Genomic DNA, 144,179 nt, shown 5'->3' on the forward strand with positions numbered 1-144,179 from the left:
GGCAAAGTGCCCGGCAAAGTGCCCGGCAAAGTGCCCGGCAAAGTGCCCGGCAAAGTGCCCGGCAAAGTGCCCGGCAAAGTGCCCGGCAAAGTGCCCGGCAAAGTGCCCGGCAAAGTGCCCGGCAAAGTGCCCGGCAAAGTGCCCGGCAAAGTGCCCGGCAAAGTGCCCGGCAAAGTGCCCGGCAAAGTGCCCGGCAAAGTGCCCGGCAAAGTGCCCGGCAAAGTGCCCGGCAAAGTGCCCGGCAAAGTGCCCGGCAAAGTGCCCGGCAAAGTGCCCGGCAAAGTGCCCGGCAAAGTGAGAAGTTTAAAGGCTGTGTGGTGCTCCAGGGAAGGGTGCCGCTTATGCCGTTGTAGAGCTCACCAACTCTCTTTAATTGCTTCAGCGATTTCCAGCGACCACCATCGGACTTCTTTATACTTTGGGCACCCTAAAGAGCGAGTGATTGCGTTTTCTGCCTCAGAAACAATTGTGCTAGTCATCTGCTCAACCATCACATCAATGTTACCATGTGGGGGAGATTCAGCAGTGATAGTTGAGGCGAAAGCTCCCCACTTCTTGATCAAAGCCAATTCGGGCAGGCGTCCATGTGCCTGACACTGGGGCAGTGACAGGAAGATGGGGAAGTGGTCACTACCACATAGGTCGTCATACGCTCTCCAGTGGATAGATGGGAGAAGTCCTGGGTTCCAAATTGATAAATCAATGGCCGAGTAACTAACATGAGGCACACTGAAATGTGTGGTGGCCCCAGTATTTAAGAGGCAGAGGTCGAATTGCGACAGTAAAGTTTCGACATTTCTGCCTCAGCCAGTAATCTTGGTACCACCTGACAAGTGGTTATTGGCATTAAAATCTCCCAAAAGTAGGAAAGGTTTAGGGAGTTGATCAATCAGTGCAGCTAATGCATTCAAGGGTACTGCACCCTCTGGAGGAAGATATATATTACAGATAGTTATTTCCTGTGTCGTCCTTATTCTGACAGCCATAGCTTCAAGAGGGGTGTCACCACAGAATGAGTTTAGGACATAGACGCAAACTCCACAAGACAGTATTACAGTCGCTACGATTCTTTTAATATCCTTTATAGCCACTTTGTACAGGCGTCCACATTGCTGGGAACCAGGTTTTCCTGGAGGGCAATGCAGGTAGCAGGTGTAAAGCTTAACGGTCACCATAGCTCAGCCATCCGGTGGAAAAAACTGCCGCAATTCCACTGGAGGATGACATGAGACTGGAAGCAACATTTAATGAGGCAGTTTACGTCTCATAGTCACCTGCTGCCACCGATTTATGGCCTGCACAGCCTATATCCGTAGTGTGAGGGTATGGTGAGATCTAGGTCCTAAGCAGACGCCGAAATTTTCCATCGCATCCTCAGTCACACAGCTTGTAGGTAGCGATGGTGTGGGTGCCACTGCAATTTCCTTGGCATTATGAGTCTTCTTTTTGGAATTCTCTCGCTGCTCCTTGGGTTTCTCTGGCCGGGAGGACTTCACTGGCTCAGTCTCTGGGACTGAAGCCATATGACCAGCAGCTTTTGGGCTTTTCAGCCACTGGTGGGTGTCATCTTTCCCACTAGAAGAAAGCTGGGAAGGGAGTGACCCACAGGACCCCATCCTAGCGAAAGAAACTGAAGAAGACTTACACTTCTCTGGCTTAGAATTGGGGACAGATGTCCCCGATGGTTGGGGGGGGTGGCGTGTTGCTCCTGAAGTAGGTGGTGCAGGATCAAAAGGGAAGAAAATTCTCCCACCATCGCAGGGGCAGGTGGTGTCTTCCGGCTCTGAGAGGTGACCTGGGTTGTCGGAGCTGATCGTGCCAGAACTGTTGTACTGGTGGCTTAAGACAATGCCATATGTACAGGAAGCAGGTGTTCAAATTTTCTCTCAGCCTCAGTGTAGGTCAGTTTGTCCATGGTCTTGTACTCCCTGACTTTCCTTTCTTTCCTACTCATCCTGCCCAGCCTTGGTTCATGGGAACAAAAACAGTCTTTTATTCATGGTCATAGCATCCCAGTTGTCAGCATCTTCACACTGTGAAACGATTAGCAGTCTATCAACAATGGCATCATGAATCATGGGTGTTTTGTAATATGGCATAGCGCAACCATCAGGTTTTGCATCCATTTCAATTTTTCTTTTTTTTTATGTTTCCTGTAACTCTCCATTGAAGGTACCACAAAATGTTCAATAATACTTTTTTTATATCAATGCTGAAATGGCACAAAGTACTTTTTATTCCAAGTTAAATCTCGTTTTCAGAAAAAGAGTAACTGTATTGAAAATTAAATTTATGCAAATTCTTTAACTAGCACAAAAATACCAAAACTATACAATATTACTTTCATTTTGAATTGTGTGTGAGAATTTCACTTCAAACAGGTTCAGAGAAGTCTTAGAATAATGTGTTTTTCTTATTATAGTAACTGTGATTCAAAGAAACAAAGTGTCTACTTATGACAGCTGTGAGTTTGTAGAAGATTAACTCAATGACCATGTTAGGTTACACTAAAATGAACTCACAGAAAAAATAATGTTTCCTGTTTTCCAAATCGAAACGGAACAGCCCATATGTGCCCCAGCCATTGGCAGAGCGGGGAAGTCACATGTGGTACACAGCTTAGTGTGGATGATTTTTTTTTTTTTTTGTTTTTTTTTGTTTGTGGTTTTAGGGCGCAAAACTGCTATGGTCATTAGCGCCCGGTCCGTGACTGAGGAAAGAATAAAAACCGAAAATGGAAAACAGCAAAAATGGGAACGAAACTCAAAGAATTGGAGACACTAAAAGCAGAAACAAGGCTTAGTGTGGATGAGTGTGATGGGACAGAGTGTGGTGGGGGGGGGGGGGGGGGGCAGAAAATGGAAGGACGAAATTGGAGAGAAAGTTTAAGTGAAGAGAATGAAATACAAGAAACAGGGGAGGGGTGGATATGTCTGTGTGCATGGCACAGGAGCAAGTGATGATTGAGGCTTGTGGGACAAAGGTATGATATAAGGCAACTCCCATGAACTTCAATCAGATAATCTGATATTGGAGACAATGGCAGTGGTGAAGTCAGAATGCTGGGAACCCATATGCTGTGGGTCATGAAGCCAGGTAGTAGCTGAGCATCTCTTTCTTGGCAGCACATTCTGCCTGTGGGTAGTCAATTGTGCTCTTCACTGCGATTTGAGATGGTCATCATGGATTACCAGTTCAGGTAAAATATCATACAGAAGTTACAGTAGAGCTGGAATACATTTTGATTTTATCGATGGCCCTGCCTCTGATAGGGTGAGATATGACTCTGAAGCATGGTAAATTCCTCTAAAGGAGCTGTAATATTATCAGTTGTGTTGCTGCGTATGGCTAGCCTTGCATTTGGTTCTTCCACAGGCAGATCATTGATGTGGAAAGGGACTGGAAGGAAGTATGGCATAACAATGGACCAGGTTACTTAATATGTCAGGTGGCAAATTTCCACTTTGGGAAAGAGAGAAGATGCCAGAGCCAAGACTAGGAATGCAGTTAAGTTGTCCTGTCTGTGGTAATACGGGGAACATTCCTTAACAAGTGACTGAAGGATTAGAGTCACGAGTGGTACACGAGATATGTTTGGGAGTAGAGTGCTCATCTGTCATGTCCTTACTAAGGTCTTCAGGACATAAAGAGGAATTGTGAGTCATTTCATGCTGAGTAAGAGGGGATGGCAGCTATCTAACTGAACATACTGTCAGTACAAGTAATCTGTAGTTCAGCAACATGCAACACAATTCTGGAATTAAAAATTACCCTTGAGCAGTCTAATATGCCACACTACAAATCTTAATGGTGTACAAACTTTTGGTGGTATGAACTTGCAAAACATGCTCTGTAAGAATTCAGCACAGAACATTATATGATTATAGAGGAAAGAACTGCCAGTTATCACAGAAAAGCAGAGGCAATAATTACAATACAGAGAGGAGGGCCTAGTGCACAACAGGGAGATTTGGGTGGTCAGGGCACATCAGTTCATGCAGTAGAGAGAGTTTTCGCAACTGTAATTTTGACACACATTCAAACAGCCCACTCTGAGCACTAGGAACTCTCAGGCATTCATCCTTCATGAAAGTTTAGTTTTTTTTTTTTTTTTTTTGTTTTAGGGCGCAAAACTGCTATGGTCATTAGCGCCCAGCCCGTGACTTAGCAAACAGTAAAAAACCGAAATTGAAAACCAGCAGCAATGGGAACAGAGTCATAAAATTGGAGAAACTAAAAGCAGAAGGAAGGCTTAAAAATCCACTACAGAAAGGGGTTGGTTGTCCCCAAAAAAAGCTTCAAATGACTGACGTCATTTTACTGGCACTAATAAACTGGAGAACGCGGTCAGCTGAGTGCGTGTCATCTGCTAAAATCGATGATAGATCAGGCGAAAGCTGTAGACGGGAGCGTAACTGATTAAAATAGGGGCATTCAATTAAAAGGTGTCTTACCGTCCACAGCTGAGAGCAGTGGGGACAGAGTGGGGGAGGATCGCCACTTAAAAGATGTCGATGGCTAAAAAGACAGTGCCCTATCCGGAGTCTAGTTAAAATTACCTCCTTCCGATGACGCGTTCGGGAGGAAGAGGTCCAAGCGCAAGGAAGAGCTTTCACTTCCCGCAATTTATTATGGGGAAGTGTTGACCAATGCGCATACCATAAATGAACAACTCTGCGACATAAAACGCTCCGTAGATAGGTGAAGGGAATTGGCTGAATAGCTGGCCGAGGAAGAGAGACTGCAGCCTTGGCTGCAATATCGGCCGCCTCATTCCCATAGATACCAGCGTGTCCCGGGAGCCAGAGGAACGCCACCGAGATGCCCCCCACGTGGAGCAAGCGCAGACAGTCCTGAATCCGGTGGGCCAGAGGGTGCACAGGGTAAAGAGCTTGGATACTGAGGAGAGAGCTGAGAGAATCTGAGCAGATAACGTACTGTATCCGCTGATGGCGGGGGATGTAGTGGACAGCCTGGAGAACAGCGTAAAGCTCTGTAGCATAAACCGAACACTGGTCGGGAAGCCGAAAGTGATTTGGGGTGTCACCAACAATGTAGGCACTCCCTACACCTAACGATGTTTTCGAGCCATCGGTGTAAATAAATGTGGCATCCATCATTTGTGCACATAGAGCAGCAAATACCCGACGATAAACAAGTGAAGGGGTACCATCCTTGGGAAATCGACAAAGGTCTCGGAGCAGGCAGATCCAGGGACGGAGCCAAGGCGGTGCTGTACCCCAAGTTGTCAAGAAGGTTTTAGGAAAGCGGAAGGAAAGAGAATGGAGCAGTTGACGGAAGCGGACTCCCGGTGGTAGTAGGGAGGAGGGGCGGCCTGCATACCCTACATCAAAGGAGGCGTCAAAAAAAAGGTCATGGGCTGGATTAGCAGGCATGGAAGACAGATGGCTAGCATAACGACTCAGAAGGACTGCTCGCCGATTGGACAGCGGAGGTTCAGCGGTCTCAGCATAAAGGCTTTCCACAGGGCTGGTGTAAAAAGCTCCAGACACTAAACGTAATCCACGGTGGTGGATAGAGTCAAGACGCCGAAGAATAGACGGCCGAGCAGAGGAGTAGACTATGCTTCCATAATCCAATTTCGAGCGCACTAAGGCGCGATAGAGGCGGAGAAGGTCCACTCTGTCCGCTCCCAAGGAGGTACCATTCAGGACACGGAGGGTGTTAAGGGACCGCAGACAGCGAGCCGAAAGATAAGAAACGTGGGAGGACCAGCACAGTTTTCTGTCGAACATAAGACCCAAGAATTTAGCGACGTCTGAAAACAGAAGGTTGACAGGACCTAGATGTAAGGAGGGCGGAAGAAACTCCTTACGTCGCCAAAAATTAACACAAACGGTCTTACTGGGTGAGAAACGGAAGCCGGTTTCGATGCTCCACGAGTGGAGGCGATCGAGACATCCTTGAAGACGTCGTTCAAGAAGACTTGTCCGTTGAGAGCTGTAGTAGATCGCAAAATCGTCCACAAAGAGGGAGCTCGAGACATCAGGAAGGAGACAATCCATAATTGGATTGATGGCAATGGCAAACAGTACAACACTCAGCACGGAGCCCTGGGGTACCCCATTTTCTTGGGAGAAAGTACGGGAGAGAGTAGTGTTCACCCGCACCCTAAATGTGCGCTCCGCCATAAATATGCGCAGAAAAAGGGGCAGCCGGCCTCGAAAGCCCCAAGAGAACAGTGTGCGGAGGATGCCTGTCCTCGAACAGGTATCGTATGCTCTCTCCAGATCAAAAAATATTGCTACCGTTTGGCGTTTCCGGAGAAAATTGTTCATGATGGAGTGGAGAGAGCAACAAGGTGGTCAACTGCATAACGATGATTTCGGAATCCGCATTGGGCAGGTGTTAAAAGACTGCGGGATTCCAACCACCAAGCTAAACGGTAATTCACCATACGCTCCAAAACCTTACAGACACTACTCGTGAGAGAAATGGGGCGATAGCTAGAGGGGAGATGTTTGTCCTTTCCAGGTATCAGAATGGAAACGACGATAGCTTCCCGCCATCGTCTGGGAAAAGTACTGTCGATCCAAATTCGATTATAAAGGCGAAGGAGGTAACGCAGACTATGGGTTGATAAATGCAGCAACATTTGGACATGGATACCATACGGTCCTGGGGCGGAGGAGTGAGAAGAAGAGAGGGCATGTTGGAGTTTCCGCATGGAGAAAACAGTATTGTAGCTTTCGCGATTTTGAGAGGAGAAAGCAAGATGTCGCACCTCCGCTGCACGTTTCTTCGGGAGAAACACTGGTGGGTAATTTGAAAGCTCGAAATCTCAGCAAAGTGCTGACGCAATGAGTTAGAAATTGCGACGGTGTCCACTACGGTATCATGCGAGACTGTGAGCCCAGAGACCGGGGAGAAACTATTCGCGCCTGAGAACCGTCCAAGCCGACTCCAAACTTCCGAAGAGGGAGTAAAGGTGTTAAATGAGTTAATAAAGAATTTCCAGCTTGCCTTCTTGCTATCGCGGATGACACGACAGCATCGTGCACGGAGCTGCTTATAGCGGATACAGTTGGCCAAAGTAGGATGGTGACGGAAAATGCGAAGAGCACGTCGTCGCTCACGTATTGCGTCACGGCATGCCCCGTTCCACCAAGGAACTGGGGGACGCCGGGGCAGTTCGGAGATGCGTGGTATTGAATGTTCCGCAGCTGTAAGAATAACGTCAGTAATATGGGTGACCTCATCGTCGACGCTGGGAAAGTGACGGTCATCGAATGTCGCTAGAGACGAAAAAAGTGTCCAATCGGCTTGGGCAAACTTCCAGCGTCGCGAGCGCATATATGGCAGTTGAGGCTGCAGTCTAAGGACACATGGAAAGTGGTCACTCGAGTGTGTATCGTCAAGGGCGAACCATTCGAAGTGCCGAGCTAGCGGAACAGTACCGACCGCAAGGTCCAAATGAGATAAATTTATCGTGGAGGCAGACAAAAAAGTGGGGACCCCAGTGTTGAGCCAAACTAGATCCGCTTGGTGGAAGACGTCTAGCAATAGTGAGCCACATGGACAAGGATGTGGAGATCCCCAAAGCGGGTGGTTGGCATTGAAGTCCCCAACCAGCAAATAGGGGGGTGGAAGCTGACCAAGAAAATGAAGGAGATCAGCTCGTGCCATTGGTGTGGACGATGGAATGCATACAGTACAAAGAGAGAACGTGTATCCGGAAAGGTAAAGACGGACGGCGACAGCTTGGAAGGAAGTGTTTAAATGGATTGGGTGATAATGGAGAGTATCATGGAGAAGAATCGTGAGTCCTCCATGGGCTGGAGTGCCTTCAACAGAGGGGAGGTCATATAGGACGGACTGAAAATGAGGGAGAACAAAGCGGTCATGGGGACGCAGCTTTGTTTCCTGAAGACAGAAGATGACCGGCGAGCAGGATCGTAAGAGGATCGACAATTCATCCAGATTGGTTCGAATGCCGCGGATATTCCAGTGGATAATGGACATAGGGTGAACAGAAAATGGAGGAATGTGACCAAAGGTGCTGTCAACTCAATGACTGCTCAGAGCTTGCGACCGACAGCATGGAATGGCATTCAGCCAAAGTCAGATGATCCTGTTCCATAGGTTGGTCAGGAGCAGCTCCTGCCACCAGCGATCGGCCGGTTGACCGGCCACCAGCAGTGCGCCTCGGCGACACAGAAGACGGCCGAGGGCGACTTCCGCCAGGTGGTGCTGTAGATGGGACACGCCTTGGCGGAGAAGGAGAGGAACTGGGTTTCTTTGTAGCCTTCTTGGAAGTATGATGTTTAGAGGAAGGAGGAACCGATGGTTGGGAAGTTGCCGTACGTAAAAACTCTTCACGAGTATGCTCTTTTTTCAAAGTCTTGGTGTCTGACTTTTGGGCTCGAGATTTAGCAGAACTCGACGAAGGGTGAACCAGAGAGTGGGCAGGCGAAAGTGGTGAGGTTGAACGGGCGATCTTTGCGCTGGCCGATCTGACGACCGTGGCACTAAAGGCGAGGTCTCAAGTCTGCGTGGCCGCCTCCTTTGTGGGCCGAGGAGAAGCAAGGACAGTGCTGTATTTTCCTTTCTGAGGCACGGTGGGCTGTCGACTGGCGAATAATTTTCGAGCAGCAAAAGTCGACACCTTTTCCTTCACTCTGATTTCCTGGATGAGCTTTTCTTCTTTAAAAATGGGGCAATCTCGAGAGGAAGCAGCGTGGTCACCCATACAGTTGATGCAGCGAGGGGATGGAGGTGGACAAGCACCCTCATGGGCATCCTTACCACACGTAACACATTTGGCCGGATTGGAACTGGACTGGCTGGTGTGATTGAACCGCTGACATCGATAGCAACGCGTAGGGTTTGGGACGTAAGGGCGAAGGGAAATTATCTCATAGCCTGCTTTGATTTCGATGGGAGTTGAACTTTGTCAAATGTCAAGAAGACAGTGCGGGTTGGAATGAAGTCCGTGTCAACCCTTTTCATAACTCTATGAACAGCCATTACGCCCTGGCCAGAAAGGTAGTGCTGAATTTCTTCGTCAGACAATCCATCGAGGGAGCGTGTATAAACGACTCCATGCGAGGAATTTAAGGTACGGTGCGGTTCCAGCCGGACAGGGAATGTGTGGAGCAGAGAAGTATGCAGCAATTTTTGTGCCTTTAGGGCACTGACTGTTTCTAACAACAGGGTGCCATTCCGTAATCTGGAACTAGACTTTACAGGACCTGCAATTGCGTTGACACCTTTCTGAATAATGAAAGGGTTGACCGTGGAGAAGTCGTGACCTTCGTCAGACCGAGAAACAACAAGGAACTGTGGCAACGATGGAAGAACTGACTGTGGCTGAGACTCAGTGAACTTACACTTGTGAGCAGACATAGTGAAAGGTGAGGAAACCATTGCAGAAGAATCCCCCATGATTACCGGCGTCACCGATGGTGCGCTCCTCCCTCGTGGGGGCCCTCACTGAGGGAACTCCCGCCTTAGGTGGTTGTTCACACCTCAGGTCACACCTCCCGACAAACGGACGGAGGGGCCAATCGGCACTTTCGGTAGGTATCAGTTCGGGTAATTACCCCTCACCGGGCCTGGCCGTTTCCAGGGGGTACGTATGTGTCCTACCTGTCTACCCGGGGCGGGGAATTACGCGTTAATCCGTCACCGGCTATGCATGGAAGTGCGTGGGTCGGCCTTCAGACATGCACAGGGAGGAAAAAAGGGAAAGGAAAGAAGAGGGGTCTCAAACGCCTCAGCGGAGGAAAGGGCAAAGAGAAGAGGGAAGGAAAAGAGAAGGACAAATACGTGCAAGTGTAGAAAGCAAGGAATGTGTAACAGTTTCGAGCGTCCGTCTCCGGACGTAGGCACAAACCATACTCCCAGAGGGGGAGAAAGGGAAGGAAAGAGCCAGAGGTGGGGGGGGGGGGACGAAGATGGGGGGGACGAAGATGGGGGATGGGGAAGGATGCGGAAAGGGAAGGTATGCTGCCCGGAAAGGAAGAAAGGCCACATTAGCTCGGGGTCCCGTGCTCGCTACACACGTATCCACAAAAGAGTTGTGGACCCCCTGGGGGAAGGTTACAGTTGTCATTCTGACACAGGAAGCTGAACACTGGTTATTAGGTAAGTTGGTGTGTGACATGAGCAGCCAGTCCCATTCTGAGGACACAAACCAGCAAAACGACTGCCCACTGAACTGCAAAAGTTGGCAATGAAAAGCTGTGTGTTGAGATGACAGTAGATATGATGGATCTTCCAGGATATATCACACTTGGCTGCAAAATTACCATTTCAAAAAATTTTCTTTGACAAATAATTGAGTCCTCTGATGTCTTCCACATGAATCGAAGCTTTTTCTTCGGAACTGAGCCTCTGGGTTATATGTAACTCAAGGCAGTGATTTGGGTCACTGGTGCGGTGAGTTATTTTTGGAAAAGTTAAATTTAATTCGAGTGTCAAGAATACAATGAAAAGGAAAATTTGATCTGGAAAGAATCATTGTCCACTTACCAATAAAAAGATGAGGGAAATAAGTACTGGTGTCAGTGGTGTTGAGTAAGAGCTTACATTATTAAAACTGAATGAAGCTCCAGGCCCAGTGGAATCCATTGATGATACTATACTGAATTTGGAGCTGAATTAGCCCCTCTTTACTATCATCAATCATAGACACGAGGAAGAAAAAACAGTGCCCAGAAGTCTATGTCACACCTGTCTAGAAGAAGGGTAGTAGAATTGGTCCACAAAACTTATGTCCAATATTCATGACATTGATTTGTTGTAGAATGTTAAAACATATCCTCAGCTCAAATATAATGAGGTACCCTTAGCAGAATGATCTCCATGCCAATCACACACATTCTGATAACACTCACCTGAACCTTAACTTGCATCTGTTTGTTACCAAAGTACAATCATTAGGAGATATCATGCAAAAGATTTGACTGGATTAACTTCTTTTGAAGGGAGGACATGGCTTGTGTCATGAACAGATGTTGAGGTAACTTTGGGTGTGGCACAGGGAAGTTAGTTGGGGCTCTATGTTTTTATATTAATGACCTTGTAGACATTACTAGCAGTGATCTCTCATTTTTTGCAGGTGATACATTTAGCTGTAACATGACAAATGTCATGGGATTACTCCTACTGTTGCATCACACTTACTTTGTCTGGTATAGTGCAGCAACTTGACATAGCATCATGTAAAGAGTCATTAGAAACCCCTGCAGAAATATTGAGCCATGTTTCTTCTATAGCCATCCATAAATCTAAGTGTTGCCACTGCAAGATTTTAGGCATGAAATGACCTCTCTATGCCCCATAAATGTTCAATGGGGTTCATGTCTGACAATATGGGTGGAAAAATCCTTCATTAAAATTGACCAAAATGTTTAACATGGCACACTGTCATCCATAAAAATTCTATTATTGTATTGGAATATGCAGTCCATAAATGACTGCAGATGGTCTCCAAGTAGCCAAACAAAACCATCTCCAATCAATAATCGGTTCAGTTGGACCAGAGAACCCATTCCACTATTATGGAGCCACCATCAGCTTTCACAGTTCCTAGTTGACAACTTGGATCCATGGATTTGTGGAGTCTGCATCACATAATAATCCTACCACATGCTATTACCAACTGAATTCTGGACTCATCTGACCAGGCCACAGTTTTCCAATTATCTAGTGTGCAACTTATATGGTCACTAGCCCAGGAGGGGTGCTGCAGGCCACACCATGCTGTTAGCAAACATGTCCTAATCAGTAATCTGCTGGCATAGCTAATTAATGTCCTAATGGATGCATTTGTCACACATCCCACATTGATTTCTGCAGTTATTTCACACAGTGTTGCCTGTGTCAGCAATGACAACTCTGTGCTGCTCTCTCATCAAGTGAAGGCTGTTTGCCATGTTGTCCATGGTGCAAGATAAAGCCTGAAACCTGGTATTTAAGCATGCTCTTGACGCTATCATTTAATACTGAATCCCTAAATGATTTCCAAAATGGAATGACTCGCATGTCTAGCTCCAACTGCAATCAGTGTTTGAAGTCTCTTACTGTCATGCTCACAATCATGCCTTATACCATTTCACATGAACCTCTTGAGCAAAAACGACAGTTCAGCTCAGCTCAGCTCAGCCAATGCACTGGCCTTTTATACCCTGCATAAGCAATACTACCACCACCTATATAAGTGCATATCACTATCCCATGAATTGTCACCTCATTGTAATTAAGTACAGTGTGACATAAGTGACAATCTTCAGTTTCATCATGTCAAGATTTAGAGCTGGTGCAAAAAAATGGCATCTTGTTTTAAATGTTGAGAAATGAAATACTGAGCACTTCACTTCACAAAATGAAAAACTTAACGTCCTATGACTATCACATCAATAGTCAGAATTTCTGTTGTGAGTAACGCTGCTAGCAGATTTCAGTTTATTGGAGTATACTAGGGAAATGCAATCAGTCTACAAAGGAGATTGCTGGCAAATCACTCTTTTAACCCACGCAAGAATATTACTGATGTGTATGGGACCCACATCACTTAGGGCCAACAGGTGATACTGAACGTGTACAGAGACTAGTGGCACAAATAGTCACAGGTTTGTTTAATCTGTGGGAGTGTCACAGAGATGCTGACAAAACTGAAGTAGCAGACTCTTGAAGATGGACAAATTATCCTAAGAAAGCTTACTTATGAAGTATAAGGAACTGGATTCAAATGTACTACAACCACTTGATGTATTGGTCCCACAGGGATTGCAAGGAGAAGGTTAAATTGATTAAAGCATGCATGGAGACATGCAAACAATTATTCTTCTTGCACTCTGTATGTGAATGGAACAAGTAAAAACCCTAATAACTGGTACAATGGGATGCACCGTCTGCCATGAACTTCACAGTTGCTCGCAGAGTATAGATTTAGATGTAGTGTGTAGATAGTGTTATTAGATGGGCAAATCAACAAGGAATGGTGTCAAGTAACCACCAGCAAATATATAGACTACCAAGGGTGACTAGATGAACAAAGTATTAAATGCCAAACATGAAAGTGAATTTTTGTGCTCTAGAAAATTCTGCTACTTTTTTTCACTTATAGTGACCTCTGATTCCTTGAAGGCAGGCAGTCACTAAATGAAATGCCCAATATGGACTTTTTACAACGTTTATGCTTGTTTCTTTCTCAGACAGTAGTTGAATTATCAAGTGGGTGGCAGGAGACATGTATGTAACGGAGAATCACAATCTGGAAGACCAAATTTTACACAATTCTCACAACAAACAGATTGCAGTGGGATGTAAACAGCTTACCTGCATCATCAGATCTCCTCCTCTTTCTTCGAAAATCTGATGAATCAGAAAACCGCCTTTCCTGGAAGAACAAAAGTTCGGCACTTTAATAAATGTAAATGAACAAAATTTGAGTGCAAATCACTATCAGAAATATTGCAATACATCTACATTTATACTCTGCAAACCACTTGATTTTAACAGTAGAGGTGACATATCATACTATTTATTAGGGTAATGAGAGAAGATTAACTGTCACCATACAGATGTGGTGTCAAACAATAGACAGCAAGCCAAGACAGTGTTTGGACAGTATACACTGTGTTCTTTCGTCTGCCTCTACCTTCCCACTTCATTTCCATTCCCCAACACCACTGACACTAGCTGGAAGAGGCCCTTTGACATGAGTGTAAAAAGGAACTATCTGTCTCCACATTCCATAGGTTAGCACACTTGGTTCAAGCAAATCGGAGTGTAGTACTAAAAGACAAATTTATTACTTGCGTATTGGATAGTAGGCACTTCTGTGATAATTGTTGCAGAGCTTAAGAAGGTGACTTTAATGAAAAATCTGTATGAGCATTTAATCATATGATAAATTGATGCACTAAGTAAATGAACCATGAAATTTTGGAAGGAGACTCATCAAACCAAGTAAAAGTAGCCCCTGGCTTGCACAAAAGGAGTGTTGGAACCCTCATCATTCTTGTTTTATGTTAGCAAGCTGACCAACAGTACAAATAGCAACCTCAGACTTTTCACAGATGACACTTATCAATAATTAATTATTGTCAGGAAATAAGTTGCAGGAATAAGCAACCGGATGTGGAAAAAAAATCCAAGTGTAGCAGACTGGTACCAATATTTGATGTACAGAAAGGTAAAACTAAGCATCTCAAAAAATAAGAAAGTACCCTACCCTATTACTACATTATCAATGATTCAATATTATAATCAATAAACTGAGGCAATAATTTGTAGGGATACAAATTGTATTAGCTCCATCACAGGTGGATGACTCCAATTCATGCGTATGGCCAATCTTAGGTAACTGTTGAAGTATGAGGGACCAGGCCATTTGTTCAACTGATTCTCAATGTATACAAAGAGGGATGGCACATATGGTCACAGATTTCCTTGACTGATGAGAGCCATACTATTCAAAAGATAGATACAAATTATTCCACAAAAGTCAACTTCTGAAAGTACAAGAACCAGTATTAGGGAATAACCTAGAAATATTCTTCAGCCTCATCCTTGTATCTGCCTTAGGAACTCCAAAAACAAAATTGGACTATTTACTGTACACGTGGAAGCATTTATGCATTCATTCATTATTCCTCACTCCATGCACAACTACAATAAGGAGAATTTCTAAAACATGGTAATGTGCAAAGTGCCCCCTGCCATACACTTCACAGTCATTTGAGGAGTATGTATGCAAATGTAGACACATATTTTCCATCCTCAATACTTAAATGCATTTCACTCACAAGAATAATGATAGTTCCACAGTACTCGCTATATGGCAAGTATGAACTGTAAGATCGAGCAGTTTCTCTATTTTAAACCATAAATGCATGAACTTTTTATTTTTACTGAACAATTGCAATGTTTGTATTAACATCTAGAAAAAGAGTAAAAAGTTATTTCAAAATTTGATGCAGTTACAAATTAATGTTTTGTAGCTGATGAACTATGTAATGCATTTATCAGTTTACTAACATGCTACAGTGGCAACCTTGCATCGACTAGTTCCAGTAATTGAGATCCAATGTGTAAGTGAGAATTTTGTATACATGCACATACAGGATTTTCTTAACAGATATTAAAGAAAGGGAAACAAATAGTATCCAAGTCTCAGGAGATTATGAATAGCAAAACAATTTATTTAAATAAAGGACAAATTAATTCAAAATTTTTCAACCCATTTTGGGACTAAGAATTATGTCCTACTGCATTTGAAATGACTTAAAGCAATTTTTATTTTTGTTGAAACACAATGTAACTACACACTTCAAAATAAACCCTGGTAAATCCACTACATCCAGGAAAATTACATCTCTGGCTTACTTCCAATTAACACACATGATTGTGTCTTACATCATTGGTAGCACATGAGCTGTTGGTTTTTTGTCATCAGTCTACTGACTGGTTTGATACAGCCCGCCACGAATTCCTTTCCTGTGCTACTGTGCTAACCTCTTCATCTCAGAGTAGCACTTGCAACCTACGTCCTCAATTGTTTGCTTGACGTATTCCAATCTCTGTCTTCCTCTACAGCTCCCTCTGGTACCATGAAAGTCATTCCCTCATGTCTTAGCAGATGTCCTATCATCCTGTCCCTTCTCCTTGTCAATGTTTTCCACATATTACTTTCCTCTCCGATTCTGCGTAGAACCTCCTCATTCCTTACCTTATCAGTCCACCTAATTTTCAACATTTGTCTATTGCACCACATCTCAAATGCTTCGATTCTCTTCTGTTCCGGTTTTCCCACAGTCCATGTTTCACTACCATATAATGCTGTACTCCAGACGTACATCCTCAGAAATTTCTTCCTCAAATTAAGGCCGGTATTTGATATTAGTAGACGTCTCTTGGTCAGAAATGTCTTTTTTGCCATAGCGAGTCTGCTTTTGATGTCCTCTTTGTTCAGTCCGTCATTGGTTATTTTACTGCCTAGGTAGCAGAATTCCTTAACTTCATTGACTTCGTGACCATCAATCCTGATGTTAAGTTTCTCGCTGTTCTCATTTCTACTACTTCTCATTACCTTCGTCTTTCTCCAATTTACTCTCAAACCATACTGTGTACTCATTAGACTGTTCATTCCGTTCAGCAGATCATTTAATTCTTCTTCACTTTCACTCAGGATAGCAATGTCATCAGCGAATCGTATCATTGATATCCTTTCACCTTGTATTTTAATTCCACTCCTGAACCTTTTGTTTTTATTTCCATCATTGCTTCCTCAATGTACAGATTGAAGAGTAGGGGCAAAAGGCTACAGCCTTGTCTTACACTCTTCTTAATATGAGCACTTCGTTCTTGATCGTCCACTCTTATTATTCCCTCTTGGTTGTTGTACATATTGTATATGACCCATCTCTCCCTATAGCTTACCCCTACTTTTTTCAGAATCTCGAACAGCTTGCACCATTTTATATTGTCGAACGCTTTTTCCAGGTCGACAAATCCTATGGAAGTGTCTTGATTTTTCTTTAGCCTTGCTTCCATTATTAGCCGTACCGTCAGAATTGCCTCTCTCGTCCCTTTACTTTTCCTAAAGCCAAACTGATTGTCACCTTGCGCATTATCAATTTTCTTTTCCATTCTTCTGTATATTAATCTTGTAAGCAGCTTCGATGCATGAGCTGTTAAGCTGATCGTGCGATAATTCTCGCACTTGTCAGCTCTTGCCGTCTTCAGAATTGTGTGGATGATGCTTTTCCGAAAGTCAGATGGTATGTCACCAGACTCATATATTCTACTCACCAACATGAATAGTCGTTTTGTTGCCACTTCCACCAATGATTTTAGAAATTCTTATGTAATGTTATCTATCCCTTCTGCCTTATTTGACCGTAAGTCCTCCAAAGCTCTTTTAAATTCAGATTCTAATACTGGATCCCCTATCTCTTCTAAATTGACTCCCGTTTCTTCTTCTATCACATCAGACAAATCTTCACCCTCATAGAGGCTTTCAATGCATTCTTTCCACCTATCTGCTCTCTCCTCTGCATTTAACTGTGGAATTCCCGTTGCACTCTTAATGTTACCACCGTTGCTTTTAATGTCACCAAAGGTTTTCCTCAGCGACTTGTATTTCTGTATTCCGGATTTTCCCGGAACATGTTTGTACTTCATCCTTTCATCAATCAACTGAAGTATTTCTTCTGTTACCCATAGTTTCTTCACAGCTACCTTCTTTGTACCTATGTTTTCCTTCCCAACTTCTGTGATGGCCCTTTTTAGAGATATCCATTCCTGTTCAACTGTACTGCCTACTGCGCTATTCCTTATTGCTGTATCTATAGCGTTAGAGAACTTCAAACGTATATCGTCATTGCTTAGTACTTCCATATCCCACTTCTTTGCATATTGACTAATGTCTTAAACTTCAGCCTACTCTTCATCACTACTATATTTTGCTCCTGGGTACACCTTACAATCCAGTATCTGATTTCGGAATCTCTGTCTGACCATGATGAATCTAATTGAAATCTTCCCGTATCTCCCGGCCTTTTCCAAGTATACCTCCTCCTCTTGTGATTCATGAACAGGGTATTCACTATTACTAGCTGAAACTTGTTACAGAACTCAATTAGTCTTTCTCCTCTTTCATTCCTTGTTCCAAGCCCATATTCTCCTGTAACCTTTTCTTCCACTCCTTCCCCTAGAACTGCATTCCAGTCGCCCTTGACTATTAGATTTTCGTCCCCCTTTACATACTGCATTACCCTTTCAATATCCTCATACACTTTATCTGTTCATCTTTAGCTTGCGACGTCGGCATGTATACCTGAACTATCTTTGTCGGTGTTGGTCTGCTGTCGATTCTGATTAGAACAACCCGGTCACTGAACTGTTCACAGTAACACACCCTCTGCCCTACCTTCCTATTCATAACGAATCCTACACCTGTTATACCATTTTCTTCTGCTGTTGATATTACCTGATACTCATCTGACCAGAAATCCTTGTCTTCCTTCCACTTCACTGACCCCTACTATATCTAGATTGAGCCTTTGCATTTCCCTTTTCAAATTTTTTAGTTTCCCTACCACGTTCAAGCTTCTGACATTCCACGCCCCGACTCGAAGAACGTTATCCTTTTGTTGATTATTCCATCTTTTTCTCATGGTAACCTCCCCCTTGGCAGTCCCCTCCCGGAGATCTGAATGGGGGACTATTCCGGAATCTTTTGCCAATGGAGAGATCATCATGACACTTCTTCAATTACAGGCCACATGTCCAGTGGATACACGTTACGTGTGTGCAATGCAGTGGTTTCCATTGCCTTCTGCATCCTCATGTCGTTTATCATTGCTGATTCTTCCGCCTTTAGGGGCAATTTCCCACCCTTAGGACAAGAGAGTGCTCTGAACCTCTATCCGTTCCTCCGCCCTCTTTGACAAGGCCGTTGGCAGAATGAGGCTGACTTCTTATGCCGGAAGGCTTCAGCCGCCAATGCTGATTATTTATCAAAATTTAGGCAGTGGCGGGGATCAAACCCGGGACCGAAGACGTTTTGATTATGAATCAAAGACGCTGCCCCTAGACCATGGTTCTATCCTATTGTTGGTAATCTACTCTTAATTGCTTAGATTTTTCTTGTACTTCATTGCCTTATCTCCGTCATTTTGGTGCATTGGTACCTATCCGGCACAAGCATTCGGCAACCTCCATACAAAATTTGCTTCCACTCTGTGACAGAGCTGGAAGACCCCAAGACTCAAGGAGCCAACAATTGCCAGCTCACCTCTGCATTCAAGCAAATTACAGAGAACATTGGTGAAACTAATTGGGCTATAACTGTCCCATCTCTATACGGTGCTTACTCAGTTTCAGTACTGGGAAGATAATGCTTTCTCACTATTGTGATGGAACTCACCCTTGCACATATACAGTTTAAGATGCAAGGTTATGATGCTGACAATAAGCTGATAGGTTATTATTTGGTTGTGCATGCAGTCTGGCCCTCGGGCTGTGTCAGGACAGTGGGCTAGGACACTAACTCCCACTTGCTGAATGGAGCATTATATGGCTCCAGGTGGAAGACAGCGAAAGATAATTGCTTTTGCCACTCACTCCTTTGGGACACTAAAGCTGGTTGGTAATTATTTAATGCAGAGGCTTGGACATAAAGCAGAGCAAGATTTTCAATGGTGGTGTCTGAGTCATTGTAGACAGTGTCATTCAAGTTAATGCAGTCACACCTGCAGATGTCGTATCCACGGAGATGTGTGACCTTACCCCAAACCTGCTGCAGAGATGCTCCTGGTCTCGTGGTTAAACATGCTTGTTTCTGTTTTATTATGTGGTGGGCTTGGGCATGGACCCATTTAAAGGCAATAAGGTGCTCCATAGATGAGTGCTGGTTATGGCACTAGAGAGCCTGTCTATGACCTCTAATGGCGTCCAATTTTTGTTGACCACCAAGGTATAGTCTTCCTTTGGGGAAGGTCCGATGACAGGAGAGCACCAAATCTGCTGCCGAAAGAATGAGTGGAGTTGTACTCTGGACTGCCTCACTGACATCTCCACACAACAGGGAGCTGACGGTGGCAGCAAATGTTAAAGCACCCCAGTTGACACTTAAGACCCCATCTGGGCAGGCATACATGGGAGTGATACTGAGTGAAGTACAGGAGGATTGTGAAGTGATCCCCACCATACAGGTCACAGGTCATCATTGACCCTCCAGGAGGGAGAGAAAGAGAGAGAGAGAGAGAGAGAGAGAGAGAGAGAGAGAGAGAGAGAGAGAGAGAGAGAGAGAGAGAGAGAGAGAGAGAGAGAGATATGGATGGATGGATGGATGGATGGATGGAGACAAGGGCTGCAAATGCAAAAGGCAACTGCTAAGGAAGTTCCACAGATCAAGCAGAAGTTTGTGGGGGAATCAATATTCAAGAGGCAAAGGTCAAGATGTGCTGGTAAATCTACAAGGTTTGATTGTAGTTCCATCCCTACCCCTCCCCTCCCACATAGATAGTACAGAGGTTACCAGTCCTCCAGCATGTCTCTTAGGTTTTCTCCAAATCGAAAAACAAAGCCACAATCTGGAATTTCTGCATAAGACCATTCATGGCATGGGTCAACAAAGTGACTACATGGTCAACTGCAGAGTGGAGCACTCAAAATCCACACTTTGCTGTGGTTAGTTCTGAGACTTGAGCTGCCATACCAGCTGGGCATCAACTGTACATTCCATCACCTTGCAAACACAGCTTGTGAGAGAAAGAGGACGGTAGCTAGAAGTAAGGTGTTTGTCCATACCTGGCTTAGATATAGGTACAACAGTGACTTCATGCCAGTGTCTGAGAAACTTGCCCTCTGCCCAGATGCTGTTGTATGTATGAAGCAGAGGGTGCTTGCCCACATGAGAGAGGTGCTGCAGCAGCAGCTGAACATGAACAGTGTCTGACCCTGGGGCGGAGCATGATCTAGCTCCCTCACAGGAAAGGCATCATTGTAGCACTCACGATTCTGAGAAGACAAGGGGAACATCCGACCCTCCTGCATTCATTTCCGATGGATAAACACAGGAGGATAGTGGGTAGAGCTGAAAATCTCCACGAAATGGTGGCCCAAGTTTATGGGGGTGGTAATAGGTTCCACAATGACATCATTTGCTACTGTCAGGTAGGAAATTGGGGAATGGATCTTGGTCCCAGAAAGCTGTCAGAGGTTGGTCCACACGGCAGAAGAGGGAGTGGAACTGTTAAAACAACTACTGAATGAAATCCGGCTAGCTTTTTGCTACCCTGAAGAACAACTACACTATGCACACAACTGTTTATAATTAATGAAGTTTACCGTTGTATAAGGACATTTAAAAACCTGTAGAGTACATCTCCATGCATCACAGAATGCCTAAGACTGCCAAGGGACAGGCACATGGCGTGGTAAAGAGGAAATGTGAGGAATGGAATGTTCTGCAGTGGTAAGAATAACATTTGTAAGATATTCATCTGGTCATCGCAACTGGGGAAATGTTTTTCATCAATTCACCAGGGAGGAGTAAAGCAGACTGTTGACCATAGTAAGCTACCATTTGGGTGTGTACTTGGGTGGGGTAGAAGTCAGCAAACATATAGCACATGGGAAATGGTTGCTTGAGTATGTGTCAGAGTGAATGGGCCACTTGAGACAATGAACAAGCTGGGTGGTGCAGAAGGACAGGTCCAAATTGGAACAGATATGTGTGGAGTCCAAAAGGAATGTGAGCCTCCTGTGTTAAGGCACAAACAAGTAAATTCATTAAGAAGGTCAGCCAAGAGGGCACCTCTCTGACAGGCTCTGGGAGAACCTGAAACGGAATGGTGTGCACTGAAGTCACCCATCAACAGCAAGTGTTGAGGCAACTGCCCAATAAGCTGGAAGAAATCTGCCCTGGTGACATTGGATAATGGAGGAATGTAAATGTCACTAAGGGAAAAGGGTAAGTGCCGACATCAGGAGAGAAGATCAAAATACACCGGGAAGAAATGTAGAAACTCAAAGTGGTCATGAGGATGCAATTTTGTTTCTTGAAAGCAGAGAACAAGTAGATGCTGTGATTCTAAAAGCAGCTGTAAATCCTTTGTTGGATTGAAGGTAGTCATGAGGAAAAATGAAGTGTTGTCACCCCAGTGGCTGCCGAGAGCCAGCCTGCAAAGACACGCTGTGACAGGGCACAGAAGCTGAAGGCTCCTGCTCCATGAGGTTCACAGAAGCATCGGCTTTCTTCTGCTGTCGGCCTGTGGAGTCCAACGCAGAAAAATGTTTGGTGGTGTACACCGGCGACACAGATGTCGGCTAGAAGGGGGTATCATGTGGTGACACCAGTGAAGAGGATCTTCAGGTCATGAAGGAGACCATTCACCTTTGTTTGACTTCCTTGAGTTTTCCGGTTAGTCAAGGAAGATTCAGATACTGGTTGGCTGGAGAGACATAGGAAGTCTTCAAGAGTATTCCTTATGCCCTTTCTGGCCGGCTTTTTTTGTTTTTTTGTTTTTTGTTATGGTTTTAGGACGCAAAACTGCAACAGTCATTAGCGCCCAGTCTGTGACTTAGGAAAAGGTAAAAAAACGAAACTGGAAACCAGCAGCAATGGGAACGAAACTCAAAAAACTGAAAACTAAAAACAGAAGGAAAGCTTAAAAAACCACTACAGAAGGGGGTTGGTTGTCCCCAAATAGAGCTTCAAATGACTGACGTCATGTCACTGGCACTAATAAACTCAAGAACGCGATCGGTTGAGCGCGTGTCATCTGCTAAAATAGAAAATATATCAGGTGACAGCTGTAGACTGGCGCGTAACGGAGTAAAATAGGGGCAGTCAAGTAAAAGGTGTCTTACCGTCCACAGCTGAGAGCAGTGAGGACAGAGTGGGGGAGGATCGCCGCTTAAAAGATGTCTATGGCTAAAAAGACAGTGCCCTATCCGAAGTCTAGTTAAAATTACCTCCTCCCGACGCCGCGTTCGGGACGAAGAGGTCCAAGCACAAGGAAGAGCTTTCACGTCCCGCAATTTATTATGGGGAAGTGTCGACCAATGCGTGTGCCATAAAAGAGCAACACGACGACATAAAACACACTGTAGATCGGCGAAGGGAATCATGCGAATAGCTGGCCAAAGGAGAGAGACTGCAGCCTTGGCCGCTATATCGGCCGCCTCGTTTCCACAGATACTAAAATGTCCTGGGACCCAGACGAACGCCACAGAGACGCCCCCCAAGTGGAGCAAGTGGAGGCAGTCCTGAATCCGGTGGACCAGTGGGTGGACAGGGTAGAGAGCTTGGAGACTGAGGAGAGAGCTGAAAGAATCTGAACAGAAAACATACTGTATCTGCTGATGGCGACTGATGTATTGGACAGCCTGGAGAACAGCGCAAAGCTCCGCAGTATAAACCAAACACTGGTCGGGAAGCCGAAATCGATTTGGGGTGTCGCCAACAATATAGGCACTCCCTACACGAAACGACGTTTTTGAGCCATCAGTGTAAATAAATTTGTGCACATAGAGCAGCAAATGCTCGACGATAAACAAGTGAAGGGGTACCATCCTTGGGAAACTGACTAAGGTCACGGAGCAGGCAGGTCCAGGCACGGAGCCAAGGTGGTGCTGTACCCCAAGTTCAAGAAAGTTTTAGGAAAGCCGACGGAAAGAGAATGGAGCAGTTGATGGAAGCGAATTCCCGGTGGTAGTAGGGAGGAAGGGTGGCCTGCATACCCTAAATCCAAGAAGCTGTCGAAAAAAATGTCATGGGCTGGATTAGCAGGCTTGGAAGACAGATGGCTAGCATAACGACTCAGAAGGACAGCCCGCCGATTGGACAGCGAGGGTTCAGCAGTCTCAGCATAAAGGCTTTCCACAGGGCTGGTGTAAACAGCTCCAGCCGCTAAAAGTAATCCACGGTGGTGGATAGAGACGCCGAAGAATAGACGGCCGAGCGGAGGAGTAAACTATGCTTCCATAGTCCAATTTCGAGCACACTAAGGCGCGATAGAGGCGGAAAAGGACCACTCGGTGCGCTCCCCAGGAGGTACCATTCTGGACACGGAGGGTGTTGAGGCATCGCAGACAGCGAGCCAAAAGATAGGAAACGTGGGAGGACCAACACAGTTTTCTGTCAAACATAAGACCCAAGAATTTAGCGACGTCGGAAAACGGAAGGCTATCAGGTCCTAGATGTAAGGAAGGTGGAAGACACACCGTACGACGCCAAAAATTAACACAAACGGTCTTACTCTGAGAAAAGCGGAAGCCTGTTTCGCTGCTCCAAGAGTGGAGGCAATTGGGATATCCTTGGAAACGTCGTTCAAGAAGGCTGGTCCGTTGAGAGCTGTAGTAGATCGCAAAATCGTCCACAAATAGGGAGCCCGAGACATCAGAAAGCAGAAAATCCATAATTGGATTTATGGCAATGGCAAACAGTACAACACTTAGCACAGAGTCCTGGGGTACCCAATTTTCTTGGGAGAAAGTACGGGAGAGAGTATTGTTCACCCGCACTCTTAATGTGCGCTCTGCCATAAATGCGCGAAGAAAAAGGGGCAGCCGACCTCGAAAGCTCCAAGAGAACAGTGTGCGGATGATGCCTGTCCTCCAACAGGTACCGTATGCTCTCTCCAGATCAAAAAATATTGCTACTGTTTGGCGTTTCTGGAGAAAATTGTTCATGATATAAGTGGAGAGAGCAACAAGATGGTCAACTGCAGAACGATGCTTTCGGAAACCGCATTGGGCAGGTGTTAAAAGACTGCGGGATTCCAGCCACCAAGCAAAACGGCAATTCAACATACGCTCCAAAACCTTACATACACTACTCGTGAGAGAAATGAGGCGGTAGCTAGAGGGGAGATGTTTGTCCTTTCCAGGTTTCGGAACAGGAACGACGATAGCTTCCCTCCATCGTCTGGGAAAAGTACTGTCGGTCCAAATTCGATTATAAAGGCGAAGGAGGTAACGCAGACTATGGTATGATAAATACATTAACATTTGGATGTGGATACCATCCGGTCCTGGGGCGGAGGAACGAGAAGACGAGTGCATGTTGGAGTTCCCGCATGGAGAAAACGGTATTATAGCTTGCGCTATTTTGAGAGGAGAATGCAAGAGGTTGCACTTCCGCTGCACGTTTCTTCGGCAGAAATGCTGGCGGGTAATTTGAAGAGCTCGAAATCTCAGCAAAGTGTTGACCCAATGAGTTATAAATTGCGACGGGGTCCACTAATGTCTCATGCGCGACAGTGAGGCCAGATAACCGTCAAATCCGACACCAGACTTCCGAGGAGGGATTGAAGGTGTTAAATGAGCTAGTAAAGAAGTCCCAGCTTGCCTTTTTGCTGTCGCGGATGACGCGACAGCATCGCTCACGGAACTGCTTATAGCGGATACAGTTGGCCAAAGTAGGATGGTGTCTGAAAACGTAAAGAGCACGTCGTCGCTCACGTATTGCGTCACGGCATGCCCCATTCCACCAAGGAACTGGGGGGCGCTGGGGCAAATCGGAGGTGCGAGGTATTGAACGTTCCGCAGCTGTAAGAGTAACGTCTGTAATATGAGTGACCTCATCGTCGACGCTAGGAAAGTGACGGTCATCGAATGTCGCTAGAGACGAAAAAAGTGTCCAATCGGCTTGGGCAAACTCCCAGTGTCGCGGGCGCATATATGGCAGTTGTGGCTGCAATCGAAGGACACATGGAAAGTGGTCACTCGAGTGTGTATCAGCAAGGGCGAACCATTCAAAGCGCCGAGCTAGCGGAACAGTACCGACCGAAAGGTCCAAATGAGAGAAATTTGTCGTGGAGGCAGACCAAAATGTAGGGTCCCCAGTGTTGAGGCAGACAAGATCCGCTTCGTTGAAGACGTCTATCAGTAGTGAGCCACGCGGACAAGGATGCGGAGATCCCCAAAGCGGGTGGTGGGCATTTAAGGCCCCAAGCTGACCAAGAAGATGGAGATCAGCTCGTGCCATTGGTGTGGACGATGGAATGTATACAGTACAAAGAGAGAAGGTGTTCCAGAAAGGGAAAGACGGCGACAGCTTGGAAGGAAGTGTTTAAGGGGACTGGTTGATGATGGCGAGTATCATGGGGAAGAAGCACGAGTCCTCCATGGGCTGGAGTGCCAGCTTTGTTTCCTGAAGACAGAAGATGACGCTGAGTAGGATCTTAAGAGGATCGACAATTCATCCCGATTGGCTCGAATGTCGCAGATATTCCAATGGATAATGGACATAGGGTGGACAGAAAATGGAAGAATGTGACCAAGGTTGCCCTTAACTCAACGACTGCTCGGAGCTTGCGACTGACAGCGTGGAACGGCATTCAGCCGAAGGCAGAAGATCCTGATCCGTAGGTTGTTCAGGAGCAGCTCCTGCCACCAGCGATCGGCCGACTGACCGGCCGCCAGTAGGGCGCCACGGCGACACAGAAGACGGCCGAGGGCGGCTACCGCCAGGTGGTGCTGTAGATGAGACACGCCGTGGCGGAGAAGGAGATGAACTGGGTTTCTTTGTAGCCTTCTTGGAAGTATGATGTTTAGAGGAAGGAGGAACCGATGGTGGTGAATTTGGGGTACGTAAAAAATCTTCACGAGTAGGCTCTTTTCTGGAAGTCCGGGTGTCTGACTTGCGGGCTCGAGATTTAGCAGAACCCGACGAAGGGTGAGCCATAGAGTGAGCAGGCGAAAGTGTGGAGGTTGAACGGGCGATCTTTGCACTGGCCGATCTGACGACTGTGGCATTAAAGGTGAGATCACAAGTCTGCGTGGCCGCCTCCTTTGTTGGCCGAGGAGAGGCAAGGACAGTGCTGTATTTTCCTGTCTGAAGCACAGTGGGCTTTCGACTGGCGAATAATTTTCGATCAGCAAAGGTCGACACCTATTCCTTCACTCTGATTTCCTGAATGAGCTTTTCGTCTTTAAAAATGGGGCAATCTCTAGAGGAAGCAGTGTGGTCACCCATACAGTTGATGCAACGAGGGGATGGAGATGGACAAGCACCCTCATGGGCATCCTTACCACACGTAACACATTTGGCCGGATTGGAACAGGACTGGCTGGTATGATTGAACCACTGACACCAATAGCAACGCGTAGGGTTTGGGATGCAAGGGTGAACGGAAATTCTCTCATTGCCCGCTTTTATGTTCGATGGGAGTTGAACTCTGTCAAATGTCAAGAAGACAGTACAGGTTGGAATGATGTTCGTGTCAACCCTTTTCACGCCACTGAACAGCTGTGTCGCCCTGGTCAGACAGTTTTGAATTTCCTCGTCGCACAGTCCGTCGAGGGAGCGTGTATAAATGACCCCACGTGCTGAATTTAAAGTGCGGTGCACTTCCACCCGGACAGGGAAGATGTGTAGCAGTGAAGTACACAGCAATTTTTGTGCCTGGGGGGCACCGACTGTTTCTAACAACAAGGTGCCATTTCGTAATCTGGAACAAGACTTTACAGGACCTGCAATTGCGTCGACACCTTTCTGAATAATGAAAGGGTTGACTATGGAGAAGTCGTGACCTTCGTCAGACCGAGAAACAACAAGGAACTGTGGCAACGATGGAAGAACTGACTGTGGCTGAGACTCAGTGAACTTACGTTTGTGAGCAGACATAGTGGAAGATGAGGAAACCATTGCGGAAGTACCCCCCATGATTACCGGCGTTTCAGATGGTGTGTTCCTCCCTTGTGGGGGTCCCTCTCTGAGGGCACTCCCGCCTTAGGTGATTGTTCACACCTCAGGTCACACCTCCCGAGAAACTGACAGGGACCAATCGGCATTTTCGGAAGGTATCAGCTCGGGTAATCACCCCTCCCTGGGCCTGGCCGTTACCACGGGTACGTACATGTCCTACCTGTCTACCCGGAGTGGGGAATTATGCTATACCCTATCACCGGCTATGCATGGAAATTCGTGAGTCGAACTTCAGACACGCACATGGAGGAAAAAAGGGAAAGGGAAAAACAAATAAAGGGAAAGGAAAGAAGAGAGGTCTAAATCGCCGCAGCGGAGACAAGGGTAAAGGCGAGAGGCGGAAGCAAGGAAGGAGAGGCGGAAGCAAGGAAGGAGAGGCGGAAGCAAGGAAGGAGAGGCGGAAGCAAGGAAGGAGAGGCGGAAGCAAGGAAGGAGAGGCGGAAGCAAGGAAGGAGAGGCGGAAGCAAGGAAGGAGAGGCGGAAGCAAGGAAGGAGAGGCGGAAGCAAGGAAGGAGAGGCGGAAGCAAGGAAGGAGAGGCGGAAGCAAGGAAGGAGAGGCGGAAGCAAGGAAGGAGAGGCGGAAGCAAGGAAGGAGAGGCGGAAGCAAGGAAGGAGAGGCGGAAGCAAGGAAGGAGAGGCGGAAGCAAGGAAGGAGAGGCGGAAGCAAGGAAGGAGAGGCGGAAGCAAGGAAGGAGAGGCGGAAGCAAGGAAGGAGAGGCGGAAGCAAGGAAGGAGAGGCGGAAGCAAGGAAGGAGAGGCGGAAGCAAGGAAGGAGAGGCGGAAGCAAGGAAGGAGAGGCGGAAGCAAGGAAGGAGAGGCGGAAGCAAGGAAGGAGAGGCGGAAGCAAGGAAGGAGAGGCGGAAGCAAGGAAGGAGAGGCGGAAGCAAGGAAGGAGGGGCGGAAGCAAGGAAGGAGAGACCGTCAGCGAGAGCGCATCGCTAGCTCCTGCTACTACTAAGGCGAGTACACCGTTTGCTTCTTACATATTTTACAAACAGCAGCGACTTATTTTCAGTTATCTGTGTAATTACTAGTTTATTTTTGTAATTTCTTGCGTGTTCGAGTGCTTACTAGGTAGAACCTTTTATTTCAATAACAGTGTTTTTGTACTTATTTGCTGCGCTTAGCTTTTAAATAGTTTTTCTGGGAAAACCTAGCGTAGTTTTCGCGTCTCGTATTTCAGTGAGTGTTTCTTGATTATCAGAGTAGCTCATCAGAAGATTATCTTGGGAATTTGTCACCGTATAGAGTAGGGTAAACATAGTCATGTGTAGGGACTGTGGTTGTTGTGAGCGGACGCAAGGAGAATTGGCCACTCTTCGGGGACAGGTGGAGGCTTTGTCTGTTAGGCTCATCGAGCTCGAGGCGCAGGCGTCGGCTCGTAGTGGCGTTGGGGCAACTGTGGTGAGACCTATGCCTACTTCGGTGGCCTTGGAATCACATGGAACCCCTGATGTCGCTGCGTCTTCCGGCAGTGAGCATCTTACCGGTCAGCCATCACTCCAGGGTGAATGGCGGACAGTGGTGGGCTCGCGCGTGCCTGGCCGAAAGGCGAAGGTGGGATCTGGCCGCGTGGCGGCTGCCTTACCCCTTTCCAACAGGTACGGGGTGCTTCCTAGTGGTGATGACATCGTTTCCGAGCCACCACAGGATGCCTCGCCTGTTGGGCCAGTGGCCGATTCTCCGGCAAGGTCCCGACAGTCACAGAGGGCGGGCCTATTAGTTATAGGGAGCTCCAACGTTAGGCGGGTTATGGAGCCCCTCAGGAAAATAGCGGGTAGGTCGGGGAAGAATGCCAGTGTGCACTCGGTGTGCTTGCCGGGGGGTCTCGTCCGTAATGTGGAGGAGGCCCTTCCGGCAGCTATTGAACGCACTGGGTGTGACCGGCTGCAGATAGTAGCACATGTCGGAACGAATGACGCCTGCCGCTTGGGTTCTGAGGCCATCCTTGGTTCCTTCCGGCGGCTGGCTGATTTGGTGAAGACAACCAGCATCGCACGCGGAGTGCAAGCTGAGCTTAATATCTGCAGCATAGTGCCCAGAGTCGATCGCGGTCCTCTGGTTTGGAGCCGTGTGGAGGGTCTAAACCAGAGGCTCAGACGACTCTGCGACTATAATGGTTGCAAATTCATCGACCTCCGTTATTGGGTGGAGAACTGTAGGGCCCCCCTAGACAGGTCAGGCGTGCACTACACACCGGAAGCAGCTACTAGGGTAGCAGAGTACGTGTGGCGTGCACACGGGGGTTTTTTAGGTTAGAGGGACCCCCCCTTGGGCGAAACGATAAAATACCTGACGGCTTACCAGAGAGAACATTATCATCGTTGATAAAGAACGTCCGTCCTCAGAGACCAAAAACAGGAAAAGTTAACGTAATATTGGTAAACTGCAGGAGTATCCAGGGCAAGGTTCCTGAATTAGTATCTCTTATTGAAGGAAATAGTGCGCATATAGTATTAGGAACGGAAAGTTGGTTAAAACCGGAAGTGAACAGTAACGAAATCCTAGACACAGAATGGAATATATACCGCAAGGATAGGATAAACGCCAATGGTGGAGGAGTATTTATAGCAGTAAAGAATTCAATAATATCCAGTGAAGTTATTAGCGAATGCGAATGTGAAATAATCTGGGTTAAGTTAAGTATCAAAGGTGGGTCAGATATGATAGTCGGATGCTTCTATAGGCCACCTGCATCAGCAACCGTAGTAGTTGAGCGCCTCAGAGAGAACCTGCAGAACGTCGTGAAGAAGTTTTGTGATCATACTATTGTAATAGGGGGAGACTTCAATCTACCAGGTATAGAATGGGATAGTCACACAATCAGAACTGGAGCCAGGGACAGAGACTCTTGTGACATTATCCTGACTGCCTTGTCCGAGAATTACTTCGAGCAGATAGTTAGAGAACCAACTCGTGAAGCTAACGTTTTAGACCTCATAGCAACAAATAGACCGGAACTTTTCGACTCCGTGAATGTAGAAGAGGGTATCAGTGATCATAAGTCAGTGGTTGCATCAATGACTACAAGTGTAATAAGAAATGCCAAGAAAGGAAGGAAAATCTATTTGCTTAACAAGAGTGATAGGGCACAAATCGCAGAATATCTGAGTGACCACCATCAAACGTTCATTTCTGAGGAAGAGGATGTGGAACAAAAATGGAAAAAATTCAGAAACATCGTCCAGTACGCCTTAAATAAGTTCGTACCGACTAAGGTCCAAAGCGAGGGGAAAGATCCACCGTGGTATAACAATCATGTACGAAAGGTGCTACGGAAACAAAGAAAGCTTCACCATAGGTTTAAGAGTAGTCGAATCATAGCTGATAAGGAAAAGCTGAACGAAGCGAAAAAGAGCGTAAAGAGAGCAATGAGAGAAGCATTCAACGAATTCGAACATAAAACATTGGCAAACAATCTAAACAAGAACCCTAAAAAGTTTTGGTCATATGTAAAATCGGTAAGCGGATCTAAATCCCCTATTCAGTCACTCGTTGACCACGATGGCACCGAAACAGAGGACGACCGAAGAAAGGCAGAAATACTGAATTCAGTGTTCCGAAACTGTTTCACTGCGGAAAATCGTAACACGGTCCCTGACTTCAGCCGTCGCACGGACGCCAAAATGGAAAATATTGAAATAAACGATATCGGAATTGAAAAACAACTGCTATCACTTAGTAGCGGAAAAGCATCCGGACCAGACGAGATACCCGTAAGATTCTACAGTGATTATGCTAAAGAACTTGCCCCCTTTCTATCAGCAATTTATCGTAGATCTCTGGAAGAACGTAAAGTACCTAGCGACTGGAAGAAAGCGCAGGTCGTTCCCATTTTCAAGAAGGGTCATAAATCAGATGCGAATAATTATAGGCCTATTTCGCTTACGTCAATCTGTTGTAGAATAATGGAACATGTTTTATGTTCTCGTATTATGACGTTCTTAGATAATACAAATCTCCTTCATCATAACCAACATGGATTCCGCAAACAGAGATCATGTGAAACTCAGCTCGCCCTATTTGTCCAAGAAATTCACAGTGCCGTAGACACTGGCGAGCAGATTGATGCCGTATTCCTGGACTTCAGGAAGGCATTTGATACGGTTCCGCACTTACGTTTAGTGAAAAAAATACGAGCTTACGGAATATCGGATCAGGTTTGTGATTGGATTCAGGATTTCCTAGAAGAAAGAACACAACATGTCATTGTTAACGGTTCAAAATCTGCAGATGTAGAGGTAATTTCGGGAGTACCGCAAGGAAGCGTGATAGGACCTTTATTGTTTACAATATACATAAATGACTTAGTTGACAACATCGGTAGCTCCGTGAGGCTATTTGCAGATGACACGGTTGTCTACAAGAAAGTAGCAACATCAGAAGACTCGTACGTACTCCAGGAAGACCTGCAGAGGATTAATGAATGGTGCGACAGCTGGCAGCTTTCCCTAAACGTAGATAAATGTAATATAATGCGCATACATAGGGGCAGAAATCCATTCCAGTACGATTATGCCATAGGTGGTAAATCATTGGAAGCGGTAACGACCGTAAAATACTTAGGAGTTACTATCCGGAGCGATCTGAAGTGAAATGATCACATAAAACAAATAGTGGGAAAAGCAGGCGCCAGGTTGAGATTCATAGGAAGAATTCTAAGAAAATGTGACTCATCGACGAAAGAAGTAGCTTACAAAACGCTTGTTCGTCCGATTCTTTAGTATTGCTCATCAGTATGGGACCCTTACCAGGTTGGATTAATAGAAGAGATAGACATGATCCAGCGAAAAGCAGCGCGATTCGTCATGGGGACATTTAGTCAGCGCGAGAGCGTTACGGAGATGCTGAACAAGCTCCAGTGGCGGACACTTCAAGAAAGGCGTTACGCAATACGGAGAGGTTTATTATCGAAATTACGAGAGAGCACATTCCGGGAAGAGATGGGCAACATATTACTACCGCCCACATATATCTCGCGTAATGATCACAACGAAAAGATCCGAGAAATTAGAGCAAATACGGAGACTTACAAGCAGTCGTTCTTCCCACGCACAATTCGTGAATGGAACAGGGAAGGGGGGATCAGATAGTGGTACAATAAGTACCCTCCGCCACACACCGTAAGGTGGCTCGCGGAGTATAGATGTAGATGTAGATGTAGATGAAGCAAGGAAGGAGAGACGGAAGCAAGGAAGGAGAGACGGAAGCAAGGAAGGAGAGACGGAAGCAAGGAAGGAGAGACGGCAGCAAGGAAGGAGAGACGGCAGCAAGGAAGGAGAGACGGCAGCAAGGAAGGAGAGACGGCAGCAAGGAAGGAGAGACGGCAGCAAGGAAGGAGAGACGGCAGCAAGGAAGGAGAGACGGCAGCAAGGAAGGAGAGACGGCAGCAAGGAAGGAGAGACGGCAGCAAGGAAGGAGAGACGGCAGCAAGGAAGGAGAGACGGCAGCAAGGAAGGAGAGACGGCAGCAAGGAAGGAGAGACGGCAGCAAGGAAGGAGAGACGGCAGCAAGGAAGGAGAGACGGCAGCAAGGAAGGAGAGACGGCAGCAAGGAAGGAGAGACGGCAGCAAGGAAGGAGAGACGGCAGCAAGGAAGGAGAGACGGCAGCAAGGAAGGAGAGACGGCAGCAAGGAAGGAGAGACGGCAGCAAGGAAGGAGAGACGGCAGCAAGGAAGGAGAGACGGCAGCAAGGAAGGAGAGACGGCAGCAAGGAAGGAGAGACGGCAGCAAGGAAGGAGAGACGGCAGCAAGGAAGGAGAGACGGCAGCAAGGAAGGAGAGACGGAAGCAAGGAAGGAGAGACGGAAGCAAGGAAGGAGAGACGGAAGCAAGGAAGGAGAGACGGAAGCAAGGAAGGAGAGACGGAAGCAAGGAAGGAAAGACGGAAGCAAGGAAGAAAAGACGGAAGCAAGGAAGAAAAGACGGAAGCAAGGAAGAAAAGACGGAAGCAAGGAAGAAAAGACGGAAGCAAGGAAGAAAAGACGGAAGCAAGGAAGAAAAGACGGAAGCAAGGAAGAAAAGACGGAAGCAAGGAAGAAAAGACGGAAGCAAGGAAGAAAAGACGGAAGCAAGGAAGAAAAGACGGAAGCAAGGAAGAAAAGACGGAAGCAAGGAAGAAAAGACGGAAGCAAGGAAGAAAAGACGGAAGCAAGGAAGAAAAGACGGAAGCAAGGAAGAAAAGACGGAAGCAAGGAAGAAAAGACGGAAGCAAGGAAGAAAAGACGGAAGCAAGGAAGAAAAGACGGAAGCAAGGAAGAAAAGACGGAAGCAAGGAAGAAAAGACGGAAGCAAGGAAGAAAAGACGGAAGCAAGGAAGAAAAGACGGAAGCAAGGAAGAAAAGACGGAAGCAAGGAAGAAAAGACGGAAGCAAGGAAGAAAAGACGGAAGCAAGGAAGAAAAGACGGAAGCAAGGAAGAAAAGACGGAAGCAAGGAAGAAAAGACGGAAGCAAGGAAGAAAAGACGGAAGCAAGGAAGAAAAGACGGAAGCAAGGAAGAAAAGACGGAAGCAAGGAAGAAAAGACGGAAGCAAGGAAGAAAAGACGGAAGCAAGGAAGAAAAGACGGAAGCAAGGAAGAAAAGACGGAAGCAAGGAAGAAAAGACGGAAGCAAGGAAGGAAAGACGGAAGCAAGGAAGGAAAGACGGAAGCAAGGAAGGAAAGACGGAAGCAAGGAAGGAAAGACGGAAGCAAGGAAGGAAAGACGGAAGCAAGGAAGGAAAGACGGAAGCAAGGAAGGAAAGACGGAAGCAAGGAAGGAAAGACGGAAGCAAGGAAGGAAAGACGGAAGCAAGGAAGGAAAGACGGAAGCAAGGAAGAAAAGACGGAAGCAAGGAAGAAAAGACGGAAGCAAGGAAGAAAAGACGGAAGCAAGGAAGAAAAGACGGAAGCAAGGAAGAAAAGACGGAAGCAAGGAAGAAAAGACGGAAGCAAGGAAGAAAAGACGGAAGCAAGGAAGAAAAGACGGAAGCAAGGAAGAAAAGACGGAAGCAAGGAAGAAAAGACGGAAGCAAGGAAGAAAAGACGGAAGCAAGGAAGAAAAGACGGAAGCAAGGAAGAAAAGACGGAAGCAAGGAAGAAAAGACGGAAGCAAGGAAGAAAAGACGGAAGCAAGGAAGAAAAGACGGAAGCAAGGAAGAAAAGACGGAAGCAAGGAAGAAAAGACGGAAGCAAGGAAGAAAAGACGGAAGCAAGGAAGAAAAGACGGAAGCAAGGAAGAAAAGACGGAAGCAAGGAAGAAAAGACGGAAGCAAGGAAGAAAAGACGGAAGCAAGGAAGAAAAGACGGAAGCAAGGAAGAAAAGACGGAAGCAAGGAAGAAAAGACGGAAGCAAGGAAGAAAAGACGGAAGCAAGGAAGAAAAGACGGAAGCAAGGAAGAAAAGACGGAAGCAAGGAAGAAAAGACGGAAGCAAGGAAGAAAAGACGGAAGCAAGGAAGAAAAGACGGAAGCAAGGAAGAAAAGACGGAAGCAAGGAAGAAAAGACGGAAGCAAGGAAGAAAAGACGGAAGCAAGGAAGAAAAGACGGAAGCAAGGAAGAAAAGACGGAAGCAAGGAAGAAAAGACGGAAGCAAGGAAGAAAAGACGGAAGCAAGGAAGAAAAGACGGAAGCAAGGAAGAAAAGACGGAAGCAAGGAAGAAAAGACGGAAGCAAGGAAGAAAAGACGGAAGCAAGGAAGAAAAGACGGAAGCAAGGAAGAAAAGACGGAAGCAAGGAAGAAAAGACGGAAGCAAGGAAGAAAAGACGGAAGCAAGGAAGAAAAGACGGAAGCAAGGAAGAAAAGACGGAAGCAAGGAAGAAAAGACGGAAGCAAGGAAGAAAAGACGGAAGCAAGGAAGAAAAGACGGAAGCAAGGAAGAAAAGACGGAAGCAAGGAAGAAAAGACGGAAGCAAGGAAGAAAAGACGGAAGCAAGGAAGAAAAGACGGAAGCAAGGAAGAAAAGACGGAAGCAAGGGAGAAAAGACGGAAGCAAGGGAGAAAAGACGGAAGCAAGGGAGAAAAGACGGAAGCAAGGGAGAAAAGACGGAAGCAAGGGAGAAAAGACGGAAGCAAGGAAGAAAAGACGGAAGCAAGGAAGAAAAGACGGAAGCAAGGAAGAAAAGACGGAAGCAAGGAAGAAAAGACGGAAGCAAGGAAGAAAAGACGGAAGCAAGGAAGAAAAGACGGAAGCAAGGAAGGAAGGACGGAAGCAAGGAAGGAAGGACGGAAGTACGGAAGGACGGAAGCAAGGAAGGAAGGACGGAAGAAAGGACGGAAGCAAGGAAGGAAGGAAGGAAGGAAGGAAGGAAGGACGGAAGCAAGGAAGGAAGGAAGGAAGGAAGGAAGGAAGGAAGGAAGGAAGGAAGGAAGGAAGGACGGAAGCAAGGAAGGAAGGAAGGAAGGAAGGACGGAAGCAAGGAAGGAAGGACGGAAGCAAGGAAGGACGATGCAAGGAAGAACGAAGACTTGCAAGCAGAGAGAGCAAACAATGTGTTACATTTTCGAGCATCCAGCTCCGGACGTAGGCACAAAACATACTCCCAGAGTGGGACAAAGGGAAGGAAAGAGGTGGTGGAGAGGGGGGGGGGGGCAAAGATGGGGATGGGGAAGGATGCAGAAAAGGAAGGTATGCAGCCCCGAAAGGAAGGAGGGCCACATTAGCTCGGGGTCCCGTGCTGACTACGCACGTATCCACAAAAGAGGGGGGGGGGGGGGGCTGCTTGTTGTGTAGCTGCTGACTTCACCCCATGGAGCGGAAGTTTGGTGGCATGTTGCACAGCTGGAGGAGCAGATGGGGGATGCTACCAAGGTGCAGGGCAATTTCACAACCATGGTGTTAAATTTAAGGTCACATGCCTGTAAGGCCACATCCTCCATGGAACGAGATTTAGCATCAGAGGTACTGTAAGTGCCAGATGGTAGAACACAGGGTTTCCCACTAGCCAACAACTTGTGAGCGACTGGGTGAGGCACTTTTCCTTCCCCCCATCTCCAGGAGAGCCCGCTCATTGAGATACTTTGAACAGTCATGGAAGGAGGAGCATGGCTGCCATTGCAGTTGATGCAACGGGCAGAAGGAGGTGGGAAATCACCCTCATGAGAATCTGTACCACATATTACACGTTTGGATGGGTGTTGGCAGGACTATAATGTGATTGTTACAATTACACTCATACTATTGCATTGGATTTGAAATATATGGCCTGACTGTGATAACTTCATAACCTGCTTTGATCTTTAATGGAAGGATCACTCCACCAAAAGAGAGAGAGAGTGAGTGTGGACACTTACGAGGCGTCTACTTTTTCGTCACCTGTTGTACTGTAATGAGAGCCTGATCAGAGAGATATGTTTGTATGTCTGCCTTTGTCTGATCATCTAGCAGCCTAGTATAAATAACACAGCAGGAGGAATTCAGTGTTCAATGGGCCTCAACATTAACAGGATAGCCATGCAGGAGTGAAAAGCTGCAAGCAGTTGGTGCTCGAGAATCAAAAGTAGCCTCAAAAGCTAAGTGCCACTCTGTAAAAAATAGCAGGATTTCACAGGGATGGCAATTGCATCAACACCTTTCTGATTAATTGGATTTACCGTTGCAAAGGACTGACCATCTTTAGTACATGATACCAGTAGGAATGATGGTGGAGTTTGAATAGGTTGCTTCATTCTGTTTACTTTTTGTAGACATTGATTGTGAAAACAATTGTTTCATTGGAAGAAACTCACCCACGATTGCCACCATCTCCAATGGTGTGCTCCTTCAATCTGGGTGCTCCCTCACCAAGGATGCACCAGAGTGATTGTTCACACCTCAAGTCACACCTTGCAAACACCTGAGGGGGGGGGGGTCCAATTGCCAATTTGGGAAGGTAGCAGCTTAGGGATATCACCATTCCCTGGGCCTCGCGTGTATCAGGGGTTATGTGCGATCCCTACCTGTCGACCCATGGCTGGGATTTACATGTTACCCAATCACCTGTTGTGTGTCAGATGCACAGTAGGCCTTCAGGAGTACACAGCGAGGAAGAAGGAAAAGAGGAACCCCAAATGCTGAAGTGGAGGAATGACAAGAGAAAGGAAACAAAGAAAGGAAAAGGGAATGAAAACTGGGAACAAAAAACCGTGGTGAGACTGTTCTTATGTCAGCAACAGACAGTGCTGAACATTCCCAGTAACACACCTGACATGTCCCCAAGGGAGGGGAAAAAGAATAGCAAGGGGAAAGTATGCAGCATGGAAGGGAAAAGATCCTGCAAAGGCTGGGGTCACATGGTAGCCAAACAAAAACCGTCAAAGTGTGGCAAATTGAAAACTGACCACGGAGTCCAAGTGGACCCAGATAGCAAATTCTTCCAGTGTAGTACGAAGTGAGATCTGTGTACTAACAATGTCCATATAGACCAACATGCAAACACCACCGGAAGCCATTGAAGGGACAATCTCATTCCAAAAAAGCATAGCATCTATGAATGGTTGGTGAGTGAGCATGAGTAAACAGATTCCTGGAGAACAGCACAAGCTGTCAAAAGGCAATAGGGGATTGCAACTCTGGGAGGTGGTGATAGTTTCCATTACAGTTCCACTGAATAAGCACAGAGTGGGTATCTAAATGGATGGTGAACAGACGAGCCAATCACATCACCAGATCACCACCCATCACTGATGAGTACAGGTGTCATCCATCAATAATTGGACAGACTCAGGTTGTGAGGGGAAGATGGCACATCTAGAAGTACCATGGGGACATAGTCCTGAGACAGATGTTTCTTTTTCATCATCTTCATCAGCCGAAAGCATGTGACCTTGGGGAACACAGACTGTGTCCCATGGCCAAGTTGTGATACCAGGCCTCCGACCAGGAAGACCCCAGGGAGAGGTCCCAGAAGGGAACCCAATCACAAGTGGTTTGCCGAAAACTTAACACTTCTCTGCCCAGTAAGGGAGAGTGGCTCGTGGAGGGGAGGGCGTGGGAACTGCAGGGAAGGGAAGACGAAAGTGGGGGGGGAGAGGACTAGGGTATGGAGAAAGGGGAAAGGATGTAACAGAGACAAAGGCAGAAGCCATCGACACAGGTGAAGTCTGTCATATTTTTTGACGAACCTCAGTGTAAGATAAACTATCAAGGGACTTTTCTCTCTTTTTCCTTCTTATAAAACAGGCAATCTGGTGAACATCAAGTGTGTTGGTTGGAACAATAAACACATATGGCTGGCAGAACGTAAGGGCTCCACTCATGGGGTGGGTGTCCATGTTCATCTAATAGAGAGGGAAGATGTGCCTGAAACACAAGCTGCATAAACACCACATGTGTGGCAAAACATATGGCTTCATGACTCACCAATAACACAAAAGCCTTGCCCTTCTCCAGGAGCATATCTCCCTCAAATGCCAGCATAACTGCATCAGTACCACTGCAATTCGCATTACGACCTGAACCATATTCAAAGACTGGTGGGGAGTAACGGACAGAGGGATGTTCTGATGTTGCCAAGATACGCAGAAGCACAAAAGGCACTGAGTGGCAGAAATAGTTTTTATGAACAGTGAAGTCAACCACATCTTACCAAGAGAACCCACATTGCCAAATTTTGTGACATTTTACACAAACAATAATGGTGGTGTGGTGGTGGTGGCGGTGGTGAATGTGTGTATATGAGCATGCAACAGCTCAGCATCAGCAGTCAGGTCACTGTGTTGCCAAGGGGCTTAGCCAGATGGGTACATATCAGCCCCATCACACTGATTGGCCACATGTGCTGGTGGTGGAGTGGAGGGAGAGGCGGCGAAAGGGAGAGGCGGCGAAAGGGAGAGGCGGCGAAAGGGAGAGGCGGCGAAAGGGAGAGGCGGCGAAAGGGAGAGGCGGCGAAAGGGAGAGGCGGCGAAAGGGAGAGGCGGCGAAAGGGAGAGGCGGCGAAAGGGAGAGGCGGCGAAAGGGAGAGGCGGCGAAAGGGAGAGGCGGCGAAAGGGAGAGGCGGCGAAAGGGAGAGGCGGCGAAAGGGAGAGGCGGCGAAAGGGAGAGGCGGCGAAAGGGAGAGGCGGCGAAAGGGAGAGGCGGCGAAAGGGAGAGGCGGCGAAAGGGAGAGGCGGCGAAAGGGAGAGGCGGCGAAAGGGAGAGGCGGCGAAAGGGAGAGGCGGCGAAAGGGAGAGGCGGCGAAAGGGAGAGGCGGCGAAAGGGAGAGGCGGCGAAAGGGAGAGGCGGCGAAAGGGAGAGGCGGCGAAAGGGAGAGGCGGCGAAAGGGAGAGGCGGCGAAAGGGAGAGGCGGCGAAAGGGAGAGGCGGCGAAAGGGAGAGACTTCATTGAACGCCCATGTGTTCTGCTCATGGTTCAATGTAATTCAAGACCAATGGAGGAGGAGTGACATTATATGCTACAATTTATATTTCTGAACAATATGATGCAATCTTCTTGGAACTGTGAAGAAACCACAAAATTACATTTCTGGACAAATTAAAGAGGCATATAAAAAACTTATTAAAAACTTGAATTCAATGTATAGATGTTCCACAAAAGCAAGGAAAGATGCAGATTGTGATGAAAGCTTCAGTTTGCCAAATTCTCTTAAATTTTTCACACTGGGGCAAGTGTAACTCATTTTCAAAGAAAAATTACATTTTTTGAATAGTTTTATAGTGCAACATCAATACCACATATTTAAGTTTTTAATTAGTGTATTTTGTTCACAGTACTGACTTAATATCCCACAGAAACACTTACATCATCTGATGAAGCTATAACCTTCAGCTCCATGCCTTTTCTGTGTTCCATGATGGGACTGTAACAAATGAACACACATTGCGCACTGGAATAATGTAATTTACTACTACTGTCACAAATATAATTAAACATAAAATTAAGATAATATCCCTGGTACTGATGTGACATAGGATTTAATTTCCAATGCAGTTGAAAATTTTTCATACTGAGAGAAATTTAATGAATTCCAATAAACTAAATTTACAAATGAAGGTGAAAACAATTTGTTACGAAAACACATTTTCATGATGATATAAAAAATGGTCATTGATGTCTGTGTTTGCAGAGTTTCATAGGTAAATTGCCCTCTGAAACTGATTTTCATTGTGTATAGATGACCAGTAAATTGTCAAGTATACTTTATGAACTAAACCCTAGGTGCCCAGTGTTCAAAATGTTATTATCAACTTCCTTTCACTGCATGTCTGAACACAGGAGGAAAATTCACTTCAAAACAGAAAGACCATAAGGTGTGATACCTTCCATGACAAAGAAAGGTGGGACACCTGCTACAATTATTGCACAATCTACTGATGCTACACAGGATCTGGTTGCTTGAGCCAACACCATAGTTACAGAAATATTACGTACTTACTATATGCACTAATGATTCTGAAAATTCCATCCCCAAAAATACTCACATGAGTGAAATGCACTTTGACTGTATATGGGACAGTAGTGTGTGTTTTAGATTTGAAGGGATATGCATCTCCAGAGAACAGGGGTTATCAGTACACAATTTAAATGTGCAACAGTACAGCAGTGTGTTTTCAGCTGAGATAATCTGACCTCAAAGTCAAATTGCATATGCAGTGTCAGATTACCCACTTGGCCAATTTATATTCAAGGTCACCCCCAGTCCCCTTCTCCCACATAGCCACTGGGAATTCATAAAGGTCAGATAAATTGATTTCAAAGTGAGTTGAAAGTCTTGTTAGATAAGGCTAACAGGGAATTCAATTATGTAATTGTAATTAGTGATCTAAACATTAACACACTGAAATACAATTGTTATACAAGGTGTTCTTAAGATCTGATTAAAACCTATGGACAATTTAACAGTAGGCAGCCCCATGAGGTGCTGTGAAAATACAGAAGCATTTCTAGATCATGTAATCATTAATACACAACAGAGCAGGCAGACAGTACAGTTCATATACATAACCATTGTAGACCATTATAGGGTATTAGTTAAATCAGCAAACAGCATAGAAAGGCCAGAAAAAATGTTTAAAGACCTTAGACAAACTAAACATACAAACATATGTAGGCTAGAAAGGCTATTGGAAATCCAAGATTTTAGTGAACTATACTTAACAGAAAACCTAGATGAAGGATGGGAATCCCTCTGAAATACATTAGGCCATTACATAGATTTTTCATGACCATTAATACATAGGGAAATAAATGAGAAGTATAATGAAAGTAGAGGTAAAAAGGAAGAGGTGGAAATTGTGTACAAAATTGTTGGCTAAGACCAACCCAAATGAATAGGGATGCATGTAGCGAAAAGAAGAAATCATACACCCAACTGATGAAAGAAACTATTGACATATTATTCAAACAAGACAGCAACCTCAACAAAGATCACTAAAATCATAGGGTCTCTCATAAATGAGGAGAGGGAAGGTGAATGTGTGGAAATGATGACTTAACACTGGAGGTAAATCTGAGGGAATTCAGGGATGCACAAAATGTCATCAGTACTTCAAACAAACTTACTGAAGTTGGGAACCCATTAGTAAATCAAAATTATACTTCCAAATTAAAAACCAACATTCCATATGCTTATTCCTGGCCCCAACTAATAAATCAGAAATCTCAAGAAGAGCATATAGTCTAAAAACATAAAACACTGTGGGATTAGATGGTATATCCACTAAACTAATTAAATGCTGTTTACAGTGGGTAGTAAAGTCATTAGCCAGTCTGATAAACTTATCTTTAAAAAAAAGGTATATTTCAAATGTCTCAAAAGGAGTAAATTAATCCCTATACATTAATAAGGTTACAAAAAAGATCCAGGAAATTACAGTCCTGTAACTATTACATCTCTCCTTTCTAAAATAATAGAAACCATAATAAATGACAATATTACATTTTATACAAACATGCAATATTCTCAACAATGAACAACATGGGTTCAGAAAGAGCAAATCCTTCAAAACAGCATTTGCTGAATTCATAACACTTAACTACAGCACTTTGTGAACGGAACTTCTGCAATATGTTGCTGGACCTATCTGAAGCATTTGACAGTGTACACCATAATAATGTATTAGAAAATCTCCATTGTTATGGTGTAAGAGGGAAAGCAGTATACAACATTCAACTGTTATTGGAAACTGGTGTGCTGAAATAAAGTGAAAAGTGAAAGTAATACTGTAAGTGTGTTTTCAGATTTTGAAATTGTGAAGCACATGATTCCTCCAGGATCTGTCCTTTGTCCACTGTTCATTCTGTATGTCAATGATATGACCAAAACTGTATCTGATAGTGTAGTCATGTTGACTCTATATTTGTTATTACCAGTTCTACAACAAATGACCTGCAAGAGAAGGCTTTGCTAAATATAAAAATTGTAAACAATTATTTCAAGGAAAACAGTTTTTATAAAGGGAAACAAAGCAACATATATCTGCAGATACATCAGATAAAAAACCACAGTGTTGACAATATTACTGTCAGGCTTGGAAACACACAACTAAAGGAGAGACAGACAGCTATAAATTTCTAGGTTTAAGAATTGATAGGTATATGACATGGGAGAATCATAAGTAACATTTGTAGCAAAACAGGTTCAAGCATATTTCTGAAGAGAAAAATGTCAAAATCAGAAAATAGACACACACTACAAACAATGTACTACAAACTAGCCCATTTGCATATCTCATATTGCATTCTGCCTTGGGGGGGAATGCTGCAAATGTGCACACAGATTATTAAGTTTACAAAAGAACTGTACAACACACTGCAAAAGTATCCCCTAAAGAATCCTGCAGAAATAAATTCAGGTAGCTAAAGTTTTAACAGTAGCATCAGTGTTTGTATATATGTATGTACATGAAACAATTATCTACCTAAAAACTGTGCTGCATTGCTGAACAGAGGTTACCATGAACATAATACAAGAAGAAAAAATGACTATCATGCAGAACAAAGTAGGCCAAAATTAACAGAGAACATGTAAATTCTGGACACATATTGTAAATCAGTTTACCATAGTGTATCAAGATGGTACAAAATATGCCTTTTTTTAAAAGAAAATTAAAAAGCCATCTGGTAAATATTTGCCTTTACAGTGTTAAAGAATATCTTGAAATAAAAAATTAAATAGTATCCACTGCAAAGAGAAACTGTAACAGATTTGAAACTACATATAAAATCACTTCAATTATGAATGATGTACCTAATAATATTTCATGTCAAAATGCTAATTCAACTGTCCTTTTCTCTATTTTTCTTGAGAGTTCCGAGTGAAGATCACATAATTACATTTTGTAAGTAGCTTATATGAAGTCAGATTATGAATGTGATTATACACTGATATATATCACAGTATTTTTGCTATGTATATGTAAGCTTTATGTAAACATGGTGTTTAACATTATAAGAAATGGTCCACAGACATATACAGAAAGAAGAAGTCATCCACGGGAACTCCCACACACGCTAGGCAATTGTGGAAGCTATATTCAACTCCTGACATAGCTCAAAGGTCACATGATACACCCTAAAATTGCAAAGTAACCCCTCCACATGCTTCAGTCGACTGAAGCACAATAAAATGGCAGGAATCCTGTCTAACAAATAAGATCAGAACTCACCCTCCTCCATTACTATAATCCTCAACTGTGTTAAGCTTCTCCCTTTGAGGTCTGAGTATTTATGGGGAGATCTTCAGGCCTGCTATAACCAATAATTATCTAGTGGAAGGGATTGGAACAGATTATTATATAACAAATTCAGTAACAGATTATGAACAACTGTTTTCACAATACATGCTTATCTTTGTTGCTTATTAACATTTTTCATTTTTATTTACAATGATGTAGACAATATATTTTTATTTACTATCTTTTGTTATAGTTTATTAATAATATTTCTCTACAAAACTGTCACATGCAGTGGTTTCCTTACAAAGCTAATTTTTCTTACAAATAATACTTAAGTTTTCTTGTTTTATTTGCACATATGTATGCACACTATATTTATTGACCAAGTACTTTTCTGGATGCCTTATTACTCTCCAGTACATGAAAGCTAGGGAAACTACTTTAATACTACATTTTCCATTTTGTTTCTTTGTACAATACCATATTAATTTTCTTTCTGATCATTATATACTCAGTACTTACATTTTAACAGTATATTTCTGATGTATTTTTCTCATGTGTACAGGGTGGGCAGAAACAGTCCATCAGATCAGTGGCAGATACAGAAAAACCTCAAGGAGGGGATGCTAAAGATATCTTTCACTACCTTTACTTTTACCATAACAAAAATGATCAAGTCACATGCAAATTTTTACTTCAACTGATTATACACACACCAAAAAACGTTTTGCATCTCCTCGATTCTGAGAGTTCAGGAACCTGCACAGAAAACTGGTAGAGAGAGCAATGATGATGATGAGTCCCATACTCCTTTACAGAGCGTAGGGGAGCGACGTGGAAGATCTGCGCCGCCTTGCTAGGCAAAGTCCTAGTGGAGGTGGTTTGCCATTACCTTCCTCCAACCATAATGGGGATGAATGATGACGAAGACGACACAACAACACCCAGTCATCTCGAGGCAGGAAAATCCCTGACCCCACCAGGAATCGAACCCGGGACCTCGTGCTCGGGAAGCACGAACGCTACCGCGAGTCATCAAGTTTTTTGTGGTGCACCACTTTAATTGTATAGACATTAAGATGTGTGTTTTTGTGTTATTGGTTTTAGGGCGCAAAACTGCTATGGTCATTAGCGCCCGGTCCGCCGACTGAGGAAAGAATAAAAACTGAAAATGGAAAACAGCAAAAATGGGAACAAAACTCAAAAAATTGGACACGAAAAGCAGAAACAAGGCTTAAAAGTCCACTACAGAGAGGGGTTGATGGTCCCCGATAAAACTTCAAATGACTGACGTCATTTCACTGTCACTAATAAACTGGAGAACGCGGTCGGCTGAGCGCGTGTCATCTGCTAAAATCGACGATATATCAGGCGATAGCTGTAGACGGGAGCGTAACGGATTAAAATAGGGGCATTCAATTAAAAGGTGTCTTACCGTCCACAGCTGAGAGCAGTGGGGACAGAGTGGGGGAGGATCGCCGCTTAAAAGATGCCGATGGCTAAAACGACAGTGCCCTATCCGGAGTCTAGCTAAAATTACCTCCTCCCGACGACGCGTTCGGGAGGAAGAGGTCCAAGCGCAAGGAAGGGCTTTCACTTCCCGCAATTTATTACGGGGAAGTGTTGACCAATGCGCATGCCATAAATGAGCAACTTTGCGACATAAACCGCTCCGTAGATCGGTGAAGGGAAGCGACTGAATAGCTGGCCGAGGAAGAGAAACTGCAGCCTTGGCTGCTATATCAGCCGCCTCATTCCCACAGATACCAGCGTGTCCCGGGAGCCAGAGGAACGCCACCGAGACGCCCCCCAGGTGGAGCAAGCGCAGACAGTCCTGAATCCGGTGGACCAGAGGGTGCACAGGGTAAAGAGCTTGGAGACTGAGGAGAGAGCTGAGAGAATCTGAGCAGATTACGTACTGTATCCACTGATGGCGGCGGATGTAGTGGACAGCCTGGAGAACAGCGAAAAGCTCCGCAGTATAAACAGAACACTGGTCGGGAAGCCGAAAGTGATTTGGGGCGTCGCCAACAATATAGGCACTCCCTACACCCAACGATGTTTTCGAGCCGTCGGTGTAAATAAAGGTGGCGTCTGTCATTTGTGCACATAGAGCAGCAAATGCCCGACGATAAACAAGTGAAGGCGTACCATCCTTGGGAAATTGACAAAGATCACGGAGCAGACAGATCCGGGGACGAAGCCAAGGCGGTGCTGTACCCCAAGTTGTCAAGAAGGTTTTAGGAAAGCGGAAGGAAAGAGAATGGAGCAGTTGACGGAAGCGGACTCCCGGGGGTAGTAGGGAGGAGGAGCGGCCTGCATACCCTACATCAAAGGAGGCGTCGAAAAAAGGGTCGTGGGCTGGATTAGCAGGCATGGAAGACAGATGGCTAGCATAACGGCTCAGAAGGACCGCTCGCCGATTGGACAGCGGAGGTTCAGCAGTCTCAGCATAAAGGCTTTTCACAGGGCTAGTGTAAAAAGCTCCAGACGCTAAACGTAATCCACGGTGGTGGATAGAGTCGAGACGCCGAAGAATAGACGGCCGAGCAGAGGAGTAGACGATGCTTCCATAGTCCAATTTCGAGCGCACTAAGGCGCGATAGAGGCGGAGAAGGACCACTCGGTCCGCTTCCCAGGAGGTACCATTCAGGACACGGAGGGCGTTGAGCGTTCGCAGACAGCGAGCCGAAAGATAGGAAACGTGGGAGGACCAGCACAGTTTTCTGTCAAACATAAGACCAAAGAATTTAGTGACGTCTGAAAACGGAAGGTTGACAGTACCTAGATGTAAGGAGGGCGGAAGAAACTCCTTACGTCGCCAAAAATTAATACAAACGGTCTTACTGGGAGAAAAACGGAAGCCGGTTTCGAGGCTCCAAGAGTGGAGGCGATCGAGACATCCTTGAAGACGTCGTTCAAGAAGGCTGATCCGTTGAGAGCTGTAGTAGATCGCAAAATCGTCCACAAAGAGGGAGCCCGAGACGTCAGGAAGGAGACAATCCATAATGGGATTTATAGCGATGGCAAACAGTACAACACTCAGCACGGAGCCCTGGGGTACCCCGTTTTCTTGAGAGAAAGTACGGGAGAGAGTAGTGTTCACCCGCACCCTAAATGTTCGCTCTGCCATAAATTCGCGAAGAAAAAGGGGCAGCCGGCCTCGAAAGCCCCAAGAGAACAGTGTGCGGAGGATGCCTGTCCTCCAACAGGTATCGTATGCTCTCTCCAGATCAAAAAATATTGCTACTGTTTGGCGTTTCCGGAGAAAATTGTTCATGATATAAGTGGAGAGAGCAACAAGATGGTCAACGGCAGAGCGATGCTTTCGGAATCCGCATTGGGCAGGTGTTAAAAGACTGCGGGATTCCAGCCACCAAGCTAAACGGTAATTCACCATACGCTCCAAAATCTTACAGACACTACTCGTGAGAGAAATGGGGCGATAACTAGAGGGGAGATGTTTGTCCTTTCCAGGTTTCGGAATGGGAACGACGATAGCTTCCCGCCATCGTCTGGGAAAAGTACTGTCGGTCCAAATTCGATTATAAAGGCGAAGGAGGTAACGCAGACTATGGGTTGATAAATGCAGCAACATTTGGACATGGATACCATCCGATCCAGGGGCGGAGGAGCGAGAAGAAGAGAGGGCATGTTGGAGTTCCCGCATGGAGAAAACAGTATTGTAGCTTTCGCGATTTTGAGAGGAGAAAGCAAGAGGTCGCACTTCCGCTGCACGTTTCTTCGGGAGAAACGCTGGCGGGTAATTTGAAGAGCTCGAAATCTCAGCAAAGTGCTGACCCAATGAGTTAGAAATTGCCACGGGGTCCACTAAGGTATCATGCGCGACAGTGAGCCCAGAGACCGGGGAGGAACTAGGCGCGCCTGAGAACCGTCGAAGCCGACTCCAAACTTCCGAGGAGGGAGTGAAGGTGTTAAAGGAGCTAATAAAGAATTGCCAGCTTGCCTTCTTGCTATCGCGGATGACGCGACGGCATCGCGCACGGAGTTGCTTATAGCGGATACAGTTTGCTAAAGTAGGATGGTGACGGAAAATGCGAAGAGCACGTCGCCGCTCACGGATTGCGTCACGGCATGCCTCGTTCCACCAAGGAACTGGGGGGCGCCGGGGCAATTCGGAGGTGCGTGGAATGGAACGTTCCGCAGCTGTAAGAATAACGTCGGTAATATGTGTGACCTCATCGTCGACGCTGGGAAAGCGACGGTCATCGAATGTCGCTAGAGACGAAAAAAGTGTCCAATCGGCTTGGGCAAACTTCCAGCGTCGCGGGCGCATATATGGCAGTTGAGGCTGCAGCCTAAGGACACATGGAAAGTGGTCACTCGAGTGTGTATCATCAAGGGCGAACCATTCGAAGCGCCGAGCAAGCGGAACAGTACCGATCGCAAGGTCCAAATGAGATAAATTTGTCGTGGAGGCAGACAAAAACGTGGGGACCCCAGTGTTGAGGCAAACTAGATCCGCTTGGTGGAAGACGTCTAGCAATAGGGAGCCACGTGGACAAGGATGTGGAGATCCCCAAAGCGGGTGGTGGGCATTGAAGTCCCCAACCAGCAAATAGGGGGGTGGAAGCTGACCAAGAAGATGAAGGAGATCAGCTCGTGCCATTGGTGTGGACGATGGAATGTATACAGTACAAAGAGAGAACGTGTATCCAGAAAGGGAAACACGGACGGCGACAGCTTGGAAGGAACTGTCTAAGGGGATTGGATGATAATGGAGAGTATCATGGAGAAGAATCATGAGTCCTCCATGGGCTGGAGTGCCTTCCACAGAGGGGAGGTCATATCGGACGGACTGAAAATGAGGGAGAACAAAGCGGTCATTAGGACGCAGCTTTGTTTCCTGAAGACAGAAGATGACCGGCGAGTAGGATCGTAAGAGGATCGACAATTCATCCCGATTGGCTCGAATGCCGCGGATATTCCAGTGGATAGTGGACATAGGGTGAACAGAAAATGGAGGAATGTGACCAAGGGTGCTGTCAACTCAACGACTGCTCAGAGCTTGCGACCGACAGCATGGAATGGCATTCGGCCGAAGGCAGAAGATCCTGATCCATAGGTTGGTCAGGAGCAGCTCCTGCCACCAGCGATCGGCCGGTGGACCGGCCACCAGCAGTGCGCCTCGGCGACACAGAAGACGGCCGAGGGCGATTTCCGCCAGGTGGCGCTGTGGATGGGACACGCCTTGGCGGAGAAGGAGAGGAACTGGGTTTCTTTGTAGCCTTCTTGGAAGTATGAGGTTTAGAGGAAGGAGGAACCGATGGTGGTGAAGTTGCCGTACGTAAAAACTCTTCACGAGTATGCTCTTTCTTCGAAGACTTGGTGTCGGACTTTTGGGCTCGAGATTTAGCAGAACCCGACGAAGGGTGAGCCAAAGAGTGGGCAGGCGAAAGTGGTGAAGTTGAACGGGCGATCTTTGCGCTGGCCGATCGGACGACCGTGGCACTAAAGGTGAGGTCGCAAGTCTGCGTGGCTGCCTCCTTTGTTGGCCGAGGAGAAGCAAGGACAGTGCTGTATTTGCCTGTCTGAGGCACGGTGGGCTGTCGACTGGCGAACAACTTCCGAGCAGCAAAGGTCGACACCTTTTCCTTCACTCTTATTTCCTGGATGAGCTTTTCGTCCTTAAAAACTGGGCAATCTCTAGAGGAAGCAGCGTGGTCACCCATACAGTTGATGCAGCGAGGGGATGGAGGTGGACAAGCACCCTCATGGGCATCCCTGCCACACGTAACACATTTGGCCGGATTAGAACAGGACTGGCTGGTGTGATTGAATCGCTGGCACCGATAGCAACGCGTAGGGTTTGGGACGTAAGGACGAACGGAAATTATCTCATAGCCTGCTTTGATTTTCGATGGGAGTTGCACTTTGTCAAATGTCAAAAAGACAGTGCGGGTTGGAATGATCTTCGTGTCAACCCTTTTCATAACCCTATGAACAGCCGTTACGCCCTGGTCTGACAGGTAGTGCTGAATTTCTTCGTCAGACAGTCGATCGAGGGAGCGTGTATAGACAACTCCACGCGAGGAATTTAAGGTACGGTGCGGTTCCACCCGGACAGGGAAAGTGTGTAGTAGTGAGGTACGCAGCAATTTTTGTGCCTGGAGGGCACTGTGTGTTTCTAACAACAGGGTGCCATTCCGTAATCTGGAACAAGACTTTACAGAACCTGCAATTGCGTCGACACCTTTCTGAATTATGAAAGGGTTGACTGTGGAGAAGTCGTGACCTTCGTCAGACCGAGAAACAACAAGGAACTGTGGCAACGATGGAAGAACTGACTGTGGTTGAGACTCAGTGAACTTACGTTTGTGAGCAGACATAGTGGAAGGTGAGGAAACCATTGCGGAAGAATCCCCCATGATTACCGGCGTCTCCGATGGCCCGCTCCTCCCTTGTGGGGGCCCTCTCTGAGGGCACTCCCGCCTTAGGTGATTGTTCACACCTCAGGTCACACCTCCCGACAAACGGACGGAGGGACCAATCGGCACTTTCGGAAGGTATCAGCTCGGGTAATCACCCCTCCCTGGGCCTGGCCGTTACCAGGGGGTACGTACGTGTCCTACCTGTCTACCCGGGGCGGGGAATTACGCGTTACCCCGTCACCGGCTACGCATGGAAGTGCGTGGGTCGGCCTTCAGACACGCACAGGGAGGGAGGAAGAAAGAGAAAGGGAAAGGGAAAGGAAAGAAGAGGTCTCAAACGCCGCAGCGGAGAAAAGGGTAGAGAGAAGAGGTAAGGAAAAGAGAGGGACAAAGGAAGGACGAAGACTTACAAGTAAGGAAGGCGAAGAATGTGGTACATTTACGAGCGTCCGTCTCCGGACGTAGGCACAAACCATTCCCCCAGAGGGGGAGAAAAGGAAGGAAAGAGCCAGAGGTGAGGGGGGGGGGCGAAATGGGGGGATGGGGAAGGATGCAGAAAGGGAAGGTATGCAGCCCGGAAAGGAAGGAAGGCCACATCAGCTCGGGGTCCCGTGCTCGCTACGCACGTATCCACAAAAGAGTTGTGGATCCCCTGGGGGGGAGGAAGAGAGACTGCAGCCTTGGCCGCTATATCGGCCGCCTCATTCCCACAGATACCAGCGTGCCCCGGGAGCCTGAGGAACGCCACCGAGACGCCCCCCAGGTGGAGCAAGCGCAGACAGTCCTGAATCCGGTGGACCAGAGGGTGCACAGAGTAAAGAGCATGAAGACTGAGGAGAGAGCTGAGAGAATCTGAGCAGATTACGTACTGTATCCGCTGATGGCGGCGGAGGTGGTGGACAGCCTGGAGAACAGCGTAAAGCTCCGCAGTATAAACCGAACACTGGTCGGGAAGCCGAAATTCATTTGGGGTGTCGCCAACAATATAGGCACTCCCTACACCCAACGATGTTATCGAGCTGTCGGTGTAAATAAATGTGGCGTCCGTCATTTGTGCACATAGAGCAGCAAATGCTCGACGATAGACAAGTGTAGGGGTACCATCCTTGGGAAATCGACGAAGGTCACGGAGCAGGCAGATCCGGGGACGGAGCCAAGGTGGTGCTGTACCCCAAGTTGTCAAGAAGGTTTTAGGAAAGCGGAAGGAAAGAGAATGGAGCAGTTGACGGAAGCGGACTCCCAGGGGTAGTAGGGAGGAGGAGCGGCCTGCATACCCTACACCAAAGGAGGCGTCGAAAAAAAGGTCATGGGCTGGATTAGCAGGCATGGAAGACAGATGGCTAGCATAACGACTCAGAAGGACTGCTCGCCGATTGGACAACGGAGGTTCAGCAGTCTCAGCATAAAGGCTTTCCACAGGGCTAGTGTAAAAAGCTCCAGACACTAAACGTAATCCACGGTGGTGGATAGAGTCGAGACGCCGAAGAATAGACGGCCGAGCAGAGGAGTATACTATGCTTCCATAATCCAATTTCGAGCGCGATAGAGGCGGAGAAGGACCACTCGGTCCGCTCCCCAGGAGGTACCATTCAGGACACGGAGGGTGTTAAGCGATCGCAGACTGCGAGCCGAAAGATAGGAAACGTGGGAGGACCAGCACAGTTTTCTGTCAACCGTAAGACCCAAGAATTTAGCGACGCCTGAAAATGGAAGGTTGACAGGACCTAGATGTAAGGAGGGCGGAAGAAACTCCTTACGTCGCCAAAAATTAACACAAACGGTCTTACTGGGTGAGAAACGGAAGCCGGTTTCGATGCTCCACGAGTGGAGGCGATCGAGACATCCTTGAAGACGTCGTTCAAGAAGGCTGGTCCGTTGAGAGCTGTAGTAGATCGCAAAATCGTCCACAAAGAGGGAGCCCGAGACATCAGGAAGGAGACAATCCATAATTGGATTGATGGCAATGGCAAACAGTACAACACTCAGCACGGAGCCGTGGGGTACCCCGTTTTCTTGGGAGAAAGTACGGGAGAGAGTAGTATTCACCCGCACCCTAAATGTGCGCTCTGCCATAAATTCGCGAAGAAAAAGGGGCAGCCGACCACGAAAGCCCCAAGAGAACAGTGTGCGGAGGATGCCTGTCCTCAAACAGGTATCGTATGCTCTCTTCAGATCAAAAAATATTGCTACCGTTTGGCGTTTCCGGAGAAAATTGTTCATGATATAAGTGGAGAGAGCAACAAGATGGTCAACTGCAGAACGATGCTTTCGGAATCCGCATTGGGCAGGTGTTAAAAGACTGCGGGATTCCAGCCACCAAGCTAAACGGTAATTCACCATACGCTCCAAAATTTTACAGACACTACTCGTGAGAGAAATGGGGCGATAGCTAGAGGGGAGATGTTTGTCCTTTCCAGGTTTCGGAACAGGAACGACGATAGCTTCCCGCCATCGGCTGGGAAAAGTACTGTCGGTCCAAATTCGATTATAAAGGCGAAGGAGGTAACGCAGACTATGGGTTGATAAATGCAGCAACATTTGGACATGGATACCATCCGGTCCTGGGGCGGAGGAGCGAGAAGAAGAGAGGGCATGTTGGAGTTCCCGCATGGAGAAAACAGCATTGTAGCTTTCGTGATTTTGAGAGGAGAAAGCAAGATGTCGTACTTCCGCTGCACGTTTCTTCGGGAGAAACGCTGGCGGGTAATTTGAAGAGCTCGAAATCTCAGCAAAGTGCTGACCCAATGAGTTAGAAATTGCGACGTGGTCCACTAAGTTATCATGCGCGACAGTGAGCCCAGAGACCGGGGAGAAACTAGGCGCGCCTGAGAACCGTCGAAGCCGACTCCAAACTTCCGAGGAGGGAGTGAAGGTGTTAAAGGAGCTAATAAAGAATTTCCAGCTTGCCTTCTTGCTATCGCGGATGACGCGACGGCATCGCGCACGGAGCTGCTTATAGCGGATACAGTTGGCCAAAGTAGGATGGTGACGGAAAATGCGAAGAGCACGTCGCCGCTCACGTATTGCGTCACGGCATGCCTCGTTCCACCAAGGAACTGGGGGGCGCCGGGGCAATTCGGAGGTGCGTGGTATTGAACGTTCCGCAGCTGTAAGAATAACGTCGGTAATATGTGTGACCTCATCGTCGACGCTGGGAAAGCGACGGTCATCGAATGTCGCTAGAGACGAAAAAAGTGTCCAATCGGCTTGGGCAAACTTCCAGCGTCGCGGGCGCATATATGGCAGTTGAGGCTGCAGCCTAAGGACACATGGAAAGTGGTCACTCGAGTGTGTATCATCAAGGGCGAGCCATTCGAAGCGCCGAGCTAGCGGAACAGTACCGATCGTAAGGTCCAAATGAGATAAATTTGTCGTGGAGGCAGACAAAAACGTGGGGACCCCAGTGTTGAGGCAAACTAGATCCGCTTGGTGGAAGACGTCTAGCAATAGGGAGCCACGTGGAGTGGCTTAAGCCAGAGATAAATTCTGCCGAAATTTTTACGAAGATACAGACGGTGTTCAGGAAGGATAGATTGCATGCAACCGGTGGTGGAGTGTTCGTCGCTGTTAGTAGTAGTTTATCCTGTAGTGAAGTGGAAGTGGATAGTTCCTGTGAATTATTATGGGTGGAGGTGACACTCAACAACCGAGCTGGGTTAATAATTGGCTCCTTTTACCGACCTCCCGACTCAGCAGCGTTAGTGGCAGAACAACAGAGAAAATTTGGAATACATTTCACATAAATTTTCTCAGCATGTTATAGTCTTAGGTGGAGATTTCAATTTACCAGATATAGACTGGGACACTCAGATGTTTAGGACGGGTGGTAGGGACTGAGCATCAAGTGACATTATACTGAGTGCACTATCCGAAAATTACCTCGACCAATTAAACAGAGAACCGACTCGTGGAGGTAACATCTTGGACCTACTGATAACAAACAGACCCGAACTTTTCGACTCTGTAAGTGCAGGACAGGGAATCAGTGATCATAAAGCCGTTGCAGCATCCCTGAATATGGAAGTTAATAGGAATATAAAAAAAGGGAGGAAGGTTTATCTGTTTAGCAAGAGTAATAGAAGGCAGATTTCAGACTACCTAACAGATCAAAACGAAAATTTCTGTTCCGACACTGACAATGTTGAGTGTTTATTGAGTGTTTGTGTTCAAGGCAATCGGAAAATGCGTTTTAGACAGGTACGTGCCGAGTAAAACTGTGAGGGACGGGAAAACCCACCGTGGTACAACAACAAAGTTAGGAAACTACTGCGAAAGCAAAGAGAGCTTCACTCCAAGTTTAAACGCAGCCAAAACCTCTCAGACAAACAGAAGCTAAGCGATGTCAAAGTTAGCGTAATGAGGGCTATGCGAGAAGCGTTCAGTGAATTCGAAAGTAAAATTCTATGTACCGACTTGACAGAAAATCCTAGGAAGTTCTGGTCTTACGTTAAATCAGTAAGTGGCTCGAAACAGCATATCCAGACACTCCGGGATGATGATGGCATTGAAACAGAGGATGACAGGCGTAAAGCTGAAATACTAAACACCTTTTTCCAAAGCTGTTTCACAGAGGAAGACCGCACTGCAGTTCCTTCTCTAAATCCTCGCACAAACGAAAAAATGGCTGGCATCGAAATAAGTGTTCAAGGAATAGAAAAGCAACTGGAATCACTCAACAGAGGAAAGTCCACTGGACCTGACGGGATACCAATTCGATTCTACACAGAGTACGCGAAAGAACTTGCCCCCCTTCTAACAGCCGTGTACCTCAAGTCTCTAGAGGAACGGAGGGTTCCAAATGATTGGAAAAGAGCACAGGTAGTCCCAGTCTTTAAGAAGGGTCGTCGAGCAGATGCGCAAAACTATAGACCTATATCTCTGACGTCGATCTGTTTTAGAATTTTAGAACATGTTTTTTGCTCGAGTATCATGTCGTTTTTGGAAACCCAGAATCTACTATGTAGGAATCCACATGGATTTCGGACACAGCGATCGTGTGAGACCCAACTCGCGTTATTTGTTCATGAGACCCAGAAAATATTAGATACAGGTTCCCAGGTAGATGCTATTTTTCTTGACTTCCGGAAGGCGTTCGATACAGTTCCGCACTGTCGCCTGATAAAGTAAGAGCCTACGGAATATCAGACCAGTGTGTGGCTGGATTGAAGAGTTTTTAGCAAACAGAACACAGCATGTTGTTATCAATGGAGAGACGTCTACAGACGTTAAAGTAACCTCTGGCGTGCCACAGGGGAGTGTTATGGGACCATTGCTTTTCACAATATATATAAATGACCTAGTAGATAGTGTCGGAAGTTCCATGCGGCTTTTCGCGGATGATGCTGTAGTATACAGAGAAGTTGCAGCATTAGAAAATTGTAGCGAAATGCAGGAAGATCTGCAGCGGATAGGCACTTGGTGCAGGGAGTGGCAACTGTCCCTTAACATAGGCAAATGTAATGTATTGCGAATACATAGAAAGAAGGATCCTTTATTGTTTGATTATATGATAGCGGAACAAACACTGGTAGCAGTTACTTCTGTAAAATATCTGGGAGTATGCGTGCGGAACGATTTGAAGTGGAATGATCATATAAAATTAATTGTTGGTAAGGCGGGTACCAGGTTGAGATTCATTGGGAGAGTGCTTAGAAAATGTAGTCCATCAACAAAGGAGGTGGCTTACAAAACACTCGTTCGACCTATACTTGAGTATTGATCATCAGTGTGGGATCCGTACCAGATCGGGTTGACGGAGGAGATAGAGAAGATCCAAAGAAGAGCGGCGCGTTTCGTCACAGGGTTATTTGGTAACCGTGATAGCGTTACGGAGATGTTTAATAAACTCAAGTGGCAGACTCTGCAAGAGAGGCGCTCTGCATCGCGGTGTAGCTTGCTGTCCAGGTTTCGAGAGGGTGCGTTTCTGGATGAGGTATCCAATATATTGCTTCCCCCTACTTATACCTCCCGAGGAGATCACGAATGTAAAATTAGAGAGATTAGAGCGCGCACGGAAGCTTTCAGACAGTCGTTCTTCCCGCGAACCATACGCGACTGGAACAGGAAAAGGAGGTAATGACAGTGGCACGTAAAGGGCCCTCCGCCACACACCGTTGGGTGGCTTGCGGAGTATGAATGTAGATGTAGATGTGGACAAGGATGTGGAGATCCCCAAAGCGGGTGGTGGGCATTGAAATCCCCAACCAGCAAATAGGGGGGTGGAAGCTGACCAAGAAGATGAAGATCAGCACGTGCCATTGGTGTGGACGATGGAATGTGTACAGTACAACAGAGGGGAGATCATATCGGACTGAAAATGAGGGAGAAAGCGGTCATGGGGACGCAGCTTTGTTTCCTGAAGACAGAAGATGACTGGCGAGTAGGATCGCAAGAGGATCGACAATTCATCCCGATTGGCTGGAATACCGCGGATATTCCAGTGGATAATGAACATAGAGTAAACAGAAAATGGAGGACTGTGACGAAGGTTGCCGTCAACTCAACGACTGCTCAGAGCTTGCGACCGACAGCATGGAATGGCATTCAGCCGAAGGCAGAAGATCCTGATCCATAGGTTGGTCAGGAGCAGCTCCTGCCACCAGCGATCGGCCGGTTGATCGGCCGCCAGCAGTGCGCCTCGGCGACACAGTAGACGGCCGAGGGCGATTTCCGCCAGGAGGTGCTGTAGATGGGACACGCCTTGGCGGAGAAGGAGATGAACTGGGTTTCTTTGTAGCCTTATTGGAAGTATGATGTTTAGATGAAGGAGGAACCGATGGTTGTGAAGTTGTGGTACGTAAAAACTCTTCACGAGTATGCTCTTTTTTCAAAGTCTTGGTGTCTGACTTTTGGGCTCGAGATTTAGCAGAACCCGACGAAGGGTGAGCCAGAGAGTGGGCATGCGAAAGTAGTGAGGTTGAACGGGCGATCTTTGCACTGGCCGATCTGACGACCGTGGTACTAAAGGTGAGGTCGCAAGTCTGCGTGGCCGCCTCCTTTGTTGGCCGAGGAGGAGCAAGGACAGTGCTGTATTTTCCTGTCTGAGGCACGGTGGGCTGTCGACTGGCGAATAATTTTCAAGCAGCAAAGGTCGACACATTTTCCTTCACTCTTATTTCCTGGATGAGCTTTTAGTCCTTAAAAACGGGGCAATCTCGAGAGGAAGCAGCGTGGTCACCCATACAGTTGATGCAGCGAGGGGATGGAGGTGGACAAGCACCCTCATGGGCATCCTTGCCACACGTAACATTTGGCCGGATTGGAACAGGAATGGCTGGTGTGATTGAACCGCTGACACCGATAGCAACGCGTAGGGTTTGGGACGTAAGGGCGAACGGAAATTATCTCATAGCCTGCTTTGATTTTCGATGGGAGTTGAACTCTGTCAAATGTCAAGAAGACAGTACGGGTTGGAGTGATGTTCGTGTCAACTCTTTTCATAACCCTATGAACAGCCGTTACGCCCTGGTCAGACAGGTAGTGCTGAATTTCTTCATCAGACAATCCATCGAGGGAGCGTGTATAAACGACTCCACGCGAGGAATTTAAAGTGCGGTGCGGTTCCACCCAGACAGGGAAGGTGTCTAGTAGTGAGGTACGCAGCAATTTTTGTGCCTGGAGGGCACTGACTGTTTCTAACAACAGGGTGCCATTCCGTAATCTGGAACAAGACTTTACAGGACCTGCAATTGCGTGGACACCTTTCTGAATAATGAAAGGGTTGACCGTGGAGAAGTCGTGACCTTTTTCAGACCGAGAAATAACAAGGAACTGTGGCAACGATTGAAGAACTGTCTGGCTGAGACTCAGTGAACTTACGTTTGTGAGCAGACATAGTGGAAGGTGAGGAAACCATTGCGGAAGAATCCCCCATGATTACCGGCGTCTCCGATGGCCCGCTCCTCTCTTGTGGGGGCCCTCTCTGAGGGCACTCCCGCCTTAGGTGATTGTTCACACCTCAGGTCACACCTCCCGACAAACGGACTGAGGGACCAATCGGCACTTTCGGAAGGTATCAGCTCGGGTAATCACCCCTCCCTGGGCCTGGCCGTTACCAGGGGGTACGTACGTGTCCTACCTGTCTACCCGGGGCGGGGAATTACGCGTTAATCCGTCACCGGCTACGCATGGAAGTGCGTGGGTCGGCCTTCAGACACGCACAGGGAGGAAAAAAGAGAAAGGGAAAGGAAAGAAGAGGGGTCTCAAACGCCGCAGCGGAGAAAAATGACGAGGGAAGGAAAAGAGAGGGACAGAGGAAGGACGAAGACTGGCAAGTATAGAAAGCAAGGAATTTGTAACAGTTTCGAGCGTCCGTCTCCGGACGTAGTCACAAACCGTACTCCCAGAGGGGGAGAAAGGTAAGGAAAGAGCCAGAGGTAAGGACGGGGGGCGAAGATGGACAGGGAAGGATGCGAAAAGGGAGGGTATGCAGCTTGGAAAGGAAGGAGGGCCACATTAGCTCTGGGTCCCGTGCTCGCTACGCACGTATCCACAAAAGAGTTGTGGACCCCCTGGGAGGGGGGACTGTTCTTGGTGTCAACCACATGTCAGTACAATTCTAAAGGTAAAGAGCGGAAATTATATCTGTAGAAACCCGGAAGTGAAGCGAAGCCATGTGAGACATGCTGCAGTCCACTGAGTAACTAGAAAGTCATCTCGTCTGTGAAGATCTTTACATGAATACTTGATAATAGGGGAAGGTTATTCCACTCATATTTTTAACGGATACGAATGTCAGTGATACAACAGATTACATATAATCCTTGCACTTTATGAATTCAACTATTTATACTTATAATCGTAAGTGTTTCTAATAAATAGAAAACCAGCAAACCTCTCTTCCAGCTGTTTCTCGCCATTACATGCACACCCAACAACCGATGTTCCCTCAACCAAATAAAGATGGGAAATACGTAGAATGGCGGTACAAACAGTCAACAGCTCAATTTACATGGGGAGGAGCAACTGCCCAGCGCACACACTCGCCCATACTGAACCTTTTCAGATTTACACAGAGCACACACCGAACACACGCGACCATGAAGGTTACCCAGCAGGAACTGAATGGTAGTTCGCTATTCATCCACCTAGAGGGCAACACGGTTAGGTCAGCTGCATGTTGGCACCCAAGCCTGTCCAGTTCAGGTGGTTAAGTGATGGCTTCTGGTGTAAGCCATAAATTTCAATTCGTTGCAGTCACTGGCTATCTCTGTCACGCACCTGCACGTCAGGCAGAATCGTGCTAGAAAACCATCCATATACTTATCAGGGTAATTACAATAAAATATTACGATCGTATCGCCAATATGACATCAGACAATAAGCAAAGTATTAGAAATACCTCCTCCTGACCACTGTGGATTTAGAAATATCAGTATCTGCACCATTATCATGACTGCCATAATTTTCTCCGTAAAATCCATCGCCCATATGGTTGTCGATTTGCTGAAACTGCAAGTCTACACGTCGTATCTATACCTACCTCAGTACCAAGCAACGCCTTTTTCTTTGCACACATCGTAACAAAAACTAGGTCACTTCACATTCCAAGACGTACTTCATAAGCCTGGTGACCACATCCAATCTTACACACATCACCTACTAAGTATAATAGTTCTCAACTAACCAAATGCTGGTGACATAAAACAATATTGAGTGAAAATCTGAAGTGGACAGATATATATCATTTGCTTTTCTTGGGAATGGTGCCTGTGTGTCTTAGGAAGAGATACATAATCGGTTGGTTGGTTGGTTTAAAAAAAGAGGAATTAGAGCAAACAGCGTGGTCATTGGACCCTTGTTCCTAATAAAACGATACCACAAGCGTGAGAATAGATGAGACATATAACATAAAACGGAAAGAAAGTAAACACTAAAAAGAACAAAAGAACAAGATACAGAAAGATGCAAGAAGAGAGTAAAAGCAGATTACAGCGGCTGGCCCACCACGAAAATGAAAAGAAGCCGGGCACCCTAAAAGCACTAGGGTGGGGGACACAGAGGGACAAAGGACAGGCGCTGAAGCTCAGATCGAATGATGAAACCCACCCTCACGGCTGAAAGTAAAGCCATATCAGCCAATGAGGCGTTGTCTGCTAAAATCAATGATAACGAGTCCAGCAACCGAAGATGAAGTAGCACAGCAGCCAAAGAAGGACAGATAGGAAGAATATGGGTCACTGTCAACCGGGCGCCGCACCGACACGGAGATGGATCATCACGGCAAAGGAGGTAGCCGTGGGTAGCCCAGGCTTGGCCAATGCGGAGCCGGCAGGTAACCATGGAGTCCCCGCGAGAGGCCCTCATTGAGGACTTCCATTCTTTCCTGGTCTCCTTAATGGCTCTCAATTTATTGTGCATACTGAGATTTTGCCATTCCGTCTCCCAAAGGTGAAAAACCTTGTGGCGTAGTAACCAACACAGGTGAGTTGCGGGGATGCCCATCTCCAGAAGTGGTTTCCGTGTAGCCTGTTTGGGCAGCCCGTCGAAGTTCATTTCCTGGGATTACGATGTGACCAGGGGTCCAGACGAATACAGCTGAACGACTGAAACATTCCAGGGCATAGATGGACTCCTGGATGAACGTTACCAAAGAATGACGAGGGTAGCCCTGGTTGATAGCTTGTAGGCTGCTCAAGGAGTCAGTACATGAGAAGACTCCCCAGGGCATGAACAGAGATGCTGAAGTGTACGAGAAATGGCCACCAGCTCTGCAGTAAATACACTACAGCCATCGTGTAAGAAATGCTGTTCAATATGGCCGCCGTGAACGTAGGCAAAGCCAACACGACCATCAGCCACGGAGTCATCAATGTATAACACGTCAGAGCCCCAGAACACATTAAGAATCGAGAGGATGGTTGGTTGGTTGTTTGAGGTTTAAGGGACCAAACAGCGAGGTCATCAGTCCCTTGTTTCAAATATACTCCATTCTGCTAACGGGACATCTCAGAAAAGTCAGAACAATAAAACGGAAAAAGGGAAAAAACGTAAAGGGCAGTCACGTTGTCATTGGTAAAAACAAATGAGGGAAGTCGGCAAGAGAACGAACCCAACACTATGCTGAAACAGCATAGGCAAGACCACCTGTGACTTAAAAGGTACAACTGCTATAATGCAGAAAATACGTATGGGAATAAAAAGACTAACCAAGCCTTAAAAAAGGGTAAAAAGAGTAAAAGGGGAAGAAAAGAGGATTCCGGTCAGGGAGGTGAATCGGGAATCTCTAAACACTGCCTACAGTGGGAGACACCAAAACACTCACCGCCCTGCCCCAACACCAGAGAGATTAAAAAACCTTAAAACTGAGAATAAAAACCACTCTCCCGGAGGAAACCGAGAACCAGAGAGACCATCCGGGAATCGTCAGCCAACATCAAAGGTAAAGTGTGGGGGAGTCTGTACTTAGTACGCAGAGCCAAAAGAAGGGGGCATTCAACCAAAATGTGGGCCACTGACTGGAAGGCTCCACAACCACATAGCGGGGGTGGCTCATCACGCAAAAGAAAACCATGGGTCAGCCTGGTATGACCAATGCGGAGACGACACAGTGTGGTCGAGTCCTTTCGGGAGAGGCGAAAGGAAGAACGCCATGGGCCTGGTGTCACCTTAATTGCACGAAGTTTATTAGACAGTGGAGTAGCCTCCCAAGAATTGGCCCATGACTGCGCGAAGTGGGATTTGATGTGAAGCCGTAAATCCGCTGCAGGAGGGGTTACAGGAAACGGGGGGTAAGTAACTGCTCCCCCAGCCAAACGATCAGCGAGCTCATTTCCCGGGATACCCACATGGCCAGGGACCCATAGGAAGTCAATGGAACAAGCAGCACGGTGAATATCAGCGAGATGGTCATGGATGGCAGAGACCAAGGGATGGCGCGAAAAACACCGGTCAATAGCAAGAAGGCCACTCATCGAGTCCATACATAACAAAACGCGGTTGTGTTGGGATTGCTTAATAAAGGTAAGGGCCCGGGAAATTGCCATCAATTCCGCAGTAAACACCCCACATGTAGGTGGCAGCAGATGATTTTCCGTTCCAACAGAGGACGTGAAGGCATACCCAACATGATCAGCAGATTTAGAGCCATCAGTGTAAAAAACAACAGCATCCCGAAACTCCCATAAAATTTTGCGGAAAAAGGAACGAAACACCACCGGGGGGATGGAATCTTTCGGACCGCGGCGGAGATCCATCCGAATTCGAGGCCGAGGAACTAACCAAGGAGGGGTGGAGGGGAGGGAGCGAGGAAGACAGGACAAAGAAGGAAGTTGAAAATCACGGTAAAGAGACGCAAGGCGCAGCCCAACCGGTAAACCCGCCCGAGGGCGGGAGTCGGGTGGGCGACGTCCATGGTCTGGGAACAGGATAGAATAGGAAGGATGAGAGGGAGAAGAACGGATAGGGAGGGCATAAGACACCAGAAGCTGGGACCGCCGAACAGAAAGGGGTGGGATCCCAGCTTCAACCAGGAGACTATCAACAGGGCTAGTAGGGAAGGCACCGGTGGCCAAACGGATACCACGATGGTGGACTGGATCCAGCACGTGCAGTGTGGAAGGAGCAGCTGAACCATAAACTGGACAACCATAGTCCAAACGAGACAGAACTAGAGCACGATAAAGACGGAGGAGGAGAGAACGGTCCGCACCCCAAGAGGAGTGGGCAAGGAAGCGAAGGACATTGAGTTTACGTAAACATCCTACCTTCAGGAGTCTGATATGGGGCAACCAAGTGAACTTGTTGTCGAAAAGAAGACCCAGGAAACGAAACTGTGAAACCACAGGCAATCGTTGTGCAGCGAGATAGAGCTCTGGATCAGGGTGGACCGTAGTACGGCGACAGAAGTGGACCACCCGCGATTTTAAAGGAGAGAATTGAAACCCGTGTGAGAGGGTCCATGCAGAGGCACGCCGTATAGCCACCTGGAGCTGCCGTTCTGCAGATGCCATCGAGGAGGAACTAACCCAAATGCAGAAATCATCCACATACAGGGCAGGGGCGACCAAGGGACCGACAGAGGCCACAAGTCCATTGATAGCAATGAGGAAAAGAAGGACACTCAAGACAGAACCCTGTGGGATGCCCGTCTCCTGGGTCCGTGGAGAACTAAAAGCAGTACCAACTCTAACTCTGAATGACCGATGGATCAGGAACTGGCGGATAAAATTCGGGTGTGGGCCCCGAAGACCCCACTGATGAAGGGTTAGTAAGATGTGATAGCGCCAGGCCGTGTCATAGGCCTTGCGAAGGTCAAAAAACACTGCAACCAAATGGCGGCGCTGGGAAAAAGCCTGCCGAACTGCGGATTCCAAGCGAAGTAAATGATCGATTGGAGATCGTCCCTCGCGAAAGCCACACTGGTAAGGGGACAATAGATCCCGAGATTCGAGGACCCAAGTGAGCCGACGGGCTACCATCCGTTCAAGTAACTTACAAACAACATTGGTCAAACTAATTGGCCGATAGCTGTCAACAGATAGGGGGTTCTTACCAGGCTTAAGGACAGGAACCACAATGCTATCCCTCCACTGAGAAGGGAAGTCACCCTGGAGCCAGATACGGTTAAACACCCGAAGAAGATGTTGCCGTTGTGGAGCACTGAGATGTTGAAGCAGTTGGTTATGAATGGAATCTGGGCCAGGGGCCGTATCATGAGAAGAAGATAGAGCAGAAAGAAATTCCCATTCAGTAAAAGGTTCGTTATAAGATTCTGACTCACAAGTGGTGAAACATAAGGTGAGAGCTTCAGCCTGCTGTTTGTGATGAAGGAAAGCAGCGGGATAGGAGGCTGACGCCGATGCCACTGCAAAATGGGTCGCAAGATGTTCGGCGATAACTAATGGGTCCGTACAAATGCCATCTGGGAGGTGAAGGCCTGGTAGGGTGGACTGCCGATGGCAACCTTGGAGAGAACGAAGTGTAGCCCATACCCGTGACAGAGGGACAGTGGAACCAAGGGAAGAAACGAATCGTTCCCAACATATCCGCTTACTCTGTTTGATTAAATAACGGGCTTTAGCGCGAAGGCGTTTAAAAGTAGTAAGGCTGGCTACGGATGGGTGCCTCTTGAAGTGTTGCAAAGCTCGACGGCGATCACGGATGGCAATGGCAATGGCCGGACTCCACCACGGGACTTGCCGGTGACGAAATAGTCCAGATGAGCGCGGGACAGCAACGTTAGCAGCGCGAACAATCGCGTCAGACACGTCACGTAGGACGTCATCAATACAACCCGACAAAGAGGGAGAAAACTCTACCTGTGCAGTGTATAGAGGCCAATCGGCGCGGTGGAAAGACCAACGAGGTAACCTGTCCATCGGGGAGCGCGAAGGGAGCGTGAGAATCAACGGGAAATGGTCACTATCACAAAGGTCGTCGTGTGGCGACCAGTGTAATGAAGGGAGGAGAGAGGGAGAAGAAAGAGAAAGATCAATGGCAGAAAAGGTACCATGACCAGCACTGAAATGAGTAGGGGAGCCATCATTAAGAAGACACAGGTCGTGGTCTGCAATAAATTGGTCTATAAGAAGACCTCGTCTAGATGGAAAGGCACTGCCCCACAAAGGATGATGAGCATTAAAATCCCCAAGGAGGAGGAAGGGAGGAGGAAGTTGCTGAAGAAGGGTGGTTAAGGCAGCAGGTGTAAGAGCCCTGTCAGGAGGGAGATAAAGATTGCAAACGGTGACTGCAGAGTCTAAGTGGACCCTAACAGCAACCGCTTCCAATGTAGTTTGGAGAGGAATCCACGTGCAAGCAATGTCGGTACGGACCAACGTACAAACGCCACCAGAAGCCCGCAAGGGTCCGACCCGATTGCGACAGAAAACACGGAACCCACGGAGGGTCGGTGAGTGAGCATCAGTAAAATGTGATTCCTGGAGAACCACACAAGCTGCAGAGTAGGACGAAAGAAGGGATTTCAATTCCGGAAGGTGTCGATAGTAGCCATTACAATTCCATTGGAGAACCACAGAACGATGGTTTAAATGAGGGCTGAACACGCTAAATCCAGTCATACTGCCGGGTCCCCACCCGTCACAGACAAGGAGGGGGCGACATCCATAAACGACAGGTCAGAATCCAGTTGTGAAGTCGGGGAAGGGACCTCCGGTGACACCAGAGGCTCTTTGTCCCGGGACTTATGTTTCTTCTTCTTTTCAGGCTGAGATCGAGGAGGGCTGTGTGGCATAAAGGAGCCAGCTGCAGCAAGATCAGGAACAGAAAGAGACCGGGCGACCTGGGGGCCGACAGACCGCGGCTCTCGCGGTCGCCGCGCGGCAGCAGACCTTTGACCTGAAAGGTGCCGGGAAGGGGCATCCCGGGAGAGGCGCCCTTGACCGGCAGACGCCGAAGGAGTGGGACACTTCTCCGGCTGGGGAGGGGGAGCAGCACCCAGAGGAGAAGGTGTGGGAGCCGCAGGTGAGGGGGGGAGGAGTGGGGTCCGGGATGGGGGTAAGGAAGGGGGGGGAAGGGGGGAAGATGTAACCAAGGCGTAACTCGATGTCATAGACACAGGGTGCAGTCGTGCATATTTCTTACGGGCCTCTGTGTAGCTTAAACGCTCGAGGGACTTATACTCTTGGATCTTTTTTTCTTTCTTATAAACTGGGCAATCTGGTGAACGTGGAGAATGACTACCACGACAATTTACACATACAGGAGGGGGAACACAGGGACTCCCCTCATGGAGTGGACGTCCACAGTCACCACAGAGAGGGTCCTGGGAACAGCGAGAAGACATGTGGCCAAAACGCAAGCACTTAAAACACCGCATAGGAGGTGGGATGTACGGCTTCACATCACAGCGATAGACCATAATCTTAACTTTCTCAGGAAGGGTATCCCCTTCAAAGGCCAGGATAAAGGCACCAGTATCAATACGGTTATCTTTAGGACCCTTCTGAACACGCCGAACAAAGTGAACACCCCGCCGTGCGAGATTGTCCCGAAGTTCCTCATCAGTTTGAAGGATGAGGTCCCTGTGGAAAATCACACCTTGTACCATATTTAGAGACTGGTGAGGGGTAATAGACACAGGAATTGTGCCAAGATGGGTACAGGCACGAAGGGCCGCAGATTGGGCAGCTGAAGTAGTTTTAATCAGCAACGAACCCGACCGCATCTTGCTCAGGGAGTCCACTTCGCCAAACTTGTCTTCAATGTGTTCCACAAAGAATAAAGGCTTGACACTGGTGAAAGTATCTCCATCAGTCCTGGTGCAAACTAGATAACGGGGGAAAGGTTTTGCCCCTAGACGACGGGCCTGACCCTCTTCCCAGGGGGTAGCCATGGAAGGGAAGGCCGAAGGGGCAAGAGAAGCAGCACTTGAGGAATCAGTACCACACAGAGAGACGGCCGCAGAACGGCCAGAGTTTTGGACCCTTATGCGTTTCATCTGCATAGCGTCCGCCCTGATACCACCCACTCCGATCAGGGGCTCTCCTCACGGGCGCCACCCAGCCACAGCAAGGGCCGTCTGGCACGGCGGCCATTGCCGGGAGTTCCGATGCTCCAGGATGACGAGCAACCACTCCAAGGCATGCATGAGGAGGTCACAGCTTAGGTATCAGAAGTGTGATCCCTGTGTGTTCAGGGGGCTCAACCAAAAGGGTACATAGCGACCCCACCACACGGGCTGGCTACCGTGCTGGCTATGCACCCTAGCATCAGACCACGACGTGAAAGAAAAGGTGGAATGGACTAGGAGGGCGCACGTCGGAGACACTAGGTAAGGTGCTCTTCCCCAAATGGCTCACACTACGGAAGAGAAATTTTGGAATGGAGGTCAAACCCCAGAGGGGGACCAAGGAATGCCAAAAAGAGGAGATAAGTACGCAACAAAGCCAGAGAGTAAAACCAACAGAACCAGGAGGATAGAGGGGCCAACATAAACAAGGACACCAATAGTGGGAGAGGAGAGGGCGAGGGGAAAGGAGCAAGGAGGGGAAAGGAGGGGAAGGAAAAGGAAATGCAGGCCAGGAGAGAAAGAAGGCTGCGATGGCTCGGGGCCCCGTGCTCGCCACGCACGTATCCACAAAAGAGTTGTGGACCCCCTGGGGGGGAATCGAGAGGAGGTGACAGTGGAGAGCCACAGGGTTAATTAAGTCCTTAGGGCCATGTGAAAGGACCATACAAAGCTGCAGACCAGGTGTACACCACGGAGGTGTACATGAGCAGACCACAAGTAGAGATGGTAAAGGGAAGAGGAGTGACTGCACGCAAACCGCAATCGTTAGCCATGACCTTGACCGCCGATGTGGGAGATGGACTGCCGTGGGTGGGAAAAGGAGACAGTAATTCGGATGCTCAGGGGAACTACAAATGTCTGCTGCTTAACTGGCGAGCAGTTGCGCACATCTGATCTGCAGTGGAGGGACACGAGCCTCCACCAGTACGCTGGTCACTGGACTCTTCCTAAAAGCTCCTGTCGCTAATCGAACCCCACAGTGCTGCACAGGTTGAGTAAATGCAATGCTGAAGGCGCTGCCGAACCATAAACCAGACTTCCATAGCCAATTCAGGACTGGACAAGGCCGCAGCAGCATAGAGCTATCTGCGCCCCAATTGGTGTTGCTCAGGCAATGGAGCACATTTAGGTGCTGCCAGCACTTCTGCTTCAGCTGACGAAGAGGAAGAAGCAAAGTCAATCGAGCGTATGAAGCCAGTCCTAGGAATCGCCCGCCTTGTGGATGGCTCCCTCTAGGCACCGCTCAGCAACAACAGTACTGGAGCAGCAGTACGAAATGCAGAAGTCTTCTGCCTACAGAGGTGAAACGGACGGCCTGACAGCTGCTGCTAGACCGTTAAAGACCACTAAAAATAGACGCTCAATACACAGCCCTGCGGATATGGATGGAACTAAGGGAGGCGCCAACTTTTACACAGAAAGTACGGAGTGACAGGAAGTTTGGTAAATTCGGGAGCAGGCCCTGGAGACCCCACACATAGAATGTGGCAAGGATATGATGTCGCCGGGTTGTGTCTTATGCTTTACGTAAGTCAAAAAAGATTGAAACCAGGTGCTGGAGTCTGGAAAAGGCTGTTCAGATGGACAAGAGTATCCGTGGTAGAGCGACCCTGGCAGGCCATGTGACTCCAGGACCCAACGCAACCACCGACATACCATACGTTGCAGCAGCTTACAAAGAACTTTGACGAGGCTGATGGGGCGATAGCGGGTTTTTACCGGGCTTGAGCACTGGAATGATTGTGCTCTCCCATCATTGCGATGGAAAGACGCCATCGCACCAAATCCGGTAGAAGATGAGTAGGAGATGTCGCTTGTAGTCAGATGAGATGTTTTATCATCTGGCTGTGGATTCGATCTGGTCCAGGGGCTGTGCTGGGGCAATGTGCTAGGGCACTGACGAACTCCCACTCTGTAAATTGGGCGTTACAGGATTCACTGTGGCGTGTAGTAAATGAGAGGACGTTCCCTTCCAGTTGCGGTTTTAGAGTTCGGCCGGCCGCGGTGGCCGAGCGGTTCTAGTCGCTACAGTCTGGAACCACGCAACCACTACGGTCGCAGGTTCGAATCCTGCCACGGGCATGGGTGTGTGTGATGTCCTTAGGTTAGTTAGGTTAAGTAGTTCTACGTTCGAGGGGACTGATGACCTCAGAAGTTAAGTCCTATAGTGCTCAGAGCCATTTTTTTAGAGTTTGAAACGCTAGGGGGGCGGGGGGGGGGTGGTAATTTTCGGACACAGAGGCTTGAGCAAAGTGCCCGGCAATTGCATTTTCGTCGGTAGATAATACGCCATTTATGGTAACACCAGGGACACCTGTTGGGGCCTGCTACCCGAAAGACGTTTGATCTTTGCCTAGGCTTGGGAAGGTGACGTATGGCATCCAACGGTCGAGACTTCTCTCCCCCAATAAACCTGTTCCCATCATTTGTTAAGTTGGGGAAGGTGGGCACGGAGGCGTTTAAAGGCAGTGAGGTGCTCCAAGGAAAGGTGCCATTTATGCCGTTGTGGAGCTCGCCGACGCTTCTTAATTGCGTCAGCGACTTCCGGCGACCAAGGGACTGCGTTACGACTCTGGCAACCTAAAGAGCGAGGGATCGTGTTTTCTGCTGCAGAAACAATTGTTGTTGTTCTTGTTGCTGCTGTTGCTGTTACCTGCTCAACCGTCACATTAATGTTACCGTGTGGGAGGATTCAATGGTGACAGAGGTCAAATTTTCCCAGTCTGCCTTGTTTAAAGCCCATCTGGGCAGGCATGCATGGGTCTGACGCAGGGGCAGTGACAGGAAGATGGGGGTCACTATCACACAGGTCGTCATATTCTCTCCAGTGGATAGATGGGTGAAGTCCTGGGTTCCAAACTGATAAATCAAGGACCGTGTAACTACCATGAACCTCACTGATGTGGCGGCCCCAGTATTTATGAGGCAGAGGTCGAACTGAGAGAGTAAAGTTTCGACATCTCTGCCTCAGCCAGTAAGTATGGTGCCATTAAAATCTCCCGAAAGTAGGAAAGGTAAAGGGAGTTAATCAGTGCAGCTAATACATCCAGGGGTACAGCACCATCTGGAGGAAGATATACATAGCAGACTTATTTCCTGCTTCGTCATTGTGACAGCCACAGCTTCAAGAGGGGTTTGAAGCGGCACAGTGTCACTACAGATTAAGTTTAGGACATAGACTCAAACTCCACCTGACATTATTATAGTCGTTATGGTTCTAGTAATATCCCTTGTAGCCATGGTGGGCAGGAGTCCGCATTGCTGGGAACCAGCTTTCTTGGAGGGCAATGCAGACTGCAGGTGTAAAGCTCAACAGTTGCCATAGCTCAGCCAGGTGGTGGAAAAAAGCGCAGCCATTCCACTGGAGGATGATGTCATCGTGAGAGTGGGAAGGCATGGAACATTGAATGAGGCAGTTCACACCTCAAGTTACATGCTGCCACCGATTTATTTGCCCGAGCAGTATATATCCATTGTGTCTGAGGGTCTGGCGAGATCTAGGTCCTCAGCGGACGAAAAAATCTCCACCCCACCCTCAGACGCAGAGCTTGTGGGTAGCGGTGGTGTGAGTGCCACCGCAATTTCCTTGGTCATAGGGGTTTCCTTTTTGGATTTCTCTCCCTGCTCCTTGGGTTTCTCTGGCTGGGTGGACTTCACTGACTGAGTCTCAGGGACTGAGGATGATCATGAAGCACTGCGACCAGCTGCTTTTGAGCTCTTCAGCCACTGGTGGGTGTCATCTTTCCCACTAGCAGAAACAAGGAACCCCTTCCTGGCGAGAGAAGCCGAAGAAGACTACTTACACTTCGCTGGCATGACAGTGGGGACATGTCCCCCCTGATAGTAGGGGAGGGGGTGCTCCTGAAGTAGGTGGTGCAGGAGAAACTGGGAGGAAAATGCCCCAACCATCAAACGAGCAGGTGTAGTTTCAAGCTCGGAGGTGACTGGTTTTTTTTTGTTTTTTTTTTTATTTTGGTTTTAGGGCGCAAAACTGCTATGGTCATTAGCGCCCGGTCCGCGACTGAGGAAAGAATAAAAACTGAAAATGGAAAACAGCAAAAATGGGAACAAAACTCAAAAAATTGGACACGAAAAGCAGAAACAAGGCTTAAAAGTCCACTACAGAGAGGGGTTGATGGTCCCCGATAAAACTTCAAATGACTGACGTCATTTCACTGTCACTAATAAACTGGAGAACGCGGTCGGCTGAGCGCGTGTCATCTGCTAAAATCGACGATATATCAGGCGATAGCTGTAGACGGGAGCGTAACGGATTAAAATAGGGGCATTCAATTAAAAGGTGTCTTACCGTCCACAGCTGAGAGCAGTGGGGACAGAGTGGGGGAGGATCGCCGCTTAAAAGATGCCGATGGCTAAAACGACAGTGCCCTATCCGGAGTCTAGCTAAAATTACCTCCTCCCGACGACTCGTTCGGGAGGAAGAGGTCCAAGCGCAAGGAAGGGCTTTCACTTCCCGCAATTTATTGCGGGGAAGTGTTGACCAATGCGCATGCCATAAATGAGCAACTTTGCGACATAAACCGCTCCGTAGATCGGTGAAGGGAAGCGACTGAATAGCTGGCCGAGGAAGAGAAACTGCAGCCTTGGCTGCTATATCAGCCGCCTCATTCCCACAGATACCAGCGTGTCCCGGGAGCCAGAGGAACGCCACCGAGACGCCCCCCAGGTGGAGCAAGCGCAGACAGTCCTGAATCCGGTGGACCAGAGGGTGCACAGGGTAAAGAGCTTGGAGACTGAGGAGAGAGCTGAGAGAATCTGAGCAGATTACGTACTGTATCCGCTGATGGCGGCGGATGTAATGGACAGCCTGGAGAACAGCGAAAAGCTCCGCAGTATAAACAGAACACTGGTCGGGAAGCCGAAAGTGATTTGGGGCGTCGCCAACAATATAGGCACTCCCTACACCCAACGATGTTTTCGAGCCGTCGGTGTAAATAAAGGTGGCGTCTGTCATTTGTGCACATAGAGCAGCAAATGCCCGACGATAAACAAGTGAAGGCGTACCATCCTTGGGAAATTGACAAAGATCACGGAGCAGACAGATCCGGGGACGAAGCCAAGGCGGTGCTGTACCCCAAGTTGTCAAGAAGGTTTTAGGAAAGCGGAAGGAAAGAGAATGGAGCAGTTGACGGAAGCGGACTCCCGGGGGTAGTAGGGAGGAGGAGCGGCCTGCATACCCTACATCAAAGGAGGCGTCGAAAAAAGGGTCGTGGGCTGGATTAGCAGGCATGGAAGACAGATGGCTAGCATAACGGCTCAGAAGGACCGCTCGCCGATTGGACAGCGGAGGTTCAGCAGTCTCAGCATAAAGGCTTTCCACAGGGCTAGTGTAAAAAGCTCCAGACACTAAACGTAATCCACGGTGGTGGATAGAGTCGAGACGCCGAAGAATAGACGGCCGAGCAGAGGAGTAGACGATGCTTCCATAGTCCAATTTCGAGCGCACTAAGGCGCGATACAGGCGGAGAAGGACCACTCGGTCCGCTCCCCAGGAGGTACCATTCAGGACACGGAGGGCGTTGAGCGTTCGCAGACAGCGAGCCGAAAGATAGGAAACGTGGGAGGACCAGCACAGTTTTCTATCAAACATAAGACCCAAGAATTTAGTGACGTCTGAAAACGGAAGGTTGACATGATTTAGATGTAAGGAGGGCGGAAGAAACTCCTTACGTCGCCAAAAATTAATACAAACGGTCTTACTGGGAGAAAAACGGAAGCCGGTTTCGAGGCTCCAAGAGTGGAGGCGATCGACACATCCTCGAAGACGTCGTTCAAGAAGGCTGGTCCGTTGAGAGCTGTAGTAGATCGCAAAATCGTCCACAAAGAGGGAGCCCGAGACGTCAGGAAGGAGACAATCCCTAATGGGATTTATAGCGATGGCAAACAGTACAACACTCAGCACGGAGCCCTGGGGTACCCCGTTTTCTTGAGAGAAAGTACGGGAGAGAGTAGTATTCACCCGCACCCTAAATGTTCGCTCTGCCATAAATTCGCAAAGAAAAAGGGGCAGCCGGCCTCGAAAGCCCCAAGAGAACAGTGTGCGGAGGATGCCTGTCCTCCAACAGGTATCGTATGCTCTCTCCAGATCAAAAAATATTGCTACTGTTTGGCGTTTCCGGAGAAAATTGTTCATGATATAAGTGGAGAGAGCAACAAGATGGTCAACTGCAGAGCGATGCTTTCGGAATCCGCATTGGGCAGGTGTTAAAAGACTGCGGGATTCCAGCCACCAAGCTAAACGGTAATTCACCATACGCTCCAAAATCTTACAGACACTACTCGTGAGAGAAATGGGGCGATAACTAGAGGGGAGATGTTTGTCCTTTCCAGGTTTCGGAATGGGAACGACGATAGCTTCCCGCCATCGTCTGGGAAAAGTACTGTCGGTCCAAATTCGATTATAAAGGCGAAGGAGGTAACGCAGACTATGGGTTGATAAATGCAGCAACATTTGGACATGGATACCATCCGATCCAGGGGCGGAGGAGCGAGAAGAAGAGAGGGCATGTTGGAGTTCCCGCATGGAGAAAACAGTATTGTAGCTTTCGCGATTTTGAGAGGAGAAAGCAAGAGGTCGCACTTCCGCTGCACGTTTCTTCGGGAGAAACGCTGGCGGGTAATTTGAAGAGCTCGAAATCTCAGCAAAGTGCTGACCCTATGAGTTAGAAATTGCGACGGGGTCCACTAAGGTATCATGCGCGACAGTGAGCCCAGAGACCGGGGAGAAACTAGGCGCGCCTGAGAACCGTCGAAGCCGACTCCAAACTTCCGAGGAGGGAGTGAAGGTGTTAAAGGAGCTAATAAAGAATTGCCAGCTTGCCTTCTTGCTATCGCGGATGACGCGACGGCATCGCGCACGGAGTTGCTTATAGCGGATACAGTTTGCTAAAGTAGGATGGTGACGGAAAATGCGAAGAGCACGTCGCCGCTCACGGATTGCGTCACGGCATGCCTCGTTCCACCAAGGAACTGGGGGGCGCCGGGGCAATTCGGAGGTGCGTGGAATGGAACGTTCCGCAGCTGTAAGAATAACGTCGGTAATATGTGTGACCTCATCGTCGACGCTGGGAAAGCGACGGTCATCGAATGTCGCTAGAGACGAAAAAAGTGTCCAATCGGCTTGGGCAAACTTCCAGCGTCGCGGGCGCATATATGGCAGTTGAGGCTGCAGCCTAAGGACACATGGAAAGTGGTCACTCGAGTGTGTATCATCAAGGGCGAACCATTCGAAGCGCCGAGCAAGCGGAACAGTACCGATCGCAAGGTCCAAATGAGATAAATTTGTCGTGGAGGCAGACAAAAACGTGGGGACCCCAGTGTTGAGGCAAACTAGATCCGCTTGGTGGAAGACGTCTAGCAATAGGGAGCCACGTGGACAAGGATGTGGAGATCCCCAAAGCGGGTGGTGGGCATTGAAGTCCCCAACCAGCAAATAGGGGGGTGGAAGCTGACCAAGAAGATGAAGGAGATCAGCTCGTGCCATTGGTGTGGACGATGGAATGTATACAGTACAAAGAGAGAACGTGTATCCAGAAAGGGAAACACGGACGGCGACAGCTTGGAAGGAACTGTCTAAGGGGATTGGATGATAATGGAGAGTATCATGGAGAAGAATCATGAGTCCTCCATGGGCTGGAGTGACTTCCACTGAGGGGAGGTCATATCGGACGGACTGAAAATGAGGGAGAACAAAGCGGTCATTAGGACGCAGCTTTGTTTCCTGAAGACAGAAGATGACCGGCGAGTAGGATCGTAAGAGGATCGACAATTCATCCCGATTGGCTCGAATGCCGCGGATATTCCAGTGGATAATGGACAGAGGGTGAACAGAAAATGGAGGAATGTGACCAAGGGTGCTGTCAACTCAACGACTGCTCAGAGCTTGCGACCGACAGCATGGAATGGCATTCGGCCGAAGGCAGAAGATCCTGATCCATAGGTTGGTCAGGAGCAGCTCCTGCCACCAGCGATCGGCCGGTTGACCGGCCACCAGCAGTGCGCCTCGGCGACACAGAAGACGGCCGAGGGCGATTTCCGCCAGGTGGCGCTGTGGATGGGACACGCCTTGGCGGAGAAGGAGAGGAACTGGGTTTCTTTGTAGCCTTCTTGGAAGTATGAGGTTTAGAGGAAGGAGGAACCGATGGTGGTGAAGTTGCCGTACGTAAAAACTCGTCACGAGTATGCTCTTTCTTCGAAGACTTGGTGTCTGACTTTTGGGCTCGAGATTTAGCAGAACCCGACGAAGGGTGAGCCAAAGAGTGGGCAGGCGAAAGTGGTGAAGTTGAACGGCGATCTTTGCGCTGGCCGATCGGACGACCGTGGCACTAAAGGTGAGGTCGCAAGTCTGCGTGGCCGCCTCCTTTGTTGGCCGAGGAGAAGCAAGGACAGTGCTGTATTTGCCTGTCTGAGGCACGGTGGGCTGTCGACTGGCGAACAACTTCCGAGCAGCAAAGGTCGACACCTTTTCCTTCACTCTTATTTCCTGGATGAGCTTTTCGTCCTTAAAAACTGGGCAATCTCTAGAGGAAGCAGCGTGGTCACCCATACAGTTGATGCAGCGAGGGGATGGAGGTGGACAAGCACCCTCATGGGCATCCCTGCCACACAACACATTTGGCCGGATTAGAACAGGACTGGCTGGTGTGATTGAATCGCTGGCACCGATAGCAACGCATAGGGTTTGGGACGTAAGGACGAACGGAAATTATCTCGTAGCCTGCTTTGATTTTCGATGGGAGTTGCACTTTGTCAAATGTCAAAAAGACAGTGCGGGTTGGAATGATCTTCGTGTCAACCCTTTTCATAACCCTATGAACAGCCGTTACGCCCTGGTCTGACAGGTAGTGCTGAATTTCTTCGTCAGACAGTCCATCGAGGGAGCGTGTATAGACAACTCCACGCGAGGAATTTAAGGTACGGTGCGGTTCCACCCGGACAGGGAAAGTGTGTAGTAGTGAGGTACGCAGCAATTTTTGTGCCTGGAGGGCACTGTGTGTTTCTAACAACAGGGTGCCATTCCGTAATCTGGAACAAGACTTTACAGGACCTGCAATTGCGTCGACACCTTTCTGAATTATGAAAGGGTTGACTGTGGAGAAGTCGTGACCTTCGTCAGACCGAGAAACAACAAGGAACTGTGGCAACGATGGAAGAACTGACTGTGGTTGAGACTCAGTGAACTTACGTTTGTGAGCAGACATAGTGGAAGATGAGGAAACCATTGCGGAAGAATCCCCCATGATTACCGGCGTCTCCGATGGCGCGCTCCTCCCTTGTGGGGGCCCTCTCTGAGGGCACTCCCGCCTTAGGTGATTGTTCACACCTCAGGTCACACCTCCCGACAAACGGACGGAGGGACCAATCGGCACTTTCGGAAGGTATCAGCTCGGGTAATCACCCCTCCCTGGGCCTGGCCGTTACCCGGGGGTACGTACGTGTCCTACCTGTCTACCCGGGGCGGGGAATTACGCGTTACCCCGTCACCGGCTACGCATGGAAGTGCGTGGGTCGGCCTTCAGACACGCACAGGGAGGAAGAAAGAGAAAGGGAAAGGGAAAGGAAAGAAGAGGTCTCAAACGCCGCAGCGGAGAAAAGGGTAGAGAGAAGAGGTAAGGAAAAGAGAGGGACAAAGGAAGGACGAAGACTTACAAGTAAGGAAGGCGAAGAATGTGGTACATTTACAAGCGTCCGTCTCCGGACGTAGGCACAAACCATTCCCCCAGAGGGGGAGAAAAGGAAGGAAAGAGCCAGAGGTGAGGTGGGGGGGGCGAAGATGGGGGATGGGGAAGGATGCGGAAAGGGAAGGTATGCAGCCCGGAAAGGAAGGAAGGCCACATCAGCTCGGGGTCCCGTGCTCGCTACGCACGTATCCACAAAAGAGTTGTGGATCCCCTGGGGGGGTGACTGGGGTTGGCAGAGCTGATGGTGCCAGAAATGTAGTAGTGGCGCCGTAAGACGATGTCATACGTACATGATGCAGGTGTTCTAATTTTCTCTTAGCCTCAGTGTTGGTCAGTTGGTCCATGGTTCTGGAGAATCCTGCAGTCTGGCGAGCAAGGCCCTCCGCAGTTGACACATATGGGAGCCAGGGCACATTTAGTATTGGAAGGTGATGGGCATCCACAATCTCGACATAATACAGCAGGAAGTCGTATGGCCGAACTTTCAGCACGAAGCACAGCATCGGGGGAGGGATATAGGGATTTACATCACAGTGGTAGACCATCACCTTGTCCTTCTCGGGCAATTTATCACCCTCGAAGGCCAAGATGACGGCACTGGTGGCTACCTGATTATCCCTCTGACCGCGGTGGATATGCCGGACGAAATGAACACCTCTACACACTAAATTATCGTGCAACTGATCGTCAGGCTGCAAATGACGGTCCCTGTGAAATATGATACCCTGGACTATATTTAAGCTCTTATGAGGCGTGATGGTTACAGAAACGTCTCCCAGCTTGTCACAAGCGAGTAACGTCCGTGACTAGGCAGAGGATTCTGTTTTGATCAAGACTGACCAAGATCTCATTTTGTACAAGCTTTTACCTCCCCGAACTTGTCCTTAATGCTCAACAAAAAACTGAGGATTCATTGTTGTGAAGGATTCCTTATCAGCTTTTGAACATACAAGGTACTGGGGCAAATAAGATCCACTGTCATCCTTAGCCTGATATTACTTGCATGGTGTGGCCAGGGTAGGGAACGATTTTGGTTCACACTTCCGTGCACTGATTTGAGCTCTTGAATGCTTAGAGACTGCTGGTGTTTCACCACCAGTAAGAGATGGACTACGCTTCATCATGTGTCATCCACCCTGATACACACACACACACACACACACACACACACACACACACACACACACACACACACACACACACACCGCAACCAGGGGCCCTTCCATGGACGCCACCTAGTCACAGCACAGGCTACCTGGCAGGATGACCATTGAACGGAGTCCCGATGTCCCAGGGGGTGGGCATCTACCTCTTGGCATATGCGGTGTGTTTACGGCACAGGCATCAACAGAGCAATCCCTGTGTGGTCAGGGGGCTACAACCAGCAAGGTACATGGCGGCCCCACCACAACGGACTGGCTACTGTACAAAGAAGTCCATTTTCATAGTCGACACAGAAAGCGACACTGCTTAGTGCATGGTGGAAAACGCCCCCAGGAAGGTGCAAACGATTAGCTTTTCAGAGCATTCACACAACGTTGGCGCCTGTGGTGACACCTACAACGTGCTGACATGAGGGAAGTTTCCAACCGATTTCTCGTACACAAACAGAAATTGACCGGCGTTGCCTGGTGAAACGTCGTTGTGATGCCTCGTATAAGGCGGAGAAAAGCGTATCATCACGTTTCCCACTTTCATAAAAGTCGGATTGTAGTCTATCGCGATTGCGGTTTATCTTAACGCGACATTGCTGCTCGCGTTGGTCGAGATCCATTGACTGTTAGCAGAATATGGAATCTGTGGGTTCATGAGGGTAATACGGAACGCTGTGCTGGATCTCAATGGCCTCGTATCACTAGCAGTCGAGATGACAGGCACCTTATACGCATGGCAATAAAGGATGGTGCAGCCACGTCTCAATCCCTGAGTCAACAGATGGGGACGTTTGCAAGACAACAACCATCTCCACGAACAGTTCGACGACGTTTGCAGCAGCATGGACTATCAGCTCGGAGACCATGCCTGCTGTTACCCTTGAGGCTGCATCACAGACAGGAGCGCCTGCGATGGTGTATTCGACGAGCCTAGGTGCACGAATGGCAAAACGTCATTTTTTCGGATGAATCCAGGTTCTGTTTACAGCATCGTGATGGTCGCATCCGTGTTTGGCGACATGGCGGTGAACGCACATTGGAAGCGTGTATTCGTCATCGCCATACTGGCGTATCACCCGGCGTGATGGTATGGGGTGCCATTGGTTACACGTCTCGGTCACCTCTTGTTCGCATTGACGGCACTTTGAACAGTTGACGTTATATTTCAGATGTGTTACGACCCGTGGATCTACCCTTCATTCGATCCCTGCGAAACCCTACATTTCAGTAGGATAATGCACGACCGCATGTTGTAGGTCCTGTACGAGCCCTTCTGGATACAGAAAATGTTAGACTGCTGCTCTGGCCAGCACATTCTCCATATCTCTCACCAAGCTCTGTTTGACTAAATGCCCAGGCGTATCAAGGTCGTTATTACGGCCAAAGGTGGTTGTTCTGGGTACTGATTTCTCAGGATCTATGCACCCAAAGTGCGTGAAAATGTAATCTCATGTCAGTTCTAGTATAATATATTTGTCCAATGAATACCGATTTATCATCTGCACTACTTCTTGCTGTAGCAATTTTAATGGACAGTAGTGTACTTTGCGGACCAATAATTCGCTTTTTTTGGAAAGCATTGCTAGTAGTGAAGATATTACCATACGCCGACAGCGCAACGAGGTGTAGGACGATGAGGTTCTACGGAGGGATATAAAGCGTGTACAGCATGAAGGTGACAAAGTAACGGCTGCAACGTTTGTGAGGGTACTCTGACGTTAGCGTCTGAAGCGGGCTTACTACTTCTTTACGTAAAATGACGGAACTGCAAAAGTTTGAACCATCAGGATCCTAACTGGACAGTACGAAAATAAAAACCGTTTCTAGTAAAGTAAAATGTGTGTGGTCCCATTCACTAGAAAAACATCTATTTTAGCGTAACGTGTGAACAGCGCTTGCAAATGTAAGCGCATCTGAATAGTAACAAAAAAAAATTTCTGTTTGTGATCACTATGGGGACGTTTTGTAATAGTGATTTTGTTTCCGTATGAGAGCCGAATTTTCTTACGAATTAAAACGTTCGTTCAGGCCAAATTTGAACCAGCGATCCAAGGACACCACCTTATAAAATTCGACGGTCTACCGCCCTAGCAAGTAAGATACCGAATACTCGAGATACAGGTGGGTAAAACGATAATTTTCGCTAGAAGTTTAATTTCGTTGAATGTCGCCATCCTTCGTTCTAACAGAGGAAGAGCATATCTCCAAGGCAAGTTAATTCTGACTTCACGCTTCTACACATTTTAAGTGAGTTAGTAAACTCTCCGAAACATTTCAGGAGTTTCCATAAATATATTTGTACATTATGGTACTACACACCATTTGAAATCTATTTTCCAAATCAAAACCTCTCTCTGAATTAACATGACGGCCGCCGGTGCATCGAGCTAGCCAGTGACGTCAGGGGCGTCACGTGACTAATGGAGCGTTTTAGGATGTTTTCAAAATATTTGAATTCCACTTCCGTTATCATAAATACTGAAATTCGAGAGGAAAGTAAGCATGGTGGGAGCGTAAAAAGACAAGCATTTAACGCAGTTTCCAGGAAAAGGTCAAATATCGTATTCCTGTGACATTCACTGACTAACAACGATACTACTAGCAATCTTACAGACACATCGACACTGAAGCGCGTGCCCGCCTTTGCAAATACTGGCAACCTGACACGTTTCGTCTACCAGTCGACACGGGTTGCCGACTTCCAAGGTTTCTGGGACTTTATTTACAGCTGTTTTGACATCCAACAAAAATTAAGAGGGTACGCGTTAAAAACAGATAATTTCTTGGGACAGTGACAGCAAAGTCTACAACCGTCTGCCCATCTACGCCGTCGCGTTACAATTCGCCAATTGTCACATGAATACTACAGTACCACGAGGCCGTCGCTCAGACGACTGCATGAATTAATAACGCATTGCGCAAATGCCACATAGAATCCCGGCACCAAGCTCGGCTGTGTGAACCAGTTATTTCGAGTTCTCTCTGTCTTAAGCGTACTTCACGTTGAAAAGCTCTTCAAAACAGGCGCTTTTCGCTTTTGACGGAGCATAAAAAATGCTAATATTGTATTTGTGAGTATATGTTTTCGTTCTTTCAGTATTTCTAGACGGAATGGCTGTTTTGCTTCAGAACGACGTATTCCAGACGTTTCCGTCAATGTTGCGTTCCTTGTTCTACGTACTGGTGACAACTGCTTCTCTTGTCACTTCAGCCGATTCATTTTTCTCCACTCATTTTGGAGGTAGTTTTTGGGACACGGCGCCTGGTTTCGTGCACCGCGTTCCTCTGTTTTGGAGACAGCGCAAATGACAGAGTTCTAAGAAAATATTTGAACGTGTGCAATGATCAAGACGTGTTGCCTATTCATAAAATTTACAGAAAAGCCACTGGAACGCCCCCAAAACGTTATCTCGTTGGTGAATGATCTTTCAGTGTTCTTATGACATAAAACATGAAATAATTGTTACAGTTTTTTGCTTATTTCATTTAATTTGCAGTTGGTGCACCTAACAAGGGAACCTCGCCATCGCACCCCGCTCAGATTTAGTTATAAGTTGGCACAGTGGATAGGCCTTGAAAAACTGCACACACATCAATCGAGAAAATAGGAAGAAGTTGTGTAGAAAAATGAAAAAAATTAGTAAAATACACAAACTGAGTAGTCCATGCACAAGATAGGCAACATCAAGGAAAATGTGAGCTCAGGGGCGTCGTGGTCCCGTGGTTAGCGTGAGTAGCTGCAGAACGAGAGGTCCTTGGTTCAAGTCTTCCCTCGACTGAAAATATTTCTTTATTTTCCCAAAGTTATGATCTGTCCGTTCGTTCACTGACATTTCTGTTCACTGCAATAAGTTTAGAGTGTGTTTTGCGACCGCACCGCAAAACCGTGCGATTAGTAGACGAAAGGACGTGCCTCTCCAATGGGAACCGAAAACATTTGATCACAAGGTCATAGGTCAACCGATTCCTCCACGGGAAAACACGTCTGATATATTCTATACGACACTGGTGACGGCATGTGCGTCACGTGACAGGAATAGGTTATCGACCCACCTAACTTGTACACTTGGCGAATGGGTAAAAAGATGCTTCTACCTTGCCCGATTTAGGTTTTCTTGTGGATGTGATAATCACTCCCAAAAAAGTGATGAAAACATAAGAGTTCCACATAAACTGAAAATAAAAAATTAAACTTTTCACTCGAGGGAAGACTTGAACCTAGGACACCTCGTTCCGTAGCTACTCTCGCTAACCACGGGACCACGGCGCTCCTTGACTCCGAGTGTCCTTGATGTTGCCTATCTTCGCATGGACTACTCAGTTTGTATATTTTACTAATTTTTTTCGTAGTTCCACACAACTTCTTACTGTTTTCTCGATTGATCTGTGTTCAGTTTTTCAAGGCCTATCCACTGTGCCAACTTATAACTAAATCTGAGGGCGTTGCGATAGGGTGGTTCCCTTGGAAGTATTGTAAGTAAATACGTTCCGGTTACTAAAGCAACTTACAGAAGTGGCATTTAAACCTCAGGGATACGTACTTTCAGTATTCCGACTCACAGCCACATCTTTGAGACTGAGGCTGTTACCACTTCTGAGGTACACATCGGCTGGTGTGATTCCTGCTGGAAGTATAATTGAATCTTGGCAACAACATATACGTTTAGCAACTGTGACCGACAGGTTACTTTCTGGTTATCGCACAACTGTACTGGTAAATTCACTTTAACTCATGTGTCTTACCAATTAATAATCTTTGTGATTTTTCGCTTAAAGTGAGGTTATCAAGATGTGGGTTTGAATCCAGGAAGGGTATTCCACGTGGAAATTTCAACTAATCTCATCTTTCACATCGCAATTTACTTGTCCTAGCCATCACTGGGACAATAAGAGACTAACAATACAGCTTTTCAGTAGCTCAGGAATGACGTCATCGCCTGACAAGTGAAGGTCGTGTCGACTCGCGGTTCCATTCTTGCTGAAGACCATATTTCTAGCTGTTATGCTACACAGCAACAAGGAGCCAGATCGAAAAGCAGTATGGATATCTTAAGAAAACTTTAAATATTTTCGCCCTACTTCCAGTATCTCACAGCTTGGGGGCAACTGTTAATGCCTCAATCTGGTTCTGTCGACTTCACTTTGGTTTTTGTGAATACACAGTTTTATTTACAAAACTCCACATTTCCATGCCACAGAGGGTGACACACAACAGTACGTAAACAGACAGTTTCGAGGTCCAAAGTGAATAATATCTCACTAATTCATGTTGATATAGTTATGGATGTGTTACAGATACTTCATATTTCATTAAAACAGACTTTCGTGATAGTGTTATTGCAGCAAGTGTTATTTCATTTGTACTAGGGCAATGCGTATTTTAACAGAAGTTCCCATTAATTTACTAAACACAACAAACATCACTCACCAAAAATATATTCTCATTATCTCAAACAGTCGGACAATGCTCAAGTAGTTTATCGACTCCACACCTGTAGCAACCTACTGGCTCTACGTTAAAGATGTCAAACCACGTCTGAAGTGCATTTTGGTCTGGAAACGAATTTTCTTAACGGTTGTTTGGTAAGGAGTGGGGAAGGTAATCATCTGAGAGCATAAAACCAGAATTTGGTGAGGTATGATTTCCCAAACAACCTGCCGGATAGTTTTGGTTTTGAAATTAGTGCGTCTTAGTGTAGCAACAAGTGATGCAATTCTGTCTGCTTTTGTCTTACACTCATACCAAAAGGTGTCTCAGTTGTAGGCATACACACTGCAATGGACACGCCTCTGGGAAAGGAGCTCCTAGTGCACGGCACCGACGCTAAGTGTGTTACCACTGAGCTTTGTTCGAGCATTTCGACCCTCACATTAATTTCTTCTTAAGAAGTTGACGCAACGGAATCATACCTTGCGTAGAAGTATTAACGCAGTAGTAATCACAGTTTAATTTTTGTTGCTTTGAATTTGAGCATGGAGTAATCCTATTCCCGACTCGAATCTGTGGAAAATCATGCCAATACGATCGTTCTTAAGGAAGAAAACGTTTTCTGCAATGTTTTGCCCAAAGGCACTCGTCCCACACACGACATATTCAGAGCTGTCTCTGCTGCCTTCATCCCCTCTATTAAACCCAAAGCGAATAGTGTCGCAAATGTTAGCCCTTTTCCCCACTTACGAATATTTTACAGTTATAACCACGTTAATCGACTATTTATCATTGTCCCTTTTTTATGAAGCAAATATTGTCTATTTCTACATTTTATATATATATATATATATATATATATATATATATATATATATATATATATATATATATATATATATATATATGTATATATATATATATATATATAAATAATCGTTTTATTACAGATCAATGTCAAGCATTAAACGAAATGGGAGTACATATAAAAAAAACTTATGTGACAAGCCGTAATGCTTACGGATAATAAACTGTGTTAGAAAGAATATACATTGCTAATCAGACATATGTAGGGTAAGAAGCATTATTAAACAGTAGTAAAGGGAGCGAAAGGTAGAAATAGTGTTATGTTTGCATAATACTGCATTGTCATCACACTAAAGTGACAGTGAACCAAGTTACTTAAAGAACGTCAATCATAGCGTCGCAAAACGAATAATAAGAAACCGCAAAACTAGTATGGAACCTAGTTAATAAAACTTAGTCTGGTGTAAAATACATACTAATCAATCTAAAACCTACTCATTCAAATGAAAAATTTAAGTTAACATGCCGCTGAAAAACCTTATTTCAACGTCTTTGTCTTATCGACGGCAGTAATCTTGGTCACAAGTAGTGTAATTCTATTATGCTTACATGATCAATAGAACGATCAAGTTGATAGCAATACTCCAAAAGTAGTAACCAGGTACTGACAGTTAACAATTCGTCACACTTGTAAAATATACAGCGTATAGCACTCTTATTGTAAATGTGATCTAGCGAAGGGTTGATTAGGTTAATTACACTCAATGACATGCTTAATCACTACTTATTAGGACGGAGGAAAGTCTAACAACCAATATCACCATCACACCATGGGTACTCATTCGTTTCGCTTATCCATATACAGCAGTTCTTGTATAAAATTAGTACTTAAAATATAAGCTATACACTGATTACGGGAACAAGCATAAGAGTGGAAAGAAGAATTATTCTGGACGCAAGGCCTCGTAAGTGATTTGGATGAAACTGACTTCACAGCGAAAGGCGATAATGTGTCAAGTATGGAGTGTGACAAGGGAAAGAGAATTCTCTACCGAATTGACCACATAGTGAAGTCCATAGTAGATATAACCGAACACAAATGCATGAACTACTACCTTATAATCGACGGACAAATCTCCATAAATAGGTGTGTCAATCCAAGTACATGAATTCACATAACGTAGAGGCCAATCGTCAACCACCATATGGAAAACCACGAGAATCTGTACGGATGATCTCTTTTGAAGTCGCTATGCCAGATACAAATTTCTGTATTGGATGTGGTTCATTCGCCAACTGCATTTCTAAGCCAGTCTTCACGTTGTTTAGGCCTTCATAGAGATTTAAAATGGTAAAAAAATCATAACCCCGATATGTTCTGGAGGCACATTCGTTTTTCGGTGTACAGAAAAATCTTAATGACGATGATTAACAACTTATTAGAGCAAATCCAACAAACTACATGACAATCAACTCAAGAGGACAATCGTCGATCGCAATATGGAAAACCATGAGAATCCGTATGGATAATTGGTATCCGATAATCGTTAACAGGCCGATGTCTCTCGCGATAACGCGTCATGTAATCAATGGAATAATATGTCCTACTTACACCACAACTTTTGCAAATATTTATCGCTGTTTATCTGCACTTCCGAAAAATACTATTAATTTAAAAGTGAGTGGTTATTTCCTGTTCATACAGTAGTTAGTACTGCTCTATACTGGATGTCAAACGAAACCGAAAGTAATATTTATAGAACTGGATCGATGTCTAGTAATCAAGCTATAAATCTCAAAACCACCACCCACCCCCCTTAAATCCTACCACAAAAATCTGTAAAACCGAAGTTGGAATCTAACACTTCCCTTGACCTATATAGGTCAACAACAACTAACGATACCAAACCAGCCATAGCCACAACCACAGCTTGCTATCAAACACTTCGCCGAAGTCATGTAAGTCAGCAGCAAAGTAAAATACCAAATCAATACAAACCAACAAAATAACCACAACCAAATGAAACTCCCATACGACCCACAACCCAACCCAACCCACCCTCCCCCCCAAAAATAAAAGACGCATAAACCAAGAAAAACCAAAAAAAGCACTATCACCACCGTAACAAAAAATCCTCTACATAAAATAAAAAACCACCACCCCAAAATCCCTCTACAAACTTCAACAACTAAAGACATCCCCCTAACCCAAGCCGCAGCCACCAACGCCCCACCCAACACCTAACTAACCCTATACATCCCACTAACGCCCTTAAAAACCCTGAACATACAGTAGCCCTCATGGATGCTCTTCCACCAGATGAGACTGAAGGTTAGAAGAGCGCCTCTTCCCCTCCTCATTACTGACTTAACTGCCACCCAAAACCCCTCTATAGCACTCGTACAGGCCCCCATCTCATCATTCTTAAACTCAACAATGTGGTTCAGTAGTAAGTGATTGTACACTTGCTGACCCAACCACCTATAAGAAAATTGGTCAAACTATAGTGGTACCCTCTTCAATAAAATCCTCCTTCAATCCCACTAATTCGCTTTTTGTCTCGCCCTCCAGAACCCTAAATACACATTCTGAAACCCCCCTGATACCACACCACCACCTCCTCCTCCTCCTCCTCCTCCTCCTCCTCCTCCTCCTCCCATCCCCCCCCCCCCAACCATAAACCAACCAAACACTTACCCCTCCCACACTTTCTCTTCCCAATCTGCGACTCATCAATCTCCACAACAACACCCAGTCCACCCAACCTAGCCCCATACTTAATACATTCAGAACATACCTCACAACAATAATACCAATTAAGCACCGTTGTCTCACACTCACCTCATGCGCACAGAAACTGTGAGAGGATTTATAAAAAAAAATGATACGTCATAAACACTATTTCTCGCATGGCCAACCTAGACTTCTCGAACCAGGAACCTCGTCTAATGGAGCGCCATAGGTTATCCTTACGACATCTCTGCATATAGCCATCCCTGGTCCGAGAAGCCGGAAGTTTAGTAAGCCTCATTTCTTCACGACACACTGAACACTTCACGACTTCAGCCAACAAGCCGAAAAGCTGTAGAAATTTTAGGAAATACGGAAGCGTCCGATCCCGCCCGTCTGCTTTGACCCATGACGTCACAAATATGGCGGAAACAAAAACACACACACACACACACACACACACACACACACACACACACACACACACACACACACACTTTCCACAAGAAGCCTAATGACACTAACGGGACAAGCGCGGGAAATGGGGTGTTTTGGGTGGGGGGCAAACTAAATATAAACAAATTTAGACGCCTTGCGTAGCTACAACGTGGAAGTGAAGACAGCCATCCATGAATACCCACCCACCTCCCCACGGGTCGTAACCCCTGCAATCCATAGAAGGTAAAGATGCTTCAGTAGCTGATTAGTGTGTCTTTTTTAAAAATAAATCTCACGGGATAGAACGAACAGATCAGAAAGATAAATATAATAAACTAAAACAGAAATTGGAGGAAACATAATTAACATAAGTAATAAGTGTTTTTAAATTTTAAAAATCTCACGAGATAGAACGAACAGATCAGAAAAGTAAATAAAATAAGATAAAACAGAACTGGAGACAGCCACACTCAAACCAAACTCCGCGCCGTCATGACGTCACACACGACAACACCCTTACGTCTCGGGTCAAAGCCGACGTGTGGGATCGGACGCTTCTGTCGACGACGACAGACAACGCACTGTCCCCCATCATATCCATAACTACCAAAGACATGAACAAAGCACTTTACCAAAATTCACACACGACGAACAGAAAAAAATACAATGACGTAGACAGAACAAAACCAAAATCGTTAACTCACTAAAAATATTACACTGAAAGCAGTCACCAACGATACCACACACGTGCAATGCTACCACGGAAATTAACCTCATACGCCAAGTAACACGCTACCCATAAACACACCACCAGAGAGAGCCACCGACCGCAACAATACGCCACATATAAACACGCCACACATGCAAACTAAACCAAAAACATTCCCTAAAACACAACACAAACACACTATCAGCGCTCACATTCTTACTACCTTTAAAAAATCGTTTGCTATCGGTAGAAACAATTGTTGGAAGCTTATCGCAGAAAATGTCTTCGCCCACTGCAACAAGTAATGACCTGCTCGTGAATTTCCTTAACTAAATTTACGTCCGTTGTCTGTGCTCATCCCGAAAATGCTGAGAACATTTGTTACTTTGGTCGGTTTCAAAACTTTCCTTCAGTCTTCACCACACGGGCTTTCCGAGTCAGATGGGTAAAACACCTTCTGTCGAATAACGGAAATAAAACCTCTGATGCAAAAATAAACAGCACAGCCACTTCTGATTAAAATGAAAAAATCAACCATCAATCGAATGTAAATAGGCAAATACCGTAAAATGTAGCTCGTTTTATATTTACTGTCAAAATAGTCGCAATGAGCGTGCTATTATGCACATTGTCTCAGAGGAAAGTTTTAATCAGTAAGCATCACATGTTTATAAGAACTAATACGTGGACACTGCTGTTTTCAGTGAAGCTAAGAAGTTGCCTTATTTGATGGACTTAACAGCACTGCAAAATACAATACGCAGGAAATATAAACGACTTCACTTACTGTGGTAGTTGACTGGAAAAGCTCGGAAAACTTTGGTAACAGGAAAACGTTTGGAAAACCTTGGAGAAACTACTCACCCGGGAAACTTGAAAAACTACTGAACCGGGAAACTTCAAAAATTACTGGAATAATAGAAAAACTTCAAAAACTACTGGAATAATAGAAAAACTTCAAAAACTACTGGAATAATAGAAAAACTTCAAAAACTACTGGAATAATAGAAAAACTTCAAAAACTACTGGAATAATAGAAAAACTTCAAAAACTATTGGAATAATAGAAAAACTTCAAAAACTACTGGAATAATAGGAAAATTTCAAAAACTAGTAAACAGGAAACTTAAACTAGTGGAACAACAGGAAACCAAAAACTACTGAAATAACAGGAAAACTACAGGAACAAATGGAAAAACTGGAAACGCAGAAAGTAACTTGAGCAAGTAGTACAGCACTCCAACAGCAAGCGTAGCAGGCAGCGGAATAACGTACAGCCGTTCGTTTCGTCCGTCGCAGCAGTCAACAAGATCACGTGACTCGAGAGTACCGCCTCTCGTGGTGCCTCGCTTGCACCAGCCGACTGATCGACCAACCGACAAATTGGACGTGTGTCCGTGCTTTGACCGACCGAACGACTAACTTTCATTGTCGGGAAGTCGGGCGCTTCGGACCACACATCATTAATTCATTAAGTTTACATGAACATAATTTATTTTATTTGTTTTGCCTTTGCTTTATCATGACATATTTCCTCAGGAAGCTATGAATCACTTTGCAGGTTTCAAGAAACATTTTAGACAATAATTGTGGGGATCCATTACGCCGAATTTCAGGTCTTCACAAATTATGCCAATGCCTAGAAATCGTGATGTAGCTAACAGTCTCTCTCGCAGTTTACAGCTAACAGTTTCATGGAAAAGAGTAGCAATGATCCAGAATTCTTAATTTTCTATCATAGATACAAAGAGATCTATAGGAGGGTGCTGATTACTGCAAAAATTCATATAATGACAAAATAATATATAATGTAGAGAATAAAAGAAAAGCAGTCTCGGATGTTATAAAAAAGAAAACGGGAAGAGGCAAACAAACACAGAATAACATATTGCTAATGGAGGGGGATAAGGTAATAAATGATCCACAACACTTAGCAAACTATGTAAACGGGCATTTTTCAAGTATTGCAGAGAAGTTACAGCAAATATGCCCCTAAACAAATATAATTCCTATAACAATGTACAATGATGTTACTTCCAACCTCAGAGAATGCAGTCAATAAAAATGATCAAAAACTAAAAAATAAAAGTTAGTAGGTTTAGATGAAGTACCGATGTGTATACTGAAACAATGCATAGGTATTATACAAGGCCCCGTAACAAATATAAGAAATGAAACCTTCAGAAATGGCTCTGGTTCAAATGGCTCTGAGCACTATGGGATTTAACATCTGAGGTCACCAGTCCCCTAGACCTTAGAACTACTTAAACGTAACTAACCTAACGACATCACATACATCCATGCCCGGGGCAGGATTCGATCCTGCGACCGTAACGGTCGCGCGGTTCCACACTGAAGCGCCTAGAACCGCTCTGCCACACCGGCCGGCTAACCCTTCACATCAGGGACATTTCCAGAGCAGTTAAAACAGGCAAGAGTTGTACGTTTGCTTAAGAAAGGTAACGCAGAAGACATAGAAAACTACCATCCCATTTTCCTGCTGCCAGCATTCTCAAAAATAATAGAAACAATTATGAAAGGCAGATTAATGAATTACCTCAATAAATACAATCTTTTAAGCGAATCATTTTGGTTTCCAAAGTGGCAAAAATACAGTCAGTCATAGTAGAATTCACAATCGATGTACTTAATGCTCTCGATAAGGATGAGAGTGTCACAGGCATATTTTTGGATCTTTCTAAGGCCATAGGATTCGCTTAAATAAATTAGAAGTATTAGTAATGAGAAGGGTAGCTAATGACTGGTTTCGATCGTATCTAGCATACAGGGTACAGAGAGTAGAGATAACACATACTTTATATGGATCTAAACATTTAGTAAAACACCTATCAGAACCAAAATACATCAATATAGGTGTTCTGCAAGATTGTATATTAGGACCAATACTATTCCTGATATACATCAATGAGTTTCCCAGCAGTGTTACTCATGGTGAAAAAATTCTATTTCCTGATGACAGCAATATTTTAGTCACTGAGATGACAAGAGAACTCCTTGCAGAGAAAGCAAATGAAACTCTCAAGGAAGTTTATGATTGGCCAATAAGCAATAAAGTGACATTGAACGAAAAGAAAATTAATGCTATGAATTTCAGTTTGAAGAGGGAAAAGACAATGTCAAATTAAATGTAGCTGGTACCTCTATAGACTGTGTAACAAATGTAAAATTTCTAGGAATGAATATTGATTCTCAGTAGAAGTGGTGTGAACACACAAAGGTACTTGCAAACGGAATGCCATCAGCATGTTACGCACTCAGAATCCTATCATCAGTATGTAACGTGCGAGGTGTTTTAGTTAGACATTATTCATATGTACACTCAATTCTTGCTACTGAGCCGTGGCTGGCTCGTGTTATGCTTTTCATTAAACCTCGGTTGCTATTCTGTGATTAGTCTCCCGCAGTTATCGCGATTATGCTGTTATCCTCTTCCTCCGCGAGTCGCAGCAGCATCGTGTATCGATATTTGCACCCTTGTACTCGTGCTTATCGTTTCTGGCTGTGCTGTGTGCGGGATGTTGCTCGTTTGGCATGGAGCAGCGAGGAAGTCTCCGTGTCGCATGTCTGGCGGCGTCCACGCGCGGTCGGAGTGTGAGGGGCTGTTCCCACTGCTACGAGGTCCGTGGCTCACCGATCCCGGACACGAAAGTTTAGTCTTTACTTAATCTACCAGCCAGCCCCAACTGTTCACAATGTGTCCTTTGAATTTCGCTGTGGGCTGTTGGGACATTCCTGTGAGCAACAACGTGTGTTTTCAAGTTGACGAAATTCTAGCCGCCCTCCTGTGGAGTTTAAATTAATTTGATTATTTCGGAATTGAAGTGCACCAGCAAAATCTTCTGCCTTGTGGCCGTTAGCGTTCCAGTTACCTGCCCTGGCAGGCAGAATATTTTTCTCGTCGTGTTGTGGCTGTCCAGCATGGTATGTAGTTTGACAGCTGAATGTGTAATTCGTTGTGAGTGCCGATACCTTCTGCGTTGTTCCATTGAGCTCCCTATAGCGTGCTGGTCGGCTGGAGCGGAAGTTATCCTGTCCCTGGGACCGTTGACTGTCTGTCAATTGGGTTGCTATCAGATTGAGATGGGCCGACTGCCTGTCTCACTTAAGCGAACGTTAGTGTTTGAATTCCAGGTTGACCTTTGGAAACTTCTGACCGCCGTTTGATGTGCTGCCTTTTCTTATTTATCCATGTTGTTTGCTTCTGTATGGCTTCTAGCCGATTTTAAATTAAAGTCGGTTTGGCCTTTAGGCGTGAGATTGTTTGGGCCTTTAGCCTAATTTAGAGAAATGTTTCAAGTGAGGCCTTCTGCCTTTTAAAATTCTAATTCTTATTTTTGAGTCTTAAGTGATTGGCCTTCAGCTGGTTTTAAATTAGTTGTTTTGCTCTTGAAGCGTGAGATTGAAAGGCGCATTTAACAGGGAGTTAAGTTCTAAATTTAATGTTTGGCTTGCTCTGTTTTTAATGTTTTCTTATTCCTGTAATGTTTGTCAAATGAATAAAGTAGTACGTTCGAGTGTAATTGACAGCCACTCATTTTGGCCCCTTTCCACAAATTAAACTATCTGTCCTGTGCTGCGGGTATAGCAGGGGATCTCACTGGTTGGCCTTGGATTATTCCGGGCACACCTTTTCCTTTACATTCGCTCCTGAGGAGAAGTTTGGCCTTTGCGAATGCGCTAAACCTATTGTACATCGAACTGTTGGCGCTTTGGTCGTTGAGGCTGCAGCTGACGACTATGATCTGGCCCATCTATTGCCCCATCAGGCTTCTAAGTTACGCGATTTGTTGCACAGTTTTCCCCAGCTCCTGAGTGGTCACTTGGGTGTTACTAACTGTTTTGGTTGGCAGGAGAGCCAACACTGTGTTACTAGAAGCAGGCCGAAATGCACGCGTTTTAGCTCACGCAGGCTGGCGTGAGGTCTGGAACAGTACAAGGAAATTAGAATTTAGAAAAACGGACGTAGCTAGTGCAATACTTAACTTTAATCCATTAATGGTGAACGTCGGTCTTGACGGTACATTATTCAATATCAATACTAACTGATAATGGCGCCTTGCTAGGTCGTAGCAAATGACGTAGCTGAAGGCTATGCTAAACTATCGTCTCGGCAAATGAGAGCGTAAGTAGGCAGTGAACCATCGTTAGCATAGTCGGTGGTACAAGTGGGGCGAGTGCTAGGAAGTCTCTCTAGACCTGCTGTGTGACGGCGCTCGCCCTGCAATCACTGATAGTGGCGACACGCGGGTCCGACGTATACTAACGGACCGCGGCCGATTTAAAGGCTACCATCTAGCAAGTGTGGTGTCTGGCGGTGACACCACATTCCTCCCCCGCAAATCGGCGTACGGTGGTGGCATAAGGATTCCGCCCGCCGTGGGGAGGACCCCATGTTGACGTATGCGACGAGGTGGGGAGCCTAACAACAGGCGAAGCTGTTCCACCCGCACCCTGCCATTCGGACCGCGGGGAGCTAGGAAACGTCTCAAAACCTGCTCCAGGGTGCACGCCAACATGCGGTGTATGCGCCCGCAGAGAGACAGGAGGGTCCGAAGGGTCGACCTCCATCGGGCCGGGGCACCCGACGGGCGAAGAGACATATGGTCCGGAGTGGGCAAGAGTTCCACGTCGGAGGACAACTGGTCACGGGAAGCGATCGGCGGCACGTGACCCAGGGAGGCGCCCGGCTGTTGCAGCGACGCGTCCACTGCGGACGTCGCCGGCGGGAGAACAGGCGGTGGAGGCGGCGCGTCGCCATGGGGCAAAATGGAAGGCAACGTCGGTAACACCTGGGGCTGAGACGAGCCAGTAGATGGGTCCCCAGGGCGCTGACCAGACGGCACCGTCGCTGAAAGCAGATGGGGAGCGGCAGATCCCATGCGACGACAGAGGCGCAGCTGGTTGAGATGCCGGCGCACCTCACCAGAGGCCCCCAAACACAAATACATAGCGCGTCCGAGGCAGCGAAGAATCCGCCCTTCGAGCCAGCGCCGTGAACCTCCGTAGTGACGATAGTAGACAACGTCGCCTGCAGCAAAAGCAGGTGTCCTCCGCTGCACAGGAACCTGATGCGACGGATGTAGCAAAGACATCAAGGTTCGATGATGACGACCGTGGAGCAACTCAGCCATCCAGCGACCATCTCGGGGCTGAGAGCGATACGAGGACAAAAAGAGCAATAACGCGTCCTCCCGAGAATGCGACTCTCTTAACTTCAACATCTGTGACTTGAAAGTCCTGAGCAATCATTCAGCGGCACCGTTTGACTGTGGCGAAAACGGCGCGGACGTCAGATGTCGAATACCATTGGCCTTGCAGAATGACGGAAATTATGCGGACATGAATTGTCTGCCATTGTCGGAAACAATAGTCTGCGGAAGACCTTCAATGCAAAAGATAGGAGATAACGCTTGGATGGTGGCAGATGACGTCGTGGAAGACATATGGACAACAAAAGGAAAATTACTGAATGAATCTACCACAACTAACCGTCGAGCATTCCAGAATGGACCAGCAAAATCGATGTGTAAGCGTTGCCAAGGGGAAGTGGCTTTTGGCCATGCAAAGAATTTCCGCAGTGGGGCTGATTGTTGTTCGGCACACACCATGCAAGAAGAGCACATATTCGTAATCGCGGCATCGATTCCGAACCATGTACAGTGCTGACGAGCAAGTTGTTTTGTTCTCACTATACCCCAATATCCTTGGTGGAGAAGCTTTAAGATAGAAGACTGTAACGAACGTGGGACCACGACCCTGGACTGATCATTATCAGAACGCAACAACAAAACACCACGTCGAACAAAAAGTCTCTCCTTGTGAGCAAAAAATCGGCGAACCAATGTGTCCCCGATCCGTGACTTTGACAAGGGCCATTGCGTAGCAACAAAACGCAGAACGGTAGCAAGGACAGGGTCAGCAGCTGTGGCTGCAGCTACAAGGCGAAAATCAATCGGAAACGATTCGACCACGTCATCGGTTGCTACATCAATGAACATGCAAGCAAGTTCGGAAGAATCGAATGCTCTATCCTCAGCAACAGGCAAACGGGACAACGCATCGGCGTTTCCGTGCTTAGCAGTGGACCGATACGAGGTATCGTAGCGGTACTGCGAGAGGAAAATAGACCAGCGAATGAATTTCTGCGCTGTACGTGAAGGTACAGGCTTGTTTGGATGAAAAAGCGATGTCAAAGGTTTGTGGTCTGTGATGATGGTAAAGTGACGACCATACAAGAAATCATGAAACTTTTTAACACCAAATACGAGAGTCAATGCTTCTTTCTCGATCTGTGAATAATTTCTTTGCGCAGACGAGACCAATTTGGACGCAAAGGCAATAGGGCGATGGTGCGATCTATCTTTGTGCGCAAGCACAGCACCGATCCCGAATTCCGATGCATCTACCATCAACAAAAGGGGCTTCTGGGGATCGAATGGCGTAAGGCAAGTATTGGAAAGCAACGCCGATTTCAACTGGAGAAAGGCGCGTTCACATGCCATCGTCCAGACGACGGAACACCTTTACGGCGTAAGCGATGAAGCAGAGCTTAAATGGAGAGGCATGCGGCACATATTTATGATAATAGTTGATTTTTCCCAGCACACTCTGTAGCTGCTTCAAATTCTGCGGCGAAGGCAAGTCTTGTATGGCACGGAGGTGCTCGGGACTAGGATGTATGCCTTGGGCATTGAGTACATATCCCAGGTAGGGAAAGTCACGAGCAAAAAACACACATTTGTCCTTCCGCAAGCGAAGACCATTTTGTCGCAAGACCTGAAATAATGTTCTGCTATTGGCCAAATGTTCTTCTTCCGTCTTTCCGGAGATCACAATATCATCCAGATAATTTGCTGTAGTAGGGACCGATGTACAGTTTGTAGATATTGCTCAAACAATGCAGGGGCGGATGCACACCCGAATGGCAGTCGTTTGAATTGATACAAACCAAGATGTGTGTTAACCACCAAAACGCGCTGGTATTCTTTGTCCACCGGTATTTGCAAGTACGGATCTGCGAGGTCCAACTTCGAAAAATATTTACCCTGGCACAGTTTGTCAAAAAGATCTTCCAGGCAGGGTAAAGTTGCAATCATTAGTTATGGATTCACTGTTGCCTTGAAGTCCACACAAAGTCTCAATTTTCCCGAAGGTTTTGGCAAAAGTACTAAGGGTGATGCCCGGAGAGAATCCTGCACACGTTCAATTGCACCTTGTGATTCAAAATCGTGTAATGTTTTTGCGACCTCATCACGCAATGCGTGGGGAACATTGCGCACTCTGAAAAATTTCGGTTGCGCGTTTACTTTCAGTTCCAAATGTGCTTTATAGTTCTTAGCGCAACCGAGGCCCAGTGCAAAAATGTCTGCAAATTCATCACATAGAAGAGAAACACTGTCTGAAGGCACAGTCTGGTTCACTGATAGGACCTGATTTACTATAGACAAGTTAAACAACTGAAATAAATCTAAACCAAACAAGTTCACTGTAGAAGAAGAACGAAGGACATAAAATGACACAAGTTATGTTTGTCCTTTGTATGTTGCAAGAAGGCTGCATTGTCCTAACACAGGGATCTCTTGACCTGAATAACTAGTTAACTTAACATTTGCGGCATGCAACGGAGGTGTTCCCAGCTGTTTGTACGTGTCTTGATTGAGCAGTGAAACTGCAGCTCCGGTATCGAGCTGAAATGGTATCACTTTGCCGTTAATGTCCAAGTCTACAAAAAGTTTATTGTCCTGCTGATGACAAGAGCGACTGTCTCGTGTGACGTGAACTGACACTGGTACATAATCACTTGCGACTTGACGGGATTTCCGGCGATGTCGACGCACACTATTTGTGGGACGAACACAGTCACTGTTAGAGAGAGTGGCACTGAGCGGAGTGGAATGAACTACATGAATTTCCATGGCTGAAGTTTCACGAGCCTGGGTATCCTTGGTTCGAATTCGGCGCGAAGCAAAGGGCCTGGAATGGTTGTGAGTTTCTGATCTGAGCTTTTTCTGGCAAACACTCTGAACATGTCCTTCTTTATTACAGAAAAAGCAAATAGCCTCGCGTGACAGGCAATTCTCACGCGAATGTCTAGTAGCACACCGCGGGCATGATTTTAGCACTGCATTTCCTTGCCTGCGTGGCACACGTGGCTGAGAGCCTGGCGGCAGCGGCACGGCCGGGCGCGAGGGCTGTTTACTGCTCCGTGCAGCTCGCCCGGCGTGTTGGTTAACCTGACACACGGCTGGTGAAGATTCAAATGATTCCTGAGCAAAGTCAAGTGTGACCTGCCGATCCACTATGTCCATCATTTGTAGAAAGGAGGGATTGACTAGTTTCAAAATCTGTTCCCTTATACTAAGATCAGAAACGTTCTGTGCAATTGCATCACGTACCATAGTATCTGAATCAGGGAGTCCACATTGACACTCAAAAGCACAATCCCTAGTAAGGCCTTGCAAGGTTGCAGCCCACTCCCGATTAGTCTGACCTGCCATACGTTTTGTATGAAAGAAGGTATACCTCTTCGCAACTACATTGACTGGTTCTTTGAAATATGCATCGAATGCAGAGAAAATTTCGTCGTAGGACAGAGTTTCTACGTCGCGTCGGGGAAATAATTTGTCTATCACATGGTACGTGGTCACCTCAACGGATGATAACAAAAAAGGCTGCCGCTCGTTACCTTGAATTCTATAGGCGGCGAGATGGAATCCAAATTGGCGTGACCACTCCGTCCAGCTTTCCAGTGCAGCATCAAAAGGTCGGAAAGTTGGTGCAACAGCGTGTTGTGGCTGCGTTAGCGGTGGAGCGGCTGCTGCCGCATCGTTTTGCATCAGACGTTGACCCTGGACGAGCTGTCCAAGGGCATCCAGAAAGGCCTGCGTCTGCTGGTTCTGTAAGCAATAAAATTCGGACAGTACATCTGGAGATTGTGGCGAAGCCATTACACAAGCAAATCAGGGCAATATCGATAAGAACGCGGTTGTGCCCCGTCGCAAATGTTTTGGTTGGCAGGAGAGCCAACACCATGTTACTAGAAGGAGGCCGAAAGGCACGCGTTTTAGCTCACGCAGGCTGGCGTGAGGTCTGGAACAGGACAACGAAATTAGAATTTAGAAAAACGGACGTAGCTAGTGGAATACTTAACTTTAATTCATTAATGGTGAACGTCGGTCTTGACGGTACATGATTCAATATCAATAGTAACTGATAACGGCGCCTTGCTAGGTCGTAGCAAATGACGTAGCTGAAGGCTATGCTGAACTATCGTCTCGGCAAATGAGAGCGTATTTTGTCGGTGAACCATCGCTAGCAAAGTCGGTTGTACAACTGGGGCGAGTGCTAGGAAGTCTCTCTAGACCTGCCGTGTGGCGACACTCGGTCTGCAATCACTTATAGTGGTGACATGCGGGTCTGACGTATACTAACGGACCGCGACCGATTTAAAGGCTACCACCTAGCAAGTGTGGTGTCTGGCGGTGACACCACACTAACGTTCTTGATTATCATATCCATCTGTGTGACAACATTCCGGTTAGGCAGTTCCCAAATCGCTTCTCACCCCCTTGATTATCATATCCATCTGTGCGACAATATTCCGGTTAGGCAGCTCCCATATCGCTTCTCACCCCCTAAAGTGAAGATACTCAAGTCTAAAATATGTCAGATGCTCCAACAAGAAGTGATTAGGCCTTCTACATCTGCTTATCCGTCCCCAATATTTCTTGTACATAAAGATGAGGGCGCGATTTCAGACCTGTAGTTGCCTACCGCCGTTTGAACGTTAGGGTTGTCCTTGCTTTGCTGGCGCTAATTGGTTTACGGTCTTCGATTTGAATAAGGCCTATTATCAGATTCCCTTGGCTGAAGAATGTAAACATGTTACTGCGTTTTGTACTGATTGGAACTTGTTTGAGTTTAACAGAGTTCCTATTGGGCTAGCGACTGGTGCAGCTGTGCTTACTCGTTTTCTGGATAATATCCTTGGCGACTTGAACTTAGTCTGTGCGTACAACTATTTGGACGACTTAGTTATCTATCTGTATCTGTTCGTTTCAGGACCATTTGGAGCATATCTAGCAAGTTCTTTTAAGTTACAGGCAGCCGGGTTGACCGTTAAGCCTAGTAAGATGACGCTAGCCAAGCAGCAGGTAGCTTTCTAGGGTCATATAGTGTCAGGTCAGAGTATTTGCATCGACCAAGAGCGAACTAAAGCCTTGCGGGCTTTGCCTTCACCTACTGATAAGCGAAGAATTGCTAAATACACAGGCATGGCGAACTAATGTAGGCGTTTCGATCCCAATTTTACTCAGTTGGCGGCACCCTTAAATCAGTTACGGCGGAAGGGCGCGCGTTTTGAATGGGGACCCGCCCACGAAACCGTCTCTGAGCACATTAAGGAGCAATAGCCAGTCCTCCGGTTCTTGGAGTACCCGGTTTTAATAAAAGGTTTGTTGTTCAAACTGACGCTTTTAATGCCGGTATTTCAGCTGTTCTCCTCCAGGAGTTTGAGAGGCAGATACAGCCTCTAGCCTACGCATCGGTTAACTGATGCCGAACTTAGGTACTCTGTCTACGAGTGCGAGGCTTTGGCCGTTTTATTTGCGTTGGAGAAGTACCGCTTCCACCTTGAACGTCGGGTTTTCCAATTAGAAACGGACAAGCAGTTGGGTGTTGGCTAGGTCGCGTAAAACTGGACATGTTGCCAGATGGGCGGTACGTATTTCGGTATTTCAGTATAAAGTTAAACATGTGAGAGGCTCTGAAAATATCCTTGCGGATGTCCTCAGCCGGATGTTCGCCGAAACTACACCTAGTAAGGGAAACCAGCAGGTAGAGGGAGACAGTCTTAATTGTAGAGTGTCGGGTGAAATTCCCCTCTTGTGTGAGGAGGTTGCTCAGCATCGGGATCAGGACTCTGTTTGGGCCCAGATTAAGCAACGTGTGTTGGCAGGAGAGCAGTCGGATGAGTGTGTTGTTAAGAGTGGCATTCTCTGTAAGAGGGTGGGCGATGCTAAGCAGTGCAAGATCTGTTTGCCTGTAGCTTTGGTGCGCCCTGTTTTTCGTTATTTAGGACCTTTACCTAGTAATAAGAAGGGTCATCGATATGTGCTAGTTATTATCGAGGCGTTCTCCAGATTTACTTGGCTCCTACCGAGCCATAACGTTATTGCTCCCACCACTATTTCTCTTTTAACTAATGTCTTCAGTGTTTTTGGCCCACCTAAGTAGCTAGTTAGCGATAATGCTCCTGCTTTCCTTTCGGCTCCTTTCAAGGCCTTCTGTTTTCAGAACGGTGTCAAGCTTATCACAACCACCCCATATTATCCGCAGGGGTCCTATGCGGAAAGAGTTAACCGAAATCTTAAGTCAGAATTGATTATTTATCATCAGAAAACGCCTAGTAAATGAGACTCCAGTCCTCCTTGGCTTAGTTTTGCCTTTAATACCGCGTCATGAAGTTTTGCGAGCTACGCCCGCCTCCTTGATCCTTTCGTATCCCATTAATTCCCCTCTTTCGAACTTGTGGGGAATTCAAGATCTTATTCCACGAGATATTTAGTCCTCAAGTTATCAAGGGAAACTGGAACCAGGCCAGACGAAATATACTCAGAGCACATAATAAACAAGCTGAGCGTTATAGTAGTAATCGAGAAATTTTTAAGGGCAGGCCAGGGGATCAAGTCTATGTCCGCAATTTCCTGGGGAGGCAGGTGCGTGGCGGGAATCTTAGTAAATTTACTCCCCGTTTTCTGGGGTCTTGCACCATGATGCGTATGTTAGGCCCGGTAAATCTGTTGGTCAAGGATATTGTTCGGGTAACCAGTATCGGGTTCACCTTAGCCAAGTTAAGTTCAGGTAGCTTAGGGTATGAGTCACCCCCTCCCTGTGTTAAGGGGGAAGGTTGAGCTGTGGCTGGCCCGTAATATGTTTTTCATTAAACCTTGGTTGCTATTCTGTGATTAGTCTCCCACACTTATCGCGGTTATGCTGTTATCCTCTCTCTTCACGAGTCGCAGCAGCAGCATGTATCGATATTCGCACCCTTGTACTATCTTTGGCCTCACGCTTATCGCTTCTGGCTGTGCCCTCTTCGTGTGGAGCAGCGAGCAAGTCTCCATGGTGCGGGTCTGGCCGGGGCCGCTGGCGGCACTCACGTGTGGTCGGAGTGTGAGGGGCTGTTCCCATTGCTACGAGGTCCTTGGCTCACCGATCCCATACACGAAAGTTCAGTCCTTACTTAATCTACCAGCCAGCCCCAACTGTTCACATTGTGTCGTTTGAATTTCGTTGTGGGCTGTTGGGACATTCCTGTGAGCAACAATGTGTATTTTCAAGTAGGTGAAAAACTAGCCGCCCTCCTATGGAGTTTAACTTAATTATTTTTGAATTGAAGTGCACCAGCGAAATCTTCTCCCTTGTGGCCGTTAATGTTCTGGTTACCTGCCCTGGCGTTGACGTAAATTCAGGCAGTGTATTTTTCTCGCGGTTCTAGGCGCTACAGTCTGGAACTGCGCGACCACTACGGTCGCAGTTTCGAATCCTGCCTCAGCCATGGATGTGTGTGATGTCCTTAGGTTAGTTAAGTTTAAGTAGTTCTAAGCTCTAGGGAACTGATGACCTCATCAGTTAAGTCCCATAGTGCTCAGAGCCATTTGAACCATTTGTATTTTTCTCCTTGTGTTGTGGCTGTCCTGCACGACATGTAGTTTGACAGCTGAATGTGTAATTCGTTGTGGGCGCCAATACCTTCTGCGTTGTTCCATTGAACTCCCTGTTGTGTGCTGGTCGGGTGGAGAGGAAGTTATCCTGTCGCTTCATCAGGTGACTGTCTGTCAGTTGGGTTGCTGTCGGAGTGAGAATTGTTGGGCCATCTGCCTGTCTCACCTAAGCAAGCGTTAGTGTGTGAATTCCAGGCCGACCCTAGGAAAGTTCTGAGCGCCGTTTGATGTGCTGCCTTTTCTTATTTGTCCTTGTTGTTTGTGTATGGTTTCTAGCCGATTCTGAAGTACATTTGTTTTGCCCTTAACGTGTGAGATTGTTTGGGCCTTCAGCCTAATTTAGAGAAATGTTTTAAAGACGAGGCCTTCTGCCTTTTAAAATTCAAATTCATGTGTTTGAGTCTTAAGTGATTGGCCTTCAGTTGGTTTTAAATTAAAGTTGTTTTGCCCTTTAAGTGTGATACTGAAAGGCGCATTTAGCCGGGAATTGAGGTATAAAATTAATGTTTGGCTAGCTCTGTTTGTAATGTTTTCTTATTCTTGTAATGTTTGTCAGATGAATAAAGTAGTATGTTCGAGTGTAATTGACCGCCACTCATCTGTCCTGTCCTGCGGGTATAGCAGGGGATCTCAGCTATGTCATATTTTTTTGGGGAACAAAAATGGCTCTGAGCACTATGGGACTCAACTGCTGTGGTTATCAGTCCCCTAGAACTTAGAACTACTTAAACCTAACTAACCTAAGGACATCACAAACATCCATGCCTGAGGCAGGATTCGAACCTGCGACCGTAGAAGTCGCACGGTTCCGGACTGCGCGCCTAGAACCGCGAGACCACCGCGGCCGGCGTTGGGGAACAAATGAACAAAAAATGAACAAAATTTTCAAACTCTAGAAAAGAACCATAAGAATAATAACCAAAAATAGTAGTCGAGCTCATTGTAAAGATCTGTTCAAAACACTGGGGATTTTACTGCTCGATGGGAATACATTTACCAGTCAGTTGTACACATCAAAAATAACATTGGTAATTACTGCACAAACAGCTTTGTCCATGACCATGGAACAAGAGCTGAGCTCAACTTACATTTGCCAAGAAAAAATAAACATAAAAGTCAAAACAGCATTTTCTACCAAGGAATAAAACTGTACAATAAAATACCAAAAGAGATTAAAGGAATTGCAAAAATACACTTATTTAATACGGCAGCTAAAATGTATCTGTTATGCATTACATTTTATACAGTGAAGGATTACTTAGATAAAACGGTAGGGGTTTGGTAAAGAACAGTTATACAAATAAATAACAATAATGATTATAAAACATCCAACATTCCATCTAACACCTACACATTATGTTTTTTTCCTTATTTTTTCTTTTTCTAGAAATACTTACCCGCAAGCTATGCATAGCACAATACTAACACCTCTTCCTCTTTCTGAGCTCAACACTATAGAGGGATGCTGACTCACTTTTTCAGGATTGCAGATGGGAAGTTGCAGCACAAAAAATGGCTCAGATATCACCTGTGTGTGTGTGTGTGCGCGTGTGTGTGTGTGTGTGTGTGTGTGTGTGTGTGTGTGTGTGTGTGTAGTGAGTGAAGTGTTATGAAACAATGTGTGTATAGTGTGTACAGTGACTGGTAGTGAAATATGAGTGATCAGTGTGGCATTACATTATTTAATAATTTTTTTAAAAAAGTATTGTATATCAGGAATAAATCTAATGATTGTCTCTGACTAGAAGTCTGTAAATGTACGTGTATACGAATTAGCTTATTTTAAATTGGTCGTAACTTGTAAATAGTTTGACATGTCCCATATCCATGTAAAACCAGATCTACAGATGAAAAAAGCTACTAACTACTACTACTACTACTACTACAACTACTACTACTACAACTTCACGACTGCATCTTCTGTATTTTCTGAAAAGCAGTTTTCATCCATTCCAAAAATCTTCGGGTCCCAGCTCCGTGAGTAACACAGTGTAGTTGCATTTCTTCCATTGCATTATCCATTTCTTTACCTGCAGCTCTACCACAGCTTTTTCTGGCATTTTTCGTTCGAAAACAGCCAAGCCAAATCCCAATTCTTTTTCTGTGTAACACTAAGCGATATCTCGTAGAACATAACGTCACAACCAGCGAAAGGTGCAGGGCGGCGCTGCAGTCGTTGAGTGTAGTCGGCCGGGACGTGCGTTGTGTGGGCTGCCACGAAATTTGTCGGTCGGTCGATAAATTGTGCGTGTATGCGTTTGTGTGTGTGTGTGTGTGTTTAAGGTCCTTGAGGAATTCAAAACGTTTGATTCTAGAGAGAAGCGTGTGAAGAACTGTGGTTCAGGTTTAGAAGAAAAGCTGACCATGTGTTTCATGGACATGTGCCTTGTGGAATATAAGACGTATTAGAGATAAAGTTAGTGAACTGCTTATAGATGTTGACTCTGAAATTATTGGTATATCAGAGCACCACTTAAATTATTTGGCAATTCAGTGGCCCTCCTTTACCAGGCTACAGATTAGCTGGCTGTTTCTCAAGGAGTCCCTTGTGTACGTGAAAAACAGTATTCCATTTGAGTCCATAGACGTATCAAGACACTGCACTGAACAGATATTTGAATGCTGTGTAGAGTTAGTTGAATTTAGTAAAACTAAACTTCTAACTGTTGTTGTTTATAGGTCCCCTAACTCCGACTTCAGAGCATTTCTAATCAAGCAAGAGAGGGTTCTTGATTCACTTTGTAGGGAGTACCAGAAACTAGTTACATGTGGTGACTTCAATATTAATTTTGTATATGATTGTAGAAGAAAAAGGATGTTGATAGATCTAAATTCACACGATCTGATGCAAATTGTGTTTTTTTCAACTACGGTGCTGGGGAACAGTAGCACAGCCATAGACAATATTTTTATTCATTCTTCATTACTAGATGGTCATTCTGTTTGTAAGAGCGTGAATGGCCTTTCAGACCACGATGCACACATTTTAGCACTAATAGGCTTTTGTACTCAAACCAATGTCACATTTAATTACAAACTATGTAGGAAAGTTAACCCAACGGCAATAGTGAGTATTTTAAAAACTGTCAAGGAACAAGAGTGGCAGGATGTTTATAGCGCCGATAACATAGGTGATAAATACAGTTCTTTACTTAACACATTTCTAATGCTCTTAGAGAGTTGCTTTCCATTACACCATTTTAAACGGGGTACTAGCAGTAATGGGCAGCCCAGGGGGCTCACTAGTGGGATAAGGATATCATGTAGAACAAAGAGGGAATTATATCAAAATATTGTGAGTAGTCACAATCAGGCTACAGTAGCCCATTACAAACAGTATTGTAAGATGCTTAAAATGTTATTAGGAAGGGAAAGAGTATGTGGTATGCAAATAGATTAGCTAATTCACAGGATAAAATTAAAACCATATGGTCAGTTGTGAAGGAAGTGTCTGGTCAGAAGCACAAGGTCGACGATATAAAGTCACAGTAAAAATATTTCTGTTACTGATAAAACAGATATATGTATAGTATTTAACAATCATTTTCTGAGCATTGCTGGTGAATTAAATAAAAATTTAGTTTCCACAGGAAATCATATAACTTCCTTGGCAAATGTCTTCCCGAGATTGATGTCTGAAATACTCCTCTGTGATACAGACAAGAGGGACACTGAGTCAATAATTAAATCACTGAAGACTAAGTACTCTCATGGTTATGATGGAGTGTCTAGCAGAATATTAAAGTACTATGCTGCGCATGTTAGCCCTGTATTAAGCCATATTTGTAATTTTTCCTTTAGGAATGATCAGTTTCCTGAGCGATTAAAGTATTCAGTAGTAAAGCCGCTTTATAAAAAGGGAGAACGGGGTAATGTAGATAATTTTAGACCCATTTCTATGCCACCAGTGTTTCCTAAAGTTATTGAAAAGGCTTTGTATGTAAGGATAATTGATCATTTTATATCATACGATTTGCTATCAAATGTACAGTTCGACTTTAGAAGTCGTTTAACAACTGAATATGCTATATTCTCTTTTCTCTGTGAGATACTGGATGGGCTAACCAAAACGTTTCGAACGCTTGGCGTATTTTTTGATTTAACAAAGGCATTAGATTGTGTTGATCGCAAAATATTGCTCCAGAAGTTGGACCATTACGGAATATGGGGAGAAGCTAACAATTGGTTCATCTCTTACTTTAGCAACAGGCAGCAAAAGGTCATTATTCACAACGATGAAAACAGGTGTGATGTGGGATGTGAGTGTGGTACTGTCAAGTGGGGGTAGGAGGGGGGGGTGCCCCAGGGATCAGTGTTGCGGCCACTCCTGTTACTTATTTATATAAATGATATGCCCTCTAGTATTACGGGTAACCCTAAAATATTTCTGTTTTCTGATAACACTAGCTTGATAGTAAAGGATGCTGTGTGCAACATTGGCTCGGATTCAAATAGTGCAGTACGTGACCTCAGTTCATGGCTTGTAGAAAATAAACTAAAGTTAAATCACAGTAAGACTCAGTTTTTACAGTTTCTAACACACAATTCAACACCTGACGTTTTAATTTCACAGAACCGGCATATGGTTAGTGAAACTGAATAGTACAAATTTCTAGGTATTCAGCTAGATAGTCAGCTGTCGTGGAAACACCACGTTCAGGATCTTATTCAAAGACTTAATACTGCCATTTTTACTATTCGAACGGTATCAGAAGTGACTTATACTTCGACACGAAAATTAGTCTACTTCGCTTATTTTCATTCGCTTATGTCTTACGGTATTATATTTTGGGATAGCTCTTCCCACTGTAGAAGGATATTTTTGGCTCAGAAACGGGCGGTTTGGGCAATAAGTGGTGCGAGTTCACGAACCTCCTGTCGACTTCTGTTCACGAGTCTGGGTATTTTGACATTGGCCTCTCAATATCTATACTCCTTATTGTCGTTTCTTGTTACCAATATTAGTTTATTCTCAAGAACAGGCAACTTTCACTTGGTTAATGTTGTGTTGGCAGAAGAACCAACACCGTGTTAGTAGTGGAGGCCGAAATGCACGCGTTTTAGCTCACGCAGGCTGGCGTGAGGAGGAAAGAACTATATTGACGTGAGGTCTGGAACATGACAAGGAATTAGAATTCAGAAAGCGGACGTAATTAGTTTGATACTTAACTTTAATCCATTAATGATGAACGTCGCTCTTGACGGTACATGATTCACAATATTATCAGTTCAGAATACATTACTGAAGAATATGGCGCCTCGCTAGCAAATGACGTAGCAGAAGCCTATGGTAAACTGTCGTCTCTGCAAATGAGAGCATGTGTGGTGAGTGAACCATCGCTAGCAAAGTCGGCTGTACAACTGGGGCGAGTGCTAGGGAGTCTCTCTAGACTAGACCTGCCATTTGGTGGCGCTCGGTCTGCAATTCACTGATAGTGGCGACACGCGGGTCCGACGTATACTAACGGACCGCGGCCGATTTAAAGGCTACCACCTAGCAAGTGTGGTGTCTGGCGGTGACACCACATTCCTCTCCCGCGAATCGCCATACGGTTGTAGTATAAGACCTCCGTCCGCCGTGGGGGGGACCCCATGTTGTCGTGTGTGACGAGGTGGGAGCCTAACAACAGGCGAGGCTGCGCCACCAGCACCCTGCCGTTCGGACCGCGGGGAGCTAGGGAACGCCTCAAAACCTACTCCAGCGTGCACACCAACCACTCCAACATGCGGTGTATGCGCCCGTAGAGAGACAGGAGGAGCCGAAGGGTCGACCTCCATCGGGCCGGGGCACCCGACGGGCGAAGACGACATATGGTCGGGAGCGGGCAAGAGTTCCACGTCGGAGGACAACTGGTCACGGGAAGCGATCGGCTGCACGTGACCCAGGGAGGTGACCGGTGGCTGAAGCGACGCGTCCACTGCGGGCGTCACCGGCGGGAAAACAGGCGGCAGCGGAGGCGGCGCGTCGCAATGGGGCAAAATGGAAAGCAGCGTCGGTAACACATGGGGCTGAGGTGAGCCAGTAGATGGGTCCCCGGGCGCTGACCAGACGGCACCTTAGCTGAAAGCAGAGGGCGAGCGGCAGATCCCGTGCGACGACAGAGGCGCAGCTGATTGAGATGCTGGCGCACCTCACCAGAGGCCCACAAATACATAGCGCGTCCGAGGCAGCGAAGAATCCGGCCTTCGAGCCAACGCCGTGAACCTCTATAGTGGCAGTAGTAGACAACGTCGTCTGGGGCAAAAGCAGGTGTCGGCCACTGCACAGGAACATGATGCGGCGAATGTAACAAAGACATCAAGGTTCGATGATGACGACCGTGGAGCAATTCAGCCATCCAGCGACCATCTCGGGGCTGAGAGCGATATGAAGACAAAAAGAGCAATAACGCGTCCTTCCGAGAATGCGACTCTTTCAACTTTCTGTGACTTGAAAGTCCTGACCAATCTTTCAGCGGCACCGTTTGACTGTGGCGAAAACGGCGCGGACGTCAGATGTCGAATACCATTGGCCTTGCAGAATAACTGAAATTCTGTGGACATGAATTGTGGGCCATTGTCAGAAACAATTGTCTGTGGAAGACCTTCAATGCAAAAGATAGCAGATAACGCTTGGATGGTGGTAGATGACGTCGTGAAAGACATCTGGACAACAAAAGGAAAATTACTACAAAAGGAAAATTACTGAACGAATCTATCACAACCAACCATCGAGCATTCCAGAAAATGACCACTCCAGAATGGACCAGCAAAATCGATGTGTAAGCGTTGCCAAGGGGAAGTGGCTTTTGGCCACGCAAAGAATTTCCGCGGTGGTGCTGATTGTTGTTCGGTTTATGCCATGCAGGAAGAGCACATAGTTGTAATCGCGGCATCTATTCCGAACCATGTACAGTGCTGACGAGCAAGTTGTTTTGTTCTCACTATACCCCAATATCCTTGGTGGAGAAGCTTTAAGACAGAGGACTGTAACGAACGTGGGACCACGACCCTGGACTGATCATCATCAGAACGCAACAGCAAAACAGCACGTCGAACAAAAAGTCACTCCTGGTGAGCAAAAAATCGGCGGACCAACGGATCCCCGATCCATGACTTTGACAAGGGCCATTGCGTAGCAAGAAAACGCAGAACGGTAGCAAGGACAGCGTCGGCAGTTGTGGCTGTAGCTACACGGCGAAAATCAATCGGCAACGATTCGACCACGTCATCGGTTTCCGAATCAATGACCATGCAAGCAAGTTAAATTAGACCAGCGAATGAATTTCTGCACGGTATGTGGAGGTACAGGCTTGTTCGGATGAAAAAGCGATGTCAAAGGTTTATGGTCTGTGATTATGGTAAAGTGACGACCATACAAGAAGTCATGAAACTTTGTAACACCAAATACGAGAGCCAATGCTTCTTTCTCGATCTGTGAGTAGTTTCTTTGCGCAGACGAGAGCAATTTGGACGCAAAGGCAATAAGGCGATCGTGCGAGCCATCTTTGTGCGCAAGCAGAGCACCGATCCCGAAATCCGATGCATCCACCATCAACAAAAGGGGCTTCTGGGGATCGAATGGCGTAAGGCAAGTATTGGAAAGCAACGCCGATTTCAACTAGCGAAAGGCGCGTTCGCATTCCGTCGTCCAGACGAACGGAACGCGGCGTAAGCGATGAAGCAGAGCTGATATGGAAAAGGCATGCGGCACATATTTACGACAATAGTTAATTTTTCCCAGCACACTTTGTAGCTGCTTCAAATTCTGCGGTGAAGGCAAGTCTTGTGTGGCACAGAGGTGTGTGGGACTGGGATGTATGCCTTGGGCATTGAGTACATGGCCCATGTATGGCAAGTCACGAGCGAAAATCACTCATTTGTCCTTCCGTAAGCGAAAACCATTTCATCGCAAAACCTGAAACAATGCTCTGGGACTGGCTAAATGTTCTTCTTCCGTCTTTCCGGAGATCACAATATCGTCCAGATAGTTTGCTGCAGTAAGTACCGACGCACCAACAGTTTGTAGATATCGCTGAAACAATACAGGGGCGGATACGCACCCGAATGGCAGTCGTTTGGATTGATACAAATCAAATGAGAGCGTATGTAGTCAGTGAACCATCGCTAGCAAAGTCTGCTGTACAACTGGGGCGAGTGCTATGGAGTCTCTCTAGACTAGACCTGCCGTGTGGCGGCGCTCGGTCTGCAATTCACTGATAGTGGCGACACGCGGATCCGACGTATACTAATGGACCGCGGCCGATTTAAAGGCTACCACCTAGCAAGTGTGGTGTCTGGCGGTCACACCACGGTTAATACTCGGCAGAAATCAAATCTTCATTTGGATCGGACTTCCTTAACTCTAGTGCAGAAAGGTGTGCAGTATACTGCTGCATCAATTTTCAATAAGCTACCACTGGAATTCAAAAATCTTAGCAGTAATCCACGCGCTTTCAAATCGAAACTGAAGAGTTTCCTCATGGGTCACTCCTTCTATTCTGTTGAGGAGTTCCTTGAAAAGTTAAGCTGATTCTTATTGTATTGCTGATAGCGTTTACTTAAACATATGGACTGACTTTTTTCAGGTTCGTTAACATTTATTTTTATCTGTTATTACTTTTGTGGTGTCACCGCTAGACACCACACTTGCTAGGTGGTAGCTTAAATCGGCCGCGGTCCATTAGTACATGTCGGACCCGCGTGTCGCCACTGTCAGGATCGCAGACCGAGCGCCACCACTAGGCAGGTCTCGAGAGACGTACTAGCACTCGCCCCAGTTGTACGACGACGTTGCTAGCGACTACACTGACGAAGCCTTTCTCTCATTTGCCGAGAGACAGTTAGAATAGCCTTAAGCTAAGTCCATGGCTACGACCTAGCAAGGCGCCATTAGTTACTTCATGAATCTAAAGAGTCTCACTTGTATCATCAAGAATGCTGTATACCAAAGGACGATATAAAAGTTAAGTGTTCTAGTAGCTACGTTCTTTTCTTTATCACATTCATTACGAATCCTGTTCCAGACTTAACGCCAGACGGCGTGAGTTGACGCGTGCCCTTTCGGCTACTTCACTGTGGACTGGCTGCCTTAACAGTCCACTACAACTTTCATGTTGTAATATCATGTACTGACTCTTTCCATGAGCTTGGAGATTTGCTCCTCAATTTGGTCCTACGGAACTTGACGTGTAAATAAATGAAAATAAAAAGTGGAGCCGTCGGTGATGGGACAGACCAGTCCTGCATGACCGAGTAGTCGCGCATAAAATGCGAAGTGTGCGTAACCGGACAGCCTGCGCGCACTAGTTATGGTGGCCGAGCGTAGAGGGCGTGACCGTGTCCCAGGTAGTGTTCGACTATAAAAACGTTAAACGTGTCCTTATCCCTCCGCTACTACATCCAGCACAGGCTTCTCAATTGTGGTGTGTTTATAATCATGCAGAGTGAGAAAGCAAGTGCAGTAATAAGTAAAACTGTAACCAATGCGTAAATGCAGAAGAAACTATTGGGTCTAAAAAGCGAAATAAGAAATAAATATTTGTTATAAACGATAACTGAAGTCTACAAGATACGTCTCGTGCCTAAACTGATCTATGTTATTGTGTTTCTAGTCGGGAGCAACTCATTTAAAGAAACACAGTTGTAAGATATCCCACACTGGCACACGTCCTTCAGGAATGTACGTATTAATAATAATATAAAAAAAACAACAGTTCGTTGCAATGTGCACTAAAGAGATGATACTTTGAGAGTTGTTTCTGGTGAAGGTTTCAACGAAATAGGTCTACAATTAATTCATTTGGGCGCATATTATCGAGAACTCAGCGTTTCAGATATTATGTGAAACCTCTCTAGTGTAAGTAAACATGTCACAGAAGAGGTTGCAGCAGCTCGGAACCGGATAAGGCCTTCTGTTATTATCTAAGTTATTAATGAAACATTGTCTGCGACAGTTGCTATGTGGAATGATTTGTGAAAAAGTTGCATTATTTGACACTTACAGCACATTACATAAACACAGATTGGTGTCTTGTGAATATCGTTTTACTTACAACCATATTCGCAGACGTTAAGCCGACGGGAGTAAATATTACTAAAGACGCACAGGAGAGGATGACTGATACGAATATTTTGTTTTTGTCTCCGACCAGGTTTTCAATACAATAACAGATTTGGAATATCGTGAGAGCGTTCCCTGTTGTGTTCCTCTTATAACAGTACTTAGCCACATTTGCGACGTTAAATGACACGAACAAAAGCGTCTTCTGCCCATGTTTGGAGCCAAAGTTCCCATTCGTCTGAACAGCTTGTGCACTACGCGAGAATCCGTACGAGCACTGTATAACGAAGTTGCTGCTTTCGTGGAGGACAAGAATTCTGCTTACAGATTAGAGGGGTGTGAGAATCAACTTGCATTAAGAATTGTAGATTTTCCGGAAACCGTTTAAAGGGGGCAGACATGAATTAATATCCAGTTACTTCTTCGGTTTTACAAACTCGAGAAAATCTGTAGCGTCAAAGACAATGATTGTGATATCAGTTGAATTACCGCAGTTGCAAGTGCCGTTTCATGACGACACGGGGAAAGAATAGATTCGTAATCAATTAGTGTAGCTGGTGCATTTTGGGAGATGTGTATTTTCGACGGAGGTACAAGGAATTAAAAACAGCGTCCTGACTTGTCACTTCCAAACATAAAATTGCAGCTTTCGTTAGGCTGTGTTTCCCTTACCTCAATATGTTTAACACAAAGGGAAAACAACGAATTTCTTACCACTGTGTGATGAATGTGTGCAAGCTGTTCAGTTACAACCTGCGACCATTAACGTAGTTTTTCTACACTTTGTGTAAAGTGTCTCATAGCAAAACGGACGTACTGAGTGCAAATTAAAATACAGCTGCCCAAAGAGGACCAGTGCGGACTGTAGTTATCGTATGGCAACGAAAGGTGGTAGATATTCTAATGAGATAATGAGGAATTGATTTACGCTGGAAAAAAATACTTCCAGTTCTGACTACCACGTGCAAATCTGGCGTTGTAAATGCGAGAAAAGGTTATGGAAATGTTTCCGTAGGTAACGGATTAGGACGAGACATGGGCGGAAAAGTAAAACAAGTAAGAAAGGCTTAGCTTTGATATTATTGTTAACCGCCACCCACACAATTTGTTCAGTATGAGCATCCGTAGAAAGAAGTGATCAACAGTTGCTCACAGCAATTCCAGTGGAATCTCAGCAGCGTGTCCCTGTGTACCGGCATTCAGATCAGGTTGAGACCGAACGTGTCTCTGATAAGAGCATTCTCTTAGATATCCCAAAAGCCAAAAGACGCATGGATTCGGATAAGGTGACTTGCAGGCCATACATCACGAAACAACACTCCCGTGGAAGGTTGCATTAAGCAGATTTTTCACTGGACAAGCGACTTCAGGTGTTGCCTCATCTTGCATGAAAACTCTGGTTTACAGACAGTTCCGCTTTCTCGAAGTAGAAATCACATGCTGTACAAGGAAGTCTCGATAGCTTGCACACGTCTCGGTACATCTGACAGGCTCTCTGCGCTTGTCCTCTTCAAAGAAGAACGGACCAACAATAAAGGTGGTTGTGAATCCACACCACACAGTCACATACGGAGAATGCAGTGTCTCTTCGTGTACAACACGCTGTCCAACAGTAGGCAAATTCGGCAGTTCTGTGCAATCACTACACCCTGTACTGTAAAATGTCCCTCGTCAACCCACAGAATATTGCCTAGCCACATGTCACAAACTTCGATCTGTGCCAGAAACAGAAGAGCTAAATGAGGTGCGGCACTGTCTGAATCGTCTACATGTACCAGTGTCCGATATATCGGAACACTTTCCGCACTGTAGACTATTGCATGGACAATTCTCATGACACATGTGCACTAGTACTACGCAGGACACATGCTGCGCAGTCAACTACAGCAACAGCAACCTCGTCAGTAACTTCTACAGGGATAGGACACCTCCCTTTTCCAGATGCTACATCAAGCTCACCCGTGTTTCCTAATTTCGTCATCATTTAATGTATACTATTTAATGACATTGGGTCTATCCTCAGACTTTCAGCTGGTTTTATCTCTCAATGTTCCACTCTAACTTTCGTCATTAGCATAAGACAGTTTCACTAACAGTGCATGGTCTCTCTTCTCTAGAGTCATAATGTTCACTCACCTTATGGCTTGTCAGATGACAGCGTGAGTAGTAGGGCTGAGCCGTTTCTAGCCCCCTCTGATGACAAATTGATATTAAATTAACTAAGGAAATTAATTGATCAATTAAGTACCCCTACTCCTAAAAACGTCATGGGTTTTCCACAGCCGGCACGTGGGTCCCACTCAGACAACTCCCAGTACACTCCCAACCAGTGGTGTAATACAAGATGGTCGCCTCAGGAAAAATGCTGGGAAATTCGTTCAGTCTGTGTCGAGCCGATGAACTAGAAGATTATCACAACAGCAGGTTAATATAATGTAAATCATAATGCATTAATCAATTTTCATAGATACTGTTTATTTATTTTTAACATGCCTCTAAATTGATGCTGGAGTTGAAACAATTTGCAAATATACTAATTATGCAACCGAGCGAGGTGGCGCAGTGGTTAGCACACTGGACTCGCATTCGGGAGGACGACGGTTCAATCCCGTCTCCGGCCATCCTGATTTAGGTTTTCCGTGATTTCCCTAAATCGTTTCAGGCAAATGCCGGGATGGTTCCTTTGAAAGGGCACGGCCGATTTCCTTCCCAATCCTTCCTTACCCCGAGCTTACGCTCCGTCTCTAATGACCCCGATGTCGACGGGACGTTAAACACTAACCCATACCATACTAATTATGCAGAATATTGTTTCACACATACTTACACAAAAATTCGCAGCTAGTAGCAGATTGACTAAAAAGATTAGAACTAAATGTTGCATGGACTATTTAAACAATTTGTGGGGATATTGTTTATGGAATATTGTATATTGTTTAAACAGTTTAAGCATGGTGTGGTAAATTCACATAGTTTAGAAATTGAAAATGTCACAGGAACTAAATGTAACACTGCACACAGAGAGAGAGAGAAAGAGAGAGACCTTTGCAGATGACAAAACAATATTTAAACAATTTGCGATATAATTACACTTTATATTCCGAGAAATACAGCCACACTTGAACACACTCTAAAAAGATCGAAGCAGGTTCTGGCACACCTGTGAAAACTCCCAGTCTTTGTCCAGCCTTCCTTCTTGGGACGTTTCGTCCACTTTTGTGGGAAGTACTAAAGCCTACCTCCCTGAGACACTTCGTGCACTGTTTGACCCTTCAATACCCTCGAAAATGTTGCTTTACACAATTTGTTTCGAATACACTTGCACACAAAACACTGCACTGTAGTTGGAAAGTGTTATATACCTGCGCTGAAAGTTCTGACGCACCAAGCCAAGGCCAGACCTCTCTCTAGTCTTCAGTTCCAGTACTGACTTCTTGTCACCACTCATAAACAGACCAGTTTTCTCTAGTGCATGGGGAACGAGAATATATCGCGCAAAATAAATTAATGCAAATACACTTGGAAATATATTGCATGGGAATATTGTTTATAATCTGAAACTAAGTTAAATGAGCGCCAATAAACGACGTCAAAACCTTAAAGACAATTATAATACTTGTGGGAGTATTGTTTAAACGTTTTCCACTAAAATAAATATATAATAATAAAAATAAAAATCATGTCAAAACTCTAAAGATGATCCTGCATCACGTAACAATATTGTTAAATATACTAGCACAGCAGTTTGCTGTATGAGGCACCATCGTAGCCTGGCACTGGTGGAGCAATATGTGCACCAGCGGCTGCAACTCTCCGCAGAGTGAACCAGTGACTGGAAGTGGGCTCTCCAGCCAGATCGTCGAACATGTCTAGCACAAAGAACGGATCAGTGGAACAAGTGAGTATTTCCAGAATGCGACAGAACCCAAATACAAAAGTGCACGAAATCTGTGGCTAGCAGACCAGTACCAACTTTTCCTGCATTCTGCGACCAGCATTCATCAGTAGGTGGGGAGGAACATCGCACTCCTGTTGGCTCCGTGGGTGAAATGGTAGGCAGAAGGGTAGAGGTTATGTAAACCATCATCGTCCCCTCATTCTTCCATCGTAAGTTCACCTGTGTCTTTGCTTGTTTGTATTTATGTCAGTTCTTTTTTTTTGGGGGGGGGGGGGGGGAATGAAGTGCTCAGATTCCATCTAAAGCATCACCAGTGGTAGGAGCAACAATACCTTCTTCAGGGCAGCCTGCCATGTAAGTTAATTGCTTTTTTTCTGTTCATACAATGTACCTGTGTGTTCTGTAATTTTCGCATCCTCCTACAGCAAATTTTAGGCCATCGATGGGAGAGGCACTGCTCCATACTGTCGAGCTTTGAACAGTTTGCTGATGTAACTTTTTTACTACTTCACCCCCTCCCAGCAGTTGTTTAGCCTGTAGATGGCTAAGGACTCCTTTGTACTATCGAGCTTTGAAAGGTTTGCTGACCTAATTCTTTTAGTACCTCCCCCCCCCCCCCCCGCTAGCAATTGTTCAGGACATAGGTGGCAGAGGCACTCCTCTGTACTATCGAGGCTTGAATGGTTTGCTGACATAATTTTTTTAGTGCTTCACCCCCTCTCAGAAATTTTTTGGCTGTAGGTGACAGAGGCACTACTCTATATCACCCAGTTTCGAACGGTTTTCTGCTGTAAGTTTAGTGTGGGACCAATTTTTATTCTGTAACAGGTATTAAATTCCTTCTTTTTGTTTATTCTCGTTGCAGCTCTCATCCCTGAGTTGCTGGCTGCGCTGGACCGCCAACTGGAGGCAGAGTGAGCACTGCAGCAGCCTCCAGCAATAATATGCAATCCAGATCAGCATGAACGAAAGTGCATTTTATTTTCATAACGTGTAGGAGCTAGAGAATTTTTGTTCATGTAATATACCGTGGGTCTAATGATGAGGGCATGTAATGTATATACATTTATTTTTCGTAATATGTTGCATTCTGTTGGAGAATACGATTTTACTTTGTATTTCTGTGAGATAAAGTATACGATTTTCTGTATGATTTTTTCTGTATGTCTCTAACATTTTCAAGAAATAATTACATTCATTATCTTATTGTTGTAGGCAGCGTTAGTGACCTAGATAGATGCCTCCAAGGAGAAGGCGCAGCCAGCATTGAATAAATGAGAAGGCAGCTGCTGAGGAAGTTGAAAGGCAGCGCAATCTCGCCCTTTTGGATGCGGAGGAGGAAATACTGGATTGAGTGGGAGAACTACCAGAAAGCCCAATTCAACTGCCAGTGTGTAAAAGGCGATTATAATGCAACTGTCGTCGTTATAGCACATTATTATTATCTTTACTTTCTCAGACGTTAAGTCTGGTTAGGAATGGAGTGGCGCGGACCTTTATCAAGCGTCACTTCCTTTTTGCTGTACGGTATATGTTATATTGCATTTAGGAACTTTCGGGTAATTGAACATGTATCAATAATTACGGATTTCTGTAATTGTATATATATGTTTGGATGTAGCTGTATTGCATTGATGCATTGGTGGATATTGTGTGGTATGACTCCTGTAGTTGATAGTATAATTGGTATGATGTCAACTTTATCCTGATGCCACATGTCTTTGACTTCCTCAGCCAGTTGGATGTATTTTTCAATTTTTTCTCCTGTTTTCTTTTGTATATTTGTTGTATTGGGTATGGATATTTCGATTAGTTGTGTTAATTTCTTCTTTTTATTGGTGAGTATGATGTCAGGTTTGTTATGTGGCGTTGTTTTATCTGTTATAATGGTTCTGTTCCAGTATAATTTGTATTCATCATTCTCCAGTACATTTTGTGGTGCATACTTGTATGTAGGAACGTGTTGTTTTATAAGTTTATGTTGTAAGGCAAGCTGTTGATGTATTATTTTTGCGACATTGTCATGTCTTCTGGGGTATTCTGTATTTGCTAGTATTGTACATCCGCTTGTGATGTGATCTACTGTTTCTATTTGTTGTTTACAAAGTCTGCATTTATCTGTTGTGGTATTGGGATCTTTAATAATATGCTTGCTGAAATACCTGGTGTTTATTGTTTGATCCTGTATTGCAATCATGAATCCTTCTGTCTCACTGTATATATTGCCTTTTCTTAGCCATGTGTTGGATGCGTCTTGATCGATGTGTGGCTGTGTTAGATGATATGGGTGCTTGCCATGAAGTGTTTTCTTTTTCCAATTTGCTTTCTTCGTATCTGTTGATGTTATGTGATCTAAAGGGTTGTAGAAGTGGTTATGAAATTGCAGTGGTGTAGCCGATGTATTTATATGAGTTATTGCCTTGTGTATTTTGCTAGTTTCTGCTCGTTCTAGAAAGAATTTTCTTAAATTGTCTACCTGTCCATAATGTAGGTTTTTTATGTCGATAAATCCCCTTCCTCCTTCCTTTCTGCTTAATGTGAATCTTTCTGTTGCTGAATGTATGTGATGTATTCTATATTTGTGGCATTGTGATCGTGTAAGTGTATTGAGTGCTTCTAGGTCTGTGTTACTCCATTTCACTACTCCAAATGAGTAGGTCAATATTGGTATGGCATAAGTATTTATAGCTTTTGTCTTGTTTCTTGCTGTCAGTTCTGTTTTCAGTATTTTTGTTAGTCTTTGTCTATATTTTTCTTTTAGTTCTTCTTTAATATTTGTATTATCTATTCCTATTTTTTGCCTGTATCCTAGATATTTATAGGCATCCGTTTTTTCCATCGCTTCTATGCAGTCGCTGTTATCCAATATGTAATCTTCTTGTTTAGTGTGTTTTCCCTTGACTATGCTATTTTTCTTACATTTGTCTGTTCCAAAAGCCATACTTATATCATTGCTGAATCCTTCTGTTATCTTTAGTAATTGGTTGAGTTGTTGATTGGTTGCTGCCAGTAGTTTTAGATCATCCATGTATAGCAAATGTGTGATTTTGTGTGGGTATGTTCCAGTAATATTGTATCCATAATTTGTATTGTTTAGCATGTTGGATAGTGGGTTCAGAGCAAGGCAGAACCAGAAAGGACTTAATGAGTCTCCTTGGTATATTCCACGCTTAATCTGTATTGGCTGTGATGTGATATTATTAGAGTTTGTTTGGATATTAAGTGTGGTTTTCCAGTTTTTCATAACTATGTTTAGGAACTGCATCAATTTAGGATCTACTTTGTATATTTCCAATATCTGTAGTAACCACGAGTGGGGTACACTATCAAAAGCTTTTTGGTAATCAATGTATGCGTAGTGTAGTGACCTTTGTTTAGTTTTAGCTTGATATGTCACCTCTGCATCTATTATCAGTTGCTCTTTACATCCTCGTGCTCCTTTGCAACAGCCTTTTTGTTCTTCATTTATAATTTTGTTCTGTGTTGTATGTGTCATTAATTTCTGTGTAATGACTGAAGTTAATATTTTGTAGATTGTTGGTAGGCATGTTATGGGGCGATATTTAGCTGGGTTTGCTGTGTCTGCTTGATCTTTAGGTTTCAGATAGGTTATTCCATGTGTAAGTGTATCAGGGAATGTGTATGGGTCTGCAATGTAACTGTTCAATAATTTAGTTAGATGTGAATGTGTTGAGGTGAACTTCTTTAGCCAGAAATTTGCTATTTTATCATTTCCAGGGGCTTTCCAATTGTGCGTAGAATTAATTGCTCGGGTGACTTCATGTTGCAAAATTATCACTTCAGGCATTTGTGGTATCATCTTGTATGAGTCTGTTTCTGCTTGTATCCACCGTGCATGCCTGTTATGTTGTACCGGGTTTGACCATATGTTGCTCCAGAAGTGTTCCATGTCTGTTATGTTTGGTGGATTGTCTATTTTAATGTGTGTGTTATCTATTGTCTGGTAAAATTTCTTTTGGTTTGTGTTGAGTGTTTGGTTTTGTTTCCTTCTATTTTCACTTTTTTTGTATCTTCTAAGTCGTTTGGCCAATGCTTGTAACTTCTGCTTCTTTTCATCTAATTGCTCCATTGCTTCTTGTTGTGAGATTTTACCTAACCTTTTTCGTTTTTTGTCTGATATTTCATTTCTTATAAATTGTGTTAGCTGTCCGATGTCTTTTCTCAGTTTTTCTATTCTGATCTGTAGCCTGTGTTGCCATGCTGGTTTTGTGGGTTTCTTCTGTGTGTTGGTTGGTTCTGATCTCTGCCTAGTGTGTATATTTAGTGTAGTGAGTGCTCCTACATAAACCAGTAGTTGTAACTCTTCCATTGTTGTATTTTCATTTATTTTGTCGTGTATGATTGTGTTGATAGTTGTTATTGTTGTTTCGACTTGTGGGTTATTTGGTGGTCTATGCAAGAATGATCTAATGTCTGTATTTGTGTCTTTGTATTCTATATATGTCAGCTGAAATTTCTCTTCTATATCTAACATGTGTGTCACTTCGTGTTCTATTTGTGCTTGTTCTGGTGGCTGTCTTAAGATGTCGTTTTCCTCTGATTGTTTAATTGATGTGTGTTGTTCTTTGTTTGTTTGCTCTGGGATGTTTGAGTCCATTACTGTATTTTCTTCTTCTTCTTCTGATTGCACATTATTTTGTTCTAGTATTTGTTGTACTTGTTGTTTGATGTTTTCTAATTCTGACTGGGGTATCCTGTTATTTTTGATTATTACACGGATCTGATCAGCTAGTCGTTGTTCTGTTAAAAATTTTAATTCTGGGTATCTGGTAATAAATGTTGTGTGTACTTGTGATCTGTATCCAGTTGTGTTGGTTCCTAGGTTTGTTGCTTGGTAATAACAGAACATGAGGTGTCGATTAACTTCATCTGACCATCTCATCCTCTGTCTTTGTTTTCCTTCTAGGGTGGTTGCAGGAAGCATATCCTGCAAAACACCTCTATTTGGATTTAAATCATTTTCCAGTTGGCTAGCAGTGTCGTTACCATTGTGGGCGGGCATAGGGTTCAAGCGTCGTCCCCGACCATGACGGCGCTTGTCCGAGGCTTCTTTAGTTCTGTCCTGAACCAAGTAATCACACTAAAAGGGGGGTTAGCCCTATTAGTGGTTTGTTCTTTTCGTCGCCTTTTACGACTGGCAGAACATACCGGAGGCCTATTCTTTTCCCGGGCCTCCACGGGGGTTATTATTATTATTATTATTATTATTATTGTTATTATTATTATTGAATGTTGCTAGTTGTTTCGGCATTTATTTCTTAAATCTTGAGCACTGCACTTGATTTGTTTCGTTATTCGTATGTTACAGATGCACCACAGTCATCACCAGCACCACAACAGCTAGCTGAGGCACAGGTACCTAGATTAGTGCTTGTGGGGCAGGAATCAAAACGCAACTGAGCGGTATGCACAGCTAGCAAATCACCACTTGTGGTTGTGAGAGAGACAACTGTGTTTGCTGTGGCCTCCCCCAACAATAATCCACTGCCGCCGCTGCACTGCCAGCCCCGGCACCATTGCATACTGCCTAGCGACCTTGGGCAGTTCAGCCCAAGGGAGAAGAACGGCAGCTATCTCCCAGCCCCCCCGCTGGTGGTGTTGAAGGCTCCAGCATGCAGCAGCATTGCTGGACACTGTCACCTCAACCTGGGTGCTCCCACTGGACCTCACCCTCCTCCTACTCCAGCTCCAACTGTTAGCCTGTGCTGGCAACAAAAGGCATGCCTGCCTTGTTTAATACCCCTCACACCAATGCTGTCATCCACCAGGTAGACACAGTTGTCAGCTTCATCTTCTAGACATAGTATTAATGAGAGTGTTAATGATTATGAACCTGCTGCTAGCGGTAGTACAGTACGACATCAGATTAGCGGCATCATCACCGCTCTAGAATACTCGGCAGTTGCCAGGGCCTTTGAGGGTCTATCTCTTTCACTAGCATTGAGAATCTGGCTGTCAGGTATTCTGACCCAGTCAGAATTCTAGAAGCATGACTCTGAGTGCTTGCGAATCAGCTCCCGAAAACCACAGATGATTCTAGATTTAATGACCTTAAATGTAACTCAGTACTATGCTGTGAGTTGACTTACCTTCCCATACAGCAGGGTGTTGCTCAAGAGAAAAGACTGTATTATATCTGGAGCATCTTGTGTGATAATGGCATTACATCTCAGAGGACATCAGTCGGTGAATGGTATCATGAACCCATCTTGGTTGTTATACTGCCCCAGTTTCCCAAAATGGAAGTTAGAGGGTCAGGTAAGGCACTCAGCCGAATACCACACCTCAACAGTGCTATGCTGCAAGTTGACTCATCCTCCCATGCAGAAGAGTGTCGCTGAAGAGAAAAGACCACACTATATCTGGGGCGTCTGAGGTGATATTGGCATTATATCTCAGAGCACATCAATCGGCGAGTAGTATCATGAATCCACCTTGGGCGCTTTACAGCCCCAGTTTCCCGAGATGGAAGTTAGAGGGTCAGGTAAAGCACCCAGCCAAATACCACACCTCAACATCCATATATCATGTCTATGATCCAATTGCTTTTAGCCTTGTGCTTACTTACTTTATTTAAATTGCTGGGCATTGTCATTTGTCTGTTCTTTTACCTTTATTTATTTGAAGTGTCAATTAAGCCTAAGACGATTTCCAAGGTGCTAGCAATTGATTTTAGCCTCGTCTGTACTTAATGCTATTTAAATTCTTGGGCATTGGCATTTGCTTGTTCTTTTACTCTTATTTATTTATTGTGCCATTTAGCCCTAAGATGATGTCGGACCTTGGTATCTGTCAACCTTATTTTGGTTACTAGCGCTCAGGTGCAATATTGCCGGGTCTATCCCAGATTTGTCATTAATTGAGAGCTTTTTTATACTGTATTTTAGTAGTAGGTTTGACAAGTGCACTTGCGTATGGTATTTATTGTGTTTATCCCTCCCCCCTTCCTACTCCTCCGTGTAAACTGATTTTGGCAAGATTGCTAGGTGGCCTCTGTTATTACCTATGTAAGTTTTCCCGCTGCTGTAGTCATAACATGTTTTGACCGGCAAGCGGCCCATGTTGGCGAAGGTTTGAATGTGTTTTGCGCTGTTGATGTTGGGCCTTGCCGTGCATATATTTAGTCATGTACGTGTTGTTGTGTTCAGGATTTTAGGGCAATTTTAACTGTTGAAAATTTTATCACTCTTTTAAACAAGGTATAGGAAAGAGTAACCTCAACTGAAAATTTATTTGTAAATTATACATTTGTGCTTCACATTTAAAAATTTAACTGTATTAGGTGGAAGTATGTAGTTTAATGCACAACAATTATTTGTTAATGTATCAAATTGTAATTAGTTTTTAAGTTTCTCTGTTTACCTGTGGTATTACCTCATATTGTAAGCAGTTTGATTTGTTTGTGCCACCGCAATATGTAAGCCACAGTGTAATTTATTACAATTAATTACTTGTTTTGGGGAAATAAACCTTGAATTGTATGTCCCCTTTTCATTAATCGAATCCCATCCAAATCGTCCGCTCAGAGAGTGTAATTTTTGGCGTCATTCCTTCTGAGGAAAAAAAAATACTTTTCAGGACACTGACCTGATCTTTCTTCATACCTAAATTAACCAACTCCTCAACTAGAAACCCACTTAAATTATGGAATAAAGTGGATATGCGTCATGGTGACTTATACTTAAAATTGTGAGCATTTTGAGCTACACCACGAAAGTTCCCCATAAGATGATATTGATCTCTATAGGGAATTTCAGCTTTTTTATTTAAATGGAGCCCTCTAATATGAGAGTTAACTGCATCACTGTATAATTTTTTATTCTCCTCTGGTACGGTCATGTGGGTGTAGGTGTTGTAAAGACTTTCAAAATCCCATGAGAGTTTTTCAAGCTCAGTGAGCAATCAAGCCACAGGATTATTAGTGACACAAGATTCGTAGTAGTTAAGACTTGAATTGTAAGAGCATACAAGTTGGTACACTGTGGTATACAGTACATGTTTTTGCGAGAAGGTGGTATGTGCAGCTAAGGGGTTCCCTTTACAGTGGGTGACTGGGGTAAAGAGGCATTTTAAGTGAGCATATGCATTAAATAAACATTGCTCCTGATGGACTTGTTTTCTTCTGTAGGTGTAACAACATGTAGTGCTTCCTTGGATTTACAGTCCTTCAGATACCTTTTTAAATACTTTTCCTTGGGAAAGGTGTTTTATCCATATGTAGTGATAATTTTCATCTCCACAGAAAAGCAGCATGTTTACATGAAGACCACGCCCACCTGTATATTTAGAAAAGTGGGATGGTCCAACTACAGTATGCTTGTCATGCATCTGATGCTGATTGTCAGCATTGTCATCAACTTCATCTGGCTTGCTTTTCTGCTTCTTCAGGCCAGAAATGTGAATCAGTATTCCTAAATATTCTGCCTCAAGTTTAAGTATATCCTGAATCTTTATGAGGAACCCAGTGCCAGCAAAGTTATAACATCAACGAATGTCAAGACCTATTCCATATCGAAATGTGCACTGTTCTTGTTTCTTGTAATTTCTCTTGAAAGTCAGCACTGATCTTGCAAAACAAGCCAGATCCTTTTCAGTTTTGGCGCCTTCTTACCCATTAAATCGTTAGGAAGCTCGATATAACTGGATCCTCCAAAAATATCAGACTGCTGCCACATCACAAACGGAACGGGAGTGCGCGCAGTCCCCAGTAAGCCAGAAAAGCAATAACACACACTCCAGCTACTGAGCCAGCCTGACCACAGTAATTTCAACTCAGGATCAGGGCGCGTGAGCACAACGGGCCCACGCAAAACACACACTGCTAAATAATTCCCACCAACAGATACGGCTGCCCCCCGGGCGGGAAAACAGGGGCGACGACCGGGTACACACCAGCAGAAAACTCGACACCCAGACTCCGGCTAAAACGGAATCACGCAGAAAATATAAACAACAGCTGAAGTAAGGTGAAACGAACCCCGCCACGCAGACCGGACAGAGCAAACACACAGAAAACCTGCGCTGCAGTCCTTACAACTCCTGAGTGCGGAAACCCAAGCGATATCGTGGCACCCTTTTCAGAGACTGAGAACCTCGAGCGATCTCGTGCGGGAATCCATCAGTTGTCCGCAACACCACATCATCAACACAGCCCAATGCCCAAATCGAGGCCCGCCAACAACGAGACCACACCTCCGTGCCGGGGCGGAAGGCCAAACACCGCCAGCTCGGTGCGAATCCAACTGCCGAGCCGAGCGCGCGCGGCTCCCCGCGAAAAACGCTCCAGAGGGCAGCAGCCGCCTCAGCGCCTGCGCAGGCCGAACCAGACGGAAACAGAAATACAAGTTGCTATCGATAGTGCCGGATACGCAACGCGCCAGAGAAATGGCACATCCTCGACACCTTGCGTTTCATGCAGATTTCACTCCAGAAACTTGTTAACAATCTACTTCAGGAGGATATGCACATCATCGCACCTGCATACCCCAATGAGGAAAAGTTTCAACTTGTGACCAGGCGAAACTCGACGAAACCAGACTAACTGACATATCTACATTTACCAGTTCTCTCACAGGCGATACCATAGCTAGTGCGAATTACGAGCATGCCACGGATGACTGGCAGGAATTCTACATTCCAAATTTTGGGGGAATACGCAAGACTATACATGAAGACAGACATGTGCTTGTTTCCAGATGTTTTTGAGAAGTTTCATATTGTATGCATGGAAATATACTCTCTGGACCCCACCTTTTATTACATGGCACATAGTTGGTCCTGGAATCCAATGCACAAGAAAATGAGGGGCAGCATCAAACTTTTGGCTAATGTTGATATGCTTCTTATCTTTGAGTGTGGGATTCGTTGGGACTTCGCCAGTGTGTTGACAGACACGACAAGGCAAATAACCCACAGATAATTGGAGGGTTCAACGCATCCCTCAATTCAAGTTATAGTCTGTATTTGGATGTAAAAACTTATACGGGCACGCCATGACACAGCACTGTTTGGTAGGTTTCAATGAGTGCCCAAAAACGAATTAGAGAGATCAGGTGCAAGAGTAATGGGTCTGGCGGGTGATTCTGACGTTGGGAATTTGGTGGACCATATACCATGTTAGTATGCATGAAATGACAAGCGACTTGCCATTATGTCCGGAGCTACAGCATCTGTGAGGAAGCACTAGCCCTAAACTGATGATCACTGTTAGACGTAAGGGAGTCTGTTATCCAACCTGGTGGCGAGTGAGTGACTTGCATTAGCTTGGATTGCACGTTTACGTGAAATCTGGAGGTGTTTTTAAGCAGTTACGCTAGTCTACACATACTAAAGTCGTATATCTAGTGCCAAGTGTCGTATTTTCCATCACATACTGAATACTAGCTACACGAAATCACACTTAAAATGGAAAATCGCCGAACAACGCGCACTGCAGCCAACGGCCAGGTCAGCGACAGCGCACGGGTGGAGTTGCGGCCGCTCCACCCAGCATCGCTAACATCACCACACTCGTGAAGGCTGAGGAGACGCTAAGGAGGCGCTCAGGCTCATTGTTCAAACCATCGCTGATGCTGTCACTGCAGCAGTGACGGATAAAATACAGAAAACTCTACAGGCGAATGCGAGCGAGATACGTGCACTGAACACATCGTTAAAAAGCAAGTAGGTAGGCAGCATGACTGTTCGAACAAAAATTGATCGAGAAGTCGGACGAGCTCGAACAATATCCGAGACGCAATAATCTCAGACTGTTCGGCATTTCAGATAGCAACAGGGAGAACACAGATGAATTGATAATGGTCAAGACCGAGAACAGAAAGAGAACAATTTTCAGTGTTAGAAGCTAAATGATGTCAAATCTTGCTGCCACTAACCTGTATGTTTACATTGTTTACATTGTCATCCATAACTTAACTAACGGATTATCAAATTTTTCGTTTCTCCACCTAACTATTTTTATCTCTAATTGTTTTCTCATATAATTTTGTTATTATTTGTATTACCAACTTTTCGTTCCTCCACATAGCTATTTTTATCTCTAACTGTTTTCTCATGTAATTTTGTTAATTATTACATAAGTTAGTCTTACTTACACTTGTAATTAGCAACCCACAACCATATTTTAGTTGTTATCCTCATAAGTGCCATTAATATCATACTTTGTCCTTGTCTTGAAAGCCGTAACGTGCAGATTACTCCCGTCGTGTTGGCGAGATTCTTTCCCTTGCCAGCACACAGCTAATTTCAGAACTGTGGCAAACCTCGCTGACCTTGGCCCAGGGACCTACCCTCCCCCCTTCCTGGCTGCATTCCCTGCAGAGAATCGGGAGAACACCCCCTCCCCCTCCTCCTCATGCCTTCCATGTTCCTCATGCCAGACCCTCTTGCCAGTGCTAACCTCGACCCGCAACCACCTGTCGGCAGCCTCCATGGGCAATCGACACCCGAACACACCAAGCTGCATATTGCACAAGCAAATGTCCAATCTCTGCCAGCTCACATTGGAGAGTTCAAATGTATATTTCAAACTACTGATACACACGTAATACTTTTGTCAGAGACTTGGCTCAAACCAAATATTCCCTCAAGTTCTGTAAAACTAGACGGCTATATCTTTCTCAGGCAAAACAGATGCAACGGACGAGGGGGTGGAGTAGGGCATACATATGCTCTGATTTATCACCTACTGTGCTACATACATCCGACAATAATATAGATTAACAAGAGGAATATATGTTCATAGAGATCAAATCCCTTAACAGAGAGTGCTTAATATGTGTCCTTTACAAACCTCCTAAAGTAGGTGGGTTCGCCTGCTTCGAAACTGCCCTCTCAAGTCTCGAATCGTCATATGAACACGTAGTTATAGCAGAAGACACTAACATTAATTTTCTGTGCAAAAGTCCTTCCAGTGGGAAATTTAAGAGGATGCTTTCTTCCTCATATATGACGCTACTTCAACTGGCACCGACTCATCACACGACAACCAGTCACACTTTCATAGATATACTCGCAACGAAATCTCCAAACAGAATAATCAGCACCTCTCAAATATCTGCGCCTGGCATGTCTGCCCATGACATTATTTTCATGACATATACACTAGAATGTCGTAGAAAGAAACAAAAATTGTCTACATACCGAGACTTCAAACGCATAAATTTGCCTGAACTCGAAACTGAGGCACAAGAAATAGTTTGGGGGATGACCTCTACTCCCCTCATGGACATAAACGAAAAACCTCAGGATTTCACTAACAAAATTACTCAACTATATGACAAATATGCTCCAATAAAGACCAGAAAAGTAAAAAGGAAACCTGCACCTTGGATGACTGATGAACTAAAACAGCTCAGGAACCTCAGAGATGCTCCACATCGAGCATACAAGATACACCATACATCTGAAAATAATACTGTATACAAACAGAAACGAAACATAGTCAGTCAAGCGGTGAGAAACGATAAACTCAGGCATGCCCGTACATTAACTGACAATAGATGTAGACCAGCTATCCTGTGGAAAAATCTCCATTGTCTCTGTTTAGCAAAATAAAAGTTGTAGAAAATCCCATGGTCCCAGGTGAAAGCCTAACCGTATCTTCACATTACCTACAACCATAATTGAACTGCAAAAAACAGAGAATCACTGATTACTTCATGGGGATGAACAACTGTAGCAAAGAAAAATTGTATCTACAGCACGTCACTTGCAATACTGTCAAGAAAGCCATCATGCGGGTTAGTCAGCATCTACTGGACATGATGGCATCACTATCCATATGGTAAAAATTATTGATCCACTACTGCCCTCTATAAGATATACACTCCTGGAAATTGAAATAAGAACACCGTGAATTCATTGTCCCAGGAAGGGGAAACTTTATTGACACATTCCTGGGGTCAGATACATCACATGATCACACTGACAGAACCACAGGCACATAGACACAGGCAACAGAGCATGCACAATGTCGGCACTAGTACAGTGTATATCCACCTTTCGCAGCAATGCAGGCTGCTATTCTCCCATGGAGACGATCGTAGAGATGCTGGATGTAGTCCTGTGGAACGGCTTGCCATGCCATTTCCACCTGGCGCCTCAGTTGGACCAGCGTTCGTGCTGGACGTGCAGACCGCGTGAGACGACGCTTCATCCAGTCCCAAACATGCTCAATGGGGGACAGATCCGGAGATCTTGCTGGCCAGGGTAGTTGACTTACACCTTCCAGAGCACGTTGGGTGGCACGGGATACATGCGGACGTGCATTGTCCTGTTGGAACAGCAAGTTCCCTCGCCGCTCTAGGAATGGTAGAACGATGGGTTCGATGACGGTTTGGATGTACCGTGCACTATTCAGTGTCCCCTCGACGATCACCAGTGGTGTACGGCCAGTGTAGGAGATCGCTCCCCACACCATGATGCCGGGTGTTGGCCCTGTGTGCCTCGGTCGTATGCAGTCCTGATTGTAGCGCTCACCTGCACGGCGCCAAACACGCATACGACCATCATTGGCACCAAGGCAGAAGCGACTCTCATCGCTGAAGACGACATGTCTCCATTCGTCCCTCCATTCACGCCTGTCGCGACACCACTGGAGGCGGGCTGCACGATGTTGGGGCGTGAGCGGAAGACGGCCTAACGGTGTGCGGGACCGTAGCCCAGCTTCATGGAGACGGTTGCGAATGGTCCTCGCCGATACCCCAGGAGCAACAGTGTCCCTAATTTGCTGGGAAGTGGCGGTGCGGTCCCCTACGGCACTGCGTAGGATCCTACGGTCTTGGCGTGCATCCGTGCGTCGCTGCGGTCCGGTCCCAGGTCGACGGGCACGTGAACCTTCCGCCGACCACTGGCGACAACATCGATGTACTGTGGAGACCTCACGCCCCACGTGTTGAGCAATTCGGCGGTACGTCCACCCGGCCTCCCGCATGCCCACTATACGCCCTCGCTCAAAGTCCGTCAACTGCACATACGGTTCACGTCCACGCTGTCGCGGCATGCTACCAGTGTTAAGACTGCGATGGAGCTCCGTATGCCACGGCAAACTGGCTGACACTGACGGCGGCGGTGCACAAATGCTGCACAGCTAGCGCCATTCGACGGCCAACACCGCGGTTCCTGGTGTGTCCGCTGTGCCGTGCGTGTGATCATTGCTTGTACAGCCCTCTCGCAGTGTCCGGAGCAAGTATGGTGGGTCTGACACACCGGTGTCAACGTGTTCTTTTTTCCATTTCCAGGAGTGTATTTTCAACGATTCCTTAATCTCAGGTGTTTTCCCTGAAGCCTGGAAACTGGGACAAACTACACCATGGCCTAAGAAGGACATTGTCATGGTACCCTCTGACTACTACCCCATCTGCATTCTTCCTGCACTATCAAAAACCTTAGAATATATAGTCCATGACCAGCTCACCAACTACCTAACTACTAACAACCTACTAGACGAATACCAATCAGGTTTTCATTAACATCGAAGCACAACATCTGCATTGATAAAGGTGACAGATGACCTGAAACTTGCCATGGATAGACAAGAAGCGACTATCATTTGCTTCTTAGATTTCAGCATCGGCGTCTTACTTGCTAAACTTAGCGGCCTAAATTTCTCACCATGTGCAGTGCAATGGATTCACTCATACATGACGTCTCGACAGCAGTGCGTCCTGTCCGGGAATATAAAATCACAATGGTGGCAGGTAGTGTCAGGCGTTCCCCAAGGCTCAGTATTAGGACCTATACTCTTCTCTCTGTATGTCAATGGTATGTCATCGGTTCTGACCTATTGTAAATATCACATGTATGCTGATAACCTTCAGTTTTACAATTGTTTCAAGTGCAAAACCTATGAATCTTAAGAAAGCTATTGAATACTTCAATACTGACCTCGATGTACTATCAAAATGCGCACAGAACATAGGACTAAAACTCGAACCATTTCAAACCCAAGCGGTACTTATTGGTCACTCTCAGCTCATTAGCCCAAAACATCAGGAATCTGTACCATCTTTAATCCTAAATGGAACAAATATCTTGAAACATCATGGCAGATAAAAACAGTGTGCCAGACCGAGACTCGAATTTGGGACCTTTGCCTTTCGCAGTCAAGTGCTCTGCCAACTGGGCTACCAAAGCACTACTCACGACCCATCCTCACTGCTTCAGTTCTGCCAGTACCTCGTCTCTTACCTTCAAAACTTTACAAAAGTTCCTCTGTGAACCTTGCAGAACTAGCACAGCCTTGGGGAAGTTTCCAGAATGAGATTTTCACTCTGCAGCGGAGTGTGAGAAGAGCTTTTGTGAAGTTTGGAAGGTAGGAGACGAGGTACTGGCAGAATTGCAGCTGTGAGAAGGGGTAGTGAGTCGTGCTTGGATAGCTCACTTGGTAGAGCACTTGCCCGCCGAAGGCAAAGGTCCCGAGTTCGAGTCTCGGTCCGGCACACTGTTTTAATCTGCCAGGAAGTTTCATATCAGAGTACACTCCACTGCAGAGTGAAAATCTCATTCTGGGAATATCAACTTCTCTCCCTCAGCAGAGAGTTTGGGAGTAATAATAGATGACAATCTAAATTGGACAGAGTACATAACCGCAGTATGCAAAAATGCTTCAAAATCCTTTCATGCCCTACAAAAATATAAAAAGAAATTAGTACAAACGCTTATACTCCCAATCGTTGACTACAACGATATTATTCTACAAGGTCTTTCTTATGAAAATTCGCCACGTCTGGAACTGGTCATGAAAGCCTGCGACCGATGTATCTGTGACTTTTGACTTTTTGATCACATTTTACCAGCGTATGCACAGCTGTCCTGGCTACGTGCAGACAAACGGAGAGATTTCCATACACTGCTGTCTTATAAATGTACACAGTCCCTCATATCTCTCCTCGTCCTTAATGTTCATGTCTGAACAACATGACAGAAGCACACGTTCCCATCATAATAAAATCCTCTCTCTTCCACTATATCACTCAGTCACCTTCTCGAAGTCCTTTACAGTAGCAGGACCCCGACTCTGGAATAAAAATTTTAGTACCTCTCGTTCCGTAGATGTTCACGCTAATCACGGGGCCACGGCGCTCCTGAGCTCAGATTATCCTTGATGTTGCCTATCTTGCGCATCGACTACTCAGTTTGTATATTTTGCTTATTTTTTTCATAGTTCCACACTTCTTCCTGTATTCTCGATTGATCTGTGTTCAGTTTTTCAAGGTCTATCCACTATGCCAACTTATAATTAAATCTGAGGGGGGTGCGATGGGGAGGTTCCCTTGTCAGTTCCCAGTTTTTTTCTTAACTGATGAGGCCTCCTTAAATCTCCCTTCGCCAAACTCGCTATACCAGTGAACACCTACTTTAAACACCAATATATTAATGTAAATCTGCACAAAATTTCATTACTGTTGCCAATTTTTCTCATGTTTTCTTTTACTGTTAGTACTATTGCTTTTATCATAATTTTTATGTATAGTAGCTGTTGTAAAAATACTGCCAGTATTTACCTTATTAGGTCTTAGTCATTACTCTTTGTTCATATTGTCACTAGATCAATCTATTTTTCTTACTCAAATTACTTTCATGCTGTAACTAAAAAGAATGGCTCTGAGCACTATGGGAATTAACATCTATGGTCATCAGTCCCCTAGAACTTAGAACTACTTAAACCTAACTAACCTAAGGACATCATCACACACATCCATGCCCCAGGCAGGATTCGAACCCGCGACCGTAGCGGTCACGCGGTTCCAGACTGAACCGCCTAGAACCGCACGGCCACTCCGGCCGGCATGCTGTAACTATTGTGTGTAAAATGCTGCATGTGTAGAACATTGGTCCGATGTAAGAGAGAACCTGATGGCCCTAATCTGATCAGGTTAAATAAATAAATAATAAATAATTCGTTCCATAAACTAAAGCAGTGTGTCGGCTTGTGGATGTAGCTAGGTAGAATCTCTCAGTCTACCTCCTTCAAGCAGCCACCGTGGCTGAAGGAGTTTACTAAATGGAACACTGAAAAGAGGGCGGGCGCGACTTGTGATTTCAAAAAGACTTTTATAAATTAATATTTCCATTTTCGGGTCCTGAAACACCTATTGTAAAACTCTCCGCTGTCATCGGTTTGGAGGTTGTCTGGGCATCGATTCATCACTGTCTGCTACAATCGCTCAGACACATCAGCAACATTTCTTCCCATTTTTGTTTTAACAGGTAATGCCCAGGGAAATTTGGAGTGTGTATTAATAACCATTAAAATGTATTTGAATCCGTTATTCTCATGCAATATTCCCTCATATCTACAAGACCCGCCTCCATAAGTCATCCAAACCTTTAATTATGTTTTGCACGGTGGTTTGTGCTGTTCTTGATTTACTGTATCCCAAAGATACCTCTCTCTCTAAGCTCAGAGATTACTGAAACAACCTCATACAAAGGAGGAGCATTACCTGCAGCAGCTGATGCCGTGAGCAGATGTCGTCGTTTAGTTCGTTGGGATCGTCATAATATATATACTGTGGAATTTGATTGTTCATCACTGTATGCTCAAAGTCAGGACCATCACCGCTGCTCCTGCTGTTGGTTTTATAGTGGTTTTATATTTCTTGTTGCTCTGCCTTTCTGAAGATCTCATGTACATCAGTCAAATGGATTATTCCATGGTACATTACCCTATCATTAAATGAATAATTTAGGTTTTGTTTTCGTGGGTCTTATGAAAATAAGATTCATTAAGCCAGGTGTTCTCTTAAACTGCCTATCACCAATCTGTAATTTCACATCAGTCACATTTATAGGCTGCATGACCACCATGTGTGGCCTTCCCATGCTGACACCGAGTGTTCTGTCTATTTGGCCAGGGCCATGATGGTTAATGACTGGGAACACCGTCGTTATTGAGTGGTTTTGTTTTTGCTGAGAGCTTCCTGAGAGATTGATAGCTGGCTTAAAGGTGTCTCTTAGTGTTTGCTGTCGATCCATACTAGTCCGCTTTAACTTTAGCAACTGTAATCTCTCTCGAACGTCTTTCCGTGCCTGAATGACTTTCTGCTTCATTGACATCAGACTTCTCTGCAGCGTGGGGTTTTATATATATCAATAAATCATCTCATTATTGTGTGGCTGCTCCCCCTTTTCAATAACTAGGGCCTCTACATCTATTTTCCCCTCATTAGTGCCAACCTTTCTACTCAAGTCACTTACTTTCTTACCAGTTTCATTATCTACTTCATTTAATGTTTTGATCATTCTCAGAAGGGTCTGGTAATATGTCTCTTGCTCCAAGTTTATGCATGTTAGTCTGAATTTTTGTATCCATGTACAAGCGAATATTCTGTCTATGTACAACCACTCTATTGGGTTGAGGGTCAGACATTCATGCAAATTTGTCCTTGGTACAGTGTATACTGATGTACTCTCTCCTCTTACCAGGATACATATAGAGAAACTCTTGGAAGTTTCGCCTAACCTACCATCACTCCGTTTTCTTGTTGTATCAATAACGAGAAACTCATACTGTGAATGATTGCAACAATCGGCACTTACCTTTATAAATTATTCAACAACCTGTCAGTTCCCACATGTGCTTGGTAAAATTATTTTAAATTCAGATTGTCTTGTTTCAAGGCTATAACGAGGTTTTCATTATCCCTGATCAATTGTTTTGGGGACCGAGCGATGTGGCGCAGTGGTTAGACACTGGACTCGCATTCGGGAGGACCACGGTTCAATCCCACGTCCGGCCATCCTGATTTAGGTTTTCCGTGATTTCCCTACATCGCTCCAGGCAAATGCCGGGATGGTTCCTTTCAAAGGGCACGGCCGACTTCCTTCCCCATCCTTCCCCAATCCGATGAGACCGATGACCTCGCTGTCTGGTCTCCTTCCCCAAAACCCACCAACCAACCAATTGTTTTGGGATCCTGGAATATGATTGGCTTTGACAAAAACGGCAACATCCACTGCTTTCACTGAATGTTGTGTAGTAATGTCTTATACACCATGCAATATCTTCTGTAATAACTGATACTTGGATGAAAACAGTGTTTTTGCAAATATGCAAACATGTTCAAATTGGACTTCATCTACATATGTGAACAGCATCATGAGAGCATTAGTCTTGATACAACTGGATGGACCTACAATATTTGTTCATATATTACAGGAAGGAGTATTCTACTCTTCTTCTTCTTCTTCTTCTTCTTCTTCTTCTTCTTCAGGTCTTCTTTTACACCTTCACAAGACTAGTTACTTACAAGAAAGTCCTTGTGACGAAGATGTTTCGCCAACCTGCCATGATACCAACAATGTGAGATACCAACAAGTAGTGGGTGCATATAGAAAGGCACACAGTCACTTGTAAGGATGGTAATACAGTAATATGTGTGGCCACTGTAGCTCACTTGTGGCTACACAGAGAATTCAACTACATACATGTACCCATGAAAAGTAACTTCATCATTCAGTTTGACAATAACTGGTGAGGAGGTGTTTGAGGCAACTGTCTGCAGCTGTATGAAATAGGCACAGCATTGAATATAATGATATCACCAAGTGTAATACTTTAACTATAATGAGAGAGGCATGAAATAAAACACAAACAGTTTGATATTATGTCTACACAAGATTTATTTAAATATTGTACACTGGATGCAGCATTTAAAAAAAATCACCAAAGTCTTTAATAAATCTTTTTGATTTCCAATAAATTCTGTGCAGATCTCCTTCAAACGGATGGGCACCTTACAATACTCAGGTTTTTCACATATACATTTAACCTGTTACTCTTTTGACTCTGAGTTGATGTAGAATCAAAGGTACTGTTCCAAATCATCATGTTCACTATGCACACATAGAAAGTTTACAACATCATTGCATGTGGATTCTATGCTTGGCAACAGATAAACACAAATGTCAACTGATTTCGCACATGGTGCAGAGTCATCATACACTGTTGTAATAGACAGTGTCACACCGGTAAGGTGAATGTCTGGTATGGTATGAGATGGACAATACTCTGTGGTCATCTGCTGACTGATGTAAAAGACATATTTCATCCTGGTTGAACTTAGAAATAGCAGTTCAACACCCTCAGATGTATTTTCAATTTCTATCCTCACATGCAAGTTCCAGTCATTATGTGCATCTAAACTCCTGGAAATTGAAATAAGAACACCGTGAATTCATTGTCCCAGGAAGGGGAAACTTTATTGACACATTCCTGGCGTCAGATACATCACATGATCACACTGACAGAACCACAGGCACATAGACACAGGCAACAGAGCATGCACAATGTCGGCACTAGTACAGTGTATATCCACCTTTCGCAGCAATGCAGGCTGCTATTCTCCCATGGATGTAGTCCTGTGGAACGGCTTGCCATGCCATTTCCACCTGGCGCCTCAGTTGGACCAGCGTTCGTGCTGGACGTGCAGACCGTGTGAGACGACGCTTCATCCAGTCCCAAACATGCTCAATGGGGGACAGATCCGGAGATCTTGCTGGCCAGGGTAGTTGACTTACACCTTCTAGAGCACGTTGGGTGGCACGGGATACATGCGGACGTGCATTGTCCTGTTGGAACAGCAAGTTCCCTTGCCGCTCTAGGAATGGTAGAACGATGAGTTCGATGACGGTTTGGATGTACCGTGCACTATTCAGTGTCCCCTCGACGATCACCAGTGGTGTACGGCCAGTGTAGGAGATCGCTCCCCACACCATGATGCCGGGTGTTGGCCCTGTGTGCCTCAGTCGTATGCAGTCCTGATTGTAGCGCTCACCTGCATGGCGCCAAACACGCATACGACCATCATTGGCACCAAGGCAGAAGCGACTCTCATCGCTGAAGACGACACGTCTCCATTCGTCCCTCCATTCACGCCTGTCGCGACACCACTGGAGGCGGGCTGCACGATGTTGGGGTGTGAGCGGAAGACGGCCTAACGGTGTGCGGGACCGTAGCCCAGCTTCATGGAGACGGTTGCGAATGGTCCTCGCCCATACCCCAGGAGCAACAGTGTCCCTAATTTGCTGGGAAGTGGCGGTGCAGTCCCCTACGGCACTGCGTAGGATCCTACGGTCTTGGCGTGCATCCGTGCGTCGCTGCGGTCCGGTCCCAGGTCGACGGGCACGTGAACTTTCCGCCGACCACTGGCGACAACATCGATGTACTGTGGAGACCTCACGCCCCACGTGTTGAGCAATTCGGCGGTACGTCCACCCGGCCTCCCGCATGCCCACTATACGCCCTCGCTCAAAGTCCGTCAACTGCACATACGGTTCACGTCCACGCTGTCGCGGCATGCTACCAGTGTTAAAGACTGCGATGGAGCTCCGTATGCCACGGCAAACTGGCTGACACTGACGGCGGCGGTGCACAAATGCTGCGCAGCTAGCGCCATTCGACGGCCAACACCGCGGTTCCTGGTGTGTCCGCTGTGCCGTGCGTGTGATCATTGCTTGTACAGCCCTCTCGCAGTGTCCGGAGCAAGTATGGTGGGTCTGACACACCGGTGTCAATGTGTTCTTTTTTCCATTTCCAGGAGTGTATATCAACATTTCGTTCCACTAGGAGTTGTATGTAGCACACTTGGTATCTTCTTATCCACAGTATCTGCACTCTGTCCCTGCACTACCACAGGACCAGCAACAGCACTCGAGGCATTAGAAACAAACCACACATCCTCACCAAAAAAATTGATGAGCAGCACAGACAATAATAGCAGCTCCTCGTACTGCTCCAGCATCTCCTTATCCACAGCATCTGCACTCTGCCCCTGTGCTACCACATGGGTGTTCTGGTGGGATAAGCTGTATGTTGGTGACAAGTACTGACATCCATCTTGCTGTTTAGAATCACCAGTAGCATTTGAGCAGTCAGGAACATCCTCATCACTTGAATCAATGAGTGGAGCACACAATAACAGCTTCTTGTCTTGCTCCAGAATGTGAGCAATGTGTACTACAGGATCCCTTGTGATCACTACAGGGTTGGACATGCTGGAGGTTTCTGCTGCAGCAGTTCCAGATGTTGGTACAGGTCTCAACAACATGGTGGCTGAGGTTGGTGAGAGCCCAGATCCAGCGGAGGTCAAGGTGTTGGTGGTCACCCCTGCAGGTTTTGTCAGGTTGAAGGCAACTGCTGATCAACGAGATGAAAGTGCCACATTCAGACCAAGCCAAACAACTAATAATGATGCTGTCTACAGACAAAGATGTTACATGTGATACTTAATTTTCCACTTCTTCCTGTTTACATGGCTGTGCTCGGTCTCGGCAGCTCCTGCTGACATTTCACGGTTCTTCTGCTGCTGCTGGCTGGCTGAGTTATACCGAGCCTGCAGAGCTGCTGAGACCGCCTTATATCTCCTCTGATGATGTCGCCAGATATTACAATGCAATTGGCTGAAGACTATCTGTGACTGGATTCATGTTCCATTTGGTTCCTGCCCTTTTTTCCTGGACTGCCATATTGGATAACATCATGGTTGGGGTGGGGGAGGGGGCTGGGAGTTCCCTGAGGGGGACCCTGATGCTGGCTGGGAAAAACTCATGATGTCATCATGAGATGGAGGATAATTAATTGGCAATTAATTACCTTGCATAATTAATTGTATATCAATTTGATATCAAACTGGACTAGAAGTGGCTCAGCGCCACTACTAGCATAGATGTCATACTGTCCCACAAAGAGAAAACGGCGAAATTTTATACCCAGTTGCCGACTTTCAAGACATCAAATGTAATTTAAGGAAAAAATTTAGTATGCAATTGTGACACTTCAGTAGTACAGTTGTCTTTCGAGCTACATTACCATTCTTCCTTTTATTCCCATCTGTACATTTAAAAAATCAGCTTAAAATTATTTTTTTAGCCAAAAGTTGGTAGTACTTGCAACGTAGTGTCTAAATCACATTCTTGAGTCTTGATTTCAATGTGTAAATATGGCGTCGTGTTGCGTGTAAAATGCTAGTGCTGTGTGCTGATTCAGTTGTTTAGTGTGTCCGTCTTCCATCTTGTCTTCTCCGCTTCAGTTCACAGTCGTTTGTTAGGTGAGTGCAACTCCCATACTTGACAGACAGCATGTGACCTGACGTCACAAGCAAAGGACAGACGACCCGCGTAGCACACTGCGTGTAGCTGACGTGATACTGTTGACAAACATACAACGCGAGATGGCGGAGGGTAAACAGAAGTTAATCCCGTCAACGGGTGACAGCGACAATATGAACAGCACTCAATATTCGTTGCGCTCACGTGCAATTGGCATGCGAGTGGAGGCGGAGGCTAACGCCGATGATATGATTGACACAGACAAAACAATTCAAACGATTCCCGTGGGCAGCAACCCAACTGTAGACACGAATGCTATGCTCCTTCAAATCCAAAAATGGATGGCAAATAATGATAGGGAAAAGGAACAATTGCGGTTAGAAAAGGAACGAAAAGCAAGAGAGAGAGCTGAACGAGGAAAACAAAAAAGAACTAATGCGAGCTTTTACCGACTTAAATAAACAATTTGATGCGGTAAATGAAAAATTTGACATGGTTAAAACTGAAATAACTACCGACTTGAAAACTGATCTGAATACCCAATTGGGCGAGGTCAAGTCGGGAACAAGTGGGCGAATCGAAGCAGTAAAAACTGAGATCCGTAAACAGGTTGCGGCTGAGATCAAGCAGGTACCTAGTAAATTTGATGCAGCACTAGGAGCTGCCAAGGGTGAAATTAATGCCATGTTAGAAGCATACCATAACGAAACTGTTGCATTAAAGGGTAATTGTGATACCATGTCAAAGGAGGTCAGCGCCGTGAAACTGGCTGTCGCTAATATGGGAAAGGAGATAGATGATTTGACGAAACAAGTAGAATCACTTGACATAGAGGAGCAGGTAAAAATTACAGTAAAGGCTCACGCAGAAGCGTTATGCGATAACTACACAGAGTGGATAAAAACCAAAGACCATCTGATAGAAAAAAAGTTAAAGACAGAACTGAAGGAAGTAGTAAGGGAAGTTACTTATGATCTTTTGGCGGAACCAGGAAAATCGGGAGACACCGTGTTATCTGAGCTAGGACAGATGAGGCGAACTTTAGCACAAGACCTTCCTCAATGGAGGCAGCACGTCATTGAAGAGGTGCAGACACTAAAGAACAAAGTGGAAAGTCCCCCACATCCGATCGGTAGCGAATGGAATCACTCCCCATACCGAAATGACAATAAGCAAATTCATTACATCCCTCCACTTGATCAAACCTCATACCACAGTCCGACAGACACAGTGCATAACCACACTGAAGTGAACAGCCAACCAACACTCATAACCCAAATGCAGGAAGAAAGTGTATTGAAACACCAAACATTTCCAACCTTTCACCCGCAAAAACGTGACATACACCCGATCGTATTTTTGCGAAACTTCTCTGGAGTATTTCCGAACAGTTGGACAGACAAACAAAGAATACAGTTTGTAACGGGGTATATAACAGGAGACGCCGCATTATGGGGAATAGAAATGACAGACAGGTGCAGGACCTATAATGAATACGAGCGGATGATTCTGAACAAATTTTGGACTGATGGTGTTCAGCAGCGCTTAAGAAAAGAAGTGTTCAATGCCGAAATGTTCAATTCGAAACACGGCAGTCTCAGAAGATATTTCGAAAAATATTTAGCAAAAATTAAATTCTGGGACTCGCAAATTACAAATAAAGGCGCGATCATGATTTTGAAAACTAAATTGCCCATCTCTATAAGGAAAAAATTAGTTAATGTTGCCGAGGACGATACCGAAGTATTTCTTTCCGTATTGGACTCACTAGATTTGATTCGCGAAGACGCGGCGGCAAATGATGGTAGCGCTCCGAATGGAGTGAGCAGGCGAAACAGTGGAGGTTGCGCGGTCAACAATGGCAATGAGGGAAGAGCGCGCGGTAGCGACGCTTACTACCAACCGTCCGGCGGCTACAAAAATCAACAGGTGTCGTACGGAAATGGACAGTTTCGACCGAAGGATAATAATAAACAACGGTACAATCCAATGGATAGTACACAACGGTCACAGTACGGAAACTCAACAAACAATTATCCACAAAATCAGTACGGAAACAAACCACTACAGCAAGGAAATTATCAGAGCGGACCAGCCTATAACAGGACGCGTGAGTGGAAATCACATAAATGGCATGGGACAAGTGGAGGACAACAACATTTTGCTAATAATGACAACACAATACACTACATGGCCCAGAATACATTTCGACCTCCGACAAACATAAATTTTTCCGGTCACTCAAATGATTATGCAGGAAATCCGAAGCCGAAACTTCAAAAGACTGCACAAATCTATTATGCGCAAAGTGGATCGTACACGGGATAAGAACCTTGTCCACCACCCTTCGTAAGGGCGATATCCGATAGGGAGAACCACCACAATCAGGGAAACTAGAAACAGAATTTTGTAGCCTCTACAAGAAGCTGACACCAAAATCAGGCAGGCGTTGATTTCACTGACAACGTATGCAAACTCCGTGAGAAAGCATTTGACAAAAAGGTAAATAAGGTTATTGAATATAGAGAAGGTGAGAGAATCTTACTAATCACTCATTTTAAACCATCGAAGCTACGAAAGAAAAATCGTAAGTGGCAGCGCGTTTATGAAGGCCCATATGTTATTGTCAGGAAGCCGCACACAGGAAGTTACTTGCTAGCCGACCCCGTGACTGGAAGGATTAAAGGTCTGTTCCACCATTGTGACTTAAGAAAATTCCACAATGGTAACAATAAATTTACAAGTATTAGTAGTACGAGGCAATTACAAAGCATCATCAGAGAACAAGGTAAGTCGTCGACCTCGAATGATAACTAAAAAAAAAATGACAGGCGAGCCGTTAATAAGTCTGGTGGTCATCAAACAGTGCTGACTGTATGAGGAAAGTTTGTACCGATATGTTAATTGAATACAGGGAACGGAAAATGTCAAAGAGAGAACTTAGTACTAGTTCGTAAGTTAGTATATAAGTATGTGATTCATGCTCGTGTGGTAATCAGCCCCTAATATGTATAAATCAAAGAGGAAGGAGTGATCAGTGCCCTTCTATCAGGTCTTATAATGAAGGATTTTTTTCTTGAGAAACTAAAGTCTCTCGGAGGACAAGTTGTAGTCTGTATAAAATAAAGGGTCATAACTTTTCGTGACTAGAATCAAAGAATAACAGAGGATATTATAATGAGAGCGACACATTACCTAAAAAAAAAAGAGTAAATTATAATATGCTAAAGAACATGTGTAAGAAAGATCCGATGCTTAGAAGAAGTAATATATGTGGAAAATTTCATTAGGAACAAAGTTTTTAGAGCCTATGACAGATAAGTTATGCTGACGCAAATTCGAAGGTGTAGCAAGTAATAGAAGGAGTAGAGATATCACTATATTATAAGTTCCATGGAAATTCTATACTTAAGAAACGCCAGCCGCAAGACTAAATGTAGCGATTAATAACAGGAGTCCGCAATGCTTTAAAGAGTGGTGCCGAAAAAGAAAAGGATGACAGCTTCTTGTAGAAGACTACAGATTCAAGTAATCAAGCAAATAATTGGTCAAACAAGCACATACATAGAGGCATGTAAATGAATCAATTATATTTTCTAAGTGAATGACACGCAAAAAGCAACTGCAGCAGCATAAGCGCTCGCATACAAATGTTTCTTGTTTAGTATTATAATGTCTATGGTGTCCAGATTATTTAAATGCTGAATTGTGTGTTCCTTTATAAAATCTTCTCCAAAATACCTACCCCTGATAATCCTTGAAACAACCTATTCCAAGGATCAGCTCGTAGCGGTTTACTTGTACTGTGTGGGCGAAGCAACTCATATGAAAAGCGTGTAGGTTCGCGACGAGATCAGCTAACTTTTGCTTACTGAAGCCAATTAGAGTCAAGCCACTGGTTTGACATGCAGTTGAGTTTGTTGTCTTTTGTAACGCGCGATTAGTCCCTCATCGCCGGTATATTTTTATGCGAATAGTATTCAGCATGAAAAAGGAGGCAGTCTCTCTGTCTGGAGACTGTCCTCAATTTAAATAGCACAGTAAACACAAGTTAGTGACACATAAATGAAAAGAGTAATAAAAAGAGGCGTGTTCCCAAAGAGGAAGTGAATTACTTTGTCTTTGAGACAGTTAAAAAATTTTATAAGAATTTGACGGTAAAGAATAAATGAAACTTGTAGCTGAGTTTATAAGAGGAGATTGAAAAATAGTCTTAAGTGAAAGACGTAAATTTTAACTGCTAGACGAGAGAGAGCCATAAAGAAAATGATCGACAGCAATTCTGTACCGGACTTGACCATTAGATTAAGAATATATACGAGGGCTATTCCGAAAGTAAGGTCCGATAGGTCGCGAAATGGAAACCACGGTAAATATCAAAAATGTTTTATTTGCAACAGTTAGATACACCTTGCAGCTACTTATCTCCATAGTCGCCGACCCGACTTAGACGTGTATCGTAGCGTTGTACCAACTTTCCCATACCCTCGCTATAGAAGGCAGCCGCCAGTGCTCTCCGCCAATTCTCTACGCTGGCCTACGGCTCGTTGTCTTGTGCCGAAATGTTGTCTTCATAACCAGCGGTTCATGTGACCTGAGCTGAAACTCAGAGGGAGAAAATTACGGGCTGTATTGTGGGTAATCTCACATTTCCATTTGAAAACGATGCAGGAGCATCTTCATTGCCCCTGCAGAATGCGGCTGAGAATTGTCTTGAAGACGAAACAGCACGACAGTTATGTCATGTTAGCTGCATAGCTTCAGGGGAAATTTCTCACCAGGCCCCCGTACTTGGCGGCAGACACTATTTTCTAGACATCTTTACGCACTCACTGCGAGCTCAGAAATGAGAAGAGCGACGTGATGCTAACTGGGGTTATACTAGAGACACTACCCAACACATCTGTGCAAAGCTTTATCGGATTTTCATAGTCGTTTCCATTTCGTGACCGATCGGACCTTACTTTCGGAATAGCCCTCGTATTTATATATAAACAAATTATGTAAATATTATTAGTCAAGGTATCTTGTTATCCTTCTGTGAAAATGTTTGCAAAGAGAAAGTGAAATGAAGGACGACGTTTAGTTCGCGGACGCCTGTCAAAGTGAAAGTGAAAATTTATGCGTCCAAAAGAGAGTCTGTGTCACGACTCTTTAAACCACACCTTCTGTGTATCAGTTTTATTTCTAACGTGTGCAACGGTCAGTGAGTAAGTATCTTTCTCCAGGCAGCCCTCGCAAGCCAGCAAAATAACTTCTTTTCACTTACCTGTGAGTCCTTTACGGACAGTTGACGAGTGGTACGACGAGATGACTTCGTGCAGGCTTCCTCGGTAAAGCAACAGCAGCGATCCTCAAACAACGTGCTTTAAACGCAGCACGTTGTAGGCGGACAACACAGCACACACCCAATCTACGTCTGTGCGCACGATACTGGCCGGTGTTGGTCTGTCAACATTGCCGCGCAGCGGCGTATGGCGAACTAATGGATATTTGAAACTTTAATGACCGGGTCCGCGTCGCTCGCTCCGGCAATAATTGAGACTTCATACTAGTTTGAAGGACATTGTTCTGTGTGTACATAGCAAACATCATATTTTAGAGACTGAAAGAGGACGATTTGTATTAAGCAAATAATAATATGGTCACGACTAGAATAAATTTCGGTCACGGTCAGAAAGATGTTGATATTTGACTTAACCGCTGTCATAAACAATTGCAGAAATCAGTGCGCAATGAAAGAAATGATCCTTACCCATCCTGAACCCATTGTAATTAAACCGATAATTTTAAGTAATACTAATACAGAGTATTCTCTATTTATGTTCCAT

The 144,179-nt window shown here is 45.7% G+C and overlaps 1 protein-coding gene across 1 annotated transcript; it reads left to right on the forward strand.

The window, feature by feature from the left end:
* The first annotated feature begins 32,357 nt into the window (after window positions 1-32,357).
* Window positions 32,358-116,193, forward strand: LOC126195791 (trichohyalin-like). The gene is made up of 2 exons (XM_049934426.1): window positions 32,358-35,402; window positions 116,104-116,193. Exons 1-2 carry the CDS (start codon window positions 32,358-32,360, stop codon window positions 116,191-116,193), a joined length of 3,135 nt encoding a protein of 1,044 aa, XP_049790383.1.
* The last annotated feature ends 27,986 nt before the right edge of the window (window positions 116,194-144,179 follow it).

This window comes from Schistocerca nitens, chromosome 7 (genome assembly GCF_023898315.1).
Source record: "Schistocerca nitens isolate TAMUIC-IGC-003100 chromosome 7, iqSchNite1.1, whole genome shotgun sequence".
NCBI classification, from domain to species: Eukaryota; Metazoa; Arthropoda; class Insecta; order Orthoptera; family Acrididae; genus Schistocerca; species Schistocerca nitens.

Bases quoted from the DNA above. Each gene is read 5' to 3' on its own strand.
- LOC126195791 (XM_049934426.1), top strand. From the start codon at position 32,358: ATGAAGCAAGGAAGGAGAGACGGAAGCAAGGAAGGAGAGACGGAAGCA. The intron at 35,403-116,103 runs GTACGGAAGGAC...ATTCTGTAACAG, and splicing joins GCAAGGAAGGAAGGACGGAA to GTATTAAATTCCTTCTTTTT.